Source organism: Mesoplodon densirostris, chromosome 16, assembly GCF_025265405.1.
Source record: "Mesoplodon densirostris isolate mMesDen1 chromosome 16, mMesDen1 primary haplotype, whole genome shotgun sequence".
NCBI classification, from domain to species: Eukaryota; Metazoa; Chordata; class Mammalia; order Artiodactyla; family Ziphiidae; genus Mesoplodon; species Mesoplodon densirostris.
The window spans coordinates 29,503,247-29,635,939 of record NC_082676.1 but is presented as its reverse complement, the minus strand read 5'-3'; the positions used below and the strand labels follow the sequence as shown (position 1 = coordinate 29,635,939).

General features: G+C 44.2%; 4 protein-coding genes and 5 non-coding genes across 10 annotated transcripts; 1 reads left to right on the top strand and 8 right to left on the bottom strand.

Annotated features, from left to right (window-relative positions):
• Positions 1-12,903: 12,903 nt before the first annotated feature.
• Positions 12,904-14,173, bottom strand: LOC132476363 (STE20-related kinase adapter protein alpha-like). The gene is given in 3 exon segments (XM_060078263.1): positions 12,904-13,602; positions 13,604-14,080; positions 14,162-14,173. Coding segments are annotated over 3 exon segments (1,188 nt in total).
• A 9,218-nt stretch (positions 14,174-23,391) lies between these two features.
• IDH3B (isocitrate dehydrogenase (NAD(+)) 3 non-catalytic subunit beta) lies at positions 23,392-28,515 on the top strand. 2 transcript variants are annotated; one of them, XM_060119970.1, is made up of 13 exons: positions 23,392-23,442; positions 23,562-23,642; positions 23,754-23,852; positions 23,952-24,072; positions 25,960-26,020; positions 26,096-26,228; positions 26,331-26,464; positions 26,557-26,659; positions 26,751-26,897; positions 27,137-27,231; positions 27,345-27,405; positions 28,099-28,232; positions 28,390-28,515. In XM_060119970.1, the coding sequence occupies exons 1-12, from the start codon at positions 23,407-23,409 to the stop codon at positions 28,183-28,185; spliced, it is 1,158 nt and encodes a 385-aa protein (XP_059975953.1). In that variant the 5' UTR covers positions 23,392-23,406; the 3' UTR covers positions 28,186-28,232; positions 28,390-28,515. The 2 variants fall into 2 exon arrangements, with proteins under 2 accessions (XP_059975953.1, XP_059975952.1); XM_060119969.1 differs by having other exon boundaries at positions 28,099-28,515.
• A 13-nt stretch (positions 28,516-28,528) lies between these two features.
• Positions 28,529-34,013, bottom strand: NOP56 (NOP56 ribonucleoprotein). Its single transcript, XM_060119968.1, has 12 exons — positions 33,922-34,013; positions 33,690-33,779; positions 33,097-33,211; positions 32,350-32,511; positions 31,990-32,188; positions 31,432-31,619; positions 31,199-31,350; positions 30,918-31,018; positions 30,403-30,551; positions 30,066-30,187; positions 29,744-29,881; positions 28,529-28,978 (listed from the first exon to the last, which is right to left on the bottom strand). Exons 1-12 carry the CDS (start codon positions 33,922-33,924, stop codon positions 28,610-28,612), a joined length of 1,788 nt encoding a protein of 595 aa, XP_059975951.1. The 5' UTR covers positions 33,925-34,013; the 3' UTR covers positions 28,529-28,609.
• Positions 29,951-30,021, bottom strand: LOC132477166 (small nucleolar RNA SNORD57). Its single transcript, XR_009530191.1, has one exon. It is a non-coding gene; the product is annotated as a small nucleolar RNA SNORD57 (small nucleolar RNA).
• On the bottom strand, positions 30,275-30,345 carry LOC132477167 (small nucleolar RNA SNORD56). Its single transcript, XR_009530192.1, has one exon. It is a non-coding gene; the product is annotated as a small nucleolar RNA SNORD56 (small nucleolar RNA).
• On the bottom strand, positions 30,770-30,855 carry LOC132477183 (small nucleolar RNA SNORD86). Its single transcript, XR_009530207.1, has one exon. It is a non-coding gene; the product is annotated as a small nucleolar RNA SNORD86 (small nucleolar RNA).
• LOC132477176 (small nucleolar RNA SNORA51) lies at positions 31,743-31,872 on the bottom strand. The gene has a single exon (XR_009530201.1). It is a non-coding gene; the product is annotated as a small nucleolar RNA SNORA51 (small nucleolar RNA).
• LOC132477185 (small nucleolar RNA SNORD110) lies at positions 32,668-32,735 on the bottom strand. The gene has a single exon (XR_009530209.1). It is a non-coding gene; the product is annotated as a small nucleolar RNA SNORD110 (small nucleolar RNA).
• Positions 34,014-47,646: 13,633 nt separating the features above from the next.
• TMC2 (transmembrane channel like 2) lies at positions 47,647-128,137 on the bottom strand. The gene is given in 20 exon segments (XM_060077863.1): positions 47,647-47,747; positions 47,750-47,848; positions 52,540-52,651; positions 53,499-53,577; positions 56,945-57,070; positions 65,800-66,039; positions 66,858-66,925; positions 68,597-68,725; positions 70,689-70,838; positions 72,292-72,471; positions 73,581-73,769; positions 79,519-79,666; positions 81,885-82,027; positions 84,891-84,989; positions 89,535-89,641; positions 90,036-90,117; positions 95,108-95,198; positions 105,337-105,489; positions 109,138-109,456; positions 127,946-128,137. Coding segments are annotated over 20 exon segments (2,664 nt in total). The 5' UTR covers positions 127,995-128,137.
• Between the last annotated feature and the right edge of the window lie 4,556 nt (positions 128,138-132,693).

Genomic DNA, 132,693 nt, shown 5'->3' with positions numbered 1-132,693 from the left:
CGAAGTCCCGGCTTCTTCTCCACTCATCTTCGCCTCCCAAGTACCCTCCGTACTCTCCACGCCGACGCCCGGTTCCTGCACTTGCCGCTCATTTTGATGCCTTCAAGCTTTTACTCCTGATGTTCTTTGCTCTCCCCATTGGTCCTGTCCACCTTCCCCTGAACTCGGTTTAACCTCAGCCTGGGACTCAAACCTTTCTCCCTTAGGCTGGGCCCCAGACTCGCCGAGTGCAGTCCTTGCACCCCCCATCCGTAGTCCAGTCCATGGCTGGTCTAAAAACTAAAGCATTTTCGTTTCCAACCTGTGCCTTTCAGACACCTCTTGGTTTTTGATGCAAGTTGGATACTGAGTTAGGACTCACTTCCTCTTGTTACCCAGCCAGAGAATCTACCCTCTCAGATTTCATTCCTCTTAGTTCCCGGGCCAGAAATCATCTCGCCCTTGACCCGAGGGCTGAGCCGTTTCTGACCCTCTCCCCACATTCTGGCTTGGTGTGTCCTGACCAGGCTTTGAACAAGCCCAGAATGAGTCCAGCACTTTCCTGCAGAACAGCATGGGGGTGGCCTACCCAGCCTGCTGCTTCATTTTCAGACACCCCTGGAATATCACCTTCCTGCCCCAGCTGACTCCCATCCTCTTTTGGGGGGCCTCCAAGTGTGCAGTTAGTGGTCCACCCCACATGGACCCAAATGAAGGTCCCAGGGCCACTACTGGGCCTCCTACTACTCCAGAGGCACCCCCACCTCCTTTTCTGACCTATGCCCCCGTTCCCATCACCTGCGGGGGCTGTCACTCCCACCCAGACTTCTCAAGGTCTCAGTTTTTACCCCAGGGGAGATTATCAAAGGTAGTGTCTCCTTAAGGTGAATTCTTATACCAGTCTTTTTCTCCATCTCCTTATCTGACTCTAAATCCTTGCTCCTCCCAGTGTGGCCCTGGACCAGCAGCTTCAGCATTAAGTGGGAGCTTGTTAGAAATGCAGAATCTTAGGCCCTGCTCAGACCTGCTAAATCAGAGCCGACCTTTTAGCATGATTCCAGGTGATCTGCATGCACATTACATTTGAGAAGCAATGCTCTAGAGAAACCCCCCCAAGGCTGTTACATACTTGCTCCACCCCTCTCTCCAAACTTACCTCTGGCTCTCTAAAATTTCCAACAGACAGCCTACCTCTTATTTACTGGAGAGATTACAGGGAATCTTGGCAGAATCCTGCTGGCCTTCTCAGCCGTCCATGTTTTTCCTCCTTTCTCAGTCTTCTCACCCATTCTCTTTTCCCCCTGCACCCAGAGAAGCATGTGGGCTCAGGGACCTCTTTGCTCAGTCCCTTCTTCTGCACCTCCTGATGTTGTCCCATGCAATCTGTGTGTTGATACTCCTTTCCTCTGCTCAGACCTCCCCATTCTTAAAAGAACCCTCCTTTTGTCCCCACCTCCTCCTCCTCCAACTTGTGCCACTCCTGTTTCTGAGAAAGTTCACAGGCGCACTCCACCAAGGCTGCCTTGCCAGCCCCCAGCAAGCCACTCTTGAAGCCCTGTTGGCCTGGCTCCCTTCCAGTTCTGCCGCTGTTTGTTCCTGTCTCGGCCTCAGGCCCTCTGACCCCCATACAGCACTGGGCTCAGCGCACCTGCCTCCCCCACACACCTGGGAAGGCCATCCTGATGACCAGAGCACACCGTCTCTCCTCTTACCCCTGGGTGCATCCCAGCTTGCTGTGTCCTGCTCCCTTCTCCCTTTCTTCTCTCAGAGAACTCAGGCTTTTCCACAGTCTCAGGGGCCATCTTTGGGGAAATGATGTCCTAGTGTGGGCCTCCATCTGCTTCTGTCAGTCCTGAACATCCACTGGTGAGGACAGAGCTGTCCTTGACCCTTGGGGAGGAGGGGAGCACCTGCTTCCAGGGAGCGGCCCTCTCCCAAGTAGCTCTGCCCCTGAGCCGGGGTTGGGGCTGCTTCATCTCCACATGCCCAGCCACGTTTATGCCCATTCCCCACAAACCAGCTCTTCCTCCTGGCTCCCCTGTGTCTGTCTATGACACCTCCTCCTGATGCCCCCCAGGTTTGGGGCCCAGGAGTTCATCTCTGATACTTTCCTTGCCTGCCCAATAGCCACTTCTTTGTCAAGTCTTAAGGATTCTCCCTCCTTGTCCTCTCTACCCCAGGGCCCACAATGAATATCTTTAACAATGAATTTACTTGCCCTCCACTGGACTCCACCCTGGCTTGGAAGAGGAATCTGCCCCAGTCTGATGACAGCCTCCTTAGGTATCTTCTTGCCCCGACCTTTCTACCCCCAACCACCCTCCATCCTCCTGCCAGTTTTTAAAAGCAAGCCATCACCTGCTTAGAAACTTCCAAGTGTCTCTCTTGGCTCCCCAAGTAGACATTTAGGGACTTAGTTTAGGGACATTCTAGGCCCTCTGATGTCTGATCCAAACGTTCTTGCCAGCCTTCCCTCCATCCCCTTGCTGTGTGAGTGAGTCCCTTGCTTGCCTGACACAGAAGATCTACTGTTTTCCAAATGCAGACACAGGTCCCACACTCTCAACTCCATGCCTCTACTCTGGCTGTGCCCTCCAGCTGCAGTGCCCTCACTTTTGCAACACCTTTCTTCTCTGGGAAGCAATGGGGTCCACATTCTTTTCACGATGGTTGAATGGCTTTGGTGTTGCAAGTCTTCATGGTTCTAGAAGCCTCTTCCTAAGGTAGATTTGGGGGATAGGTGCTCAGAATTAAACTGGGCAGAAAGGGGAGTCACTCAACCCAGAGATGGGCTCCTGACTTGTGTGGGTTTCTATCTAACCACATGGACTAGAAAGAACCCAACCAGGATGGTGTTTGAGGCTTCCCAGGGCCTGCAGCCCCTGAGAAGTTCTTCTGGGTTAGAGCCGCTGAACCAATGGGCAAGGCCCTGGGTGATGAGAATACCAATTGGGCCCTGCAGGGCAAATTCTGGGTCAGCTTTTAGAGTCAGAGGTAAGTATCTCTGCTTTAGATCCTGGAAGTCTGTTTCTTGGAACTCCTTGTGTGTTTTTATTTTGTATTTTTTATCTTAGTTCCTTTGACAAAGTTCTCCTCTCAAACCGTTGTAGCTTCATGAGAAAGGGATTTGGGGGCCTGCTGTAGCTGTGTTCACAGAGAGCCGGAGGGGTGGTAGTGACAGATAGAGGATGCTGCGTCCAAGGCTGCAGAGAACGCCAGTCCTTTCTGGCCCAGGCAGAGGCTCACCCCAGGCCACCAGCCCAGAGCCTCTGACCTCATCCTTCTCCATCATGGACATTTGTGCTCATACCACAGGAAGGGTTCTTGTCATGTGCCTGGTGCTAGAGAATAAGCAAAGCCTAAAACACAGGCTGTGTCCTTATGGGTACCACAGTGTGGTGGTGGGAGATGTGTAAATACTCAGTGTCACTCCAGAGTGACCTAGGCTGATAAAGATGCAGATACAAGTACTGGGCCCAGCACAGAAGAAGGGCCTGAGCCTGAGAGGGGAGAAAGCGGTCTTGGGCAGAAGAATCAGCATCTGTAATGACTGGCAGAGCTGAATGAGTGGGTTTGCAGCACTTGCTTCAAGGTAGAAGCTTTTAGCACCTGGAGCATCATGCTTGTGCCTAGGATGCCATGCTGAGGAGCGTGGGATTTTTCCTGTAGGCCTGGGCCTTAAAACAATATTTTAAAAATCAACGGAATCTCTCTCTCTCTCTCTCCCCCCCGCAAAAAAAAAGGGGGTGCAGCACTGTAGAAAACAAATCCAAAGTGGCACATTAGGCAGAAGTGCCCTTGACCAGACTGTGTGTTGGGCCATAGAGCCCCCTGGAGGCCCCAAAGTGTTAAGTCAGCACTCGGATCCACTTCATGTCAACTTCCCTGATGGGAATTAAAATATACGAAGAATTTAAAAATTAAAGCATACACTAAATATGGCTGTTTGCATAGTTCTGTGAAGAAACAAAAATGGCTAGGGCCATCCCAGAAGGCTTCCTGGTGGGCATGCCCCAGCTCTTAGCCTTCCTCCCTTTTGCCTCCTGAGGTCTCTTCAACTGCTTCAGGAAAACTTGCACTACAGTTGTTATTTGACCTTAGGATCCATCCCATTCCCCGCATCGAGGCTGAGTTATTCAATTTTATATAATAACTCAATGGGTGCCACAGTGGTGGACACTTTTGTCAGGAGAGTTGTACTCCCAACTTCAATCTCGGGTCTGGAGCACAGGCTGTGCGTCCCCTCAATATTCCAAGTTGTTCACACCCCTTCCTATCACAAACCATCTCAAAGACAACCAATATCAATCTCAGTCCCTGCTGAGGAAGAGGAAAGGAACCATTTCCCTTGTGGAGCAAGATCTTCACAGGGCTGACCCTTTGTTCATCCTCCAGGTTTCAGAGAGGGTCCAGGACCTGCAGGTTTCTAACCTAAATCTGTAACAGCACCAGCAGTATCCCTGGAGGGCTGCCCCTTAGCTACCCACAGGCAGTGGCAGAAAGTCTGAAATGACAGCATTAGCCCCCACCCCCAATTGTGTAAGCTTCAGTCAGCAGGAAGGAAGGCTAAGAGCTGGGGCATACCCACCAGGAAGCCTTCTGGGATGGCCCTAGCCATTTTGTTTCTTCATGGAACTATGTGAACAGCTATATTTAGTGCATGATTTAATTATATATATATAACTTGGCAGGGGGAAGGTCAAATTTCTTTTCTGATTGCTGTGGGGTCAACAAGAAAGGAAGCCATCACCCCTGAAGTGGAGCAGGGTGGGTAGGGGTCAGGGGAATGGAGTGGGTAGGTTGGAGGGGGCCATTGTTCACCTTGTCCTGGGTGAAGTGGGGAGAGGACCTGGCAGAGGCTGATTCTCCAGGAGGCTTAAGCTCATCCACACAGGCCCTTTCCAAGGCCCTTCACAAACTCGTTGCAATGTGTTCCCATGCTTATATATAATTGTGTATTTGTAATGTATTTTTCTTCTTAAAGGGCCACCCTCCAACTGTATAAGCTTAAGCCCCACCACCCCCCGCCCCCAAACCTAAATCTTCCCTTAGGATCTGGAGTTGGGTAGGAACAGTTAGGTAGGCCACATACTCAGTCCCATAATACTCTGTCTCTCCTTGGCCCTGCCTGACTCATCCTCCACCATTTCTTCACCCCAAAAAACATCTGCCACACCCTTCAGAACCCTTCTCCCTAATTAAACAACTTCCTCATATTCTCAACATATCTTTTAAAGGTTTCTCTCATCTCCAGCCTTAACTGAAACCTGGATGACACCTGCTATGGACCGATTGTTTATGTCCCTTTGAAATTCATATGTTGGAGCCCTAACTTCCAATGTGACTGTATTTGGAGACAGGGCCTGTGAGGAGGTGATAAAGGTTAAATGAGGTCATAAGGATGGTGCCCTGATTTGATAGGGCTGTGCCATTAGAAGAGGAAGAGATACCAGAGCTCTCTCCACCATGTGAGGGCACAGCAAGAAGGCAACCATCTGCAAGCCAGGAAGAGAGTCCTCATGTTACCACATTGAACTTGGGTTTGCTCTCCTGATGCGCAGCAAAGCAAATCTACTGACATTGGATTGTGGTGATGGAAAGTACAGCCTTTATTTGCAGGGCGCCAAGCAAGGAGAATGGGTAGTTAATGCTCAAAAGACCCAAACTCCTCAATGTTTTTTAGGGAAGTGTTTTTAAAGGCAACATTAGGGTTAAGGGTTGTGGGGTGCATGACCAGCTCATGGACAGTCTTCTTATTGGTTGGTGGTGAGGTAACAGGGTGGTGTTTTGGGGATCTTAATCATTAATCTTCTGGCTCCAAACAGTCTAAGGTCTTTGTGTTTGTGGTCAGCAGTTTCTATCCAGTGGGGTCCTGGTTTCTGTAAAACAACTCAAAGATATGCGTCAGATTGTATTTTTACCTCTTGAGGAGGAACTAGGGGTCCTGTGACTCTATTTTATGGCTGAACTATTGTTTAAGCTATTATTACTTTTCTTGCTTGACTGATTTTCCTTTATTCTCTGTATTCCCTCACTTCTCTAACTAGTAACTGTTTGAGTCTGCTCTTTGGAATGTGGGGAAGGCCTAGGAGACTAAAGGCTTTTTTTTTTTTTTAACAAACAAGAAATTGGGGACCCGGAGGGGTCTGCCACTGGGAAACCGGCTTCTGCTCGGTTTCACTCACCAGAACCTGAATTGGCTAGCACCTTGATCTTAGACTTCCCAGCCTCCAGCACTGTAAGAAAATAAATCTCTTTGTTTAAGCCACCCAGTCTTTGGTATTTTCTTATGGCAGCCTGAGCAGACTAAAGCAACACCCTAGGACACCCTTTCTCCTAAGGCTCTTTCCAGCAGTTATTGTTTATTTTCTTTCACCCCATGGCATGTAAGTATTTGGAATTTGATTTTGCCCTACTTTCAAGCTAATAGGTTTACCTGTTACTGTTTCATGGATGCTGGCAGAAGACATGAGATTCCTGGATCAGAGACAGAGAACTTTATTACTCAAAGCAAAGCAAGTAGCAAAAGCATCATGCTTGCATCAGTTCCTCTTGCCCCCACTCCCAAGTCCCATAGGGGCAGTGTGAAGGAGCCCTGCGGGTGCTCTGCGTACAAGTGGGTTTGTGTTGCATCTGAGCAACAGGAGAATGGGGGACCCACCTCTTTTATAGAAGGCAATAAACAAGCTCTTTGTCCTGGAGAGAGAAATTACTTTATTCCTTAAGGTTGCTGTCTGCACACACAACCCTGAGAAATAGTGCAGGCAGAGTGGTCAGGACCTTATATTCTTGGCATGCCACGTAAAAATGTGCAGTGATGTGCAGGGCCTATGGTGTCCAAGTTCTTTCAACAATTGGCCCTACACATTCTTGGCTGAACTTGACAATTCACATGAATATGCCATTCCATTCGCCACACTGTTTAATCTGATCAAATAGAGACTGAGACCAAATCTGCTCAATCTGTCTCATACAGAATTTAATTAAGGCTACTATCAATAGAACTTCAAGAAGGAAGATGAGGCTAACCTGAAGTGTTGGCTTCAACCATGCCACCCAGGATCCCAGATTCAGTCATCTGTAAATCCCAAGGGGATCAGTAGGTCTTATTTCAGACAGCCAGGATATAGTCTAAACCCAGGTTATTATCCACTAAAATTCTCACAAGTGAATTTTAGACTAATCTGATCTTTGGTGTCATTGCCAATAATTATAGGAGGCATTAGATGGGCCAAAAAGTACTCCCCATCCCTGATGGAGAGACATTCCATGGCCCACATACAAACACACACCCCAATAGGTTAAGTGTCATTCCAGTTTAAGATTTGTTCTTAAATCTGATTTGCATCACCATGTGGTTAAGCCACATGGGCAGTGTCACCAAATAGTTGCAAGCTTAGTTGCCATGTAGGAAGCAAGGCCACTCAGGTGACAGGAAAATTACGTGCATTTGTACCAGTCGGATTGAATGTTTGAACCCCCTAGGCCCCCTTTTGCTAATCTGACACCTGGAGGGTATACCACCTTGGTTAGCCTGGGATTGTTGTTAGGGAGAAAAAAGAAGCACCATGCCCAGGAATAGTCAGAATCCCAAATCTTCCTCCACCCTTTTTGTCCTGATCATTAACGAGGAAATGGCTGAGAGGAGATGATCCTTGTCTGGGGATGGCTGCATTCAGTGACCACACTGCCTCACTGAAGTATGTGGACAAAAGGAGATGAGGGAAGTAGTCAGAAGTTTTTGAGTTTATTTTTGAGGAGGCCATTCCAGTGCTCAATAATACAAGGTGCCAGCAGGTGGTAGGGAGTATGGCACGGCCATCGGATACCTTGACTATTGGCCTCTGGTTGAGTGGCTTTTGCAACGAAGGGTGCATCATTGTCAGGCTGTAGATGATCTGAAAAGCCAAAAACTTGACATGGCTTAGTTAAAAGGGCCACAATGGTGGTGGCCAGAGTCTCCTGATCAGACTAGAACAGCAACACTGTAACTTGAAAATATGCCCCAGAGCAGTGAGGCACCAACGATAGTCCAAAGAAGGGCTCAAAGGTCTGGGGTAGTCAGTCATCCAGGAGTAGGTGGGAGCAATGCCCTGTGCAATGTGGCCTCTTTACTATAAGACAAACAGCTCAAATTTTGGGAGGTGTCACAAGTCTGCTAGGTAGTGGTGGCTTCTGCATCAGAAACATACAGTTCTTTACTTTGTGCCCCATCCATGATGGTGGATGTGTTGCTGCTTCTGGTGCAAGGATGGATCCAGGCAGTGATGGTGGTTATGTGGGCAGTACAGGCTGGATCAGCAGCTTGATTTAAGTTGGTCTTATTAGAGAAGGGCCCTTACCACGGGCATCTTCATGGGAGACCCAGGTTGTCTGATTGGCAGCTGAATTTGTTTCCACAGTTTGCAGCTCCAAAGAAGAATTCTTTTAATTTGCCAGCTGCAGACAAGACAGCTAGGCCATTGGCAACAGCACAGAAGTCAGTAAAAATGTCCTAAGTTTCTTCAGGGGAGGTATTGGCCAGGACTATGAGCACTGCCTTGAGTTCTGTCCATTGAGCAGAATGACCATGCCTGCTTTTGATTCTGCATAGCTGATGCTGAGGTTGAACTTGGGCATTGCTGGTGTGCTTGAAGACCAGGCAGGCACTTAGGGGACCCTCTGTGAACTGAGGGTCCCATTGAGCTAGCAGTTATGCTTCAGGTGATGAAGTGAGGAATAAAGATTTCCCCAAAGGGATTGCTGCCACCCTTTCATGTAAAACCCAGATGTAATGTTAGAGCTAGGTCAGGTGTGCTCTTGGATACAGTAAGTCCACTACATACGAACCTTCAAGTTGCAAACTTCCAAAGATGCGAACGTGTGTTCCCATGTCCAATCATGTAAGTTAGTTCACGCATCTGGCGTACATTGTCACATGCGTGCATCCTCTACACAAGTGGTTGTGCTTTGTGTACTTTACTGTACAGTATTGTATAGAGTACAGTAGTATAGTATTTTTATTTCAAGCCCAGGATGTCCAGAAGCAAGAGTAAAAGCAGCGGTGATGTAGCTGGTACTGCTAAGAAGTGACAAGTGATAAAGATGGAAACAAAAGTGAAAATAATTGAGAGAGTGGAGCGAGGCAAAAAGATGGTAGACGTCTCTTATTCTTATAACATGAATCTTTCAACCATTGGCATGATTCTAAAGAACAAGGACAAGATCATGGGGCATGGGAAGTCTGCTGTGCCAATTATGTCAACAATAATATCGAGGAAGCATGGAAAAGTGATGGAAGAGGTGGAGAAACTTCTCAGTGTGTGGATACAGGATCAGCATCAGTGTCAAGTCCCACTCAGCTTAATGCTGATTGAAGAGAAAGCTAAAAGCCTTTATGAAGACTTGAAGAAGAAACACAACGAAGAATCAGAGGGTGCAACTTTTAATGTCAGCCATGGTTGGTTTCATTGGTTCAAGGCTAGAGCCAACCTTCAGAATGTAAAAGTAAGTGGCAAGGCAGCGAGTGCAGATACAGTAGCTGCCTGGGAATTTCCTGAAACACTTCCAGAAATTATTGATGAAGGCACATATTTACCCGAGTAGGTTTTTAATGTGGATGAGACAGGACTGTACTGGAAGGGGATGTCAGACTGAAGTTACATCAGTAAGGAGGAAAAGTTGATGCCAGGTTATAAAGCAGCAAAGGATAGGTTAACTCTGTTGTTTGGTGGCAATGCTTCTGGTGATGTGAACCTGAAGCCTCTCTTAGTTTATCATTCAGAGAACCCAAGAGCCCTTAAAAACATAGCCAAGGGTTACTCTTCCTGTTGTATGGAAGAATAACCCCAAAGCCTGTGTTACACAGGCCATTTTCCAGGACTGGTTTTTCCACCACTTAATCCCAGAGGTAGAGAAATATTGCTTGGAGAAGGACACCCATTCAACATTCTTTTGCTGCTCGACAGGGCTCCAGGCCACCCCCCATTCATGGACGACTTTCATCCCAATATCAAAGTAGTGCATCTGCCACCAAATACCATGTCGCTTATCCACCTATGGACCAAGGAGTTATAGCGGCTTTCAAGAAATATTATTTACGTCACACTTTTCATCAGGCAGTAAAGGTGAGTGACGAATCGGGAACAACTTTGTGACAATTTTGGAAGGACTATAACATCTACAAGGCCATAAAAAACATCGACTTTACTTGGCTTGAGGTTACGGCCGTCACCATGAATGGGGTTTGGAAGACCCTTTGCCCACAGTTTGTTCATGATTTTCATGGATTTGAGAAGTTGGATGAAGAGTCCAAAGAAGTCTTCAGCAACTTAGTGACCCTCAGCGAGAAGCTGCAGCTAGTTCCGCAAGAGGACGACTTCATTGAACTCCTTGCTGCGCAACACGAGGGGCTTACTAATGAAGACTTGATGGAATTGGAGGCCCAGAGAAAGGACCAAGAGAGACAAGAGGAAGTAGAAGTAACTGAAGAACTGAAGAGATTCACGACATGGGAAATGGCAAGGGGATTTTCTTTATTTGAGGAGACACTGTTAGTTTTCGAGGCACAGGACCCGAATGTAGAATGGTACACGAAGTTTGCAGGAGCCATTCAGAATGCAATCCAGTGCTACTGTGTCATCTATGATGAGAAAAAAAAAAAAAAAGAGAGCTGCTACCCAGACATCACTGGATCGTTTTTTCAAGAGGGTAGATAGAATTCACTCCAGCAAGGAACAACCTGTGCCATCAACATCAGGTGTGAGTGAAATTGCAGCTCGCCCTCCATCTCCTATTGCTGATGATCCTTCAGCTCTACCACCTCCCACTTCCCCTCCCTCCTCCAGTCAGTAACTCTTCTTGCCTGTTCACTCGATGCCAGTCCTTGCATGCCAGCTGTTGTACTGTACTGTACTACTGTACTTTTCAAGGTACTGTACTGTAAGATTAAAAATGTTTTCTTTACTTTTTGTGTTTGTCTTTTATGTATTATTTGTGTGAAAAGTATTATAAACCTATTGCAGTACAGTACCATAGAGCCAATTGTGTTAGTTGGGTACCTAGGCTAAATTTGTTGGACTTATGAACACGCTGGACTTATGAACGCGCTCTCGGAATGGAACTCATTCATATGTAGGGGACTTACTGTATAGCATTTCCATTTGACTAGCAAGGCCGTTTGTGTTCTTCCCTGGATAGCCACTAAATCCAAGTTTACCCATCCCCAAATGGGAATGTCACGTTGAAGAGTCACAGGACTTCTATGGGTCAGTAAGTAAGAAATTAGCAGGTTCCAAAAGGAATGTACTTGGTGACTGTGTCCAAAAGGTGATGCTGTTGTGTGGGAAAATGGCCTCCTCTGAGTCATCGCAACCACTGAGTCTATTTCTTCCTGTTTCCCTTTCTCTTCTTGGAAGCCTATAGGGTTTCTCCTGGACCATCTTGGAGGATTCAGGAATCACCTCTGTACATACAGCAATCCCTGAATGAGCGAATCCCCTCTGACACTTACGGGCATTCACAGTACAAACCTGTACAAACATCAATACCAATTATACTTCCAGCAGTGGCAGGTCCAACAACAGTACACTGAATTGACCCAAAGGACCCACCATAAGGCCAATTTAATTTCCTGTCCCCACGTCAAACTTTGCTCATAGCCCATCCGTTGAAATTGGGTACTTTTTTTTTCTTCCAGTTTTATTGAGATATAATTGATATTCATCACTGTATAAGTTTAAGGTGTACAGCACAATGCTCACATACATCGTGAAATGATTATCACAGTAAGTTTAGTGAGTATCCATCATTTTATAGAGATGCAAAATTAAAGAAATAGAAAATATTTTTTTCCTTGTGATAATTCTTAGAATTTATTCTCTTTCATATATAACATACAGCAGTGTTAATTATATTTATTGTGTTGTACATTACATTCCTAGTACTTATTTATCTTATGGCTGGAAGTTTGTACCTTTTGACTACCTTCATCCAATTCCCCTTCTATACCACCCCGTCCCGTAACCACAAATCTGATCTCTATTTCTATGAATTTGTTTGTTTGTTTTTGAAGTATAAGTGACCTACAACACTACGTGAGTTTCTGTTACACAACATAGTGATTTGATATTTCTATAACATTTCAAAATGATCACCAATATAAAGTCTAGTTACAATAAAGTCTAGTTATAATATGTCACCTTACAGACATAAAAACCCTACAGAGGTTTCTTTTTTTTCTTTTGATTCTCTGGAAGTTTTAATTTATTCTGTCAATGAAGCTCACACAGCATAAGGACTTAGGCCCTCAGGCTAGGCAAGACATCATGGCCCTTGGAAGAAGCACCAAGGCTGTCTGCAGGAGACAGTAAGATGGACTCTTGGCGGGAAAGGAATGAGCTACGCGGATGAACCAAGCCTTAACCTAGTGCTTAAAAAGAAAAAATACCCTTCCCTTCAGTTATTAGGGAGAGGTATGAGGGAAGGGGGTTCTTACTGCTTGCCCCTCCATGGACCTATAGGATCTGAGAGAACGGGAGAAGAACGCAAGCAGGCTGGTAGGAGAACCAGAGTGAGAAGTCACACAGTTCCCTGGGTGGATGAGTCAAACCCTGGGCTTGGACTTCAGCCCCAAGGGCCAGAACAGCATCTCTTTCTTCTGAAGAGGTCAAGTCGCCTGAGCTCACAGGACTAGGAATGTCAGATTTCCAGCCCCTCCTGATCCATGGTTGTTGGGATTCCCTTGTGTCTCAAAAGCCTTGGAGCAGTAAAGAAAAGTTACTCTCCAGGAATTTCTTTCCCAGTCAGTAAGCAGCCAACTCTCCTGGCAGAAATGTCCTTTCTGCCCAATCTGCCCCCAGGAGGGTGGGAATGTGGCTAGCCCTCAGGAAGTGTCCCAGAGGCTCATATGGCCCAGGATGGAGAATGTGCACCTTCTTCAGAGGCTCAGAACTCCCACTTGTCCACCTCCAGCTCTTCCAGGTTTGTTACCAGGCCAAAGATTCCACTGTGATCCTGAGACTGGCTGCCTTCAAAATTGGTGATGGGGGTGACAGGACAAAGCAACTCAGGCAAAGCCTCTGAGGCACGTCGCTTGATCTGCTTGAAGAAAGAATGGTTCACGAGGGTGCTGGCACTTGGTCTTACATCTGGATTGTGCTGAAGGCACTGCTCCACAAAATGGTGGAAGTGGGATGAGAAGATGCGGTGATAGGGGTGAGACAGTGAGTTGCCATTGGAGGTCCTGGGGGTGCTGGTGGTCAGGCTATCACTCAGGCCAGAGTTGGCCACTGAGTGCGAGATGCTCATGGTCAGCTCCTGGGCAGGGATGGTGCTGGTGTCCAGCAGGCAGGGCACAATGCCATTCAGCTTCTCCAGTAACATCTGGGTGGCAGGCATATCCTTAAAGAGGACATGGCTATTGGCCAGTTCACAGGCTGTGATTCCCACACTGTAGATGTCAAACTTGGTATCATAACCCTGAAGATTCTGCTGGAGGACTTCTGGGCTGAGCCAGGGCAGAACCTTGATACTGTACTTGGTAAAGTCGTGGACCACATGCTGCTGCTGCCCATGGCTGATCATGCTGAGGTTGCTGCTTAAACCGGACAGGTAGACCTTCCCATCTGTGGAGATCAGAACGTAGGTGCCTGGCTTTGACACTCCTGTGCATATATCCCACATGGTGGATGTAGTCCAGGGCCTTGAGCACCCCCTGCAGGATGTAAGCAATTCCCAGCTCATTCATGCTGTCCATGAAGTGTGTACAGATGAGGTCCTTTGCAGAGCCATATGCCATGAATGATGTGATAACCCACAGCTCATTGTCTGTAATAAATGTGGCTTGATATGGCAGGATATTGGGATGGCTGAAGATCTTAGAGACATGGAACTCCCCTTGCAAGTATGTCACCAGCTCATTGGAACAAGCTTCTAGGTTAATCCTTCGTACAGTCACATACTCTCCCATTGGTTTGTACCTTGCTAGATTCACTGTCATCAGATCCTCGAATCCTTTGCCTGTAATGGTGAGTAGCTCATAACACCCTCCCTCTGTCAGAAAGCTACTCATGATCTCCTGTTTAGAGAAGGATGCTATCGACTCTGAGCTTGCCTCGTTGGTCTCCAAATGGTTCCAAATCTCTTAAGCCCTCAACAATGAACTTTTCCGAGACCAAATGGCTAATTCACTCTATTTACTTACAAGAAAAGACATGAGTTCCTAACATGTAGACCTACTTTAATTTCAAAAACTTAAACCCAGCTCCATCTCCTTGGTTTAAGGCTGTGTTGACACCAGGTTGATTGCTGGGAGGCCAGAGTTATTGACAATATTCCTCATACTGTACATTTCATACCACTGACTCATTTATTTTGCAACTGGAAGTTTGTACCTCTTAATCTCCCTCACTTATTTCTTTCCTGCCTCCACCCCTCTCCCTTCTGGCAACCAGCTGTTTGTTCTCTGTATCTGTAACTCTGTTTCTGGATTCCACATATAAGTGAATTCATACAGTATTTGTCTTTCTTTGTCTGACAATTCCACTTAGCATAATACCCTTTAGGTCCATACATGTTGTTGCAAATGGCAAGATTTCATTCTTTTTTATGGCTGAGTAATATTCCATTTATTATATATATCACATCTTCTTTATCCACTCATCTAAGTGAACACTTAGGTTGCTTCTATATCTTGGCTATTGTAAATAATGCTGCAACGAACATAGGGGGACATATACCTTTTTGAACTAGTATTTTTATTTATTTGATGTAAATATCCAGGAATGGAATTGCTGGTTTATATGGTAGTTCTATTTTTAATTTTTTGAGGACTCTCCATACTGCTTCCATAGTGGCTGCACCACCACCAACGGCGTACAAGTGTTCCCTTTTCTCTGCATCCTCGCCAACACTTGTTATTTATTTTCTTTTTGATAATAGCCATTCTGATGAGTGTGAGGTGATATCTCATTGTGGTTTTTATTTTTTTCATAAATTTATTTATTTTATATTTTATTTTTGGCTGCATTGCGTCTTCGTTGCTGCGCTCGGGCTTTCTCTAATTCCGGCGAGTGGGGGCTACTCTTTATTGAATGCACGGGCTTCTCACTGCAGTGGCTTCTCCTGTTGTGGAGCATGGGCTCTAGGCACGTGAGCTTCAGTAGTTGCAGCAAGCAGGCTCAGTAGTTGTGACTCACAGGCTTCAGAGCACAGGTTAAGTAGTTGTGGCGCACGGGCTTAGTTGCTCCGTGGCATGTTGGATCTTCCCGGTCCAGGGCTCAAACTCGCGTCCCCTGCATGGGAAAGCAGATTCTTAACCACTGCTCCATCAGGGAAGTCCCTACCATACTGTTTTGATGACTGTAGCTTTTCTTTCTCAAGATTGTTTTGGCTATCTGGGGTCTTTTGTGTTTCCATACAAATTTTAGAATTATTTTTTCTAGTTCTATGAGAAATGTCATTGGTATTTTGTCAGGAATTGCATTGAATCTGTAGATTGTATTGGGTAATATGGTCATTTTAACAATATTAATTCTTCCAATCCATGGACACGGTGTATCTTTCCATCTGTTTGTGTAGTCTTCAATTTCTTTCATCAGTGATTTATAGTTTTCTGAGTGCAGGTCTTTTACCTCCTTAGTTAGAAGTATTCCTAGGTATTTTATTCTTTTTGGTGTAATTGTAAATGGGCTTGTTTTATTAATTTCTCTCTTGCTGACAGTTCATTTTTAGTGTATAGAAACACAACAGATTTCTGAAATTGGGTGATATTTTTACCTTATGGGAAAACAGACCAAGGGGTTTAATGTGTGTGGATCAGGAGCTACTGCAACAGCTTCAGGAGATTATGGCATTCAAGAAGGGAGAGCAGGGCGTGCTGGGTGGCAGGGGAGGCTAGCTCATGGCAGGGGGGCAGGGAGCTGGAAGACTTTCATTTTCTCTTGGTCTCTGACTTCAGGGTTGGAGTGCCACTGCCTCTTCCCTCATGAACCTCCAGCATCAGTCCAGAGAAAACCTGAGCCCAGGACCATTTTGCCCCCAGTCCACACTGCATCCCTGGGTGCCTTCAGCCACTCCTGCCTGCATCCATCCACAGGACTGGGTAAGATGCTGACATGGACATTGGGTCCTACAGAGCTGTAAGCGTTTGAGATCCTCAGCTCCATGAAGTTCCCAGCATACTCTGTTTTTTCATCAAAGCAGCTGAGGGTGGAGTGTGGATGGGAGAGAGGGATAGGGAGCACAGAGTCAAAGAGCGGGTCTGTGTCAGTAAGCAAGGCTTTGTGTTTGTTCACTTTGGGTTTGAATGTCATCTGTGGGGCTCAATCAAATAAACTTGTAATGTTTTTGGCTTATCTAAAGCTCTATTCCAAACATCCTGGCTGATGCCATCTATTTCAGCTTTGGGGACCCTTTGATTCAGCAGCCTCATCCACACTGACGTTTGGGTGGGGCTGTGCAGCTTGCTGCCCCATTGTCATAACATCCTTCCTCTTCCTGCATGGGGGAGAGTGAGCAGGAACCAAAGCACCATTCAGGTGGCTTGTTTCAATCCTGCCTCTCACTGCTTAGCCTCGTTAACAGGTAGGACAATGTGAGACCCTCTAGCCACCCTTACCCTGCCACCCACCATTTGGGTGAGAGGATTCACTAACATGTGCCAGGGAGTCTTTTCAGATCCCCTGATCTGGTCCACAGGGTCCTTTGTCCTTCCTATTCCAGAAAGCCTTATCTCTGTCAGCACCCTATCCTCATTGCTAAAACTGTCAGGGTCTGGCATTTGAATTTACCCTGCTGATAAGTAAATAGCCTCTTACTGTTTCATAGATGCTGGCCAAGATGAGACTCTAGTGACAGAGACAAAGGACTTTATTACGCACGGCACATTAAGCAGCATAAGCATAATGTTTACATTGGCTCCCTTGCCCCCCAAGTCCTACAGGGGCAGCATGGAGGGCCCCAGTAGATGCCATGCATACAATGGGTTTGTGTTGCATCTGAGGAACACTGAGCTTGGGGAACCCACCTGTTTTATAGCAGGAAACAGGCAAGCCTGCTTTTTGTCCTAGAGGGAGGTATTACTTCATCCCTCAAGGTTGCTCACTACAAACACAAGCCTGAGAAATGGCAAAGAGCAGTTAGGACCCTGTATCCTTGGGATACCCAGGAAGACTGTGCAGGGACGCCACGGCTCATGGCCTGTTGCCTCTCCCAGGAGTTCCTACGCCATGTCCGTTTCCAGGCCATGCTTGTCTCTCTTTTTTTTTGCGGTACGTGGTCCTTTCACTGTTGTGGCCTCCCCCGTTGCGGAGTGCAGGCTCAGCGGCCATGGCTCACGGGCCCAGCCGCTCCGCGGCATGTGGGATCTTCCCGGACCAGGGCACGAACCCGTGTCCCCTGCATCGGCAGGCAGACTCTCAACCACTGCGCCACCAGGGAAGCCCCGCTTGCCTCTTTTTTAAAAGCTCCGCTTCTCAGTCCTGATCAGCAGTTTCTGCTGCCCTTCTCTAGTCTGTCCAGCCTGGATCATGGCAGCAGAAACAAAGAAAAGAGAAACTCAAGCTCTTTTTTTTTTTTCCCCACACCGTGGCACATGGGATCTTAGTTCCCCTACCAGGGATCATATCCACACCCCCCTGCATTGGAAGCACGGAGTCTTAACCACTGGACCTCCAGGGAAGTCCCCCCAAACTCTTTTAAGATCACAGATGCAAAAGACTTAAATAGATCTTAGCAGGTCAAATACAGCAGTATAATTAAAGAATAATATATCATAACCAAGCTTTTCTAACATATAAGGATGGCTCAGCATTAAAGTTTATCAACATGTATTAACAGACTCAAGGATAAATTTCATTCATTCATTTAGCAGATACATATGGGCCCAGGGTTGACAAAAATGACAAAATTCCAGCCCTCAATGAACTTACATTCAAGTGAGAGACACAGACAGAAGACAAAGAAACAAATACATAATATGACATCTAGTAGTGACTGGTAAAACTGAGAAAATAAAGCTCCAGTGAAGTGATAGATATCAGCAGTTTCACATGGTTTCACCTAATACATACATGGGAATTTAATATTTGACAAAAGTAGAAATTCTTATCTGGAGGAACAGATAAATGATACTGGGGCAATTAGCTAAACTTTCAGAAAAAATAAACGTAGGTATTTATATTTCACCTTTTATAAAACTACATTTCAGATAAATTAATGGCCTAAACCAGAGAAACACACAAGACCATAATAGCATTAGAAAAAATATTGGAGAATATGCTTATCACCTTAAGGTATAAGAGGCCTTCTGAAATGAAAGCTAGAGCATTGAAGACAAAGACTGACACATTTCTTTCTGTATCATGTGGAAGGAGAGCAGAAGTGGTGTGTGCAACTGGCAGGAAGTATCATTAAAGGGCTGGGGGCCTCTGCTCTCCTTCTTCCCTGTCTTCCTTCTTGCTGGGTGGAATACATAAATGGTGGCTGGAGCTGGAATAACTGTCTTGAATCAACTTGGGAATGAAGACCTTGCAAGGTGGACCAACAGGATAATGAAGTCTGAGCCTCTGACAGGATGGAGGCCAATCCAGCCCTGAACCAACTATCACTGAACTCTTATGTGAGCAAGAAATAAAGCTCTTTCTTGTTTGGGTTGTGGTTATGTTGTGCACTATCACTTTGCACCTGAATCTAATCCTAACTGATACACCTTCTCAGCCCTAGGTGAAAGATCATGATTGTTTGTGTAAGCCACTGGTTCTCAACTCTGGTCGACTTTTACAGTCACCCAGGGAGCTTTTAAAGAACACCAGTATCTCACCCCAGACCAATTACATCAACACCTCTGGTGGTAGGGTCCAGACATGGGTATTATTATTATTATTATTATTTTTGCGGTACGCGGGCCTCTCACTGTTGTTGCTCCGGACGCGCAGGCTCAGCGGCCATGGCTCATGGGCCCAGCCGCTCCGCGGCATGTGGGATCTTCCTGGACCGGGGCATGAACCCGCGTCCCCTGCATCGGCAGGCAGACTCTCAACCACTGCACCACCAGGGAAGCCCTAGACATGGGTATTCTTAAAAAGCTCCCCTATGAGTCTAATACGCAGTAAGACTAAGAAGAATTAGTTCAAGCCAATAAGGACAAACTTCTTCCCCTCCTTCCCAGTCTCCCTTGTAGTAGGAGAGGTCATGGACCTAGTTCTGGCCTGTGATACCTAAGTGGAAATCCGCTGAGATTGTTTCTGGGACAGTGTTTACATTTCTGATAAAAAAGGAGCCTATGTGGCTGTGACTGTTCTTTCTCCCCCTTTCTAGCTTTGAATCCAGAAGTGATGTCCAGAGCCACAGCCACCATATATGGTGAGTATGAGGCACCAAGGATGAGGACACTAGACAATACGCTAAGGCTGGAGAGTGAAAAGGCAGAGAGCCTGGATCTCAGGGTGCATCCACATAACTAAACCAATCCCAGTAACTCCTTACCTTCAGAAAAGAAGGGAAAAAATCCAACAGCCCTTATTTGTTTAATGAGTTTTCTGTTTATTGCAGCAGATCACATTCATAACGGAAACATATACAGGTGTTTTGGATGCACTTTTGTAACATTTATCATGTGTACAAAAAAATTGTACACGAATGTACACAGCAACATCGCTGGTAATAGCCCAGACTAGAAATCACCTAAGAATCCATTGACGTGAGAAAAGCTCAATAAATTTAGTAAATTCACATTATAGAATACTATGCAGCAAAATAAAACAATAAGTCTGCTCATTTTCTAAAACATGGTATCTTAGATCTCTAAGACATGGTGCTGAGGGGAAAACGTAAATTATAAGACAGTAAGTATATAGAGTATGAAACCATTTATTCTGAAGCACACACCCATACACTAAAAACAATACTATATATTATTCTGTGCGTGTAAGGGGGTGTGCTTGCATATGGAAAATGTTTCGGGGGAGACAGCTAGCTGCCTATGGGGACAGGGCAAAAGGATTGGGGCTGTGGTTGGGGTGGTAAGAAACTTTGGCCTTATTTATAATTTATAAATTTTTAAAAAAGGAATGTAATCATTTACCTACTGTCCAATTAAAAATACCCAAGCAAAATTTTATATTAAAATTAACAAGAAAAAAGAAGTTCTACTTTTGGGGGACTCTTCTCACTGAAATCACCTTTCTCATTCTCTGCCATCTCTGACCTCTTGGTCTCTCCTGTTCATCAAGAGCAGACCCCAGCTCCTGGATCCTAGCCTTTCTCCTGCCTCTGCCATGACACTAACCTAGGTGACTCCCACAGGGATACAGATGACCCAGTGTAGGTCTGAGTCCTCTCTGCAGAGGTCTCCTCGAGCTCTCTTTGGGATCCACTCCCATAGTCCCATCTGGGACTCCTCTATCACTGGCACCTGCTCCATTTCCAAAACGGCTGGTGGAGACACCCTCCTTTCCTTCCATCTTACTTGCTCAGTGACTCCCACGAGCATTACTCTGACTATTTTGGGATCTTTGATCCTTTTCTCACCTGTCTATCCATTAGATCTCTTCTGACTGTCTTCACTTCCCTCCCGATCCCATTTTGCCAACACCCTCAACTCTCTTGTACCTCTCTCTGGCAAAATACATCTTTAGATGAACCCAAGTGTTGGCTTTCTCCATGAAGTCACACATAATCATATCACGGTAAATTCATGGTCACCATTCCAACAGGGTCCTTAGTGTTGCTCATTAATCCCTCTCCATTTCTCTCAGCTCTAGAACTTGAACCAATCTTACTCACTACTCCTTATTGTACCTCATCTCCTCAAACATTCCTGCTCTCCTCACTGGGTCCCAGTGCACCATGGCCATTCTCACCTCCACAGAATAGTAGCTGCCTTCTCCAGTTCTTTTTTGCCAGCTGGTGCATCCAGTCCAACTGCTTCTGGTGTTGGTCATTAACTGCTCACAGCTACCCCCTTCTCTGGGAGGGTTGTCCATGGTCAGTGGAGCCTCCAAGAGCCAGAGATGCCTGGAAGATTAGCCCATGCAGGGCTGAAGCAGAGTTATTAAGCCTTGCCTCAAATTGGGACAACCCTGAGACATCATTCCGGCTCCAGGGCTCCCCAGAACAAGCTGAGGAATACTCCAGCTGAGGCTACATCTTGCTGAGCTCCATCCCCTGCCCTCTTCTTAGGAAAGGATTCTAAATGCACAAACCAAAACCAATAGGATTACAAATAAAACTCATTACACTGATAATAATAATAATTATAATGCAAACTTGTAATACAGTGCTATGTGTGCTGATTTATTAGTGAATTAAATAACAAAATCTAGCATTAGGTCAAATAATGTCAAAGTAGAGATCAGAGTAAATGATATTTCAGGATATCTGCCACAACTGAAATGCAGTATGAATTATAATTTCTATTAGTGACAAAGTCAAGGGTACTAAAGGTAGCACTACAATTTCACTCTACATTCATAATGATAGGAAATACTAAATTTCAGTTAGAGTTTAGTGAGAATAAAGATGTGATTTTTTTTTAAAATTTTCCCCTTCCAAGTTCATGGTACTGATTTCTATTCATGGACACCTGGAGCTCTAGTTAGGATCCCATTCTGGACAATTTATAGGCCTAGGAAACTGACATTCAATTCATCCAGCCTCATACTGAACACTCATATATGCTTCATAACAATTAGAAGGGACAAGATGGTTTAACCTCCCTCACCTGCCCAAGAGTCTGGTTAAGGAACTTTTCAAGGGTCTTGACTCAACTTCCTTATTCTCAGGTAGTATCAGTGAGAGATGCCTTAATAGGGACTCGAAATCCAGGAGAGCTCACCAAATTCACCAAACTCACCAGAAGAGCACAATGGCCTTAGTGATGGTCACATTTCCTTGGCCTGAATCAACTGGCATCCTTCATCAATTCCTTTCACCCTTTTGACAGCCACATGGTGTTATACCAATTAGCAGATGTTGTTTGTCAGGCTGGGCTCAGATCTGTGCAGAATTTAGGGATGGAAATAATGTTATAGTTGCCCTCAAGAAAATTAATATTTTCTGGGATGAAAATTAGATTATTAGAAATTAGACCAAGACGGCACTCTCTTCTTTCCCACCCTAAATTTCCTAAAGTAACAGAAAACATAGTTTGTTTAAAAGTGTAAACCTCCCACTTTTTCTCCATTAGAAAGAGTAACATCTGGAAGAGAAAAATGGTGGTGGATGGCAATAGCAGTGTGGAACCGGGAACTAGGGAGTCTAAGGAGGCAAGATGGTGTGAATGTTTTCTGGTTTTGATTCTGGAGATGGAGGAGTATGTCATTAATATTATACATTGATAAATTATTCATTAGCTACAATATTAACAGCTTTTTCAGGTGTTCAAGCACTTTTCATGTGTTCAGGTTTCTTACGCACTTATCATCTAATTTAAATCTTTTCACCCAACAGTAGAGAATGCCCTGCCTAAAGGAATGCAGAAAAGAGACACAAAGCTTGTGCTTGATCCCCAAGATTAGAACCACTGCATTCTTTCCCTTGGGCTGGGAGAATGCTCTGCACCTTTTTGGATGGATTAGGTATACAAATGACCTAGTTAGTGGTTCGTAAATTTGTGTGTATCATGATCCTGGGGGAGCCTGTTAGACATGTATTTTCTGGGGCCCCAATCCTGAGATTTGGATTCAGCAAGTCTGGGGTGACACTCATAAGTCTGCACTTTTAACAAGTGCCCCTGGTCCACTTGTGTCATCTGTTTTAGGCATGTCGTTTGTAAACAGCATGTGACTGGAAATTTAAAAATAGGTCTTAAATTCCCTTTTAGTCACACTCACAAACTTGAAGTCATTTCTGTCTCCAATTACGATCCTGCTCAGAGGAGTTCAGGCCTAGGATACACTATTAGGAAAACAACTGTCAGAGCAAAGAACAAGCCCACCTAAGAAAAAAACAAGGAAACTTGATTAATACAGAGTAACCGGGCAGGCTAGGAGACTGAAGAAGCCAGACACACACACCTTCTCCCATGGATTGTGTGGCGTTCATTAATGCCTTTAGTGTCGGACATACGATTGTTCAGTGAGAATTGATTAAAAGAATAACAAATACGTGGACACACAAACATTAAGACAGATTCTCCAGTATTGTTTTTCAACTTGTTATTAAACTCGTTTGATAAAATGAAACCTCATATTCGCCTTTAATGTTATTTTGAAGTTTCAACATAAATACGGTGTCTGAAAATAAAGCAATAGACAAAGCGGCGCTGTGCAGCATCACGGTCCAAGGGAAGTGGTGAGTAGAAGTGGATGAACGCGGAGGAAGAAGAAAGGGTCGGAGGTTTCGGTTGGAGAAAATGAGCGTACCTCCCACCATCAGTGCCGGACCGGAAATAGGGGCGCCGGGCCGCCGGCTTCCGGCGTCATTTCGCCGCGACTTCCTGTGGAGAGCATGGCGACTCTCGGGGGTGTCCGCTGGGTGACCCGAGTGAGGCCCGGGGCATGCTGGGGTAGGCGGGAGGGCGGCGGGTTTGTACCGGGCTCACTGAAATATTCGGGGCATGAGGCTCTCAGGTCCGACCTCAAAGGCTTATGTGACTGTCGTAGGCGCTGGTCGCCGCCCCGAATCCCGGGGCATGGAGGAGCCTGTGTACCTCGGCCGTAGCGCAAGCCGCCTCGCGGAGCCAGGTAAGTGCAAGTTCGGCTCCAGTCTCGCCCACGCCCCGACCCCTCCTCTCCTGGCCTACCCCAGGACTCCTGCCCCAGCCCCAGCTCTAGCTCTGCTGACCCCGCTCGCAGGGCGAGGACGTGAGGGTGGAGGGCGCCTTTCCCGTGACTATGCTACCGGGAGACGGCGTGGGGCCTGAGCTGATGCACGCTGTCAAGGAGGTGTTCAAGGTGAGTGGCCTGGGGGAGTCAGCTAGCAGGGGCGATGGCCTGGGTTGCAAAGGACTTACTCGATTCTGACCCTGCGATTTTTGACACCTGCCCCTGAAGGCTGCCTCTGTCCCAGTGGAGTTCCAGGAGCATCACCTGAGCGAGGTGCAGAATATGGCATCTGAGGAGAAGCTGGAGCAGGTGCTGAGTTCCATGAAGGAGAACAAGGTGGCCATCATTGGTATGTGTGCCTCCTTGCTACCGCACCCATGTTAGTTAAAATCAAACGAATAAATGTTCATTAACCTTTCCTCAGCACACACATAATACATTAACTCTCCCGAGCTCCCACCACTGGTGGCCATCAGTGGGAACCCAGTTGGAAACCCAGGAGTTGAGAGATTGTGTGCCTCTCATGCTGTCTATGCAGGAAGGCTCCATGAGTTTGCAGTCTGTCATGGGGCTACATTATGGGTCACCAAGTCTTGTTAACTGTGTTTCTAGAACGCCATTTCTAGCTGCCTCTTTTCTTTTGTCTTCCCTTCTGCTTCCCTACTGTAATCGCCTCATTAGATTTTTTGGCTTTCAGTTCTGCCCCTATAGTCCATCCTCTACAGCTCTTCCCTTGGAAAAACCAGCATGACTTTCAGGCCCAGCCTTAGTGTAGGAGAGTAAGCTCTTTATGAGCTGACCCTCAGCTTTTCTGCCTTTGTTTCTACAACACTTGTTGTGTGCTTTGGTCACACCAGACTATATTAGTTTCCAAATACATGTACAGTCTTGACTTTTGCTGTTCCTTCTGTCACAGTGTTCTCCTTTTGGTGCCACCTCTCAGAATCTTTCTCACTCACTGTATTAGTTTCCTAGGGCTGCCGTAACAAATTACCACAAACCTGGTGGCTTAAAATAACAGAAGTGTATTCTCTCCCAGCTCTGGAGGCCAGAATCCTGAAATTAAGGTGTTGGCAGAGCTTCTTCTGAAGACTTGGGTAGAATCCTTCCTTGCCTCTTCCAGCTGCTGGTGGCTCCTGGCAGCTGCTGGCATTCCTCGGTGTTTCTTGGCTTGTAGATGCATCAGTTCAGTCTCTGCCTCTGTCTTGATATGGTTTTCTCTACTCTGTGTCTGTGTATCTGTTTCTCCTTCTTTTCTTGTATAAGGACTTGTCATTGAGTTTAGAACCTACCTGGATCCAGTGTGATTCCGTCTCAAGACCCTTAACTTATTATATCTGCAGACACTGTTTTCCCAAATAAGGTCACATTTACAGGTTCTGGGGGTTAGGACATGGGCATATCATTTGGGTGGTTCACTATTCAACCCTAGTACACTCACTCAACCTAAGGTCTGGCTGAAGTGCCAGCTGTTCTATGGTACTTCCTGATGTTACCAGAGGGAATTTCTTCTCTGTGCTCCTGTGCGTGTTGATAATACCTCTCCCATGGTATTTATCATTTCTTTCATATTAACTGTCTTCCCCCAATGCATTGTTTGCCCCTTGAGGACAGGAATTTGTGTTGTGTTTTTCGGTTGATATCCCTAGTGCCTGACACATGATATTCAATAAGTGCTGGTTGAAAGATGTCAAATATATAGACATAGAAACATCAAGAAAGATCTATTAAACCCAGGCTCCTTTTTTTTGAATATATATATATATATATTTATTTATTTATTTATTCTGGCCGTACTGGGTCTTAGTTGCGGCACACGGGATCTTTAGTTGCGGCATGCGTGGGGGGTCTAGTTCCCCGACCAGGGATTGAACCCGGGCCCCCTGCATTGGGAGTGTGGAGTAGTCTTACCCACTGGACCACCAGGGAAGTCCCAAAACCCAGGCTCTTTGATAACATGAGAAAATTCTTTTCTGTCCTTTTAGGTCATCTTGAAGTTTCAACATAAATTAAATTTGGTGACTAGAAATGAAACAGTGGGCAAAATGTTTCTGGTTTTAACTACATTATTTTCCTTTGCCCCTTGCCTCCAGAGGCATTTAATGTCACTCATTTGGGAGTGGGAGATGGGAGTCTGGGGTGGGGGTCAATGAGGGGATTGGACACCAATCTGGGTTCCCTTGGGCTTGGCCTGTGTCTAACCCCCCCGCCCCCCACCTCAACTTTGTTTATGCAGGAAAGATCCACACCCCGATGGAGTATAAGGGGGAACTAGCCTCCTACGACATGCGGCTGAGGTAGGTGGTGGGAGGACATGGGTGAGGGGTACTGGGGCACCAGGCACAGTGCTCATGGCTCTGCCCCATCCCCAGGCGTAAGCTGGACTTGTTTGCCAACGTAGTCCATGTGAAGTCACTTCCTGGGTACAAGACTCGACACAACAATCTAGATTTGGTGATTATTCGAGAGCAGACAGAAGGGGAGTACAGCTCTCTGGAACACGAGGTGAGGCCCTAGAAATTGCGGAGGGCAGGGGTGAAGGCGGGGAGAGAGGCACAGCTCTTTCCCTTTTTTCTAGTGTCACCCAGCTGCTTCTCTCTTACGCAGAGTGCGAGGGGCGTGATTGAGTGCCTGAAGATTGTCACTCGAACCAAATCTCAGCGGATCGCAAAGTTCGCCTTTGACTATGCCACTAAGAAGGGGCGGGGCAAGGTCACAGCTGTCCACAAGGCCAATATCATGTGAGGGACATGGCTTTGCATGGGGTAGGTTCCTGGGAAGGTAGCTCCCTGCACTCTTTATCGGCTGAATGTTCCCTTTGGCCCATGGACAGGAAACTGGGGGATGGGTTGTTCCTGCAGTGCTGTGAGGAAGTTGCTGAACTGTACCCCAAGATCAAGTTTGAGACAATGATCATAGACAACTGCTGCATGCAGGTGAGGCCCTCCCGGTGTCTCCATTCTCAGTGCTGAGCAAGGCAGGGAATAGGATTTACGTCTCTCCTCCATGCCCACATTTTGCCCCCAGCTGGTGCAGAATCCTTACCAGTTTGATGTGTTGGTGATGCCCAACCTCTATGGGAACATTATTGACAATCTGGCTGCTGGCCTGGTTGGGGGAGCTGGTGTGGTCCCTGGTGAGAGCTACAGTGCAGAGTATGCAGTCTTTGAGACGGTGAGTGAAGTCACCGCCTCCCTCAGCCCTCTCTGTGCCCTTCTTCTGACCTCAGGTCCCCTTGATAGCTCTCCCCCAGTGCATCCCCCTCCTAAGTGACCCTGGCCTGCTCCTGTCCTCCCAACCCTTACATCTGCTCAGTGTTCTTGGCCTTACCTTTCATCCTAATGCCCTTCCCTGACCTCAGCTTCTGCAGAATGTCTGCTCCCAGTGACTCTGGCCTGCTCCTCTTTCCACAGGGTGCCCGGCATCCATTTGCCCAGGCAGTGGGCAGGAATATAGCCAACCCCACAGCCATGCTGTTGTCAGCTTCCAACATGCTGCGGCATCTCAAGTAGGTCACTGCCAGCCCGGGGAGGCAGCTGGCTGTTGTTTGGGGAGCACAGGTGGGGAAACCGGGGGGACGATGTGGGGGGAATCTCAGTTTCTTTCTGTCCACATTGGCAGTCTCGAGCATCACTCCAACACGATTGCAGATGCAGTGAAGAAGGTGATCAAAGTCGGCAAGGTGAGTTTAGAAAGGCTGTGGGGTTTAGGGTTTCGGCAGGACTTCCTGGGGAACCTGAGTTGGAGCCTCCTCTCCCTCCAGGTCCCAGGAGCCTCTGCTCCCTGCTTTTCCCCCAGTCCTGTCAGGGCTGTTCATTTCCCTTCTCTTGGCTGCTTCATCCTCTTCATCTCCTTTGCCTCCTAGTTCCCGTCTGCTATTCCCCCTTTCCTGCTCCATCCATTGGCTCTTTAATTGGCCATCTTAATGCAGAACCCGCCGCAGCTTCCTATCTAAGGGGAGATGGAGGAGCAGAGGGAGAGAGCTGGCAGGATGAGGCACCAGTGTCACCTTCCCCACACCTGGAAGCCCGTCCTCATCTGCCATTCCCCTGCCGTCACCTGTGCTTCCACCTGGTCTTCTCCATTTCCTCCGACGCATCCTTCTCCTGTCTCCAATCTGCATTTCCCTTCTCACTCATGCTCAGCTTCCCACCCTCACCCAGGCCACAGCAGAGCTCCAACAGTGGCTCTGGCCCTCAAAAGACAGGAACGGACGGGCCCACGCTCTTCCAAACCTGGCCGCCTCCTTGCATCTCTGCTGCACTGTCTTCTTTTTCTGGCCTTGTCACCCTCTTTGGATTCCATTTCCATCACACTATCCTGCCTTCATGGGCTCTCTTTTCTTCCCCACGGCTGTTGCCGGTGGTGGCTGTAGGTGCGGACTCGAGACATGGGCGGCTACAGCACCACAACCGACTTCATCAAGTCTGTCATCGGCCACCTGCACCCCTATGGGGGCTAGAGCCCTTTATTCCCTCCAGCCTCACAAGGACCATACACCTTCCTTCGGTACAGTGGACCAGAGAAGAGCCCTAAACCTGTAGACCATTATCACCTTCTGGACAGAGCCTAGGTTGTCTGGGGCTGGCTTCCTTAGGGAACTTAGGTGGTGGGGGGTTAGGGATGGGGCCCAGGCCACAGAGGTGATGACAATTCTCCCCCACAGGTTCGAACTTCTCACATGGGTGGTTATGCCACCTGCCAAGACTTCACTGAGGCGGTCACTGGTGCCCTGTGTCCAACCCATAGGTCCCACCATGTAAGGTGTCCAATAAAACATGATATGAAATGATAGGACTCGTGAATTTGTTTTTATTTTTATTGGGCTATAGGGGATGGATTGAGAAATATCTCTTAAGTTATGCCCTACTAGGGAAATGTCCATTCTAATTTTCCTGGGATAGCTTTCGGAGTTTTTTCTTTTTCTTGGAGCTGCTGCTCTTGCTGGCAGCAGCCTCTTCAGGTCCACTGCTGACAGGCTCCTCCTTGGAAGAGAATTTCCTCTTTTTCTTGGGGACCCTCTTGTTTCCCGACTCTTCAGGGTCACTATCTGGTTCCTCTTTGGGAAAAGATTTCTTCCTCTTGGTAAGACTTACACTGCCAGCTGTCTCTTCAAGATCACTAACCAGCTCCTCCTTGGAAAAAGATTTCTTTTTTTTGGGTTTGGAGGAGACAGATGGGTCTTCCATTCCATTCTCCTGAGGAGCCTCCTGGGGCTTTTGCTTTTTCTTCTTTTTGGGTCTTTCACTTGTCTCCTGATGGCAGAAAGGGAAAAATGGGCATGAAAGAGTGTCATCCATTGTATGAACATGCACACACTCCCCGTTAGAATTCCAGCTGTTAAGTACCCAGGGCAGAAAGACTGGTGGATGGAAATGGTGTTAAAACTGTCCAGTGTTTCTGGGATGATTTTTAAATTGTATGGCTCTAACTCTGGAAATGCATGTCAAAGGTGACCCCCCACCCCCGCCGGCCAATCACTTAGAAAGTAGGGAGAATACACAATTATCTAAGCCCAATAAGTAATTTACAGAAAACCCTACCATGCTGGTTGCAAAAGAATCATGACACCAAGTTCCAGAGGGGACCCTGAAACATTGGCGGACTGGGCACTACGACAATCCCAGGGAGAATGATTCTAATGTGGCACACTGGAGCCCTCCCTGCCCTCAACCCCCAGTATGAAATGCTACCATTTCTAGACATGTCTGGGAACAAGCAGAGCAGGAATTTACACTACCCCTGGTTGAGGACTCCTGGGAAGCAGCCAAGGACAGAACACACTCGCCCAGTGAACAGGTGTTGCTACAAACCAGCGCTCTGGGCTCTTGAGCGAGTTCTCTCAGCACCTATCTCCTTCCTATAGAATCAAGAGGTAGTTTTAGAGGTTTCAGATCCTTATTTCAGTCCAAAAGCCTGTATTCCAGACCTTGACTTGAGGTGGCATATCCTCTGTTCTGCTGTTTTCTGTCCTACGGCTTAAGATCTTCACTCAGGGCTAAGGGCTGTCTACTACTGACCTCACATTCCTCCGGGGTACTACTGCTGTTTTCTGAAGATGCTAGGGCAATCGCAGCCAGCCTTTTCTTTTCCTTCTTCAAGCGTTTCTTCTCCTGTTTCTCCAGCTTCCTAGTAATCTCAGCAGCCGCTTCCTCTGCCTGGCCAAAGAAAAGTGCTGAAAAGGCTTGAAGACCTCTGGTTCCCCAGGTCTCTCTCTCGGCTTTATTGGATCAGGCTCATTAAATCAGTTTTATGCCTCCACTCTACATGGTCAGGCTAAGACAGTTCATCAACTCCAACAGCCAGCTCTGGTTCTCCCCACCTGACCTGACCCAAACTGACCTGAACCATTGCCTCCTTCATGACATCCAGATTCTTTCGTGGAATCTCTCCAGTCTCATAGAAGGACAGCCGCTCCTCAACTTGTTCTCGAAGCTTCTCCCCAAATACACTGGTAGGTACCTCTGGATATGCATGTAAGTAAACATAACACGTCAGTCTCTAAAGGGACAAACTACTCACCACCCCCAGTATTCCCTCTACCCTCAGCTTCACTCAGACCCAAAGTATCAACACTCACTAGGTGAACTGCTGTTGACGAAAAATACTGCCATCATTGTAGAAGCTGCTAGGGTAGTCAGCCTCCCTCCCTCCCAACTGCCAACTTCCCCACCCATACCAGAGAAGCAATCAATTCGTGAGGCAATACTGCATTTGTTTGCCAGGTATCGGGAGATGCGGCCTTTGTTCTTGGCAGCTGCTCGGCCAATGAAGGTAGAGTGGAAAATGAGTCCATATTTTGGGGTGTTACCCCTTGTCTTCAGGGCTCTGGGAGAAGAATATTCAGCGCAGAGTTTTAAGATCAGAAATTTCAACCGCGTTAGCTAAGGCAGCGCCTCCCTTCCCCTCTTCCCCCAGTTTCCAGGTAAGCCTCAGGCTGGGATGGGTCTCTACCCCACCTCATGCCAAGCCACCACTCCCAGAGGCAGAGGGAAGGCATCCAATGTCGCTGACCTGGAAAGCTGGTCCCTGTGCTGGGCCCAGGGAATCACTCAGACACCAGGACTGGCCATCACCCCCATAGCAGAGGCCTGTACAGGTCAGGGAGCCCTGGTCAACCATCACTGTGATCCCCAAAAAAGCAGTGGGCACCAGAAGTGGCACCTGAGTGTGGGCAGGTGCCCTCACTGGTACCTGAACAGGGCCTTTTCAGCCCCAAGGATCTGCACTGTGGATGCTGGATACTTGGCCAGATTGGTGAGACTGCCAGCGTGAGCAATGAGACGTGCACCTACCTGGAGAAGGATTCAAGGAATTAGAGAAGCTGGGATTGCCAACCTACCAACTGCATAATCCTGCTTCACCTCCTCCCCATCAAGTACAACTGGGGAAGATACGATGGGTCAGGACATACAACAATATAAATATACATGGTAATTCCTTAATCCCCCATTTTTTGGTTTCCCATGACGCACCGCTTCCCCAATTAGGGCGGACAGGCTGGGGGCTACTTGGCTCATCTTGGATCGCAGGTAAGTGTGTAGGCTTTGGCGGTACTCTGACAAAGACACCACACGACTGGAGAAGCTCTCGATGTTTATCAAGTCAATGGCTGATATGTCCATGCCTAAGGGACATCAAGTATGAATGCACGAGCCCAGTATTCAGAGCCCTGTACCTTATTTTGGCTGCCAGGCTCTATACTGACCCATGGAGGACCGCGAGGCATCCAGAATAGCCTTAGCCTTGGCTGCATCCATTGTCAGCTCCTCCAGCTTCTCCAACTTTTCTTCATTCAGCTCCCTTCGGTTTCCAATGAACTGAGCAAGGCGGCAGTATGTAGCATTGTCATTGATGATCTTTACCAGCTCAGGAAAGTGATACCCATACCACTCCCTGCAAAGAGCCACAATCACTCCATGGCCCAGCTGCCATGTCTCAAAGCTATAGCCTCAGCCCTCTCCAGATCTACTCTTTGCCTGGAGGAAACCGGAACAAATCAGATCCAAAACCTCAACTCCATGTCCCCCCATTCACAATACAGACCAGGCAAAGGGCCTGGGCTGAGGTGTATATGGGGTGTTTACTCTGCCTCCTCTTTCTATACAGTCAGTGTAAGAACACAGCCTGTGGTAAGCACCAGGAGACCCAGCTCCACCCCACATGGTTCTACCCACAGGAGCCAGTCCTGATCTCAAGATTCAAAATTAGCTAAACCACAGACCCAAGACCTTGTTTCTAAGGGGTGATCACCCTTGCACTTTACCTGACACGCATGGAGAAGGTATTGATGTCCTTATCCAGCTGGTCCAGGAGGCTAATGGACTGGATAATCATATTGTCCACTCGGTTCACATTAAACTTAACTTTGGCACGAGAATAGCTGTGTCCCAGGCCCAGTTGGGCTTTACAAGCAGACAGATCGGTCAGACCCTTCACCAGGTTGTGGAAGTGCAGACGGACTCCTGGAGGAGGGCAAGACTGTGAGCAAGGAAGGGCTGAGCTAGCTCCTGCACCCACGGGCACCCACCAGCCAAGCAGGAGGGCTTCCAAAAAGCAACCTTAAGCCTAATGAGTTTCTAGACACCCCCACTCAGAATTCAAAGATGTCCATAGATGGTCTCACCTCGAAGGATTTCGGCTATGACACCTCCAGTCTGGCAGTTGTACCCTAACTCCTCTTGTATAGCAGCACCTATCTTGGGGTCCCCAACCCCCAGGAGCACTTTCTTCTTTTTGGATGGTAGGTGAGTCTCCAAGAGCAGGCGGAGGTCCTCATGAACAACACCTCAGGGCAAAGAACAGAGATCCCACTAACATGCTGAACGATGCTTAAATCATAAAAAGGAATCCTGTCCCCTCAACTGATCACTGACAGGCTGATCTTACGTTGGTCTTGCAGAGCATGCTAGGACGGTGTGCCTAGAGCCCTCCCCTCCAGGCTTTGCTCAGAGACATGGAGACATCAGTGATTATACTCAGGGGATTGACAGACTCAGGTCATCACTGCAAAGCCTGCATCAACCATGGGAGGAACATGACTCGGGCCCAATAACGTAAGTATGAAATACATTACTGAAAGCTTAAAAAACACCCTGGAGCACAACAGGAGCATTTAGTACTGGATTTACCTTCTGGGACCAAACCTCTTTCTCTTGGCTTTTGGTATCAAAATCAGTTGAACAAAGTAGCAGAAAACCACATTTGATTGGGTCTAGTATTATACCAGTCCCCCCACCCCAGCCAGATTTCATTTAGGAATCATTTATCACTACAGTGCCCACAAGAAATAAAGCCTACATCCTAGATTGTGCAATTTAAAAGGTTAACTGTAGCAGGTTTATCTCCCTAAAATATTTAGTGGCAAACTCACCTTCAGACACAGCGTTGGCATTTTCCAAGGCAACCTGGGACGAGGAAAAGGGACAAAAAGCCACGAGACGAACGATGTTGTGGAACTTGCCCAGGTTCAGCACGCACTCCTCCACCTGGGGGGGAGAAAGACGAATGAGTGGTTTCCTTCTCTCGCTCTTGCCTCTAGGGCGCAGTAAAGCAGCTGCAGGTCTGGACCAACCGAACGCTTTAAAAATGAACGGATCACGGGCCCTAAATCCCGGTTCCGCTTCATCGGTACGGGGTGGAGTCCGGGAGACTTTCTTTCTTTCTTTCTTTTTTTTTTTTTTTTTTTGCATTTTTCATATAGAGTTTTATTTGCTCTCTACGCAAAAATGAAAATCCGCATTTTGTAGAGAGTGCACACAAATTCGAATGCGGGAGACTTACTCTTAAATGCTTCAAACACGATTCTAATCACGAATCCAGGTAAGGACCCCCTGCTCTTGAGCTGTAGCGCACAGCGCACCCCCCAATGCGCGGCCGGCCACGTGGGAGCGCGCGGTGCATGCTGGGGCCCGCGCTGCCCGAGGGGCTGCGGCGCGGCCAGGCGAGCCCACCGCGCCCACTCACCTGCGGCAGCAGCAGGCTGATTTCCTCCACCTCCTTCAGCGCCAGCAGCGCGTAGCCGACCGCATGCTCGAAGAGCACGTGCAGCAGTACCTGGAAAAGGAGCCGGGGCGCGAGCGTCAGCGCGGACCCCGCGTTCGCCTGGCTTCGCTCCCCGGGCAGGCCCGGGCCCCAGCCCGAACCCAGGCCCAAACCACGGCCTCCGCCTCGCCGGCAACCCGCAACCACTCCTCACCATGGCGCTCGCCCCTAGTCCGGCTCGCACTGCGGCGAGCGGGTTCTGGAGCGCGGAACCAGGCTCCGGAGGCCACGCCCCCGCGTCGTCGGCCAATCAGAGGCCGGGGACTGTACCTTTCCGCGCCTTCGGAGGGGGTCCGCCGGGGTGGTACGGCCCGCAGGGGGCGCGAGTGCGGACTAGCGGGCTTTTTCCGGCCTCCGCTGAGGCTTGGTTGCCGGGGACGCGCGGGGCCGAAGAGGCAAATCAGTTTGGAAAGGCTCTTTTCCGGATAACTGGCCAATCCCTCATGTTTTCATCCTGTAAATTACGGGCAGCAGAGCTCTGTGGAATCCGGGCTGGAGGCCCCCGCGCGGGCCACGGCGATCCTTCCGGGCAGAAACTATTACGGAGCCCCACTGTCTTCAGCGCCGGGGATCTCTGCACTCAGGCGACCTCATGACCCCCTTCGTCCCCGCCGGGCACTGGGGACGACCCTGTCTGGAGCCCCGGGTCCACGCGCCCTCCCCTCCTTACCGGGACGGAAGCGGGGCCTGGGGTGCGCTGGCGCAGACCCTGAGGCATCGTGATTCCCAGCGGCTGGCTTCGTGCTTTTAAATTGTTTTTTATTTCTTCTTAAAAATAAGGGCAGGGCCTCCCTGGTGGCGCAGTGGTTGAGAGTCCGCCTGCCGATGCAGGGGACACGGGTTCGTGCCCCGATCCCGGAGGATCCCACATGCCGCGGAGCGGCTGGGCCCGCGAGCCATGGCCGCGGAGCCTGTGTGTCCGGAGCCTGTGCTCCGCAACGGGAGAGGCCACAGCAGTGAGAGGCCCGCGTACAGCAAAAAAAAAAAAAAAAAAAAAAAAAAATAAGGGCAGCAGGCGCTGAAGTAGGAAAGAACGATGATCCCATCTCTTCCTAGGTCGGTTTCTCGTTCCCTCCTTCTGCAGAACCCTGCTTCTTTTGCGGGGCCACGTGTCGCCCGCCCTAGTGTACGGCCCTAAATTCTTAACATCCGGTTAGCTCCGAGTGAACTGGAGCTGCTTCCGTGTTCTCGGGGCAGCTTTTGGGCACTCGGGCGACTATTTTGAAATTACTTTTGCTTTAATAATTAATATTAGAGTTATAAATCCAAAACTTGGTTACCCCAAAGTGGTATATATGCTGGTAAATTTAAAAATAAGTCATCTTAAGGGGATTTTTTTAATAACTTAAATTCCCACAGCTAACGTGCATTTATAATTTTAAGGTATTCTTAAGCAATTCAGTTATTTGACAAGATCCAAGTACTGAGCTCACTCTTTTTTTTAAAATTATTATTTATTTTATCTTTATTTTTGGCTCCGTTGGGTTTTTGTTGCTGTGAACTGCTTTCTCTAGTTGCAGAGAGCGGGGGCTACTCTTCGCGGTGCGTGGGCTTCTCATTGCAGTGGCTTCTCGTTGTGGAGCATGGGCTCTAGGCGTGCAGGCTTCGGTAGTTGTGGCACAAGGGCTCAGTAGTTGTGGCTCATGGGCTCTAGAGCGCAGGCTCAGTAGTTGTGGTGCATGGGCTTAATTGCTCCGCGGCATGTGGGATCTTCCTGGGCCAGGGATCGAACCTGTGTCCCCTGCATTGGCAGGCAGATTCTTAACCACTGCACCACCAGGGAAGTCCCTGAGCTCACTCATAAAATCTAATAAACTTTACTTAATCTTAAATCTTAAAATCTCATAGTCTCAATATTGCTTGCAAATATGCTTGAATTTTGTTACATGTATCCAGTTACAGTCATGAGTCTGAATCAGTCACTCCATCTCACATTTTAAAATGGAATTGCAAAATTAATCTATTACATCAGAATATTAAATTCTCTTAAACGTTATAATTACCAAATTAAATAGAAGTTTCCAAAATGTAATGGAAGGGCTTCCCTGGTGGCGCAGTGGTTAAGAATCTGCCTGCCAACGCAGGGGACACAGGTTCGAGCCCTGGTCGGGGAAGATCCCACATGCCATGGAGCAGCTTAGTCCCCGTGTGCCAGAACTACCGAGCCTGCGCTCTAGAGCCCGTGAGCCACAACTACTGAGCCCACATGCCACAACTACTGAAGCCCGCGCACTTAGAGCCCATGCTCCACAACAAGAGAAGCCCGCGCACCGCAATGAACAGTGGCCCCTGCTTGCTGCAACTAGAGAAAGCAGTTCGCAGCAATGAAGACCCAATGCAGCCAAAAATAAAATAAATTAATTTTAAAAAAATGTAATGGAAAATGTTAATGCTATGATTGATTTACTTCGTTACTTCTATACTTAATCCTAAATATTCCTGGGGTTACAGGTGCTTATCTACTGAGGTAGGGGGTTTCAAAGGAGAAGTTGGAATGGGATTGCAGAATTAATTTAGACATTCTTGGCCAGCATTAAAAAAGTAGGATGAAAGAATATATGAAATAATAATACATCACATAGAGTAAGGAGTATTGATTTATAAAACTTTTGTCTCAAACATACATATGTATACATATAAATATACACATATACATGTATATACAAATATATATACCATATATATAAGTTATATAAATGCACACTTCTGTGGATTAAATACAGAAAGCCTGAGAGTCACTGAGCTGAAAGTTAACCAGAGTCATACTTTGGATAGATTTGAGTCCTCTGGTTATAAAGGAACCGTGCTAAAGCAGTTTGCTAACTTAGAGGGGTGGCTGAAGGAAAGTGCACTTCCACTAGTGAGGCAGAAAAGCTTATGATTAGATGGGGACATGGTATAAACAGTAAGAATATTTCTTTGGCTTCTTTACCTCCCTCTATTTACTAAACTATCTTCCCTGGTACTTCATAATCCTGACCTCCATGCGCATCTCTGCAGCATGTGATGTCAAAGACCATATCTCCCTTGCCTTTGGGCTGTTTGTTAGATTCACCAAATTTGGGGATGATTTTTAAGCAGCAGTGAATATGAATGAGTCAGCAAACCTGAGTTCAGATCCCAGCTCTGCTACTTACAACGTGACCTTAAGTTAATTGCCCAGCCTTCCTGAGTTTTCATTTCTTTTGCAGAATGAAGATGGAGGATTCATTCATCCTGTCAACAAACATTTTACTGAACATAGGCCAGGTGTGACAGAGGTGTGGTAGCTAGTATGTGACACAGATGTGGTACCTGGCATGTAGTAGGAACTCAACGAATGTTAGTGGACTTTCATCTTGTTCTTTTGTCCCCCTTATCAATCAATAGTGATACATTTTTTTATCACAATATTTCATTTTACATATTCTCAGTTGAGTCTCAGTTCTCCCATCACTTCCCATAAAATCTACTAAAACCCCATTTTTTATACACCCAGCTGCTCTGATTCATTTCTATCATGTTAGCCATTAACTTGCACATGTAGACAGAACACCTCTAAACATTTTAGTTTCAGGCTTCCCTGGTGGCGTAGTGGTTGAGAGTCCGCCTGCCGATGCAGGGGACACGGGTTCGTGCCCCGGTCCGGGAAGACCCCACACGCCATGGAGCGGCTGGGCCCGTGAGCCATGGCCGCGGAACCTGTGTGTCCGGAGCCTGTGCTCCGCAACGGGAGAGGCCACAACAGTGAGAGGCCCGCATACCGCAAAAAAAAAAAAAAAAAAAAAAATTTAGTTTCACACAGGAAACAGTTTTGCATTTCATTTTTCAACTTCCAGTGGCAGTAGATGGACAGTTTACTGATTAAATGTTGTTGGAACCTGTAAAATATGTTCAGTGTGTAAACTTGCCAGTTACTGGTATCTCAGTTGTTTCTGGTTTAAACAGGGTTGCTAGAATCCTTCAGATTTCCTCTCTTCTTCAGGTCTTTTCAAAATTGCACCAGGGGGCTTCCCTGGTGGCACAGTGGTTGGGAGTCCGCCTGCCGATGCAGGGGACATGGGTTTGTGCCCCGGTCCGGGAAGATCCCACATGCCGCGGAGCGGCTGGGCCCGTGAGCCATGGCCGCTGAGCCTGCGCGTCCGGAGCCTGTGCTCCACAACGGGAGAGGCCACAACAGTGAGAGGCCCACGTACCGCAAAAAAAAAAAAAAAAAAAAAATTGCACTAGGGTTTATGGGAGCATTCTCATACCCTAGTTGCAGGGGGAAAAGGGGTCTCAGTTCTCTGTGCTCAGGATCTCTATGTCTCAGTTCTCTGTGCTCAGGATCTGGTGCTGTGTCTTGGGACCCCATTAATCCCTGCTATAAAATGGCTGCTTTGGACTGGCCCCTGGACCTGTGTACTTTATCCTCTGAGACACACTGATCTCAGCCAGGTGCTTGAAATCTCTGAGCTCTGGGTCTCCTTATGTCAGGCCTCTACTGGTTTCATGCCGTGTGGCACCAGTGTATTTCCTCACTGAGGCATGCGTGGTCTTTGGGATCATCTGCCTGCCACACATAGGCTGAGAGGACCAGGCTCATTACCAGCGGAACTTTTATCCTAACCCTTCCCTCATGAATGCTCTATAAGATTTCCTGTGCTGCACCGACCAGTGCATTGGGTTGAATGTGGGACCTCTAGAGCAGAGGTCAGTAAACCATGACCCTGGGACCAAATCTGGCCTGTGGCTTCTTTTTGTAGGGCCTAAGAGCTAAGAATGATTTTCACATTTTTAAAGGCTTATAAAAAAAAATTTGCGACAGAGACTATGTGGCCCACAAAGTCTAAAATATTTATTATCTGACCATTTATGCAAAAGGATTGCCAGTTCGTGTTCTTGACGTATGCGGCTTCATCTGTGCCATGTTTGGGGAGCATGGCAGAAGTGAACAGATATGATATTTGTAGAAATGAAAAACTCATTGAAATTGAAAAGAAATGCATCGATTCATTAGCAAATTAGGCATGGCTTAAGAAAGTATTAGTGAACTGGAAGATCTAACCAAATAATTTATCCAGAATGCAACAAAGAGAGATTAAGAGGTGAAAGAGCGATTAGGAGATATAGAGTGTGGAATGAGAGAATCTAGCTTCTGTTCTGCCCAGAAAGCAGAAAGGATAAATAGGAGTGTATTAGTGAGGGTTCTCCAGAGAAACAGAAGCAATAGGATATAGCTATAGATACAGATATAGATATAAATATAGATAAGAGATTTATTATAGGAATTGGCTCACACGGTTATGGAGGCCGAGAAGTTCCTTGGTCTGCAGGCTGTGAACTGGATGATGTAATTCAATTTGAGCCAGAAGGCCTGAGAATGGGGGTGGAGGCAGCTGATGTTGTAGGCCCAGGTGTCATATTGAAAGCCTGAAAACCCAGAGTGCCAATGTCTAAGGGGAGGAGGAAATGGATGTTTCAGCTCAAGCAGAGATGGAACGAATTTGCCCTTTCTTCACCTTTTGGCTCTATTCTGGTGCTCAGCAGATTGGAGAATGACCATCCACGTTTGGGAGGGCCATCTGCTTTACTCAGTTCAATTCAGATGCTAATCTCTTCCAGGAGCACCTTCACAAACACACCCAGATATAGTGTTTTACCAGCTATCTGGGCATCCCTCAGCCCAGTCAAGTATACAACATAAAATTAACCATCACCAGGAAGAACAATATTTGAAGAGCTGGTGGATGCAGTTTCCCTAAAACTGATGAAAAGCATGGATCCAAAGGTGCAGGAATGCATCTCAAGCAGGGTAAATAAAAAGAAACCCATTGTAATAAACCAGCAAAACACCAAGAGCAAAGAGATCTTGAAAGCATATTTTAAATTATTAATTCAAATTTATAATGGCCACAGATTATTCAGGATTTCTACTTTCTTGGGCCATTTTTGTTATAGTTTTCTGGGAATTTGTTCATTTCATCTGCGCTTTCATATTTTATAGTATAGATTTGAATTGGAGAATTTTTTATGTTTTCTGCATCATCTGTAGTTGTGATTTTTTTTATCCTTAATATTTATTTTTACTTTCTTTCCATCAGTCTTGTCAGGAAGTTTTTAATCTTATATACCATTTCAAACAATGAACTTTTGATTTTGTTGATTCTCTCTATTGTCTGTTTATTTTCTTTTAAATTAGTTTTTGCTCTTTATTATTTCCTTTCTTCTACTTGTTTGGCTTTATTTTGCTGTTCTCTGTTTCATTTCTTAATATGAATGTTGGTTCATTGGTTTAAACTTTTCTCCTTCAATATGCATTTCCCTCTAAGTACTTCTTTAGCTGTATTCTGCAAATTTTGGCGTGCAATACTTTCATTATAATTCAATTCCAAATTTATTCTAGTTTCCATTATGATAGCTTCTATGACCCACACATTGTTTAGATGGGTGTTAAAGGTTGAAGTCTACCTTGCTTTCCATTGCTGCTTTCTAAGCATTATTTCCTCTTCTTTCTCTTAGAAAAACCCCAGCCACCCATCACTGCCTGGTAGCATCCAATTTTGCACTGGAAAGGACACTACTTACTTACTTTTTGGATGAGGAGGCAAGATGCTATTGATCAAAACAGTTTTGGGGTGCCACAAACTGTTGTATTTCCTCACCTCAGATTTACTATCCTGATTGCATTGTTCCAGCTTCTGTCAATGTCAGCCTAGTTCTTTAAGTGCCAGTGTGGCCCTGACAGCTGGCATCATTTTATGTGTGTGAGGCCCAGAGGACTCATTTTAGTCTGCCGACATCTCACAGACAGGAAGATTGAACTGGTGGGGGTGGTGGGAGGGTGAGCAGAGAAATGAGCCCAAAGCTGCATCTATTCATCTTCTCAGAACCCAAACTAAGCAATGTAATTCAGCTGGTCTTTTTTGGGCCCCTGAGAACATAGGTAAGTTTTGAGCCAGCGGGCACCTTGGAGACCATATGATCTAACATCTTTTGTGGATGAGGAATCAGCTATAACTGTTAATGTTCAACAAGCTACAGAATCAATTTTTCCATTCACCAAAAAAAAAAAGGCGGGGGGACTTCCCTGGTGGTCCAGTGGCTAAGACTCCACACTCCCAATGCAGGGGGCCCTGGTTTGATCACTGGTCAGGGAACTAGATCCCACATGATGAGCCTAGGAGTTTGCATGCCACAGCTGAGGATCCCGCATACCGCAACTAAAAGATCCCACATGCCACAAGGAAGATCCTGCACACAGCAACAGAGATCTGCGTGCCGCAACTAAAACCCGACACAGACAAATAAATAAATAAATACTAAAAAAAAAGTGAGTGTGAAGGTACTGTAAGTGTACTTAAAAAAAAAAAAGAGGTTTTGTGTGCCTATTGCATGCCAAGTATCTTTCTAGGTGCTGGGGGTACAGTAGTGAACAAAACCAAGTCCCTGCCACCATGGAGTTTACACCCTAGGGGAGACAGAAAATCAAGTAAATACGCAGTACATCAGATTTTGGTAAGTGTTAAGGAATGTTGCATTGTTTTATAGAGGCCATTGGTGAAGAGGCGCTATTTTGAGTAGAGATCTTAAGGGGATAAACCATGCAGAGATCTGGGAGGATAATAAAAGTGGTAGTAGTACTAACCCATGACCTCTTCCTTCAGAGACTTCACTGAAGACTTCATCTTCAAGTGCTAAGATGTGGGTTCCTGAGGAAGATTACAGGGTCAGGAGGGAATTTAGGTATTCACAGAAGAATGTGTAGGTCATTTAGAGATGGAGGGTGGAAAGAGAGCAGAGGCAAGAGGTGTAAGGTCCATCCTGGTCAGTAGTTGGACAAAAGACTAAAGGATCTAGCATGTAAGATCCAGGACGTAAGAAGCCTTGAATGAAGGCCAGGATGAGTGGCTTGGGTCTGATGAGACTCTTACTCTCCATAAAGCAGTGTTTGATTGGAGATTAGTTTGGAGGTGATGTACAAGACAGATTTCTCACCAAGTTCCAGCTGAGAAAATGTCCTGCATGGGCAGCAGGTCTGGAGCATGCTCCAGGCTCAGCTTTAAAAAGCCATGTGGGTCTTTCTTTTCTCTGTGTTCACCCATTGGGAAGGATAATACACTATAGCATCTCTTTCTCTTTTATTTTGCCCAGCCTTTGGCTCACTGTGTCATTTTGGTATAAATTAACCCAGATTTTTTACTCTGGGCAACACTAATGGGGACCTATGGAAATGAATGTGCTATTTAAGCTCCAGGGACCAGGGAGAGTTTCAGGAAAGGACATTGCATGAAACAACCACTGGATGGCGGCACTTCACACTCATTTCGTGAATTTTTCACATCAAATTTCAAAGGCTTCTAGCAATTCCTAGGCCAAAGAAACCCTGCAACATGCTTTGGTAATGAGTTACACATATATGCAACATTTCTTCACAAAGACTCAGAAGAATAGGAAGCCTTCTAGGACGATCATTTAGGAGTACAGGGTAAAAGTTTTGATCAGTCAATGCTGCTTGTGTTCATAACCTGAGCCTGAGGATGTTTGATCTTATCCAGGCCTGTGATAATATCTGTTATTTATGGAGCGCTTAGCCTAATGCTTGGCACTTAGTCTTACATGTGTCTGCTTGTTGAATCTTCACAACAGAGTTTGGAAGTTGGGTTTATATGGTTCATTCTCCAGACACAGTCAGTGATAGATCTGTGTGATCTACATACATCTACATACCTCATCTGCCTGACTATGATCCTGGGCCTTTCTTTACATTTTCCAAACTAATACTGCATTGAAGAATAAATTATGTGGCACAATACTACAGACAGCTGTCTTTAATAGAAATCTTCAGCACTCAAAACCAATCCCAATTTACAGAATTGGATGGCACTCACACACCCGGTGATTTTGCCCTTGAAGATTGAATTTCAGTTTTTGTTCCCTAGGAACCAAAAAGGATAAAGTCCATATGCACCTGTCCTTAGGTTTTAAAGGTATCCCTTGGAAACAGCACATGAGATTTAAAAATATCCGTCTGATGATCTTTGTCTGCTGTCTGGAGGGTTTAGTCCATTTGCATTTATTTTGATTCCTGATGTATTCTGATTTATTTCTAGCATCTTATATGCTTTGTATTTTTTGTGCTGTTTTTGTTTCTTTGCTCCTCCCTCCCCACCTTTTTCTTGGAGGCACTAGTAACCTAAGATCACTTTATTTTTTTATTTTTTTAGTAGCTAGTGTTCTTTACTATTTTTCTTTTTTTAATTAAAATTTTTATTGAAGTGTAGTTGATTTACAATGTTGTGTTAGTTTCAGGTGTACAGCAAAGTGATTCTGTTAGGTATATACATGTATCTATTCTTTTTCAAATTCTTTTCCCATTTAGGTTGCTACATAATATTGAGCAGAGTTCCTTGTGCTATACAGTAGGTCTTGTTGGTTATCCACTTTAAATATAGCACTGTGTACATGTCAATCCCAAACTTCTTAACTATCCTTCCCACCTACCCTTTCCCCCTGGTAACCATAAGTTTGTTCTCTAAGTCTGTGAGTCTGTTTCTGTTTTGTAAATAAATATTTAGGAAGATATTGAATACAGTTCCCTGTGCTATACAGTAGATCCTTGTTGTTTATCTATTTTATATATAGTAATGTGTATCTGTTAATTGCAAACTCCTAATTCATCCCCCTCCTTCCCCTTTGGTAACCATAAGTTTGTTTTCTATGTCTGTGAATCTATTTTTGTTTTGTAAATAAGTTGATTTGTATCATTTTTTTAAGATTTCACACATAAGTGATATCATATGATACTTGCCTTTCTCTGTCCGTCTTAGTGTGATAATCTCTACGTCCATCCATGTTGCTGCAAATGGCATTATTTCATTCTTTTTATGGTTGAGTAATATTCCATTGTGTGTGTATATATGTGTGTGTGTGTATATATATATATATATTATATATATATTCCACATCTTCTTTATCCATTTATCTGTTGATGGACACTTAGGTTGCTTCCATGTCTTGGCGACTGAAAATAGTACTGCTATGAACATTGAGGTGCATGTACCTTTTAGAATTAGAGTTTCTGTCTTTTCCAAATATATGCCCAGGAGTGGGATTACTGAATCATATGGTAACTCTATTTTCAGTTGTTTTTTTTTCCTTTTTTTTTTTGCGGTACGCGGGCCTCTCACTGTTGTGGCCTCTCCCGTTGCAGAGCACAGGCTCTGGATGTGCAGGCTCAGTGGCCATGGCTCACGGGCCCAGCCGCTCCGCGGCATGTGGGATCCTCCCGGACCAGGGCACGAACCCATGTCCCCTGCATCGGCAGGCAGACTCTCAACCACTGCGCCACCAGGGAAGCCCTGCTGCCCATTTTTTTGATCGGTTGTTTTTTTGATATTGAGCTGTATGAACCGTTTGTGTATTTTGGAAATTAATCCCTTGTTGGCTGCATTGTTTGCAAATATTTTCTCCCATTCCATAGGTTGGCTTTTCATTTTGTTTATGGCTTCCTCTGCTGTGCAAAAGCTTTTAAGTTTAATTTGGTCCCATTTGTTTATTTCTGCTTTTGTTTACATTACTCTAGGAGATGAATCCAAGAAACTATTGCTGTGATTTATGTCAAAGAGTGTTCTGCCTATGTTTTTCTCTAGGAGTTTTATAGTATCTGGTCTTATATCTTATATAATGGTCTTTAATCCATTTTGAGTTTATTTTTGTGTACGGTGTTAGGAAGTGTTCTACTTTCATTCTTTTACATGTAGCTGTCCAGTTTTCCCAGCACCACTTATTGAAGAGACTGTCTTCTCTCCATTGTATATTCTTGTCATCTTTATCGTAGATTAATTGACCATAAGAGCGTGGGTTTATTTCTGAGCTTTCTATCCTGTTCCATTGATCTATGTGTCTGTTTTTGTGCCAGTACTGTACTATTTTGTTATTGTAGCTTTGTAGTATAGTCTGAATTCAGGGAGCATGATTTTTCCAGCTCTGTTCTTCTTTCTCAAGATTGTTTTGGCTATTCAGGGTCTTCTGTTTTTTCCATACAAATTAAAAAATGTTTTGTTCTAGTTCTGTGAAAAATGCCACTGTTAATTTGATAGGGACTGCATTGAATGTGTAGATTGCCTTGGGTAGTATGGTCTTTTTAACAATATTGATTCTTCCAATCCAAGAACACTGTATATCTTTCCATTTGTTTGCATAGTCTTTAATTTCTTTCATCAGCGTCTTATAGTTTTTGGAGTACAGGTTTTTTGCCTCTTTAGGTAGGTTTATTTCTAAGTATTTTATTATTTTTGATGTGATGGTAAATAATCTAAGATCACTTTAAATTAAATTTTCCATTTGAGTTTTTTTTTTTTTTTGAACATGCAGCTGGTATGGGGATTTTGATTCTCTGTGTGAAGGCTGCCTTGTGGATATAAATTCTCAAAGGAGACTTTTTGTCCACCACTTTCTGCTGAGGTCAAGAGAGACAAATGTCCCTTTTGCTTGGCAGGTTTATTCCTTATTGTCTCTTATACAGCATGTGGAACTTTGGTGCCCCAGCTTTGGGTAGGGCTCTACAAAGCATATCTGAATTGAGGATCACCAGTGTAGTGGATGCTGTTGGTACCCTGCCCAGGTCCCTACTGGCTGGTGCATCACTCCCAGTTTCTGTGAGTGTGTGAGTCACGGGGTGATCAGGTGTCCCCCTTGATCTTCAGCTAAAGTGTGTTCCTACTTATGTGGTTCTGTGTATAATGGAGCTCTTTATGGACATTGAGCATGTATATTATTAGAAATGAAAGGATCAGCCTGTAGAAATAGTGTCTGACAGAAAAATTCAGTGTCTCTTTCATTTCCCTCCAGTAAGACAAATTCACAGACAAACTAAGGTAATATCAGTAAGATACCAGTTATATTCCTATGGATGAATTATTAAATAGACTTTCTAGTTCAAATCATTCTTAGGTGAGCTGAGGAAAGAAAGAAAGAGAGGAAAGAAGGAAGGAAGGGAAGGAAAGAGGGAAGGAGGGAAGAGTGGTCTTCATGCTTGATGACCCCTGGATAGGCTGAGTAGCGAAGCTTTAAGATGGAATTAGCTGGAAGATCAAACCTGAGAATGCAGAGATGAAAGCACAATTTAGACGGTTTTCTAACGACACGTCCCAGCTGTAAAGCCACACCACGTGAACATCCCTCCTCTCTTACCCTTGCCTTCTTTCTCTACCCAACTCCCTAGCTCACCTAGCTTCCTGTTGCTCTTGACAGTCGCAGGAGCCACCATTAACGAATCCTCTGATGGATGTCTTTCAGAAAAGCTTTAGCGTTTTCTTGATAGAGATCTGGTAACTATTCGAATGAGGAGATCTCTTGTTAAAATATGTCCAAAAATCCTTTGAGAGATGAAGCCAAATTTCCTTCTCTTTGAGTGTAAGCTAGACTTAGTGACTCCATTCTAATGAATAGAAACTGGTGGAATTGATAGTGTAACTTCTTAGAACAGGTTATAAGAGGCGTTGTGGCTTCCTCTTTGCTTTCTCTCAGATCACTGGCTCTGGGGGGAAATCAGCTGCTGTGTTGTGAGGACACCCAAGCAGCCCTATGAAGAGGTCCACGTGGGGAGTAATCAAGTCTGTGGATAGCCAGCAAAGAACTGAAGGCTCCGGCCAGCAGCTGTGAGTGAGCCATTTACAAACATATCTTCTAGCCCTGTCAAATCTTGATGACTATATCCCTGCCTCAGATCTTGACTGAGGTATGCAGAACCAGAACTGCCCAGTGAAGCCAATCCCAAGTTCTTGACCCACAGAAACTGTGTGAGATAATAAATAAATGTTTATTGTTTTAAGCTGTTAAGTTTTGGGGATAATTTGTTATGCAACAACAGATAACAAATACATTCCTTCACATAAAGTTGTGCGTCATCAGAACAGGATAATTTGTCTGAGTTTGTGGTGGGTGTGTAGGGATATTGGTTAACCTTGGAAGCCTGAGGGTAACCACTGGAAGTCCTGGGTTGTTACTGGCACCCTGCTGATACTTGCCCTTGCTGGCAAGGCCTCTTCAGCGGTCTGGCCTCCAGGGCTGATGCCCCCACGAGACTTCTGCACAGAATCAGTATGTGACATACAGCATTGCCGGAGACAAGGCTCTGCACTGCACCCTTTGCAAAACTCCCCCCAAAACCATCTTCTGTGTCCCTTTACAATAAACAATCAAATTCCTTTTAGAATTTCGTGCATGAGAAAGATTTTTATGCCCTGAGAAATATTTTGTTTCCTTCAATTAGATTAGGAGAACCACACTGCTCTCTCTCCTTGCCTTGCTGCCAGGGAGTTTCCAGTGCATTTTTGGTGCTTGATGGCATCAGCTCCCCTCTGGCTAGTTTCTGGGGAATCACCATCTTGCCACTCACCAAGGCTGGACTTCAGTTCCTTTACTTTTATTTTCATCGGTTTCTTCAATCTTTTGTTTACACTGACACCGCCTTTGGATAGAGGTGGTGGTCAGGAATGTGGGTCCCTCTGCAACCTCCTCCCAGTTGATGGGGCTGCCAGAAACGTGTCCCAACATGGGCTCCTTGCAAAAAGTCTATGATGGTGGTCATGGTCCTGCCCCCTCTTCCCATGTCTGGAGCCGAGGGAAACTGCTGTGAGTGCAAGGTCTAGAGCTGCCTGAGCCAAGATACAGGGAAGGGCAGTTAGTGAGGGGAAGGCTCAGCTCTTCTAAAAGGTGGATAAAGCCATTGTCCTCCTGTTTTGGTAGCTAACAAGGGCTTGAGACTGAGTAATCAAGGTTCCCATGTTCACTGAGAAGAGGGAGAATGAGCATGTGTGTGAGAAGAGAGAGGAAGAGAGAACGATTTGGGGGGGTGAGATGAGCCGGTGGGGGCCCAAGGATCAGCCCCAGGACCCTGCTCCATTAGTCCCAGCTTTCAGTGGGGAGGTCTCTGAGCACTCCTTCCAGAGGCTGACCTCCAAGGATGAGCCTGAGGCTGGGCTTGGCCAGGGTCTGGTCTGACGCCAGGGGGTGCTGTGAGGCAGGCGACACAGTCCTGCCGGCAGAACTGGAGGCCCTAGAGCCCTGCGCCTTCTGGTCCAGGGTCTGGCTTGGGCTAGCAGGGTGATGTGCGGTTCCTGCAAAATGAACAAGACAAGAATGAGGATGTGGGAGATTTCCCTACAGTTTCCTGGTGTGGAACTGGAGCTCTCTGGAGCTGCCCTGTGCTGTCATTAGCTTTCAGTCCTATTTAGTGATGTGAGAATGGTCGGATCACCCTCAGGCATCTAGGTGCACCTTGGCCTAGTCTTGGCATAAACAGCTGTGTAGGAGGAGCTGGCTGGAGAACTAGATTTTGAATGCTGGCCTTAGGCTAGACTCTGTGAGCCTGGTTTTCTTGAGAATAAAATTGGAGCAATAATAACAGCTTCACAGGTGGCTACCAGGGTCAAATATGATGATAGGGTTGTGGAAACTGTTTGGATCAACCCCAGAATGGTGCTCCTGCTAATCAGATCCATTTCCAGCTCTTTCGCTTACTTGTTTCCCTCCTTAAACTCTGAGTTGGGGGCAATTACTGGCTTGTTCTTCACCAAATCCGGTTCCAGGGACGTAGAGATAGACTAAATTTACATCGTGGATGGTATGGCCTGTGGCTGAAGCCCAGGCTTTGATGGGCACCATGTCCATGTGTGACCTCCAGCCTCCTCCCGCTTGATGCAGGTAGAATCACAGGACGGACAGAGCCAGGGTTCCCCACGTCACTGTAACGGAGCAGGACCCTATGGGGCCTTCCTGGGACAGGCCTTCCCCCATATCCTCTGCTTTAACTCTTCTCTGAAGTACCTAGATAACAGTATTTGATGCACATTTCCTGAGTTGTTTTATAGATGTGAAAACACCCCACCAAATGGAAGAGGTTAACTACTTGATGACCATGAGCACATAGCCCCAGGCCTCCTGGACCCTAAGGACTGATAACGTTAACCCCTGTGACACCACCCTGTTCCCTCACCATCAGCCAATCAGAGAAATGTGCATGAGCTGATCGCACACCCTATGACCCCCTTCCCTCACCTGGCTTTTAAAAATGCTTTGTCGAAACCCTCTGGGGAGCTCAGGACTTTCAGGGCATGAGCCACCTGTCTCCTTGCATGACCCTGCAATAAACCTTTCTCTGCTCCAAACTCCGACGTTTCAGTTTGTCTGGCCTCACTGTGCGTTGGGCATGTTGCAGCAAAAATAGAAATGAGACTTAAATAGAAATGAGACTTTTCTTTTCTGATAAACAAGGAAAATAAGGAAACAATGAACAGGCTGGGGAAACAGCATAAACAGGCCAGAAAGAGTTAAGCAATCTTAGTTATTCTTTAGCGGTTACTACTAACAAACACTTGTAGCCAGACTTGTCCTTCACAAAGCTAAACAAAGCTAATTACTCTCTGACTCCATAAGAATTGTTCTCTGCACCTGGCATTCTTCTCCCCCTACACTCCCTTGTAGCATTCTGCATTTCAAAAAGAAGGTCACGATAACTTCAGGGACACCGGATCTGGTTGCTGAGCCGCCTGAGGCCCGCTTTGGCTGTAAATTTGCAGAAGAAAAGAAAAACATGCAAGACCTTCATTACTTTGAGCCTTATCACCTACCCCACGCCACAAGCCCTGGGATATAAACCTCTTTCTATTCCCCAGGGAGGGGAGCATAGTTCTTGAGGCCCTAGCCCACTGTCTTCCCTCTTTGCCTGGCAAAGAATAAAGGTACTCTTTCTCGTTCCTCCGAAACTCTGTCTTCGTATTTCCTTTTGGCATCAGTGCACAGAGAGCCAATATTTTGGCATCAGGCACACGAACTTGCGCTAACGTTACCACTTGGGAAGAAAGTGGCCATCAAGTGGACACACCCAATTTGGACATTATGGAGTGAGAAATAAAGTTTTATTGTGTTTGAGCCATTAGCTCTTTTGGGCCTGTTTGTTACATCAGTGTCATTCTAGTGCTTACTTCAAGAAAGAGAAGCTAAATGAGGACAGCAACAGAGGCTACCGGAGTTTTCCAGGGAAAGATTAACCATCTTCCTCAGCTCTCCTCCACACCCTAGTCCCACTGATGTGTTCAGATAACCCTTTCATATACTGTAATATTGACTTAATCAGCATAAAATGGAAAGAAAGAGCTCTAGATCTGTAATAAAAAATTCAAATTTGGAGAGGGGCAAACTTTAGATCAGCAGCCAGTAGAGAAAGGAGGGGAAGGGAGTGGGTAAGGTGGACAGGAACATTGGGACTGTAGGTGAGGTAGGAGATAAATGGGCCCCCCCCCACAAGGGTAAGCAGCTGGAGTTCATTCCCCATGGACAGAAACTCCAGAATATCAATAGCAGGATGATCAAGAGAGGAGGCTGGACCCTGCCCAGATAAGAGATAAAAGACCACATATTTCTCATTCTTGAAGTCAAGGAGACCTTCCTGACTAGAAAGCTCCTTGGAGGTCAAAAGGGGAGTGATGTCAAGGCCACCCATAGGCCTCTTTGCTGGAATCCATCTTGGCTGAGAGATGCTCGCGCACACACAAGGGATGACCCTGAGATATACCGAATACAGACTCAGAACCAGGCAAATCAAAATGATAGGCCAAAGGAAACCCAGAAGAAATGCCCCATATAAGTGATTTAAATTACCACAAGGGTGTGACTCTCTCTCTGAGCCCACCCGTGTGTCTATCCACAAGTATTGTACTTTTTCCTCCTAATAAACACTTTACTTGTTTCACTACTTTCCTTCTTTGTGGGGATTCTTTTCTGCAAAGCTGAAGGGCCAGGGCCTTATCACTGACCATTAGTCTAGTGGCTAGGGTTCTGCACTCTCACTGCTGCAACCCGACCTTAATCTCTGGCCAGGAACCAAAACCTTGCTTAAAGCTGCTGCAGGCCGAGGCCACCCAAGATCATGGGGACATGAATGGACCTCTGTCAAACCAATGTAAGTTTCTTGCATCTCATGTAAAATGTTCTATAAACCTATTTTTTCCTTCCATCAGTGTCCAAATATGTCCATTCCATTTTTTTGTCTTGTTTTTGTTGGTGATATGACAACATAGTATCACATTTACTCCATTTCCTGGCCTGTGTGGAAAAATTAGGTGAATTCAAACACCTTCTTCAGGGACTTCCTTGGTGGTCCTGTGGGTAAGACTCCACGCTCCAAATGCAGGGGGCCAGTGTTCAACCCCTGGTCTGGGAACTAGATCCTGCATGCATGCTGCAATTAAGACTTCACATGCCGCAACTAAGAGTCTACATGTCGCAACAAAGAGTCCGCATGTCACGACTAAGAGTCCGCATGCTGCAACTAAGTCCGCATGCTGCAACTAAAGATCCTGCATGCCACAATGAAGACCCAGCACAGCCAAAATAAATAAATAAATAAATAATAAAAAACCAAACAAAAAACCCCAAATAAACACTTTCTTCCACTCCACAATAAGTGCCAGCCATTTGCTCTTCCGCATTCCATCTCTGAATGAGACTTCCAAGCTATCAATGGTCTGCAGCTGATCTTGCTGACAAGAATGTCTGTAGCTTTGAAATGCCTTCCATATATTTTGGAGACTCACCAGGAGTAGGTTCTACATTGACACAGACCTCTTGTCCTCTTTTTGTAACATCCACTTGTTTATGGCTATTCCAATATCAACAAGTGTTTGCTAGGGATACACACAGGTGAGCTTTTTTGCTCCTGATCTGCTTCTACAGTCACTCTCCGCACTATTGGAACTCGAGAACTGAGGATTTTCATCTTCAGGAAAATACTGCTATGTGCTTAAATTCTTCTTGGTTCTGTTTCCTAGAGTCTTGCCTATATGTTACAAAGGCATCAAATAAATGGTAAGTAATTTCTGCACTAAAAATTCAAACTCCTAAACTCTCAGCCATTTCTTGTGCATCTCATTCAATTTCCACATCGAAGGTCAAAATTACCGCATATTGACACTTTAATTTTGATACAGGGACAATCCTTGGAAAATGAGATCAGCTCAGAGATGGTCTCTTTCAATTTGACCCTTCCTCACTCCCAAGGTAGGTCTGTGATTATTCCCCTTTGAAGCTCTGTGACACCTTTTTTGGAATGTGTGTTGCTTTTTCTCACCCTGTTATTCTAGCTATTCCAGTGCTGCTCTTTTTTCTAAGAGAATACAAACTGGTTCTGGTGGGAGAAGCAGCTGCTAGATGCAAATCTCCTTATTTCTTCTCCTAAAGAAAATGCTTAAAACAACACAAAACAAATACCTCCTCCATCCCTGGCAGCTGTGATCCTTGTCAGCCAACCTCAGAGAATCTTAAAGGGATCTGGATGGGACACAAATCATGCTCCTACATTGGGTTAAATAGACAGATATTAAGAGGATATGACATGGGAAATGACAGACTCAGGAATGAGTGAAGAAGACAAAGTCATTTCAGAAACGAAGACGAAATGAAGAACCATCACCATAGAAAATGTGGTGAGAGACTCAGGGGATAGAAATGAGGGAAACAACCCTGGTATTTCCCCATTTTACAGACATTCCTCCTCCTCCTACCAGCTCACGTTCATTGGTTCCCTGTGCCAGGAAGTCTGTGTAGCACTTCACACGCATAATCCCACCTCCTTTGTACCACCACGCGAGGTTGCCTGTGATTCACTCTTGTTTTATTTTGCCCAACTTCATATAGTTAATAATTGCCAGAAATCTGATTTCAATCCCGGATGTATCTGATTTCACAGCATTTGCTCTTTACACTTTACCACATGGCCTTGTAAAAGTAATCATCGTGAAATAGAATTTACCTTCTTTGGTGAGGTGGGTGGCATTTTTGGAGTTGCCTTTAGCTGTGTCCTCCGAATATCTGGCTGTGGCTCTGCCTTTGAAAGATTTGTGGCTCTTTTCAACTTCATGTAGCTGCAGGAAAAAAATGAAAGGTTGATCCTGGCCTGGGAAATGAGTGTTTGAGTTTCAGAGTCCAAGATGGTGAGATCTAGAGGGCAGCCACCTTAAATAGCCAGTTCTTGTCCCCACCGCTGGTTGGAGAGGGCACCTAGGACTCAGGTTTGCATGGTATTTGAAGGAACATCTGGCCAGGGGAGGACAGAACCTCTGCCAATCCTGTATTTCAATGGTTTTCTATACCTGGGCAGGAGGACAGTGAGAGCAACAGAAGGAAGTGTGGTTGGGGAACTGGCAGTGAGGCTGATGAGATTAGTTCCAGAAGAGGGGGTGAGGAAGCAAGGAAGACAGGGCTTAGGGAGGGTTGGTGTAGAGTCTTTACCACGTGAAGAAGGTGGGGTTGGGGGCTGGGAGAGCAGAAGAGGCAGTCAGCGTGTCAGCGGATGTTGAGAGAGGCTGCCCCAGTGTGGAGGGGACTTAAGAGACCCCTTAGGTCATGGGGCACAGCACTATGTTGCTCTGGCAATGCTGTTTTCGTTAGTATTTCTAGTTTTAGTTTTAATAGGTAGGAATTACTGTGGGTACTGGTTTTATTGTGTATGAACATTGGTTTAATCTATTGAGTTTCTCCTGTTCTTTAGCAACTGCTCAAAATTTAAGTCATTACTGTTATGTATTCCCAAATACCCTCAGAATATAAATTCATGTCATTGAGTCTCTCAAGGCTGCTTCCTACCATGCAGATAATTTGGGGTTTGATTTAGAAGAAAGCCATTTAAAGAATACAACTGGGCTCAAAGAGCAAATTAACAAAACCCCAAAACATAACATCTTTTTGAATGAAAATGCCCGACAGACTCACCGCTTGGATTTTCTTTCTCAGCTGGGCATTAGCTCGGGAAAGGCTTTTGGAAACTGAGTTCAGGTAGTAAATGGCCAGGCTGCAAGAGAAAAGCATGCTCCGGGGGTACTGTTATCTTGGAAAATGGCAAGAGCTGGACACCTTTCCCGAAGAATCACAGCAGGCTTCCTGGAATAGGTGACCAGGTTTTGCCTCTGGGCAGAGTGGAGGGAGGTCCTACCATCATCCTAAGTTCTCCACTTAACATTGACAAGGTCTTGGACATCGCTGTTCTCTATTTTATTGAACACATTTCTAGTTCTCAGAGAGTTTAATAAAGGTTAGCTAAAGGAATCAGTCCTCTTCTGGGAAACCTGAAGAGGCAGGAGAGAGGCAGGGTTTCTTGTCTGCAGAAACAGCTGCTTGTGTTTCCTGGATACCTGCCCTGTGCCAGGCTCTGTGCCACGTGCATCCCACTCCACATCTCACTGGTTTTGATGAAACCCTGTGAAGAAGAAAGGATGACTCCCATCTTTACAGATCAGCATCCTGGAATGCAGAGAGGTTAAGTCACTTGCCCAAGGCCACCCTATCTATTTGCACTTGTAGGAGACCACATTTGACGCCAAAGCCTTCAAGTGCTGAGAGAGGAGAGAGGTGCTAAGTGACCTGCTCCAAGCTTGCCTAGAAACACAACTGCACAGACCCCAAATGCCCTCTACCCAGGGTGCACTGATGGGAATGTCTGTCCTGGGCTTGTGGTTTTCACAGTCCAGCCCCCACTGGCTGACTGGGTGGCTGGGTATCCTTTGAGGCTATAGCCCTTTCACAGGATCTAGGATTTGGGGCTTGTCCTGGATGTACCACCTGAGAAGGAAGGGCCACAAAAGCCCGGGATGCCTCCTGGACTGGGTGCTCTGACAGCCTGTCCTTGTCACTTTTCTTTCTGCATTTCAAGCCCCGGCTGCTCCAGCTTGGGTCTTCTGATCCTTGCCCTCAGGGAGGGGCCGCCCTGAGCCACTTCAGCAGAATTCTTGAGCTCTCTTACAGGCAGAAGGGAGGAACCACGCAGGCTTTGGCAGAGTGTGGGTCAGAGGCTGTCCCGTGAGCTTCCTGAAGCAAAGACTCAGAGGACCGTGGGCGACAAGAGGCCAGAAGGAGGACAGGCAAGGGACCACCATCTGTTGGGAAGGCGCCCAGGAGGCCTCGCTCTCTCTCCTAATTCACAGCCCATTTGTTAGGGAGGAACCAGAGATCAGAGAAGATAGAATGCTCCTGGGTGGCTGTGCTCCTCCTGAGGCTGTTTCCAAGCTTAGCATTTCCCTGTGCCGCCCTGTAAGGTCAGGTTTGGTGTCTGGGTTCCAGAATTTCCTCAGGTGGTTGTCACTACCATGTCAGCCCTCCTTCATGCCAGGACTAGAAGCAGAGGATGTCTGAAGTCAAGGATGTAAGGAAATACACCTATTTTGGAGAGCAATTCAGCACTGTCTTCAAAGATTGAAGAAACACATACCTATGACCCAGCAATACCACTTCTAGAAGTCTATCTTAGAGAAAACTGTAGTATGCGTACAAGGAGACATAAGGAGCACATTTGCAACAGCAAAAAAGTGGAAACAACCTATCTCTATGCAGAGAAATGGTTAAATTGTGGTTTAATCACACAACTGATAAAAGAAATGTTCACATATTGAGGTATGGGGAAGTCATTCTGGTTTATACAGGAGCTAACTTGAATTTTATGCTAACTAAAGCAGCCTGCTTGTGACCTATCAAGCATACATTGTACATCTGCTTTTTTTTTTTTTTTTTTTTTGGTGACCTCGCTACTTGCGGGATCTCATTTCCCTGACCAGAGATTGAACCCGAGACACGGCAGTAAAAGCCCAGAATCCTAACCACTAGGCCACCAGGGACCTCCCATATCTGTTTTAATTATGAAAGAAAAGGGCACATTGACCAGAAGTAAAGAATGTCCATGTGAAAAATAAAGATTAAATGTCTCCTTTCCTAGGATTCCATTGCTGGTCCTCCTTTGATGATAAGATTCCCTTCCCAGATGCCAAGGCCATACTGACTCGCTGTGTATGTGCTGATGTGTTTTTTTTTTTTTTTTTTGAAACCTTGAAGGAATGTATCCCTGATTTGTTTAATGTTCTTTGTTCTGTCAAGATATAAAACTGTGCTGAAAACCATGCTTCTCTGGAGCAACTTCTCAGAGTTATCTAAGAAGCTGTCTTCTGGGCTATAGTCCTCAGTTTGGCTCAAATAAAACTCTTTTCTATTCCTATTATAGATTGTTTATTGATTATTTTTGTGACACAATGGAATACAGCAGAGCCATGAAAATGTGTGCTCATGTATCCACATGAAAAAGTCCCCCAAACATAATGTGAGTAAGGAAAGCTGTGTAGCCTGAATGAGTCATGAAAAATTTTTGAACTCAGAAAACAGTAGTACATACACGTGATTAAATGGTCCAGATTGGAAATGATGAAGACTAATCCAAATAGTAGTCACCTTTGGAGAGGGAGGGAGAGAGAAAGACTGGGTGGGGCTTGAAGTGTAACATTTATTTCTTTTAAAAAGAGAGACTGATCTGAAGCTAATATTGCTAAACGTTAACATCTGTTTAATCTTGTGATCTTGTACATGCTTGTCTGTATGCTTCTGCACGTTAGGAATATTTCACAGTTTCCTGCCCTGTTCCTTCCTTGAGTGTTCATTGTTTGCCTCCTACGCCCCAGGCATGGGGCTGCTGTTGGGGATACAGAGATCGCCAAGCTCACCCACATCTTCAGTCTGTGAGAGGGATGGTGACAAATGCACCGAACACTCTAGTGCACGGGGTGCTCTGTAGAGAAGTCCTGCGGGCCCAGCCAGGGACAGGATGCATCAGGCCTCAGCTTTCTTGGGGAAGGGGTCTTTGATATTTCCAGTGGATGTTTTGGAGGGTGCTGCAGACAATGCCAGTACTCACCTTATGCTTTGGGCCCTATCTTCAGTGTGCTCACTGAAAGACTTACAGCTGCCAGTGCCTGAAGCCCCGCCCCACACTCGGAAACCATTCTGTCCATGAAGGCAACTGGCCCTAACTGCCGGGCAATTAACCAACGCCTCTTCCCTTCCACATCTCCCAGCAGCACTCAGCCAGTGATGGATGGGAACTGGTCTACAGATGCCCCGGATCCCTCACCCTTGAGCAGGATAACTCAGAGGCACATTTTCCCAGAACTCCCAGCAGGATTAAAGTCACCCCAGTAGTAAGAATGCACCTTCCTGTCCCTTCTCTGTCTTACTTCCCTACACACACTGCCCCCTCCAATTGCAGTTTAGATTGCGTTTAAGTCTTTGTCTGAGGATCTGCTTCTGGGAAATCCAGATTGAGAGGGCAAGAAAGAAGGACCTGCCAAGGAAGTCTCGGGGAGGTTTCCACGAGGCAGAGCCATGGCCCCTGGGTAACTTACAACATCAGCAGGATGGCTGGAATGATCAGGCCTGGATTGGCGAGGAAAGCAAAAATCTTGCCCAGGAAGGTTGGGAAATCGTTTTCCACTGTCTCTTGGATGACGTCATACATTCTGTTTTTCCCACTGGAAAGAGGAGAGAATACATTATAGCGTGCTGTGAAGCTCATATGGCATAAACAGCTGTGTCCATACCCTGGAGGGTCCAGGCCGCCACTCACGACTACTCTTCTGGAAGAACAGAGCTCTTCTCCGCAGGGACTACAGTGGAAAAAGTCCCCACTTGGGGCTGCCCTGTAGGCGAGGGCTTAGATCTGCCTCAGCACCCTGGCTCTCTGGCTTCAAGTCCTTGGTGCCTCACAACCTCTCAAACTACCTTGGTCTCCTGTGCCTGGCACCTTCCTCGGCAAGATGAAAATGGGTTTTCTCCTATACTCTCATGGGAGAAAATGGCCTGTGATGTAGCTACGAGACCAACATGGAGCTTCCTCTGGGTCCCTGGGCCTGGAGGCAGCTCTCCAGATACTGATGTGATGGACAGCCTCATGGTGACTCAAAAATACTTACAATTAGTCTTCAGATGAGAATTCCAGTATTGCCTTGGGCAGGCTCTTGGACAGTTCACAACAGTAATTTTGATTTTCTTCAATTACCTAAGAACCGTTATGCAGACTGCCTTCCACAAATAGCTGCCCAGAGATTACTGTCTGCTCCTGGCTTTTGGTTGGTAGCTTTGGTGCCAAGAACTGGAATTTATGGTTTGAAATTCCCGATTTAAATCCTCTCTCCTCCATTTATTAGTTGTGGGACACCATGGACAATTTACTTACTCACTTTCTGCCTGTATTCATACCCTCACTCTCCCAACTAGAGCTGTACTTTTCAATGTGGTTATTAAAATTAAATTAAATTAAATTAAAAATTCAGTTTCTTAGTCACACATTTCAAGGAGTCATGTGACTAATAGTTACTATATTTTAGGAGCAGATGTGGATTTTTTCCCCTCATATAGAAAGTTCTATTGGTTAGTGCTGCAGAGGTTTGATATCTTTGAACAAGATACTGAAAATTTCTCTGCCCTGGTTTCCTCATCCGTATAATATAGTACAATAATAAAATAGTATATACAATATGGTATTATAAATATAATAACAGCATTTGTCTCAGATTGTTTAGAGGACATAGACATGAATTCATATAAAACATTGAGTATGGGGCTGTCAAATTATAAGTGCCCTCCAAAATGTTGCATCTAGAAGCTTCATTTTTCTCTATGTGTCAATCAGGGGTTAGCAAACAATGGCCCATGGACCAAATTTGGCTTGCTACCTGTTTTTATAAGGCCTGTGGGCTAAGAATGGCTTTTACATTTTTAAATAATTGGAAAAATATCAAAAGAAGAATAACATTTTGTGACACATAAAAATTGAAGTATGAAATTCAAACTTCAGTGTCTGTAAATGTTTTATTGGAACACAGCCATGCTCATTTATTTATGTATAGTCTCTGGTTGTTTTTGTGCTATAATAGCAGAGATGAGTAGTTGTGTTAGCAAACATCTGTGGCCACCTCAATGCTTAGTACTGCTGCACAGCACACTACAAATTGCAATGATGTAGTTATAACATGACAGCATTTCAAGTGCCATGCATATCATCATATTATAACATTTAATTTATTATTAGTAGTATTATTTGGCTGTGCCCTGCAGCTTGCGGGACCTTAGTTCCTCGACCAGGAATTGAACCCACACCCTCGCCAGTGAAAGCGCAGAGTCCTAACCACTGGACCGCCAGGAAATCCCTATTATTTTTTTAATTACTACTGCATACCCATTTTGTAAAAACAAGAAAAGTGGACTTCAAATGTGATGCTTAAGTCACAATAGAATGTGCATTATTTTGTCATTGAATTATGACGTATTATATGATGCATTAGTTTTCAGTGACTACTGTGTAACCGATTACCACATTGGAGGCTTAAAACAATACAAATTATTTTCTTACAGTTCTGGAGGCCAAAAATTCTGAAATGGTTTCACTGGATTGAAACCAAGGTGTCAGGAGGGCTGCTCTCCTTTCAGAGGGAGGCTCTAGGGAAGAATCTGTTTCTTTTTCTCAACTTTTATAGCTTCATTCCCTGCATTCTTTGGCTCATGGCCCCTTCCTCTATCTTCAAAGCTAGCAGGAGAGAATCTTCAAATCTCTTTCTGCTTTCAAGGTCACATCACTTACTGCTCTTCTATAGTCAAATATCTCTTTGTGTCCCTCTAATAAGGACACGTGATTTAGGGCCCATCTGGGTAACTCAGACAATCTCCCCATCTCAGCATCCTTAATCAGATAAGTAAAGACCATTTTGATATATAAGGTAACATCCACAGGTTCCAGGGATTAGGACCTGGATATCTTTGGGAGCCATTATTCAGCCCACCAGTCTGCTCTCTGGCCTCCAAACATTCATACTCATTCCACCTGCAAAATATATTTCACCACCATCCCTACATGCCCCAAAGTCTCAACCTATTACAGCATCAACTCAGAGTCCAAAAATCTCATCTAAATGTCATGGACTCAAAGGTACCAAATCTCATCTAAATCAGGTGTAGGTGAGACTTTGGGTATGATCCATTTGGGGGCAAAATTTCTATCTGTGGATCTGTGAAACTAGAAAGCAAGTTATTTACTCCCAAAATACAATGGTGGGTCAGTCATAGGATAACAGTTATGGATATTCCAATTCCAAAAGGAAGAAAATGGAAGGAAGAAAGGAATCACCAGTTCCCAGCAATTTTGAAGTCCAATCAGCCAAATTCCATTAGATTTCAAAAGCCTGAGAATAATTTTCTCTTGGCTCAACCCTCTGTGCCTGCCTGCAACTCTGCCCTCCAGGCCCAAGACTCTGGCCTCGGAGTCATCCTTCCTTTTTCTTGAAGAGTAGCACAGGTTTCAGCTGAGTAGATTTGATCAGCCTGTTTACTGACTATAAAATATTTGGAGCCCAACAGCTTTCCTTCATTTTGTCTCTTCTCTGCCCCTTTCAGTCCAAGCTGTGATACTCTCATACAACAATCTCAAATACCTGGTGGGTCTTCCATGTATGCTGTGGGAATTCAGTCCATTACACTAGAGGGTCCTACACAGATCTTTCCTGGATAATTCCATTTCCATTTCTGGCTTCTGCTGAGATGGTTGAGAGGATCTGAGTTACGTGCTTAAAAGAATCATCTGTGTGAATGAATATTCAGATCCTTCAGAAGCACTAGCAAAAGGTTGTCCAGCCTCATCCTTGGCTTTCTCCTTAGAGCATGCTTTCCTAACAGTGGATTTGTTTTTAGAGTCTTCTGCAAACTGGACAGTCTGAGAATTTCCCAAATCATCGAGTCCTGGTTCCTTTTTGCTTATCAGTTCTTTCCTCAATTTATCTTTCTTCTCACATTTTTAGTATAAACAGCAAGAAGAAACTAGGCTTCACCTTCAACACTTTACTTAGAAATATCCTCAGCTATAATCTCCAAAATATACAAACAGATCATATAACTCAACAACAACAAAAAAAAACCCAACTGAAAAATGGGCAGAAAACCTTAACAGACATTTCTCCAAAGAAGACATACAAATGGCCAGTAGGCACATGAAAAGATGCTCAGTATCACCAATTATTAGAGAAATGCAGATCAAAACTACAATGAGGTACCACCTAACACTGGTCAGGATGGCCATCATTAAAAAGTCTACAAATAACAAATGCTGGAGAGAGTGTGGAGAAAAGGGAACCCTCTTACACTGTTGGTGGGAATGTAAGTTGGTGCAGCCACTATGAAAACAGTATGGAGTTTCCTCAGAAAACTAAAAATAGAACTACCATATGATCCAGCAATCCTACTCCTGGGCATATACCTGGACAAAACTATAATTCAAAAAGATACATGCACCCCTATGTTCATAGAAGCACTATTCACAATAGCCAAGACATGGAAACAGCCTAAAGGTCCATCGACAGATGAATGGATAAAGAAGATGTGGTACATATATACAATGGAATATTTCTCATCCATTAAAAAGAACAAAACAATGACATTTGCAGCAACATGGATACAACCAGAGATTATCATATTAAGTGAAGTAAGTCAGAAAGAGAAAGACAAATATCATATGATATCACTTATATGTGGAATCTAAAATATGGCACAAATGAATTTATCTACAAAACAGAAACAGACTCAGATATAGAGAACAGACTTGTGTTTGCCAAGGGGGAGGGAGGGAGGGGGAGGGATGGACTGGGAGTTTGGGATTAGTAGAAGCAAACTATTATATATAGGATGGATAAACAACAAGTTCCTACTGTATAGCACAGGGAACTATATCCAATCTGGAAAAAAACCATAATGGAAAAGAATATAAAAAATGTATATATGTGTATAACTAAGTCACTTTGCTGTACAGCAGAAATTAGCACAACATTGTAAATCAACTATACTTCAATAAAGAAAAACAGAGAAAAAAGTTTTTACTAAGATTGATCTTCAAAAAAAAAAAAAAAGAAATATCCTCAGCTACGGACTTCCCTGGCAGTCTAGTAGTTAAGACTCTGTGCTTCCACTGTAGGGGGTGTGGGTTCGATCCCTGGTCGGGGAAATTAAGATCCCACATGCCACGTGGTGCAACCAAAAAAAAAAAAAAAAGAAAGAAATATCCTCAGCTAAATATACAAGTTTATCATTTACAAATTCAGCTTTCCATACAACTGAAGGACGTAGTTTATCTAAGCTTTCTGTCTCTATATAACAAGGATACCCTTTCCTCTAGTTTCCAAAATCATGGTCCTCATTTACCAGTGATGAAGTAATTAAATTGTAGGAGCTGAAGGAATGTATTCAGAGAAAATATACTTAAGACTTTTAGATTTTCCAGCAAGAGCAGTTGCTTAAAGAGTTGAGGACATTCAAACAAAAGGCAAGTGATCTCAGGTTGTTTTCCTTGGCTCTTAATGAGTCAATAGATGTTACTGATACTGCTTAGCTGTTTATTTGAGGAGTTAATGCCAAGTCTGAAGTGACTGAAGAATTAACTCCTATGAATATTCTGTGCAGGACATATATGGGTGAAATTTTCTCAAAAAAATTGAGAAAACACTAATTTAGTACAACTGAATGGAATGGAATTCAGTACAACTGAAATGAAGTGGAATCTGCTATGATGTGCTACAACTGATAATGGTCAAACTATATGTAGAGCAGAAGTCAGAGCTGAACAAATTAACAAAGCTTGTGAAATTTTCAGTGTATGCACACTATGGTTATTCATTTTCTTATTCATCAGTAATTTGTAGCAAATATTTGAATCTATCATGTACAGTTGAGTCAATAGTGTCAATGGTAAACTTCATTTGCTCTCATGACTTAATCATTTTCATATCTGTGAATTTTTATCAGAAATAGAAACTGAATATCCTGACTTGCCCTACTGCACAGCAGTCCGATGGCTTGGCAGTAATACAGCTTTATGGCAAATTTTTTTCCTATGGTAGTAGATGTGTTGCCATGTCTGGTACAAAAATGGATCTGGGGCCTCCCTGGTGGCGCAAGTGGTTGAGAGTCCGCCTGCCGATGCAGGGGATACGGGTTCGTGCCCCGGTCTGGGAGGATCCCATATGCCGCGGAGCGGCTGGGCCCGTGAGCCATGGCCGCTGAGCCTGCGCGTCCGGAACCTGCGCGTCCGGAGCCTGTGCTCCGCAACGGGGGAGGCCACAGCAGTGAGAGGCCCGCATACCGCAAAAAAAAAAAAAAAAAATGGATCTGGCAGCAAAGATGGCTATCTGGGCAGGACAACTGATTTTTGATGATAGGGAATAGTAACTCTGAACCTCTGTTATGTGAAATATCACCTCCTCCCCCTCAAAAGAATTCCATTCTTCTCATTGATAGTCCTGTATTACAAAAAATTATACTCTATTGTTATCATATTTTGAATTTTGCCAGTAAAAACTTTGTGGGCATTTGTTTCTCTCCTGTTATATAAGTACCTACATAATAGTCTTGATTTTGTCTCTTGATCCCCAAAGCCTAAAATATGTACTATCAGGTTCTAAAAGAAAAAAGTTAGCTGATCCCTGGTGTAGATAATGCTTCCCACCTCATAGCATTGTTATGAGTACCAGCTACCCCGTATTCGGGCAGGGCTCAAGCTTAACAAATTCGTATATATGCCCTACTATGGATTAACACACTCCTCCAAGTACTTTACAGATAACAGCACACTAAATCCTCACAGCAACAACTGAAATAAAGTGGAATCTGCAGTGATGTGCTACAACTGATAAAGGTCAAACTATATACAGAGAAGAAGGCATAGCTGAACAAATTAACAAAGCTTGTGAAATTTTCCATCTCAGAGGCAATGAATCTGCTGTGTAACTTGCTCAAGATGACCCAGCTGGCAAACGACAGAGCCAGCTCTAAAGTCTATGCTCTAAATCAGGAGTGGTGGCAATTTTTCTCCAAAAAAGATTTTAGGCTTTGTGAGCCAGATGGCCTCTGTTGGAACTACTCAAATTGCTGCTGTTGTAGTTAGAAAGCAGCCATAGATTATATGTAAGCAAATGAGTGAGGTTGTGTCCTAATAAAACTTTATTTACTAAAACAGGTGGTCTGGGTTTGGTCCATGGGATGTAGTTTACCAACCCTTACTTTTTTTTTTTTTTTTGCGGTACGTGGGACTCTCACTGTTGTGACCTCTCCCGTTGCGGAGCACAGGCTCCGGACGCACAGGCTCAGCGGCCATGGCTCACGGGCCCAGCCGCTCCACAGCATGTGGGATCCTCCCGGACCGGGGCACAAACCCGTGTCCCCTGCATCGGCAGGTGGACTCCCAACCACTGTGCCACCAGGGAAGCCCCAACCCTTACTTTTAACTATACGTTCTGCAATGCTGCCCATCTCACTCATTTATCTTGCCTGCCTGGATCTGATCCAAACCCTAAAAGTGAATTTCTGCCAGGTGAAGGGTCTGGTTCAAGCACTGACCATAATTTTTCTCCTAGACACTGGGTGTAAAGCAGGGAGAAAGGAAGAAAAAAAAATCACACCTGCATGGAGCTTATGGTCTGGTGGGGGAGACGGACAGCAAACAAGATGAAAAAGCAAAAAGAATGGCATGCTAGATGTTGGTAAAGAGATGTGATAAACAGAAGTAATGACAAGACGTGTGTGTGTGATTTCAGTTAGGGTCCCCAGGGAAGGCCTCACTGAAAAGGTGACCATTGAGTAAAGCTCGGAAGCAAGTGAGAGGACAGCTGTGAAAATGCTCGAGGGATGAATGTTCTAGCTGTTGGTGGGTTTTGATCAGGAGTGACAAGAAGGAGGTGGCAGCCATGTGTCCTCCTGGGCTCCATTCGTGGGTCCCTTCCTCTGCTATCTGGGTGTCAGCTGTCAGGGCCTCAGGGAGCAGATGAAGCAAGAGTGCGGCAGGTGGCGAGGGCCAGACACTGCACGGGCCTACTCACTGGCCACCTGCCTGGAACAGGTGGGTGGTCTGGGCAAAGGGGCACCGGCATTTGCACCCAGAGCCCAGCCCTCCAAACCTTGCTCAGGAAGAAGCCTAAAGAAGCTTCTGCCACCTCTGCCACGTGGTTGTCCCTCAGCCTGGTGCCCAGGCCTCCTGCCGCTCAGCATGGTCCTCCACTCTGGATCCAGCCCCCCTTTCCTTCTGTCTGGACCCCCGTTCAGCCCCATCACACTCTGCTGTGAGCTCTCCTGCTAACGACTCCTCTGAGCTCCCACAGCCCTTGCTGTGGGGCACCAAGCACAGGGCTTTATCAAGGTCAGTCCGTTATAAACTGAGAAGTGTCAGTTCAGCATTTCCCAAAGCGTGCTGATCCACATTAGTAGACAGGGTCGGGACTGGAGTGAGGCGGGTGAGGCCCTGGGGTGCACAGTTTAAGGAGGTACTGCCCTTGGGGTTGTGCAAGTGCAGGGTGGGCATCTTACTAGTCTCACCCTCCTCCCTTCCCTAGATGGTGTTCCATGAGCAAGGGTCTGTGGTCAGTAGGGATGGAAGCACCAGCGTGCACACGGTCTCTCACTGCACGTTTCTTCAGAGCCTTGAATAAAGGAGTGTGCACTGTGCATTTCTAAGTGAGGAGGTGGCAGATAAAAGGGGCAGCATGTCCCAAACTCTTGAACCACAGAATCCCTTTTTATGCAGAAAAGAAAGGGCTTTGTTTTCAGAGGGTGTCACATTTGGAAATTGAGCAGTAGATGCACATTCTCTCTCCATCTGCCTCCTTACATAATTATTTATCTCTTTATATACAACGTCCAGTCTCTGAAACTAGTCTGGTTTATACCTTGAGCCTACAGTGCTATGTAGAGCATGAAGACCCTGTCAAGAGTCTCAGTAGCGGCTTCACATTTGAATGGGACTTGTAAATGTACGGTCATTTCATTTTCAGAATGCCCCCTGTTACTCATCCCATGGCAAGGTAATCCAGGGCAGTAGATTATCCGTATGTTAAAAGATTAGAGCTGTGCTGTCCAATATGGTAGCCATTAGCCACTGGTGGTCATTTAAATTAAACTTAATTTAAATGAAATAAAATTAGAAATTCAATTTCTTGGTCCTCATTTCAAGTGCTCAACAGCCACATGTGGCTGGTGGCTACCATATTGGATAGCACAGACATAGAACATCTCCATCCTGCAGAAAGCTCTGTTGAACAGCATTAATGATTTCCCCAAAGCTCCATGGCCTTTCGCAGGCTGACGTGACACCAGAACTGGAATTCTGAGCCTGAGATCTCTGAGCAGACTGCCCTGGGAGAGGAGGTGCTCCCCTGCAGCTGAGACTGTGCACCTGAATGGCCCGCAGTCAAAGGAGGGTGGAAGGGACATGACGGTGTAGGCCACCGGCAGGAGGCTGAGGAAGAGCACCAGCAGCAAGAGGCCCATGTAGAAGTTGTTGGATCGGGAGGCTTTGAACACGCGTTCATGGGGGACGTTGCTGCTCATCACCGCCCAGCACTGGAAGTACATGAAGGTCAGCAGGCGCAGCACGTTGATGCCCACCAGTCCCGGGGCGTAGAAGGAGCCCATCCTGGAAGGGTAGAGACCGCACACCTGGTTGGCTCGACAGCAGAAGAGGCCGGGGAAGGACAGCAGAAGGAAATGGGACTGATGGGCTAGGGGCAGGAGGCCTTGTTGCTTTCTCTGTAGGTCCCAAGGGAAGGGGCCTCCCATTTAACCAGGACAGTTATCACCAAACCATAGCCATCCATTGCTCAGGACAGGGACTCTCTGAGCATTCCTGGCTTGGGTTCTGGCCAGGATTTTACCACTGCCCCACCGCCAGGCATGGAGCAAATTACATGGCCTCTTGTGTGTTTCTCCATGGTCTCCATTAAACAGCATTGCTGCTCAGAAAACCATTTGAAGTCCTTAACTTAAAAGAACTGGATATTGGCTTGCTATGAGCCTTTGAAAGCCTTTGGCTGAAGTCAGGCAGCCTCCTCTAACTCCTTCTCAGAGGGAAGTTCCTCAGTTCATTTATCTCCCTCCCTCCTTCTCTCTTTCCTTTCCTCCCCTTCCTTCTCCCTCCCTCCCTTTCCTTCTCTTCTTTCTTTCCCACCCTTTTTCCTTTTTTCCTTCTTCCCTCTCTCCTCCCTCTTTCCTCCCTCTTCCTTTTTTCCTTCTCTCTCCCTAGCTCTTCTCTCCCCTCTCTACGTATATGGTAGCAAGTGGGTAGGCCAGACACTGTCCTGGTTCTCCTCTAGTCCTGCTCAAGTGAAAGAAGGGAGCTCAGAGAGGCCAGATGATTTGTCCAGCCTCTCTCTAGCTGGTTGAGAGGCAAAGCCTGGGATTCCAGCTTTTTGACTCCCCAAATGAGGTGATCACCAGAGGAAATGGTTAACTCACCAGATCATTCCTTGGTTGAAAATCAAACCAAGCACATTTCCACTAATATCAAACTCAGCATATGAGGGCTGGAGGGAGAGAGAGAGAGAGGAGAGAGAGAAAGTCTGTTAGGTCGTGTCAGCCAGACCCCACTACCAGTCAACTGACCAAGCCACTCCTCCCCAAAGAGCCTGCTCTGGTGACCAGAGAGGAACCTTAGATTCAGAGTTTTATTTAACATGTTTTCAACTTTTAAAAAAAGAGTTTTGAAGTTCTGAAACTTGAAACTTTCTTCAAGGTCTTCTCCAATTAAAATAATGAGAATTTTTTGGGAATTCCATGGCAGTGCAGTGGTTAGGACTCCACACTTCCACTGCAGGGGTCTGGGTTCAATCCCTGGTGGGGAAATTAAGATCCCGCAAGCTGTGCAGCATAGCCAAACTAAAAAAAAAAACAACAGAGAATTTTTACCTTTTATGGCCTGCAGGCTGACAGTGTATTCTTGGGAGGCCTCAAGAGAACGTTTTATCAATGTTCTACTCAGAAATGTAACTTGAAATTATAAGCAAGGAGTAAATCAAATAAATAACAAAATGCAAATAATTAAATGAGGAGTCAAATGTAAAGAAAGCTTTAAAAACAAAATAAATAAATCACCCCTCCAATTCTTTTCTCCTTCTCATCATTTTTAAAAATTAATTAATTAATTAATTTTTGGCTGTGTTGGGTCTTTGTTGCTGCACGTGGGTTTTCTCTCTAGTTGTGGCAAGCAGGGGCTACTCTTCGTTGCGGTGCGCAGGCTTCTCATTGTGGTGGCTTCTCTTGTTACGGAGCACGGGCTCTAGATGCACAGGCTTCAATAGTTGTGGCTTGCGGGCTCTAGAGCACAGGCTCAGTAGTTGTAGTGCACGGGCTTAGTTGCTCCACGGTATGTGGGATCTTCCCGGACCAGGGATCGAACCCGTGTCCCCTGCATTGGTAGGCGGATTCTTAACCACTGCGCCACCAGGGAAGCCCCACTCTCATCTTCTTTTTCATGGAAAGGAACCATCTCAGCCAGATGCAGATTTTCAACCTGACTCTGATTTTCAGAGTTTTGGAAATTTGTCAACTGTTTGAAAGAACATAATGTGTGTGAGCATTAGGGAGTCAGTATCCTTGTGAGGCCAGCTGAAACCTGCTTCCCAATTTGTCTTCCAGAAATGGAGATAAAAAGTGACAAGAATGAGAGAAGGAGGAAAACAAAGTGAGGAGAGAGAGAAGGAAAGTCAGGTGAGCGTGTATTAAAGGAAGAAACATGCAGAATCCAAATATAGGAGGGTTAAATCTTGGGAATTTAAAATTTAACACTTGAAAATATTAAAAAAACTTTTTAGGGCTTCCCTGGTGGCGCAGTGGTTGAGAGCCTGCCCGCCGATGCAGGGGACGCCGGTTCGCGCCCTGGTCCAGGAAGATCCCACATGCCGCGGAGCGGCTGGGCCCGTGAGCCATGGCTGCTGAGCCTGCGCGTCCGGAGCCTGTGCTCCGCAACGGGAGAGGCCACAAGAGTGAGAGGCCCGTGTACCACAAAAAAAACAAAAAACTAAAAACAAACTTTTTATCTACTGGATTTTGTGTCCTGCTTAGAAAAAATTAAATACTACTTCACAGAGTAGAGACTGTCATTAAGCGTCTAAAGAAATGCACAGAATGCATCTGACTGTATCAGAGAGGATGACTGGAACGCCTTTCTGCACAACGTCCATGAAGTGGTGACCTACAAATCCAGCCTCCAGGTCCCAGCACCAGCAGTAGTTCATGAACCGGACAAAACAAGCCCGCAGGAAGTCCCCCAGCAGGATGGTGATACATGTTACCAGCATGTCCGACACTGTCAGCCTCATGAATTCCTGCAAGGAGGAACATAGAGAAAGGGGGTGGTCAGGGTTTGACCATGCCTGCTTCTCCCAACTGACTGCAGCCAGGCCAACGCTCCCCCACCCACTCGTATTCTTCTCTGTGACCCTCTGGTTAATGGTGGTGCAGATAAAAGACCCCATGCTTTGCAAAATGCTTACTATAGGTTCCAGCTCTACAAGTTACTAATTTATTGCTTTGGAATAGTCTCTGAACCTTTTGAAGTTGATACATTAACCTTGCAGGGTTACTGGGAAAGTTAGTGATTATGTACGCAAATTGCCTGGCAGTTGGCAATACCCAGTATTTGGTAGTTATCAGCACTATTGCATAGAGGTAGGATCTGAAGGCTCACTCCTTGCTTCCCCCATCTGCTCTGAAGTGCCAGCTGCCCCAGCTAAGACTGAATCTGACCATTGTCCCTGGGAACAGCAGCTGGTTATCTTTACCCCCTGCTAATTGGATTTTTTTTGGGGGGGTATGTAGAGAAAATAATGTAGGTTTTTCACAGAGGCACATAGAAGAAGAGCCAAAAGCAAAGGAACAAAGTTTTCTTTGATGTGTAGAGTACATATAATTTATTAATTTTTTTTGAAAAGTTGGAAAGATCTACCCGACTTCATCACAATCTTTAAGACATCTAATAGACTTGGAGTTCCCAGGGGACACAGGGTCTACTCTATTCATTTTTGTATCTTCCAAGATGATTAATAAATGCTTGCTGGATGAACGGCTGATGAGTTTTCAGGGTTTTTCCTTAACAAGAATTCAGACTATTACTCTTAAGTAAAACACAAACTGACTTGTATCAGGTCTCCATGTCTATGCAAGGTGATGCTCTGGGGCCTGGGGTGAAGGTGGTGGTGGACATAGGTGAGCAGGACATAATGCCTCAAACCCATCATTACCAACAAACTCAGGAGGAAACAAGTTTTAATCAGTGATGGGCATTCAGGGAGGAGGGCAAGAGAGATGCCTTCCAAGGATGTGAGGAAGGAAAAGAGAAATTCTATAGCAGAATATTCCAAAGGAATCATGTAGGTAACGAACTCTCTTTTGTCTTCTAAAGAGGGTAGGTTTTACTGACTTGAAGGTTTTCTCTGTTACACACTGTGATGGGTTTAGAAATGTGAGTTGCTCTACACATTAAAGATGAGGACGATTTGAAGAGAATGGAGGAATTTAGACTGGAGGAGATGAGAAGTCATGAGTCTGAGCCTTCTGTGAAGGAAGCAGGGAGAAAAAGCCCCCAGGACCCTGTGGAAAGGAAACCCTGCCTCAGGAAAATATCTGCTGGTGGACTTGTAGGCAGTGTTTGATAAGTGTGTGATATAATCCTCTCCTCTATGGGACTTCACCAACCTCAGTTAAAACACTGTTGTCCAATGCTCTATGGGCATGGATTCTTCAGGAGTGGCAGGTGAATAGAAAGCCCATGCAAAGAGAGGGAGTTGAGGAAGAGAAGGCAGCTGATCCCTGTGTTACCTGTGAATACTTCAAGTTTCTGCCTAGGAAGGCAAAGAACACTAGCCTTTGAAGTCCACACTATGTAAGCTACAGGAGCAGTAGTGAAGGTGGATAAGGGGAAATGGTAGTTGTTAATTTTTGACATTCTAATGAAAACCTTTAATTCTCTTTACAGAAAAATGCACAGATGCCTATACACACAAAATCTTGTATACAACTTTTAGGAGTTCTATTCATGATTTCCAGGTGGAGAACCTCAGGCTTTCAGTGAAATCTGCAGTAAAACTCTAAATAAATCCAAGTGGTATTAGACTGCTAGATGAAGCACAGAGAGAAATGTTTGGGACACTGAAAAAAAGGTAACGTGAAAAGGTGGAACTTTCCTAAGAAATGCTTGACATTTTGGTGGCTTAAAAATGGAAACATCAAGAAGGGATAACGAAGAACTGAGAACAAGGATCACCTTTTCAGGAGAGCGTAACTACTCACAATGCCCACAGCTGTCTCCCAGCAAGAACCCCGGGGCACATCTGCAGGGTGCAGGGGTGGCCGGGGGACGCTCTCGTTCCAACCCGAGGAGTTGTAGTAGTGAAACAGAGTCCAGTGAGTGATGTTCTTTATTGTCTCTTCGTTAGAAAGCTAGAATGGAAGATGGAGATGTGGGGTTGGAAGGAGCCAGGGAAGGTCCAATGCTTCCACAGGAACAATAAATAGAGCCAGCATATGCCACAACCCTACCATCTAGCCCCTGCCCTAGCCCTCAACAGGTCTCTCCAGAAATGCCTTCCCCAGCCTTTCAATCTATAGAGGAGAAGGGGGGCAACTGGCTAAAGTCCTTGGGTGTTTTCCAGGAAGTTTTCTTCTCTGTTATTATTCATCTGTCCATTCATCCATTTGTCCATCCATCCATCCATTCAGTTATTCATTGTTCTTTTGAGATTAATTTATTCAGGGTCTATTCTGGGCATATAAGGCAATGGTGACACAAGAGTGAACAGGAGCAACACAGGAGTGGACGGAGCTTTCCTCAGAAAGTTCACTGTCTAGTAAGTGACAGAGATGAACAGACAATTACAGACCAGAGTGATAAGAGCTGTGGGAAATTTTCTTTGGGGACTGAGGAAATCCACGTCAGACAACAGGGCCCTTCCTGGAGGCAGTGACGTCTGAGCCAAACCACAGGAGGATTAGTCAACTAGTCAAACATGGGGAGAAGGGTGGAGAGAGAGGCAAGAGAGAATTTTGCCCCGTGGAGGAAATGTGAGGCTCAGGAGGGTGAAGGAGTTTACTAGGGTAGGAGGGAAGCAAGAAATGAAGGTGGAGAGTAGGTAACGGTCAGATCCAGTCACTTCCATGCTGAGAAACTTCCAGTAGCTTCCTGTTAACCTCAGGAAAAAGTTCATGGGGAGGGACGTGTGGGGAAGAGGAGCATCATAATCTGGCCCTTCCCCCAATTTCATTTTTCACTTCTTCCCCTCCACTCTATTGTTCCGCTAACTCATAGTTCCCTGTGTGCATGAGCTGTTCCCTCTGCTTTTTCCAAGGTCTGCTAAGATCCCCCATGGTGGGGTTTGCAGCCCCTCCTGTGTACTGCCATGCTGCCCTGGGCTTGCTCCCACTGAAGCACCTGCCCCAGCATGCTTCAGTGAATGAGTCTGTCTCCCCTGGAACAGGACCGTGTCTTGCTCTCTGCTGTACCCCCAGGGCCTGGCTTGGTGGGTACGCCATAACCATCTAGTGAGCAGTGATGAAAGGTTAACTCAACCATGACTTATCATCTCAGTGGGCGCATACTGGGCTGGTAAACATTTATGGCAGCTAAGAAACAATACGGGAAAGCCTGCAGATAAAATATTAAGGGTACCAAATGACATGCAGATGATGTGAAAAAGCCTAAGAAAAAGACAGTAAAGAACTGAAGCAAAATGTTAACAATTGGGTCATAGGAATCTGGTGATATTTTTCTTCATTTTACTTTTCTGACCTTTCCAAAAAATTTTAAATTAATATAAATTATGCACAAGGAAATTATTATATTTAAAAAAGAAATTTGGTGGGCCCTAGGAATTGGGGGGATGTTTGTGGTCTTTACCTTCAGGTTGACGTCATCCATCAGGGCCAAAAGAAATGTGTAGAGGTTTCCCAGGAAGAGTGCAAAGATGCGTCCTAGCTGCCACTTCAGTCCAATGCGTGGGTGGTAATTCTCCAGGGCAGCAATGGTTTCAAACAGAGGGGGACAAAACATCCCAAGCAGGGACATCACAATTTCTACCTGAGAAATTGGGAGAGCTGGGTTAGTTTTGTCATCAATATCACTTGCTTCTCCACCATCTCTGCACCCCCAGGGCCATGCATCTCCATCTCCTTTTTGACCCCTCCTCTGCCTCTGGAAATGCCCCGGGGTCTCCACAACTTGCTGTATGACCCTGGCGAAGGCACCAACAAGCTCTGAGCAGTCAGTGTATGTTCCACAGGTCCTAATTGCTCTGTGACTGGTTGTCATCACGATTGCTGTTATTAGCATTGATAAAAATAGCAAACTATCTTTGAGAAGTAAATGAATTAACATATGGGACAGTGCTTTGTGTTCTGTAAAGGCTGTGAGCTAGGTAAGAATCTCCTCATCTCAGGAGCATGGAAGACCAGAAACTCAGATCACAGAACGGAACCAACAGTAGAGGGATGTGGTGCAGGGTGTGGCCTTTGGGGTCAGCTTCATTCACACATCTGGTGGTGGATTTGCTGTCACCTAAGGTGATGAGATAATTGAGCCATGTGCCACTCATCATTTAGGAGGCTAGCTGGGCATCATTCACATGGTGGAGGTCTCAGGTTCCCAAGAGAGCAAGTTCCAAAATACAAGCACTTTTCAAGTCTGCTTGTATCATCGTTGCTACTGTCTCACTGACTAAGGCAAGGGATGGGGAAACAGATTCCACCTCTTCATGGGAGGAGCTAGAAAATCACATTGCAAAAAAATGTGGATACAAGGAAGGGAAGAATTTGTAGCTATTTTTGCCAACTACCACAGATGTCAAATTCCCAAGAGAGATTTATGGATTCAATGCAAGTGCATTGAATGTGTGTTATTGTGGATCTTGATGAGAGAACTCACTCTGTCAGATATCAAGACATACTATAAAGCCATAGTTTATCAGTGTGTATTAGTGCAAGAATAGACAAATAGACCAATGGGACAGAAAAGGAAGCCCAGAATCACACCCATGCATTACTAGACAATTGATTTATAAGCAATGTAATTTCACTTTTTAAAATTAGTCCTATAGTCCAGAATTCAATAATTCAGCTGAATGGCATAGGAACCAGGGTAATTTCAGTATTTTCCTGAAATATTCACTTCAGCAGAGATGCCCTCCTCACCTCATTTCTTTCATACCAGCTGACATTCTGCATTTTGGAGAATTCTTGGGATCGTTTCACCACAAAGTAAATGAGGTACCCACTTCCACACAAACAGCAGATGATGAGAAAGTTGGCCAGGACACGGAGAAATCTTGTCAGATGGACATTTTCTTCTTTGTTACTCTCTTGTTCATCCACTATTGATTCCTTGATGTGTGAAAATGAGATGTGAATAATAGCAAGAAATCACTGTTGTTGGGTTCCTTGAGATTACTACTTTCTATATTTCCAGAAATGAAAGAATTCAGAGGGGGTGGTATATGGATAATTCTTTTCTTTAAGAAAATACATTTTGAATAGGTGAGGGAGATTAAGAGGTACAAACTTCCAGGTGAAAAATGAATGTCACGAGTATGAAATGTACAAAGTGGGGAATATAATTAATGACTATGTAATATCTTTGTATGGTGACATATTATAACTAGACTTACCATGGTGGTCATTTTGAATTGTAGAGAAATATCACTCTGCTGTATAACAGGAACTAACATAGTGTTGTAAGTCAATTATACTCAACAAACAAACAAACAAACAAACAAACTTATAGAAAAAGAGATCAGATTTGTGGTTACCAGAGGTGTGGGACGGGGTGGACAGAGGGGGAACTGGAGGAAAGCAATCAAAAGATACACTTATAGTTATAAGATAAATAAGTACTACGGATGTAAGGTACATGTTAAATATAATTAACACTGCTGTATGTTATATATGAAAGTTGTTAGAGTAAATCCTGAGTTCTCATCACAAGGAAAAATATATTTTTTTCTATTTCTTTAATTTTGTATCTATACGAGATGATGGATGTTCATTAAACTTATTGTGGTAATAATTTCATGATGTATGTAAGTCAAAGCATTATGCTGTACACCTTAAACTTATACAGTGCTGTATGTCAATTATATCTCAATAAAACTGGAAGAAAAAAGGAATCTTAAAAAATTACATTTTTTCTCGTTACTTCTACTTTGGTACATGTACTGACAAAGCTTAGATTTACTGGATACTTACTGTGTGTTAGATGTGGGGCTAAACACTCACCATCTATTATCCTTAATCCCAAAAACAAACCAGTTACAGCTACTAATGCCCAGAGAGATTTCAGTACCCAATGATGGGGACTGTTTTAAATCTATAGATCAAGGAGTTTAGAATTGAATCTGAAACATACTGAGTCTTCTGGGACTTCCCCGCACTTTCACTGCAGGCAGTGCAGGTTCGATCCCTGGTCGGGGAACTAAGATCCCATATGCCACCCAACTCGGCCAATATCAAGTCTTCTAAGCCAGGGGCTGGCTTTTTTAATAAAAAAGTTCTGGCCAAGTTTTTTTCTATTAAAAAACCAGATAGCAAATATTTTTGGTTTTGCAAGCCACGTGGTCTCTCTCATAGCTACTCAACTATGTCACTGTAGCATGAAAGCAACTATAGATAATATATAAATAAATGAGCATGACTTTGTCTCAATAAAATCTTATTTACAAAAATAGGCAGCAGGCTGGATTTGGACCCTGGGCCATAGTTTGCTGACCCCTGTTCTAATCCATGGGCATGGTATATTTTTCCATTTATTTAGAGTTTCTTAATTCCTTTCAGCAATGTTTTGTACTTTTTGGTGTAGGCAGTCTCACACATTTTTTTTTTTTTGGTTAAATCTATATTCCTTGGAATTTTTTGTACTTTATGTCATTTTATTGAAAAGGGGATTAAATTATTTTCTAATTATTTGCTGCTAGTATATAAAAATACAATAGATTTTTTATTATTAACCTTGTATCTTGCATTAATAAGTTTTTCACAGAAAGACACAATTAGTATATGGCAGAGCCAGGATGGAAAATGAGGTCTCCCGGACACCAAAGTACCTGGGAGATTTTTTTTTTTAATTGAAGTGTAGTTGATTTACAATGCTGTGTTAATTACTACTGTACAGCAAAGTGATTCAGTTATACATATATATATATATACATTCTTTTTAAAAAATATTCTTTTCCATTATGGTTTATCATAGGATATTGAATATAGTTCTCTGTGCTATATGGTAGGACCTTGTTGTTTATCCATTCTATATATAAAAGCATCCATCTGCTAACCTCAACCTCCCACTCCATTCCTCCCCCACCTCCCTCCCCCTTGGCAACCACAAGTCTGTTCTCTGTGTCCATGAGTCTCTTTCTGTTTCCTAGATAGGTTCATTCGTGTCATTTTTTAGATTCCACATGTAAGTGATATCATATGGTGTTTGTCTTTCTCTTCCTGACTTACTTCACTTAGTATGATAATCTCTAGTTGCATTCATGTTGCTGCAAATGGCATTATTTTGTTCTTTTATATGGCTGAGTAGTATTCCATTGTACCAGATCTTCTTTATCCATTCATCTATCGATGGACATTTAGGTTGTTTCCATGTCTTGGCTACTGTGAATAGTGCTGCTATGAACATAGGGGTGCATGTATCTTTTTTGAATTTTAGATTTGTCTGGATATATGCATAGGAGTGGGATTGTTGGATCATATGGTAATTCTATTTTTAGTTTTCTGAGGAATCTCCATACTGTTTTCATAGTGGCTGTACCAACTTACATTCCCAGTAACAGTGTAGGAAGGTTCCCTTTTCTCCACACCCTCTCCTGCATTTGTTATTTGTAGACTTTTTAATGATGGCCATTCTGACTCGTGAGGTGGTACTTCATTGTAGTTTTGATTTGCATTTCTCTAATAATTAGTGATGTTGAGCATCTTTTCATGTGCCTATTGGCCATCTGTATGTCTTCTTTGGAGAAATGTCTATTTAGGTCTTCTGCCCATTTTTGGATTGGGTTGTTTGTTTTTAGCTGTTGAGTTGTATGCACTGTTTGTATATTTTGGAAATTTAGCCCTTGTCGGTTGCATCATTTGCAAATATTTTCTCCCATTCTGTAGGTTGTCTTTTTGTTTTGTTTATGGTTTTCATTGCTGTGCAAAAGCTTGTAAGTTTGATTAGGTCCCATTTGTTTATTTTAATTTTTATTTCTATTGCCTTGGGAGAAGGAAGGAGGTTTTTCAACCAATTAACAGTTATTGTGTTCGGGTTCAGTTTCAACTAACTCATCAGGCAGTTAGTATACATTAATGCACACAGTTCTCACAACATGTGTCCTATTATATAAGTGGTTTTTAACAGACTCAGAGGAGAAGCCTTCTCCTTCCCATATGTTCAAAGTGCTTCACAGGCATTGACCTTCTTTGCCTCTCTCTAGTAGTCCCGAAGGAAGGGTCAAAGCCCTTGTTGACCCCTACCCTGCCCTTGAATGCTCCACCACAGGCTTCCCATTGCTGAGAAGGAGAAGGAGAAGGAGAACTGAACCTGCTCCCTGCTCTACCCACTGCCAAGATGACTCTGGGGCTCATGAAACCCATGTAGTGAGTTGCTGAGCCCAAGCCCTGTCCCTGGTGGGTGTACCTGCCTTCTGTAGGCAACGATTGGTATCAGTGGGCAGCAGCCCACTTCTCCTCCCAGAAGGGCCAGGAGAGGAGAGAAGAAGGCAAGACAACCAAGCACGGTTGCGATGTAGATCTGACCTCTGCAAGGTCCTGGGGTAAAAAACTCTGACTGATCAGACAGGAGAAGCATTGGACTATCAAGAACTTTGAATGGTTTTTAAGAAGACATACAGATGGCCACCAGGCACATGAAAAGATGCTCAACATGCTAATTATCAGAGAAATGCAAATCAAAACTACAATGAGGTATCACCTCACACCTGTCAGAATGGCCATCATTAAAAGGTCTACAAATAATAAATGCTGGAGAGGGTGTGGAGAAAAGGGAACCCTCCTATGCTGTTGGTGGGAACTGCAGCCACTGTGGAGAATAGTAAAACTAAACATAGAGTTACCACATGATCCAGCAATCCCACTCCTGGGCATATATCTGGAAAAGACAAAAATTCTAATTTGAAAAGATATATGCACCCCCAATGTTCATTGCAGCACTATTTATAAGCACCAAGACATGGAAGCAACCTAAGAGTCCATTGACAGATGAATGGATAAAGAAGATGTGGCATACACACACACACACAGACACACACACACACACACACAATGGAATATTACCCAGCCATATAAAAGAATGAAATAATGGATGGACCTAGAGATCGTCATGCTAAGTGAGGTAAGTCAGAAAGAGAAAGACAAATACCATATGATATCACTTATATGTGGTATCTAAAATATGATACAAATGAACTTATTTACAAAACAGAAACAGACTCATAGACATAGAAAACAAACTTATGGTTACTAAAGGAGAAAGGGGGGGGATAAATTAGGACTTTGGGATTAGCAGATACAAACTACTATATACAAAATAGATAGGGCTTCCCTGGTGGCGCAGTGGTTGAGAGTCTGCCTGCCGATGCAGGGGACACGGGTTCGTGCCACGGTCCGGGAAGATCCCACATGCCGCGGAGCGGCTGGGCCCGTGAGCCATGGCCGCTGAGCCTGCACGTCCGGAGCCTGCGCTCAGCAGCAGGAGAGGCCACGACAGTGAGAGGCCCGCATACCGAAAAAAAAAAAAAAGACAAAAAACAACGTCCTACTGTATAGCACAGGGAACTATATTCAATATCTTGTAGTAACCTAGGAAAAGAATATGAAAATGAATATATATGTATAACTGAATCACTTTGCTATACAACAGAAACTAACACAACATTGTAAATCAAATATACTTCAATTTAAAAAAAGAACTCTATTTGTAGTGATCTGGATGGACCTAGAGTCTGTCATACAGAGTGAAGTAAGTCACAAAGAGAGAAACAAATACCGTATGCTAACACATATACATGGAGTCTAAAAAAAAAAAAAAAAAAGGTTTTAATGAACCTAGGAGCAGGACAGGAATAAAGACGTAGACGTAAAGAATGGACTTGAGGACACGGGGAGGGGGAAGAGTAAGCTGAGATGAAGTGAGAGAGTGGCATGGACATATATACACTACCAAATGTAAAATAGATAGCTAGTGGGAAGCAGCTGCATAGCACAGGGAGATCAGCTCGGTGCTTTGTGACCACGTAGAGGGGTGGGATAGGGAGGGTGGGAGGGAGACGCAAGAGGGAAGAGATATGGGAACATATGTATATGTATAGCTGATTCACTTTATTATAAAGCAGAAACTAACACAGAATTGTAAAGCAATTATACTCCAATAAAGATGTTATAAATAAATAAATAAATAAACAAACGAATAAATAAATAAATAAGAACTCTGAATGGTTTTTACAGTCATGGAGGGAAAAGTGAGATGTGCAGTGCTTCTGCCTTCATTCGTCTGCTCACCCTCAGGCTTGTTTTCGTTCTATATTCTGTAGGTCACGTCATATCTCTCTTGTGAACAAATTAATAAGATAATTAAGTGTGGAGTTGTACACTTAATTGATTCCTTTATTCCCACACCCCCAAACCAGGGTTCTCAACTCTTTGTGGGTATTCTTGGGGGAGTTTTTAAAAAACCAATGCCAGGACCTCAGCCCAGACCAATTACACCAGAACCTCTAGGGGTGGGGCCCAGAAGATTTTTAATGCTCCTTAGATCATGCAAACATGTGTGAACGTTGAGAACGGCTGCCCCAAGTGTGTCCTTTCACTTCCTCCAGCAGAAAGCAGTTCCACGAGGAAAGAGGCAGAACCAGGGACCAGCTCCATGATTCTCTGCCATGTTAAGAAACAGATGGTGGGTACCAGCCATGAGCTTTCTTTCTTGAAGGCTTGAGAGGTACGCTCCTACTTCTGGTAAAGCTCTTACCGCAAATTAATCAGGGATCTTATTTCCCAAGCCCCAGCTGGGAGAAGTCTCCCAATGACAGGAGGGACCCAAAGTTCCCCCGGGAAGTGGGAATGGCCCTGAAGCGACTACCTTGAAGCTGATGGTGATGGAGGCGTATTTGTTGTCGGCCGTCTCTGAATTCCCGATCAGGTAGTCCCAGCTGGTGAACATCTTGAAGCTGAATGTGAAGTTATCGCTCTCCCCGTCGTTCGTGCTGCCCTGGGTGTTGCCGGCCATCCTGTAGGGTGCACACTGCTGTTAGGTCTGCCCCTGTGTCTACTGTGTCAGCCCAAGGGAAACTTGGCCTAAGCTAGTCTTGGGCACAGGTGGCAGATATCCAGTGAAGGGAAAGAGCTAAGATGGATTTGAATCAGGCTACCTTTAGCCAGAGCACCTTCCCCCCAAATTCAGAGTCCCCTGCGAGCACACATGGTGTCAACTGCGTAACAAGGAGTCTGCAGGGTACAGAAAACACTAACCATGTTTTCTACCCTGACGTCTGATTTCTTGTGTTTTGCCTCACCTGCAAATGTTTTAGAACTCTTCATTCTCACAGAGAATATCCCCTTCTAATTCATCTGTTTTCTTGGATAAAAATCATATTTTTCTGATGTAAAATTCAATAAGCCCTGAGGTGGTTAGGACTACAACCAGATAATACGCACATCTTTTTCTTAAGCAAGCTCGGAGGAAAGCACCTTGGACCTGCCTTGATAGCCCCCTATTTCATCCTACCTGTCCTCATCCTCTTGAGACAGGCCTGGGACCTGGGACCCTTTACTGCAGGGCTGGACACACCTCTCCTTGAGCTACAAAATACAAAGAAACTATATGGGACTAAAAATAACTGTGTGCATGCGCAGTTGGGGCAAATTCTGGACCCAAAAGATACAAAAAGACACACACACACAAAAACAACCCAACTGCCATTTCTGAAGAGCCAGGAGCAAAAACAGGGTATTGGGAGCAAAAGCAGGGTACTGAGCATGCTTGCACACACCACTTAAGGGATGGGCAAAACACCTACGCCACACCTCTGGCCTGACCCCTGGACGCGCCCCTACCTTCACCCCATATAAGAAACAAGCTTTCCCCCCACTCAGTGAGCAAGCAAGGGAACCTGCTGTTTGTTCTTGCTCCCCCACTGCTGCAGCAGCGGCCCCAGTAAAGCCTTGCCTGAATTTCTCATCGGCCTCTAGTCAATTTCTATTGATTTAGGAAGCCAAGAACCCTGGTTGGTATCACTCTCTTTGTGCTTCCTGGAGATCAGCCCGGTGGGAACCATGGAATCCCAGGCAGGGGTTCCATCAAATACAATGGGGGTGGGGTTGCCCCTCTCTGACTCTATCTGATGTGTTGGCTTTTGGGATTTGCAGTTCCAGGGGCCTGGTTGCCTTACTTAATTTTTTGGTTCAACAGAGAAACATTCCATGTCCTTAAATTTGGCAGGGAAAAACAGCAATGTGAAGGCTAAGAATAAAACCAAGCCTGTCTCGCCTGTCTCCTTCTTTTTTTTTTCCTTTTGTTTGCTAGAGCTGGGCAGCCACATGTCACCTAGTGGTCACTGTCTCATGCCAGGCAGGCTCTTGTAAACAGCAGCATTTTCCCCTGAGACGATGAGATAGAAAACCCAGCTGGGCCCGCACATCGCTTTCCGGGGATTCTAGCCGGGCTTCAAGGGCGCTCTGTTTCCTGTGCACACACCGTGGCCCTGTTCTTCTCTTGTGGCTCTGCTGAAGGGTGAGTGGGCCTGGTAGTCAGGTCTGTGCACAGACTGTGTCCCCACCCTGCACAGCCTGTGCTAACTGGGGTCCTCTGACTTAGAAGAAGGCAGTTTGTGGGTTGGGCCAAAGTTTTTCTTCAGAGAACATGAATTAAGAGGCACAGACATATTAAAAAGCCATTTCTGACCACAGAGACAAGTAGAGTCGGGGCTGGAGAGGACACCAAGTTTACTCACTGCCATATACACTGGTTTAGCCTCATTGTATCTTTGTAGGCGCCTGCTCAGTTCTCACATGCCAGCTAGACAGAGAAGAAGAGGGTTTTTCTGAGGATGCTGGGCTCTGGGGAAAACAGAAACAGGCCTTGCAAACTTCTCCAGCCTCTCCTTAATGGGTACCATGTTCCCTTTCAAGCCACACTGCTTTTTTTGACAGTTTTGGGGACTCAGTAGGATATTTGCTGCCTCAGGGCCTTTGCACATGCTCTTGCTTTGTCTAAAGTGCTGTGCCCAGCCTCCTCTAAAGGACTTGTCTATCCCATTTCCCAGAACTTCCCACATTACCTTGTCTATGTCTTTTATACCCCATATGACAATCTGCATTTGCTTTATTTGTTTCCTTGTTTTCTCTCTAAATCCCCAACAAGAAGGTAAGTAGGCACAGTGTGGCCACAGGAGTGGGCTGTTTGTGGGAAGAAAATTAAAAGCCTGTAAATGAGACGGTCATACTTACGATCTAATGACGATCATCAGGCTGTAGCCGAACACGCCGACCCCCACCATGAAGTAAGCCATGGGTAACCTGTACCTCAGCCACCCGATGGTCCTCTGGTTGTTGTAGTAGCCGTAGAAGAGAGCGGAATACTTGATGTAGCCCTGTGGGGCAGCAAAGCCAAATGCTCTGGGTTTGTAAGCTCAATGTGACAGCCATCGGAAGCTTCCATCGACCTGGGGTTTCTTTCTCAGGGGTGTGACGGGAGCCGGAGGGGAGGAAGGAAGGGTTCTTGATGTTCCTGTTCTTCCCTTCACTCCCCCAGTGTGTGTGTGTGTCTGTGTGTGTGTGTGTGTGTGTGTGTGTGTCTGTGTGCACATGCACACACGGCTCCAAATTCCCCCTCCACCCCCTTCCCCGTGCCCAGGATCTTAATTTAGCACTCTGGAACTAGAAGGGAGTCCGTGAACTTTCTCAGTATTTCAAAGTTTCTAAAGAAAACTATGTGATAAGCCTCACAATCTAACCTGAGCTTCGAGTTGCATTTTGGTTTTGGTTTTTGGTATAATTGGCTTTAGGTATAATTAGCATACTTTTTAGGTATAATTATTTAGGTGTAAAGTTAACTTATAATTTTAGCACTTCTTTTATGTCTTTGCTGAATATAAAACAGGGTATTATTCTGGCCTCACACAGATATGTAGTTGGACAGCAGAGCCAAATTTTAATAGTTTTTTTCATATACTTGTGGCTATTTCTTCTTTGATATCACACCTCAACCCAATAACTAAATAGTTATTTCTTTTTAAAAAAATTTTTTTAGTTATTTCTTAAAGGTTAGTTGCAATGTGGAATATGAATCACATAATGAACTTTTTCATACCTTAAGATCCATTGCTCTCCCCCAGATACTAAGTAATTAAAAGGGGAAAAATACTAACTTTACAGCAGAGAATTCTGGCAGATATCACTTTAACCAAGTGGTCAACATAATGTAACCCTTGACACTCTGAGAAAGGCACGTTACCTCCCCAACGATGCATAACCTTAATACAATCATGAGAGAACATCAGACAAACCCAAATTCAGGGGCAAACAACTGATCAGCACTATTCAAAAGTGTCAAGGTCACTGAAAGACAGAGAACAGTCACAGGTTGGAGGATAGTAAGGAGGTGTGACAATTAAATAAATGTGAGATTGTGAGTTGGGTCCTGGGATAGAAAAGGAACATTAGTGGAAAAACTGGTGAAATAAAAATAAATACTGTATTTTAGTTAATAATATTGTATCAAGATTAATTTCTTAGTTTTGATAATTGTTCTATGGGTATATGAGATGTTATCATAAGGTGAATGGGTGCAGGGTATATGGGAGCTCTCTGTACTATTTATGCAACTGTTCTGTAAGTCTGAAATTATCTCAAAATATAATTTTTAAAAATCTATTGCTCTATCTTTTACTATCAAGATGTGGGATCTTTTACTCACACATGATTTTGTAACATCATGTATTGGTCAGCTGGAAAGTAATGGTTCACTGAGTTACGAACATATGCCAAATATTGACACATTTCTTATACAATATTAAAAAAATCACACTGTTAATATCTCCATTGATCTCATCAGAAAAGTATTTAACTACTGAAAAACTGCCACTGTCATGGTGATGGATATAAGTTTTCCAAAATTTTAATTTTTACTTGAAAAATAAAAATTTATCCTTGGCAACAACAAATACAACATGGGACTGTTGCTGAATAAATTGTTGGTTTTGAGTGGATAGGACATTTCAACAGGGGCCCTTGGGTGAAATAAATAATAAAGGAAATTCTTAGTAGTAGCATATAGTGGTAGTAGTATGTAATTCTTAGTGGTATAGTAGTTATTTGGAACACCTCTGTTCCTAATGACTTAGAAAAATACTCCAACTCACTTTCACACATTTCTGAGAGGTCTTGAATCTGACTATGGGAGTGAAGGATGGCAGCAGCAAGATGTGTTGCTTAAACCACCACAGCCAGGCCTCCTGCCTCTGGAACTCCTTGGAGCTTCAGACCAAGGCCCCCAGAGGCACGGGGGTATGAGGATTCCAAAAAGAGGGAGGGATGTTCCAGGCATAGGATCGTGAGCAAAGGCAGGGAGGCACTGGATTCCCCGAAAGTTGATAATATTGGGGCATAAAGTGTGAGGTCTTAGACAGACATGGGACTGGGACTGGATAGGTAGAGGGCAGCCAGGTCATGAACAATTCTTTTGTAAACCCAATTCAGAACACTGGGCTTTATTCCATCTGGGAGTGGGAATAAATGAATATCGGAGGTGGGGAGTGACAGGGTCAGGTTTACATTTTAGAAAGGTCACCTGGCAGCAGAGGGAATGGAGATTTGAGGAGACAAGCCAAGGCAGGGAGGAGAGGTAGCAGATTCTGACAGTGGTCCTGGTACAGTGAGGTTTGAGGAGAGGTTTGAGGGATGGAGAAAAGGAGACTGGTTTAAGAAACGTTTAGTAGATAGGCTCAGATTTAGTGATTGATTGTGATGTGAGGGGTGGTGGTGAGGAGAGGAAATGTGGGATGACTTTCAGGTTTCAGACTTCAATGACTGGATGAACAGTGGTTCCAATAAAGGAAATGGGAAAAATTGATGTAGGTTTGGTTGGTTAGTTGTTGGACTTGAGAAGCAGGTAGGGTATTCAGTTGAAGATGTTACGTGAACGTTGGGGAAAGGCTGGACTGGCAATAGCCCTGGGGTCTTACTGTGGTTATGCCAAGATAAAACCATCGTGTAATATCGCCTTACATAGATCTGGCAGAATGAGGGGAGCAGTGGCCTCATGGGGAAGTCACATTTATCAGAGTGTGTGATAAATGGACCCACGAAGGGGGCCTAGGGGGACATGGTTGGCTAGCTCATTTTGCACAGTGCTAGGATCCCATTTGGTCAAAGCACTGGCTTTCCAATAATTAAACACTTCACACTTATCCACAATCACAAAATGGAAGTGCATTGGCATGTGGGCAATGGTACCTCAAAATCCCAAAGGACGGAAAAATCCATGGCTTTTTCTTCCTCAGCCCGAGGCACTGTCTTTCTGGGTATACTTCCATAGGGCATGCCCATCAGCACCTTGTGTTGGGACAGAACGACACAGTTACACATGAAGATACAAACACACGGAGATGCGCACATAGTGGGTTAAATCTCTTCTCAGAGCAGGAATATCCATTTTTTTTCCTTTAAATAACATTAATCACTTTCCTGATTTTAAAAGTATTACATACTCATTGTAGAAAATGTGAAAAAGTATAGAAGAGTGTTTAAAAAATTACCTCTCACCTTCACATCCTAAAGATAATGACTGTTAAATATTAATGTATTTCCTTTCAAAGTTTCTAAGTTTCATATATGTTTTAGCTTGATTATCTAGCTTAATATTATTTTATGACCAATTCCCTATGGCATATGGTATTTTTAAAAATAAAATGACTTTAAAATATCTAATCACATGTATGTACCATAAACTTACTTACAACATCCCCTACTGTTGGACTAATTAGAGTATTTCTAGTTCTTCATGTGTACATAATTCTGTTATTATACCCCTTTATATATATGACTTGATTCACAGCCTTAATTATTTAAAAAATAAGGATTGTATTAAATTTACATATTGATTTAGGAAGGATTGATCTTTTTTATGATATTAAGTTTTCCCTTCCATGAATGTGCCCTCCTGTTTATTTAGTCATATATATTTTTTAAATTATTTATTTATTTGGCTGCTCTGGGTGTTAGCTGTGGCATGCAGGATCTTCGTTGCCACGTGTGGGATCTTTAGTTGCAGCATGTGGGATCCCTAGCTGCAGCATGCGACATGCCAGAGAATCAACAAATGTAAATGAGAGAGGAAAAAATTACACTATCATGCAAAAGGGAATATAACTTCAGATAAACGAGTGATTTTTAAAAACAAGAAACTATGTTATTTAACTTTAAGCCAATACATTTTAAAATGTAAGTTGAAATGGAAAGTTCAGGAGAGTGATTACTTGTGAGATTTATGTGGGTAACATAATTGGGGAGAAGTAGATGGAGGACTCTAGTGTGTGTGTAATTTTTTATTTTTAAACTTAGTGGCAGGCAAATGGGCTCATTCTTCATACCTTTCCATATATCTGAAAGTTTTAATAGTTATTTTTAGAGGAAGTACCAATATAAGGCTTACTGACTGAGTACTGCCTATGTGAACCCTAGAGCAGAACTTACAAGATATTTTAAAGAATTATTTAATTAAATTAATTAATGTACACCAGCAATGTACACCCTAGGTGCATATTAGGATCACTTGGGGAGCTGTATTTGTCATCTATTTTTGTATATCAAATTACCATAAAACTATCTTCTCGTTTCTGCAGGTTAGGAACCTGGGTTGGGCTTAGCTGGGTTCTTTGCTTCAGGGTCTTTCATAGGCTTCAGTCAAGGTGTCTGCCAGGGCTTTGGTATCATCTGAAGGCCTGGTGGGGGAGGATCTGATTCCAGATGCACTCCCGTGGTTGTTGGCAAGATTTAGTTCCTCATGGGCTGTTGGACTGAGGGTCTCAGTTCCTTGCTGGCTCTTGTCCAAAGGCCACACTGAGTTCCGTGCCAGCGGGCCTCTCCAGTCTGGCAGGTTGCTTCATCAAAGCATGCAAGCCAAGAAGGGAACCAAGAGAAAATGCCACATGGAAGTCACAGTCATTTATAACCTAATCATGTAAGTGACAGCCTGTCACTTTGGTTATATTCTATTTGTTAAAAGCACGCCTCAAGGTCTAGGCTCTACTCAGGTGGAGGGGATTGATTATACAGGGGCATGCTACCAGGAGAGGAGGATCACTGGGGGCAATCTCAGATGCCTGTCTGCCATAGGAGCTTTTAAAATAGGGATGCCAGAGCCACATTCTCAGAGATTCAGATCCAATTGATTGGACTTCATATTTTAAAAAAAACTCCCCAAGTGATTTTCATATGCAGCCCGTGTTAAGACAAGAAATACATGAGCTTATCATGTAGCAAGGCCTTGATAGTGAGCTCCTGCAGCATAACTGAGGGCTCTCCTGGGACCATGAAGGCATTCTGGGATCTGCAGGCAGCTGTCATTAAAGCTGAACAAGATTCACTCAAGCATTCAGAGCAGTTTGATTCCATTAAAATGTATCAAGGATTTGTGGCAAGAAGATGAGTATGAGGAAAAATTCTGTTAAAGTTGTCTAACATTTGAGCACTTCTAATATTCTTATTCCTAGACCCTCTGAGTCGCTGTGGTTAGCCTTAAAACAGCCATGAGCCATAGGAATATCTGATCATTAGGTTTAGGCTTAAAACCTTTGGGCCTTGAAGTTAGCCGTGTCCTTGAACAACAGGTCATCTCCTCTACTCTGCCTGCAGTGAATTTGGATGTGTCAGATTCCCACGAAGCCAATTTCCCACTATCCTAATTAAGAGGGCATCTTAGGATACCCCACATTCTCAACTGCTGTTATCCAACCTATCATCAAGTCTTGTCTGTTCTACTCTTTCACTGTCTCTCTCTTTCTCTTCTTTCTCCCATCCTACTCCAAGATGGCTTCCCAAACACCTGCCAATCAAATCAAGCTGTTCTTTCCTGGACAGTTCAGGTCTTGGCTGCTTCATTGGAATGCATCAATCACTAAATTTTCATTGTTTCAAACAAATGTGCCCTTGATAGGAAATATTTATAAATTATATCAATTTATATAAATTATATAAAATGTAATGTTTTCTTTGAGAAAAAAAAAACCTCAGTGTTTTTAAAATTATTCACCTTCCCCAAAACACTGCCTTTCTGGACCACTGTATAGCAAAATTCTAGTGATGTCTCATAGGCCTATAGCATTTAATATAATCTCTTCTCATGGAAATAAATCCATTTGGAATCAAAAACTCCCAGGAAGAAAGCAAAGAGTCTGTGAGAATAAATTTCCCCAGTGACTACTAGGGAAAACTCTCTCTCCCTTGGTTATGGAGGGGAGAAGTAAAACTTCTATTTAACTTCTGACAATACTGGGGAGAACCAGATTTATTTTCAAGAGCATTTGTACACATTTGCCAGAAGGTTTAAAATCCTTATCTCTGGGGGCTTCCCTGGTGGTGCAGTGGTTAAGAATCCGCCTGCCAGTGCAGGGGACACAGGTTCAATCCCTGATCCGGGAAGATCCTACATGCCGTGGAGCAAATAAGCCCATGCGCCACAACTACTGCCTGCGCTCTACAGCCCGCAAGCCACAACTACTGAAGCTCATGCACCCTAGACCCCGTGCACCACAACTATTGAGCCCACAGCCTGCAACTACTGAAGCCTGTGCACTCTAGGGCCTGCGTGCTCCAACTACTGAAGCCTGCGTGCCTAGAGCCCGTGCTCCACAACAAGAGAAGCCACCGCAATGAGAAGCCCGTGCACCGTAACGAAGAGTAGCCCCCGCTCGCTGCAACTAGAGAAAGCCTGTGCCCAGCAACGAAGACCCAACACAGCCAAAAATAAATAAAAATTTTTTAAAAAGTTCATATGGAATCATTTAATAAAATAAAATAAAATCTTTATCTCTGTACTGGAGAGTGACAATGGCTTAAGAATATATATATATAGGACAAAGTGGACTGACTCATAATCCTTGATTTCCAGGTGTGCACATAAAGGAGTATAAAGGTTAATTAATGACATAATTGTAAGTACACTCTTTGGGTAATGTAGAAAAGAATTCAATGGTTTTATCAATAATATAACACTCCTTTGCTACCAAGTACTATTATAATAAGGCCTCAACTTCTTCTAACTAATCTGATTTAATTCACATTCCATGGAAGTCTTTTAGTTTTGTGAAAAATAGATGTTCAGGAAAGTTTCCCAAAGATGTGACTACAGATAGAGTTGACTCTGATATTCTCATGGAATCATTTGTAATAAAGTAGGAATCAGTAACCTATCACAGAGCCAATTAATAAACCTGAAAGGAAAAAATACTAAATGCATAAATATCATTACCCTGTAAGCTGTAAAGGTAAATCCACTTGTGTACCCAGCACAAGCACCAAACGGTTCTGGCAGGACTGTAGCAATTACTGTGCTAAGCGCTAATGGACCACAGGCACCCCTGGAAAAGGTCCCAGGCCAAAACTCTGGAAACCTGGAATCTCATTCACCATAAATTTACTGTGTAAATTTGTACAGGTCACTTGTTCCTTTCTTGTCTCTCAGTTACTAAGCTATAGGTAAGGATCTACCTACACCCATAATAAAATTGTATCTGGGAGAACAGTGAGGAGTGCTATTCAAACGCAAGGTTTCTTTGGGGTAATAAATTATGATATAATGCATTCTATCTCTTTTTTTTTTCAAGGTGAAAGAGAAAAAAACCTCACTGAGATACTAATTCTCCACTAATTTTAAAGTAAAATGAAAGGTAGAAAAATGTAGGGTCCACCTGTTAATTCAGAAATGGAAATATATGGTTCCATTCTTTGTACTCGGCTATCTGGGCAAATGATGTGAGCACAGAATTTAAAATGAATGACGGATTCTTTGTAAAACAGAGTATTTGATTTATATAAATGAAGATGGCTGTCATGATAAGCCTCAACACTATCTGAAGTTGTAAGCAGTTCTTTTCTTACCTCTGGGATTATGACTAGACCAAATATTAAGCCAAAAAGGACAAGGTTAACTCCATACATCCATCGGAGAAAGATGAAATATGATGCCACTGAAGAACCAAAGTGACCTGAAGAGAGAAAGATGGTGGATATAAGTGTTGCAGAAGGACATTAACATAAAGGAGGACTTTATGTGTGTGATGGATTCAATTTTCATGTCAGTCTGTGGAATATACATCCCTTTTCTTTTTCTAGATGAAAAAAAGGGCTTCACCAATGTGAAGAAGCACATCTTAAATTTTGGTCTGACTAGTCCAAAGTTCATCTTTTTTCTTTTCTTTTTTTTTAACATCTTTATTGGAGTATAATTGCGTTACAATGGTGTGTTAGTTTCTGCTTTCATCTTTTTTCTAGTACAACAGAACCTATAACATAACCTAATCAGTTAGTCAAGAACACAGTCCAAACCCTTGGAAAACCCTTCAGCAAACGAACTAAAAACAGTGACACCAAAATACTCACTTTCAATGTCCTTGATCTTCATTTCCCAGGGAATACATTGAGTCTTGAAATTATCAAAGTCTCTTTTAAACTTGATCCATTTCTGAAATTAAACAGGCAACACCCTCAGTTCATGAACACACTGCCTTGGGGCCTGGACGGGAAGATGGAGGTGCATGTGGATGTTGACATGTTGACATGTGGGTGAGGCTGCCATGTTGGAGCTGTTGAGCCTAGGCTGTCAGAGGTGGATGCGCACATCTTCACTTTCCAAAGTCAGGTGTGAGTCAGAGAGAAGCAAGGGCAACACAATACTTTGCGTTTGTCTATAGTGCTGATAAAATTTCAGGTTTGGATGCTTTACATATGAACTTAGAAAATCTGTGTATAATTTCTGATTTGGGGAATAAAATTGGCTTAGCAAACTCTGATACAACTTGCTTCATTTAAACCAAAAATTCAAGGGAAAAAAGAAATCTCACAACTCTCATACCTACGTTTGGCAGACAGCCAAGTGCCTTAATCTGATAGGAACTGTTACTAAACTACAAGGCTGGTGGAAGTGGTAAAGAGATCTCAGCCGGTGGCTTCCCATTCTTCTCCTAGTGAAACAGCAGCCTGTTTGTTTTTTTTTTTCCTAAAAGTAGTTAGGAAGGCATTATGCCCCTTTCCACGGTCTATTCCAGCTCTGACACTTTGTACCAATCAGAAACTTGAATAGCTGTCTGTCTGCTGGCTGCATGAAAATTTGTCAACTCTTTAAGGGGCTTCTCTCCAACATCCCCACCCCCTGGAAATAAATCCATTTGGAATGAAAAAACAAACAAACACCTCATAGAAAACAGCAGGCAAAGAGGAAGTAGGGAGAAAATCCTCAGATCAGTTTCTACTATTACAAAGGTCTCAAAAGAACTTATTCGTGAAGGAAATGAGATTTTCCTTTGTAAATTCGCTAAAGGATAAAAGGGAAATTTTATCTGAAGGAATCAGACAAGCTTCCAAACCTGAAGGCTTTGACTATATCATGATTGAATAATTACTGTATAAGGAAGGAAACCACCTGTCAGAAGAGGGAAATGTTCACAGATGCCAAGGAGAAGAGGGGTTCATAAGCAAATGACAGGTTGATAATAAGGGCAAAGATCTCCCTAAGGCAGGAAGGGATGTGGGGAATGGCAGATGATGGACATGGACACCCCAACCTCATTGCTTCTTCTCCCTTCCCTAGTTCTGATTCTGTGCTCAAAAACCATCTTTGGCTTATTTGGCTTCTTATCTAGGTCTGTCTATAAGGAAAGCATTTGCGCATCACCTGGGCTGTGAATATTTTGATGTCTATGGCAGTAATTTTTTTCATTGCAAATTATAGATTGGAATTGGGATTATGGTTTAGTTTCCCATATAACTAACTGTACTATCAAAAATAAAAGGCACTGGGCTTCCCTGGTGGCGCAGTGGTTGAGAGTCTGCCTGCCGATGCAGGGGACACGGGTTCGTGTCCCGGTCTGGGAAGATCCCACATGCCGCGGAGCGCCTGGGCCCGTGAGCCATGGTCGCTGAGCCTGCGCGTCCGGAGCCTGTGCTCCGCAACGGGGGAGATCACAACAGTGAGAGGCCCGCGTACAGCAAAAAAAAAAAAAAAAAAAAAAAGGCACCGTTAATGTGGACTTCAAATTTTTCAGTTCTTGCACCAGTTATTCCTCCTTGTAGATTAGTAATCTGGTATCTGGTTTTATATATCAGTCTCATAAGCTTTATTAATGTGAGTCCTCCCCCGAGAGACAGATCCCTTGTCAGGGTGCTGATAAAATCAGTATAAAATATAGCCTTGCAAGGCTGAGGACCAATGGCGTAATGAATGTTGCCAAGTGAGGCCCCTGGAGACATAGCCTGCCAGGTGGTCACTTGGCAACCACCTGACAGCCCCTCAAGGCTGTGGGCATCTTGGCCCGAAAAGGTGATGCCTGGGGGCAGGGGGCAGAGGCAGAGCGAGGCCTGGGAGAAGCTCTGCATTGAAGCTCTTTCCTTCATTGGTTTAGAAAATCAGAAAACTGAGCTTGGGCGTGGGCGGGAGAAGACCCCAACTCCCTTCCTCAGAGCTGTGTGAGATGGTAGCTGCCGTCCTCAGACTGGGTTACTAGCTGTGCATGTCATCTTGCTAGTCAGCTGTATATAGGAAAAAAGATTTCAAACAGTGGTGGAACAAGACACAGGCACATCCTGTCCATGGATGAAATCTGGATCTGAATAACTAAAGACAACCAGTGAAGCCTGAGAAGTAGTATGGGAAAACAAGGAAAAAGTGATGCCATTCTTTGAAATTTTTGGAAAGCATTTCCTCCAGGATACATAATTAAATTTTGAGAGATGGCTCAATATTCTTAGTAGGATACAAAAAGTATGGCTTCTAGAGTACAGGTTAGCACTTAGAGAGTTAAAAAAGAATACAGGAGGGGAAATCCCTGGCAGTCCAGTGGTTAGGACTCTGCATTTGGTCGGGGAACTAAGATCCTGCAAGCTGCATGGCGTGGCCGGGGGAGGAAAAAAAAAAGGTTACAGGTGAAGTATGGAAGGATTGATTACAAGGTTGCTAAAAGTTCAGTAATAGAATGAAAATAAACATTACACTTTGAGACAGAAGAAAATTGATCCAATGATATTGAGAATAAACCTGAGAAATTTTTGAGAATGCAAAGAGAGAGAAAGCAAAGAATTAAAAACCATGAAGGAAAGTAAATACAAAGAATGGAGAGTTGGCAGCCATCCTTCTGCTAACAAAGAAGCTAGAACTGTTTGAATAGAAACACGATGGAATAGACCATTTATCAGGTATATTTGAAGAACACATTCCTTAATTGGGAAAAAAGTTCTGAGTGTGCAGTTGTTAAGTGGTAAATGGTTTTTAGATAAAATTAATAAATGACCCATAGATAGTTGTCATGCAACTATAACTGAAAAGAAAGAAAAAAACAAAATTAGGAATAAAAGAGATTAAAACTCAACATATGTAAAATGTAATTACAAAAATTATGGGACTACCTATATGCAACTTTCTGTTAATACATATGAAAATCTTAATGAAATGATCAAGTTTGGGGAAGAATATAAAATATCAAAATGGCCCCAAGAAAAAGTTAAAACTTGACTATACCAATTGGAAAAACATTAAAAAATTATCAAGATATTCTATAAAATGCTTCCTGATCTGTACAGTTTTAAGGGTGTCATCTTTCAAATTTCTAAAAAAATGAAAATCATGCTCTACAAACTGATTTACAGCATAAAAAGGAGGTGATGTTATTCATTTAATATTATAAAGCAAGTGCAGCCCTAATATTAAAATATGGCAAGATAGTGTGCGTGCACGTATGTACACACATAAATTCAAATCAATCTTATGAAAATTTATGTAAAAATTATAAATAAAATACTTGAGAAATCAGATGTGCCTGATAAAAGTAAGTTTATGAACAGAAGGGAAAGGTATTTAATAAAATCTAACATCTATTTCCAATAAAATGGAAGTCATTAAACTAGAAATAAAAGGATAATTTCTTATTGTGAGAAAGAAAATCTATTTCAAGGCAACAACTCCCATCAACGTAGTGTGAAACAGTAGAGCCATTTTCATTAAAGTAATGGAAAAGCAAAGAGACCTATTATCACCATCATCAATTGAAACTATTCTAGGATTGCTAACCCGCACTTCAGGACAGGAATGATTTAGAAGAACCCAAGAAAAACACCTTTACATACACAATCAGATGAAAATGATTAGAACTAATAAGGGAGTACAATAGGGGAACCAGATTAAAAAATTAATATTCAAATACGTAGCTTTCCTACATACCAGGAATCTCTAGTTATTAAATAAATGGAAAAATGATTCCATTCACAAAAGCAACCAAAACATAAATTTTGTAGAAATAACATATGACACGGAAAAGATCTATATGAAGAAAATGACAAACTTTGCTGAAGCATGTAAAAATAAGGCTCGAGAAATGTATGGTATTCTTAGATGTAAAGACTAAATATTGTACAGATAAGTCTTCCCAAATTAAATCAAGGTTTTTAAAAAATTTCCAATCAAAATCTCAATGGGCTATACTGGAACGTGGCAAAGTGATTTTAAAAATGCATGTGGATTACTGTTTGCAGATGACATGATACTATACATAGAGAATCCTAAAGATGCTACCAGAAAAATACTAGAGCTAATCAATGAATTTGGTAAAGTAGCAGGATACAAAATTAATGCACAGAAATCCCTGGCATTCCTATATACTAATGATGAAAAATCTGAAAGTGAAATCAAGGAAACACTCCCATTTACCATTGCAACAAAAAGAATAAAATATCTAGGAATAAAAATGCATGTGGAAAAAAATAATGCAAACAAAACAAAACAAAATGCATATGGAAACATAGGCAAGACTGGCCAAAACATTTCTGAGAAAGAAAGGTAAAAGGAGTAAGCCCTATGAGCCATTAGAATTAATCAATAGCTAAAATGATGAATTCAAATAAAAGCTCCAAAAAAGGGCTTATACAAGAATTAAGTGAATGAAAATGATAGTTTTTCAGATCAGTAGGTGAAGGAAGGATACTTCCATAAGTTCCACATTAAATATCCAATTAGAGATCATTACCCTAGCCTGAATCAGAAGCTCAGGTTATGGCATAACTTAATAAACCAGAGCTGCCCCCAATGCCCTGTCGATACTACTGTTGTCCTTCTGTATGACCCTGATTACACCATGGCCCCCTGGGTCTCCACCAAATCAAAGTCTTGATTTGGGGTTTGGAAAGATCCCAGTGGATTCAACATCATTAATTCTGTGAGTTTAGTTCTTCACTAGAGAGGAAACAAGTCTCAAGTATACTGAAGCCCTCACAGATAAGTAGAGAGAAATGGACAGGATACGGTTGGTTTCCATTCCTGGATAAATTGGAATGGTTGACTGGACCTCACGCTCAGGATTCTGGGGGAGGTGGACACAAAGGGTGAAGCTGGGCAGGCCCTGTGATGGTCACCCAGATTCAGGAGTTGAGCAAGTCCTCCCACAGATTTGTGCCTCTGCACCACACACCTTAGCCATCAGCATCCTATAGGCGTAGAGTCGCTTGCCTTTCCCCTTTCCCAAGGCTCCTTCATACTTCTCCACAAATTCTTGGGCCTCCCTGGTTAGCGGGGCGGGGTGGGGGGAGAAAGGCAGAAATTCAATTAATGCCCAAGCAAAAGAAATCTGAACTATAAGGGTGTATATGGGGCTGAAAGCCTTAAGTGTTTTATATATATTGTCCACTGAAGTTTCCCAAATGCCAAGAATAGTGATTGGAACATGGTAGGCACCAGTAGGCAGAATTTTGGCTCCCGCGACCTTTGCCCCTTGGTGAATGACACAAAGGATTCTGCAGGTGTAATTAAGATTACTGACTTGAAACCAGGGAGATTACCTTGGATGTCTGGAAGGGCCCAATGTAATCATGTGAGCCCTTAGAAAAAGAAGAGGAAGGCAGAAGAGTCAGAGAGAGATGCAGCAAAAGGGGAAATCAGAGAAATTAGAAGCAAGAGAATTCTCCACCCTCTGTTGCTGGGGCCCCTCTGGAGGATGCCACACTGGAAAGCAAGGGAAGAAAATGAATTTCTATCAAAAGTCAGGGAACCTGGAAGAGGACCTCAAGTTCCATGTGGGAGGGAACCACAGCCCTGCTGATACCTTGATTTTAACCTGGTGAAACCCTGAGCAGAGAATCCAGCCATGCCATGCTGGACTTCTGACCAGCAGAATTGTGAGCTAATAAATGAGTATTGTCTTAAACTATTAAGCTTGTAGTAATTTGTTAGAGCAGCAATAAAAAAAACAGTACAGCATTCAGTAGGTATTTGTGGAGTGCATGAACGCTGGATGAGTGAGTGAACATCCAAGGAAGACGGCACGGGAAACACATGGATGGGTTTGTCTGTTAAATATTCTGGGTGGTGTGCTGGAGCTGGTGAGGGCTGGCTTCTGAGAACCAATTGTGAAATATTCTGGAACTTGGCCAACAAATTATTAAACTGTTGGTAGCTTGAAATCGGCCACGGTGGGAGTATTTAGACTATGGGATTCAGCAAGTGCTCCAAATCAGGGTTCCCCCATCCATCCCCCCACAGAAACAGTTTATCAGGAACCACTGGATAAACCCACACAAGTAGATGAAGAATGAAGTCCATCTCAGGGTGGGTGGAAGAAGATATTGGGTCCTGTGTGTCTGGCTGCTGTTGTTACAGCGCCCCGCTGCTGGCAACACAAACGACACCACCTCCAAAGTGCAAACGCAGGTAGTTGACACCTGTTAAAGTTACATTCTAACCTGGGGTTAACCCCAAGGTTGGTTTTATTAGGATGTCTCAATGATGTCCTAATGTTAATGAGGCCAACTGTCTAGCTTCTGAGTCCAGGGTCAAAAGCTGGATTGTATGGGATTAAGACTCCTTTGTGGGGTCAGCCCCTGTTTTCTCCCTAGGCAGCACTCATTTTGGCAGTGAGTTATCTGTGACTACCAACGACTCCAAGACACCAAAGAATGTTTTCATGAAATTCATATTTTTGTCCTCTTCCTTTATCTTATGAGTGGGTAGAGACTCCTAAGCATTTGACGTTTGTGAATTTAAATGTGACAACTTTTAAGATTTGAAGACTTCTGATAAAAATTCTCAAAAGTAAAGGCCAGCTCTTATGCCTGAGCCATTGAGCCTGGCACCAAATGCTTCTCCTCTCAATGTCCAGACTGTGTCCAGATGCCCAGAGAGCCCTCAGGAGAACAGAGGGCCCTGCCCAGCGCTGGGTGCAAATTCTGAGGACCATTCACTGCAAAGAGAACAACTGGTCTAACAGTTTTGATGGACACAGCAAGCTTTTTTGGATCCACTGAAAGTATATAAATAATCACAACTAACACTTTTACAGCAAACCCCTTTAAACATGTCATACGTGATCAGTGTTCTTCTTACTAGAGATAGTAGTTGTTTTATGGAAATACTGGCTCTTGCACTGCACTCCCCAACTGTGGCAAATCTTACTTCTTCCCCTCCCCTCCAACAGTTTTGCACATCTTACTTTTCTTTTGTTTTGGCTGTGCCACATGGCTTGCAGGATCTTAGTTCCCCAACCAGGGATTGAACCCGCACCCTCGGCAGTGAAAGTGTGGAGGCCTGACCACTGGACCGCCAGGGAATTAATTCCCTGCAAATCTACTTCTTCTTTATTTTTCCCGTAACAGTTCTGCAAATCTTACTTCTGTAGGGTGCTTCTGTCCCCTACTTGTCCCCTCCTTTCAAATGGGGAACTTTCTGCAAGCTTATCTCTCCTCTTCCTCAAACCAGATGGTGTGAGGTAAATGACGTAAAAAGGCAAAAGAAGAGAGATCCTTTGCTTTGCTTTGTGGAAACTTCTAGGGGCCTGGATCTCAAGGTCACTTTTGGCAGATGATTAGCAACGCCTCAGGTCCCTCCAATACTCAGGAGAGGAGGAAGCCATTGAGGCAAGGCTCTCCTGGGCATCCATCCACAGCAGAAGACAGCACTTCAGCAGCCCCTCACATTGCCCTAGAAAGACCCCCCTTGTCGATAAAGGGGCCCAAATAACAGTTTGGAAGACACAGTAAGGGTGGCCAGCAATTACTGCTGGGAGAGAAGCGGTGTATTGTGTGGCTTTAGTGCCAGAGAGAGCCAGGCAGGATTCTGTGCCTCTCAGGGTGGCAGTTCTCATCTAGAAATGGGGACAATGTTATGAGACTTAAACGTGTGGATGCATGCCATGTAGGCACAGCAATTTCATTTATCAGGCAGTCACCCTTCTCCTTCTGGGGAAACAGCAGCTCCTGGAGTGGGCAGCTGATAGGATTCTTTCCTAGCCCAGGGGGCTGCTGTGAGGAGACTTCTGCTCCCCAGGGGTCTGGACAAGGGGCTCAGCAATGCAGCCTTCCACAATGAGAATACTCTGAAGTTGATCCAAAGCATCTCTCAGAGAGACTACATACCTCCCAAAACTGCACCCTGGTGAAGGAGATCAGATTCAAAATCACACTTAATTTTGAGATGCAGAGGTATAAATAGACACAGGGCAGCCTGCATTTAATGGCATCCTTACAGAGCTTTGCCGTCCCACGCAGAACGTTGGGAGAATGTATCAGCCAGCCTGAAATCCAGAAGACAACCAGACAAAGCTAGGGAATACAGGTGGCCAAAGGGAGATGGCTAGAGGTTGGAGGTGGTCAGAGATCTGGGCTATGTTGGTTTGGTGTCTCCCTTTGTCCCTAAGCAGTTTTTATTTTTCAGTTGTGGAGACGAAGATCAAACAGAGGCTGAGCTCACTCTAAGTGGAAATTCAGATGAGCCAGGTGATGGCATCTGTTCTAGAGGTGTCACTGAATCAATTTAAGGGCAGTTGAGTTTACCCAAGCATGCCTGGCTTCCTATATGTGGTGGTTTTAAACTATGTCAGCAAATTATTTGACATTCCTCCCTTTAAAATGTAGAACTGGGGTGGGATAGGGAGGGTGGGAGGGAGACGCAAAAGGGAGGGGATATGGGAACATATGTATATGTATAACTGATTAAATTTGTTATAAAGCAAAAAAAAGTGTAATTAAAAAAAATAATAAATAAATAAATAAATAAAATGTAGAACTGGGGAATTCCCTGGCTGTCCAGTGGTTAGGACTCTGCGTGTTCACTGCTTAGGGCCTGGGTTCAATACCTGGTGGGGGAACTAAGATCCCACAAGCCAAGTGGCGCAGCCAAAAAGAAAAAGAATTGAATTCTCCTCCACTTGAATGAAGGGCAGACTTAGCGATGTGCTTCCAATGAATAGAAAGTGGTAGAAGTGACAGTTTATGACTTCGGAGACTAGGACATAAAAGGTATTGTGGGGCTTCCCTGGTGGCGCAGTGGTTGAGAGTCTGCCTGCCGATGCAGGGGACACAGGTTCGTCCCCCGGTTCGGGAAGATCCCACATGCCACGGAGCGGCTGGGCCCGTGAGCCATGGCCGCTGAGCCTGCGCGTCCGGAGCCTGTGCTCCGCAATGGGAGAGGCCACAACAGTGAGAGGCCCGCATACCACACACACACAAAAAAAGGTATTGTGACTTCCCCCTTGAAATCCCCCTCTTCTGTGGGAAGCCAGCTGCCATGTTATGAGGACAGTGAAGCAGCCTGTGGAGAGGCCTGTATGGAGAGGAACTGAGGCCCTTACTAACAAACAGAACCAACTTGTCATCCATTTGTGTGAGCAACCTTGGAAGTGGATTCACCAGCCCCAGTCATCTGAAGCCTGAAGCCCTGACCAATACCTTGACTCAACCTTATGAGAGACTCCAAGTCAGAACTGACCAGCTAAGCTGCTCCTGAATTTCTGACCAACAGAAGATAATAAATGCTTATTATTGTTTTAAACTACTAAGTTTTGGGGTAATTTATTACGTAGCACTGGAAAATTAATACTCTGTAGAATCCAAACCACTGATCTCTTTGGTGCATATACATTTAGGATTGTCCTGTTTGCTTGGTGGGTTGACCCTTTTATCATTATGTAGTGTCCCTCTATATCCTTGGTAATTTTCTTTACTCTGAAATTGACTTTGTCTGGTATTTACATAGCTTCTCCTGCTATCTTTTGGTTAACGTTTGCATGGTATATTTTCTTCCACACTTTACTCTCAACATATGATATATTTAAAGTGAGTTTCTTATAGACTGCATGTAGTTGGGTCATCTTTTATTTTTTTAAATTAATTAATTAATTTAAATAAATTTATTTATTTTATTTTTATTTTTGGCTGTGTTGGGTCTTCGTTGCTGTGCGTGGGCTTTCTCTAATTGTGGCGAGTGGGGGCTACTCTTCGTTGTGGTGAGTGGGCTTCTCATTGCAGCGTCTTCTCTTGTTGCAGAGCACAGGCTCTAGGTACGCGGGCTTCGGTAGTTGTGGCATGTGGGCTCAGTAGTTATGGCTCACAGGCTCTAGAGCGCAGGCTCAGTAGTTGTGGCACATGGGCTTAGTTGCTCCGCAGCATGTGGGATCTTCCCGGACCAGGGCTCGAACCCATGTCCCCTGCATTGGCAGGAGGATTCTTAACACTGCGTCACCAGGGAAGCCCTGGGTCATCTTTTAAATCCAGTCTGCCAATCTCTGTCTTTTAATTGAGGTATTTAGACCACTAACATGTAATGTAATTATTTATATGTTACAGTTTAAATACTTCATTTTATTTCTTGTTTTCTGTTTGTTCTATTTTTCATTTCTGCTTTCCTTTTTCCCTGTCTTCCTGAATATTTTTTAGGATTCCATTTTGTTTTACCTATAGTGTTTTTGAGTATATTGATTTGTATAGCCTTTTCAATAGTTGCTCTAGGTATTACTATATGTCTATCTCTATCTGCCATCCATCTGTCTGTTATCTATCTACCTATCTACCTACCTAGCTATCTCTATGTGTTATCAAAATCCACTGGTGCATTTTACTATTTAGAATGAAGTGTAGAATCTTATTTCTCTTTATGTCCCTTTATCCTCCCCATTTATAATTGTCTTAACTATTTCATCTGCATTACTGAGAACCACATTAGGTGGTGTTTTAATTTTTGCTTCAACTGTCAAACATAATTTTAAAAATCAAGAGGAGAAGGAAAAATCCATGGTATTTTCCAAGATTTTTGCTCTCACCATGTTATTCCTTCCTGATGTTCCAAGATTCCTTCTTTTATCATTTCCTTTATGTTTAGAGAACTTCCTTTAGTCATACTTTATGGTAGGTCTGCTGGTGACATATTCTTTTAGTTTTCCTTCATCTCAGAATGTCTTGATTTCTCCTTCATTCTTGAAGGATGTTTCTGCTGGATATAGAATTCTGGACTGACAATTCTTGTCATTTAGCACTTGAAGAATCTTTATGTCACCTCCTCTGTCCTCCATGGTTTCTGATGAGAAATTTGCTGTCATTCTAATTGTTTTTCCTGTAATGCATTGTTTCTCTCTGACTCTTATAAGTATTCAAAAGTTTGACCATGATGTGTACTGGCATGGATTACTCTGTATTTATCTTGTTGGGGTTTTGTTTAGCTTCTTGAATCTGTAAGTTTTGCCAAATTTGCGAAATTTTCAGTCATTATATCTTTGAAGACTTTTTCAGTCCCACCCTCTTTCTCTTCTTTTGAGACTCCATTTTCTTCTTTCATCATCTAGGGATTTGGAGGAGACACTACTGTTAGACCATTTATAATAATCCTACATGTCCCTGAGGCTCTGTTCACATTTTTCCCCAGACTATTTTCTCTCTATTGTTCAGATTGATTTGTCTTGTTCTACCTTCACTTTCACTGATTCTCTACTCAGTTCTCTCCATTCTGCTGTTGAGCCCATTCACTGAGTTTTAAAAAACTTTAGGTACTATATTTTCTACTTCTAAAATTTCCACTTGTTCTTCTTTATATCCTCTATTCATTTTCTGAGACTTTCTATTTCTTCATTTGTTTCATGTGTTCCTAATTGCTCACTGAAACATTTTTATGATGGTTTCTTTAAAATCTTCATCAGATAATTCTAACATATATGTCCTCTTGATGTTAGCATCTGTTGATTATCTTTTATCATTCAAGTCTGAGAACTTCCTCGTTCTTGGTATGACGACTGAGTTTTCAACTGAAGCCCGGAATTTGAGATATTATGTTATGAGACTCTGGATCTTATTTAAATCTTGTGTTTCAGCAGGCCTCCTCTGACACTGCTCCAGTAGGTGAAGGGGGATGCTGCCTGCTTACTCCTAGGTGGAAGTCCAGATTATTCACTTGGCCTCCTTTGATACCTGGGGTTGGGCTGGAGCTCCTTGTTACCGCTGAGCAGGGATGGGAGTTCAAGCTCCCACAAGCCTTCCACTCATATCCTCCTGGCTTGAAGAGATACCTGTTACTGCCAGGTGGTGGTGAAATTTCAGACTCCCCATGTAGTCTCCACTGACACCACAGGGAGAGGGAGGGCTCATTACTGCCCAGTGGGGATGAGAGTCCCTGCTCCTCACTTGGCCTTCTCTGACACTTGATGGGGGTGTTAGGGGCACCATGTTACAACCTGGCAAGGGAGGAAATGTAGGCTTCTCCACTTGGCTTTTGCTGCCAGGGCTGGGGCTACAGCTGCTCGTTTGTTTATGGTGTTTGGCTGGAGTAGGGTTGTGATTGTTTACAAGTCTTCTGTCTTGCGAGGCTGTCCCTTTTCTGGTCCTTTGGCTAGAGACAGCAGACTTTTCTTGAGGTGCTTTTGTGTGTGTCTGTCAGTGTTTGGGGGCAGCCAGCTTCTCCAATATCCAGTCTGGATATACAGGCAAAAAGGAGAATTGGAACTCAATGCTCTGTCATTCATTTGACCCCGAGGTCCTTAGCCAGACTGCCTTTCTTCTCTCCACCTTTCTGAGTCTCTTATGTTTGCTTTACACATACTATCCAGGGTTTCAGTTGTACTTAGTGGGAAGACTATGGAGAAGTATATCTACTCCATCTTCCTAGAAGTGGAATTCTTCAGATCTCACTTTGGGTAATTTTCTAACACATTAGGTTTCTGACAAAGCTGAGTGACATACCTGATTAATTCTATGATTAAAGCAAACACCCCTGACTCATGAGCACTAGAAACTCTTTTGCCAACATCACAGCCTGCCTCGTTTCATTATTAATTATGTGCATTAATAATGTCTTCTCTGATTCATCTTTGTTCCCCATCCTCATCTCTCAGGGTTCAGCACAGTGTCTGGAACAAGATGTTCAAGCTTTAATAGCAATAACTACTATCTGTTAATTGCATATTATATGCTGGGTACTTAAATATTTTTTATCTGTCAGAACAACTCTGCAGGTAGATATTATTCTTCCTACTTTACAAAAGACAGCTGTGAGGCTCAGAGAGGTTAAGGGAAGGAAGCCAGCCTGAGGGGGACTGAATAGCCAGTCAAACCACACAGGTATGGTAGAGGTGTGAAGGCAGGCTTGCCCCAATTCACTGCTGCTGCTCTTTATGCCTTGCCATCCTTCTTTGATTGTCTACAACAATTATGCCAGCTGCCTGAGTGGGCCAGAGGCTGGGGACCCCACACCACTGCTTCTAAAAAAAGATGTAGTCTGGGGATGCTATCTGCAGATCTGCAATTGAAGACTTTATTGCCAGAAGAGGAAATCATACAGGAGGCAAAGGGGTGTATTCTAGAATGTCTAGTAATCCTAGAGAAGCAGTTACAATTTAAGAGTGCATGTTCTGGAGCCAGAATTCCTGAGTTCAAATTCTGGCCAGACCACTAAACTCACTGTTTAGCCTTGGACAAATTACTAGATTGCTCTGTGTCTCAGTTTGCTCATCAGTAAAATGGGGGCAATAATAATGGTACTTACATCAAAGGGTGATTATGCGGATTAAATGAATTGTTACACACCCAGCGCTCAGAACAGTGCCTGGCACATAGGGAGCACTCAGCAAATGTTGGAAATATATAAAAAAAGAAAGAATATTAAAAGATGAATAAGAAACAGCTCTGCAAACAAGAGCATCCAGTCAAGTGAGGGCCTTAGGGGTCAGAGAGGCAGTAACTAACTCAGCCTGAATGCAGGGAGGGGTAATGGGGACTTCCCTGCAGAGGAGACACCTGGCCTGAGTCTCAGAGGGTAGGAACTAGCCAGGTGGGAGGGCAGAGGCACCAGTGGAGCTGAGACCCAGAGGCTGGAGAGCCTGAGTCTGGGATAAGGAGTCTTGCAAGAGGGAAAAGGAGGGGAGACCTGCTCCAGTGGGAGAGACAAGAGTCTTTTCAGCTTCTAGGGCCTTAGCCACTTCCCACCCCCACCAAGAGCAGGAAATCTGACCCCAGGCCTGGAGGAGATGCAGACTTCTCCTCAGGGCAGATGAATGGCCCTCAGGGATTTTCATGGTCCCTGAGACTTCCAGCCAGCTGGAGATCTCATTTCCATAAGCATCAACATTGCTCTTTTTCCACTGTTAATAAAAGATGTGTTCCGGTGACACCTGAGTCTGGGTGAGGTTCTGTTAGACTGACAGATGGAAGGAGGAAGAACTCGGCTCTGGGGGAGCAGGGAGAAGAGACTCAGAAAAAGGCAGCTGGGAAGGCAGACAGCCTGCTGCCTGAAGCTCTACCTACTGCCCAAACTGTCGCCACCATTCACCTGTGATGACTTAAATTTAAATAAATTAAAATAAAACAGAAATTCAGTTTCTCAATTGCACTGACTACTTTTCAAGGGCTCACTAGTTTCATGTGACTGGAGGCTACTCTATTAGCGCAGATTTAGAACATTTCCATCATCCCAGAAAGTTCTGTTGGTCAGCACTGGCCTGGAGGCACCGCAGGGAGGCATTTCTTCCTGCAGCTGAGTTGTAGACAACGTAATAATTTGAAAGACAGTGGATGAGGCTGAACGTCAAAATATGTCTGCCAAACTGTTCTATCTGATAAAGGGCGAGGCATTTGACTTGAACAATGAGGAAAATCAGGTGTGAGGGGAACCAGGGAAAATGGCTTCTTATACAGAGGGAAGGAGGGAGTCATTCCAGTCTTGTGGCAGAAAGACCGAGGTGGGACTTGGGGGAAGATGGTAACACTGAATGGGATTTTTTTAGGAAAAACGTCCTGCCCTTCTCTCAAAACTGCAGCAGAGAGTCAAGAACCATAAAATGCATGGTGGGCTGGCTCATCATATGGAAACCAGGGAAACAGCTGAGTTGCAAATAGGAGTCAGGGGCGTGGGCACCAGGCCACGCAATATTCATGGAACCTCACTGCAAGATTGGCCCTGTGTTAGGCATTTGGACACAAGTGTAGCTAAGACAGCCCCTCCGCCTGCTCTCCACACTGCAAGGGTGAGTGTGTGACACGGGGAGAGATTCTAGTGCTTAGGGAACACAAAAGAGGTCTGAACTTGTTGAGATGGGGGTCATGGAAAGTCTCCCCCACCCCCAAGGAAGTCGTGTCTTTTTGGTTGTGAGGGAGGCGCGGAAGCCACCAGATGCGGCGCGGGACAGAGAGGTGACCTGGCAGCGGAGGGGGGTGCGTAGCCGGAGGGCCACGATCCTCCTTGTCTTCTGCCAGGCCCCACTCGGTGCTGGCCAACAGCAGGGCCCGATGGCCAGTTGCGTGCTGGGGATGAGGTGACCAAAGCAGGGTGGGAGAGTGAACCCCCCTTCTTGTTGAGCCCCCTTGGAGTGGAGAGGAGGAAGGGACTCCCGCGCCCATCAGAGGAGCTGAGACTTCTGGACGGGGAGGGCCCTGGCCGGCCACGACTGCTCACCTGAGCCCCGCCAGCTTCCTCGCCATGGGCCAGGGCTTGGTCCGCATGGTGGCGATGAGCTTCTTCTTGTCTTCCACCTGCTCCAGAATCCGGGCCACTTCCTCCTCAGACAGAGACTCCCCACCGGAGGTGCTGGAGGCCAAGGAGGATGACCTGGAGCAGAGGCGGGGTGGGGCAGAGGGGAGTGAGGAGGAGGCCGGGGTCCTCGGGGGCACCGTGGGATGTGAGGGGCCCACCCAAGATGCCCCCAGCTCCCGCCCACACAGGCCTGACCCCCTCAGAGCCCTCCACGACTCCCCCCACCTGGCAGACGAGGCCGCTCCTCCTCCTGGAGCCCAGGGCCCCTCGCGGGCTGCCTCCTCAAGCTCCATGCCCCTGAGTCCCCCTCACGCTGCACACCCTCGCTCGTGCAGGGCTGCCCAGTGGGAATATAATGTGAGCCATGTATCGTAATTTTAAGTTTTCTAGTAGCTATATTAATACGATAAATAGACATGGACATATTAATTTTAATAATACATTTCATTTAACCCAGTATATGAAAAATTTATAATTTATAATTACAGTAATGTAATCGGTGTAAAAATTATTAATGAGACATTTTACATTCTTTTTGTACTGTCTTCAAAACCCAGTGTTCGGGCTTCCCCGGTGGCATAGTGGTTGAGAGTCCGCCTGCCAATGCAGGGGACACGGGTTCAAGCCCTGGTCCGGGAAGATCCCACATGCCGCGGAGCAACTAAGCTCGTGTGCCACAACTACTGAGCCTGTGCTCTAGAGCCCGTGAGCCACAACTACTGAGCCCGCGTGCCGCAACTACTGAAGCCTGCGCGCCTAGAGCCCATGCTCCACAATGAGAGAAGCCATTGCAATGAGAGAAGCCTGCACACCGCAATGAAGAGTAGCCCCCACTCGCCGCAACTAGATAAAGCCCGCGTGCAACAACGAAGACCCAACACAGCCAAAAATAAATAAATAAATAAAATTAAAAAAAAAAAAAAACCAGTGTTCATCTTGTACTCACCGTGGATGTCAATTCAGGCACAAAATTTTCATTGAACATATTTAATCTGTACTTGCATTTCATAAAATTTAGTTGAAAAAGTAGATTTACATATCCAAATTGTTTTAGACATACTTAAAAGTTTCCTTGTAAATGAATAAAGTAACAGAATATCATTTTCCTTTGATGTTCACATCTGCACTGACAAAACTAGTTTGTCTTTTTTTTTTTTTTTTCCCAGAAGAAATGCTTTGGCTTCAAAGTTAAATCAACTTCAAAACTACATCTGGGGCTTCCCTGGTGGTGCAGTGGTTGGGAGTCCGCCTGCCGATGCAGGGGACATGGGTTCATGCCCCGGTCCGGGAGGATCCCATGTGCCGCGGAGCGGCTGGGTCCGTGGGCCATGGCCGCTGAGCCTGCGCGTCCGGAGCCTGTGCTCCACAACGGGAGAGGCCACAACAGTGAGAGGCCCACGTACCGCAAAAAACAAAAACAAAAACAAACAAACAATAAAAAACCAAACACTACATCTGTCTGTCCAAGTTAAGTAAATTTTTTAACTCAGTGGTATTAACATCAGATTAAAATTAAATTGAATTAAAAATTCAGTTCCTCAGTCACACCAGCCACATTTCAAATGCCTAGCATGTGGCTAGTGGCTAGTGTATGGAACAGCACAGCTGCAGAGACCTTCCAGCTGGAGGGCGTGATGACCCTCACCGTCTCACAGACAAGACTATGCTCGCCTGCCACAAAATCCAAGTTCTTGTCTGTACTACTCACAGCCTCCTTCACTCATGAAAACAATGATTCTCAGCTGAGATGGCAGCAGCTGACAGGGGGTGAGGGAGGAGCTGGAGAAGGGTTCTGCCTGGGCAGCCTTTTTAGCACGTTTGATAAATGGAAATATCAGGATGTGGGATTGGGTTACCACAGGTTTTAGAGACCAGTTTGCCTCTGTGAGTTTAGCTTCTGATCAACTCCTAAGGAGCAAGGAGAGGTCACAGGAGTGAGGTGGAGAAGGGGGGGACCCTAGCTCTTAAATGCTGGAAAGCCTAGAGAACAGGGACTTTTTGCCTTATCTCACCCCCCAACCCCGCCCCGCAGGATATCTGCCTTTGAGTCTTTGCATAAGTTGTTCCCTCAGTTTGGGTGGTGGTAGGGGGGTGGGACATTCAGTCATTGCTTGTTCAAATTACACCTGGGCTTTAAAGTCTTAATGAAATATTTACCTTCTTCGTGGAGGAACCGCAGCCTCCCAGCAACATGCTCTTCATCAAATCCTTTCTTGCATACATATTGCCTTCTGCTTTGTGTTGTGATAGCTGATGCCCATGTCCTACCTCCCCTGCTAGACTGTCAGTTTCTGAGGAACAGGACTGGATATTTTTCATTTCTCTATGCCCTGCCATGGCACTCAGCTGAAGATGGCACGAATGAGTCCTTGTCTGCATCCCTTACTTTGCATCTGCCATCCAGACAGGATGGGACCGCCTCCTTCTAAAGTTCCGAACACTCTGGGGCCCGTCAATGATGCATTCAAGTTCTCTCTAAGTTGCTAAGGACACCATGCACCCTTTATCCTGTTAGCTCAGGTCTAGAGACAACCAGACAGACAGTAGACAAAAGCCCTAACTGAGCCAGGGATGGCTGGCAGGGGTGACAGAAGAAATCAGTGGCCCCTTTTGTAGGCCTTAATTTCTTCTCTGTAAAGTTGGAGATGTACAGTGGAACACCTGAGTGAGGGTGTGGGCAAGGAAGGTTTATTAGAAACCATTGGAAGGAGCATCAGCTCTTTGCCATAGTCCTGGTATCTCTGTTTCCAAAGCCTCCCAGCCCATTATCAATGGGGATTCTTAAAACATCCTGAGAAGTGATGCAAAGTAAAGTGGAAGAGGGAGGCAAAGACAGGGAGATGTCCCATCAAAATTGGTAGCAAAAAATGAAACTAAAATCCCAACTTGCTGATTCCATAAACTGGCTCTATCCACTAACCCCCGTATGCAGATGCTAATGGAACAAAGGAAACACAGCAAGTAAATCAAACCCCAAATCCTAGAATTTCAGAGCTGGTAGAATTTTTTTTTTTTTTTTTTTTTTTTTTTTTGCGGTACGTGGGCCTCTCACTGCTGTGGCCTCTCCGGTTGCTGAGCACAGGCTCCGGATGCGCAGGCTCAGCGGCCATGGCTCACGGGCCCAGCCGCTCCTCGGCATGTGGGATCTTCCCGGACCGGGGCACGAACCCACGTGCCCTGCATCGGCAGGCAGACCCTCAACCACTGCGCCACCAGGAAGCCCCTGGTAGAACTTTTGAAGTTCTTCTAGATCAAAGCCACATTTCGCAGAAGAGGGCACAGGTCAGCTTAGGAAATGGTGTGATTAAGCCCTGGAGTGACTCCTAAATCCAATTTTGTTAATTTCTCTCAGCTCCTCATCAAGAGCTGTGGTGAGTCTCCAGCTGAAACTGAGGAGAACTGGGATCTTTTCTCACCCTGCTGCCATGTCACCTCCCCACTCAGAGCTCCACTTGCACCTGTGCTCCAGGAGGGGTTTGAGTCGAGAGTGTGCGGTGGCCCCTCAACCTGGGATGGCTGTGACCCTCATCCCGTTCCACCCCCAACCGCGAAGAGCTTGGCAGGGGCAAAGGCAGGGACAAAGAAAAGAGCGCAGGGCCCGCCCGTTTACAGGAGAGAATGAGGGGGGAAGACGACACCTGGCCCTTATCAAGGGAGGAAGCAGGGCTGGAAGGAGAGGGAGAACGCGGATTGAAACGCGCCTGAAGCCTGGTCACAACACACCTGTGTTTCTTCAGCTGCTTCCACATCTCCTCCTTCCTCCGCACCTCCTTCTCCTTCTTTGGAGGTGCTCGGGGCTCCCTGAGGGAAGCTCTCCCGTCCCTCTTCCTCCTCCCTCCGCAGGTCTTCTCTGCCGAGCCTCGCTCCCGTTCCCCCAGCTGCTCTCTGCGTCCCCTGCGCTCTGCCTGCTTCCTCTGGGGAGACCCCGACCCCGGGCTGCCCCCGGCCCGCTCCTTCTGGCCAGGCGGGGCTCGGCGCCTGCCCGGCGCGTTCTCGGCTTTGTGAGTCCGCTTCCTCGAGGGTCTCCTCCCGGACCTGTCACCTGCAGGGGCAGGGAATGAACAGTTCTGGCCTCACGGGCCTCGACCCCAGGAAAGTGCCCCCAGCTGTGAGAAATCAGATGTTCACGATGCTTCCTGGACCTTATTGGTTCCAAAAGCCACCTCTTTCAGACAGAGCCTCTGGTCTCGGCTGAGAGCTAATGTCTCCCTCGTCTGACCGCCTGGCACTCCCACACTCTCACCTAAACCTCAGCTAGAGACCCAGACACATGCCTTCCTCTGCCCGGGGGTGCAGTCCCTTGGGTCAGAGCTCAGTCCTCTCCTGACGCCCAGGACTGGGGCCAAGCGTGAGCCTCTGTTTGGTAAGGCTGGACGACTGAGACGCGGAGGGCCTGCTGGCTCCATTCTCCAAGGGCTGTCCCCTCATGTGCCCCACCTGGCATGAGGGAAGGGACGGGAGGGGGTGGGGGTGAGAGCAGCGAAGTCGGTTCTGATCCTGTGTCTCAGCGCTGCTCCCACGTTGTTGCTGTTATTTTATACCATGACTTTATAGCACTGGCAAATGGCCTGGCTGGGCAGAATCTACTCTCAAGTGTGAACTTTCCCCAACAGCTTGCCCAACACCTAGTGTAAGCACAACTATCCCAGCTGGGCAGTTACACATTAAATGCAGGAAAAATTGTAATGAGTTTCTGGTATTAATAAGCAACCTCTCCACCACTTACTAGCAGGGTGTCTTTGAGCCAGTCACTTAACCTCTCTGAGTCTCAGCTCATCTCTAACATGGGGATGTTACTACTCCATCAGCTTGTTAATGAACATGACACAGTGACTGACTTCTGAGAACGGACGTTATTACTCTGATATTCTTATCCGGAAATAAGACCTTTTTACTTGTATAAAGAACACAGGTTTGGAGCGAGGCCAGCCTGCCCGAAAATATCAGTTCTATCATTTACTTATCTCTGTGACCACAGATAAATTACTTAACTTTTCTGCACCTCAGTTTCCTCACCAGTAAAATGGCTCTAATAGCCACTATTTCCGTACATAGTTAGGTTAATTTAAAACAGGAAGAAAGGGTCTGACTCATGGGAGGTACTCAACAAAAGCCCTCCTCCTTCCCTCCCGCCTCCAGCCTGCCTTGCCATTTTTGTGCTCTAAGTGGGCATCGCCTGGAACCTGATCTGGCTGCAGAGCACAGGTTCTCACTTTTCACAGTGGCTCCCCATCCAGGCTTTTCTGCCATGACTAGGCAGATTTTCCCAACAGAGCTGTGAGAGCCCCAACTTTGGGCAGGGCAGGGCAGAGTGGAGTTTCATCACCCAACATCCCCAGCAGCAGTCCCATCAGTGATGGAGTCCAGGACAAGGAGTCCCAGGTTCTCAAGTTCTTGCCTCTGTCCACTCCTTTTCCAGCCTCTCAAGGTTGTGCATGCAATGTAGCAGCCACAGAGAGTTTTCCTCGCTGCTCCCTGACCCTTGAGCTTTACATTCTGAGAAGCAAGCCACCCCGTGAAACAGCAACCAAAACTGGTCGCTGGTGGATTTGGGCAGAGTGAGCTGGGGATTCAGAGTCTGGATATTTGGGCCTGAAACCTTGTTCTGCTGGTTATTACCTCGGTAACACTGGGCAGGTTTCTTGTTCTCTCTGAATCAGTTTTCTCATGGGTATGCTGATGGTGGTCTACCCAGATCTCCATTATCTGGCCGTGGCATTGTCCCTTAGCTGCTATGCGTGTTGGCTCTTACAGTTCACAGCTTCTCCCTTCCCAAGGGAGCCCATTGTTGATGGAAACCATCTTGGGAAATGTCTGGGAGTTTACATGCCTCCCCTCTCCTCAAGTCAGCTGACAGCCAATTGTTAACTGATATGGGGTACAAAAAGTCCAGTCCTCTGGCCTCCAGGCAGAGCAAGTCTGTGGTTCATTCACGCTCCAGAGCTCCCTGTGGGATCAGGCAGAGGCTAGACCCCAGCTGAACACACAGCTTTGCTCAGCTCCTTCCCTTGATCTGTCCTGCTTCCCTTACTCCTTGTCTCCTGAGAGCTGCCCTCAATAAATCACATGCACAAGAATCCCCATCTCAGGCTCTGCTTCCAGGGGACCTGATTTATCTATAGGCATCTATCTCAAAGTGTGGTAGGTAAATCCAACTGAGATAATATCTATACAAGTGTGATGTAAGGGGAGCATGCTGGATTTAGCAAACAGAATTTGCTCTGTGGTTCAAAGATAAACTATCCAGAGTTCTCTTCTTGGATCTCAAACTAGGATACTGGTAGAATCAAAGAAGCACAGTGGTAGGCTTCACCCAGACCTGAGGAAGATATTCTGGAGGAAGAAACTTCTAAGCTAAGACCTAGCGTGAAAATAGAGTGTGTGGGTGTGTGTGTGTGTGTGCAGCGAGTGGGTATAGGGCAGGGTTAGGTAGTGGGTGGGTAGGAAGGACCCTAGAAGAGTTTTAAGCAGAGGTGACATGGTCAGTTTTGTGCTTTTATAAAGGTCCCATTCAGTATTCAAACCCCAATGGAGGGAGTTTCTTGATAAAGATACTTCAAAAAACTGTAATTATAAAGGATACTGGAAAAAGAATTGTTCTGCCTTGGCTAAGAAGATAGAGAAAATAGGTAAAATATGAAATGATTGGACTTCTGGGTTTCACTCCAATGTGTGAAGAGCTCCATCCTACTAACAAGAAAACAAGCTGAACAAACTGAAAATTCTTCTTAGATCCATCAGAGAATTGAGTTTGTAGGGCAAGCTACTGTCCGCAAACTGCAGAGGCAGAGAATCATAGCTTACCTTGAGCAGAAGCCCTCCATGGGAGCCAGTGCTTGTAGTGCTTAAAGGGAGAGTATTCAGGACTTACTTTAATTAGGTATGGTAAGATACTCAGACATGGAAATGACTGTCATGGAGGAAGAGGTTTTTGTACTTAGAGATCCCAAGCAACACCGTGTCACATAGGGCCACATGAGGAAGTACAAGGCTCAGTCAGTAGCAAGGCAGAGAGGAAAAATGTGGGCAAGAGCCTTTATTATGGTTTCTAAGGAAAGGAAGGAGTGAGTCAGGGTAAGCAGGGTTAGGATTGGCTAATCTGAATAATTTCAATGGGCCCTGGAGCATAGGGGCATTCCCTAGTTGTTCTGCTACCAGGCCCTGGGGTGAATAGGGCGGGTGGATAGAGGCCCAGAGTATGAGCTTGATAAAGGTTGAGGTTATAAACTCTGGGTTGGTTGGTTTGCATACGAAAGGAAAGCTTGCAGATGAGTTGTTTGCTATCTCTAAGAATTAGCTAAAACTGGGAGGGCTGTCCCTCCAGGGTCAACAAAGCCTCAAGGTGCCAAAGGATCAGAATATAGAAGATAAAAAGCATGGCTATTACTGGTAGGAATACAAATTGTAATTGATGAAATGCTGGAGGCTTATTGTGTACTAGCTTGAGAGTTAAAAACTATGGGGCCCAGTCTTTGGAGGAGGGGGCACACTTTCGTGAATTTTACCTCCTGGGAGCACTAGCAGGTTCTCACTGTGAAGACTGGAGGAAACTCCATGGTGCTTCCAGCAGGGGGAGGGGAAAGTACTCATTTCAAAATATGAAAAGTAACCCAGAGTGTCCTGTTCTCTTTAACAAAGGCCTGCTGTGAGATAATAGAAATATATATTGGTCTCTGTCCCCAATTCCAGACACAGAGGTCCTAAAATCTTTGTAAAATCCTAAGAGCACTAGGAACATCTATTCTTCTAATGAGGTGATTCTGATGGGCTCCTGAATGGCTGGATGGGGGCTGGTCACCAGAAAGACCAACCCATGATTAGACGCTTGGAATTGTCAGCCCTGCCCCACCCCCAACCTCAAGATGGGAGAGAGGGGCTAGAAATGAAGTTAAGAATTGATGATGCCTATGTGAGGAAGTCTCTATAAAATTCCAATGGCAGTGGGTTGGGATAGCTTCTTGATGGGTAAACTCATCCACGTACTGGGAGGGTGACACACTCCAACTCCCAGACCTTGCCTCATGTATCTCTTCATCTGCTGTTACTCTGTATCCTTTATTATATCTTTAATAAACGGGTAAATGTAAATAAATATTTCTCTGAGTTCTGTGAGCCACTCTAGCAAATTAATTGAACCCAAGGAGGGGGTCTTTGGAACCTTGGATCTATAGCTGGTTGGTCAGAAGGACCTGGGCTTGTGATTGGTATCTGAAGTGGGGGTAGTTTGCAGTCTTGGGGAAATAAGCCTGTGGGGTCTGAGTAGGTAGTGTCAGAATTGACTTATACTGTGGGACACCCAGCTAGTGTCACACTGTTGTAAGGGAAAACTTCCATACATTTGGTGACAAGAAATATCAGAAGTGAAGTGTTCTGTGTGAGTAGTAAAGGAGACAAATAGGGAAGAAACTCACAGTAGGGAAGAATTGGGTTTTTCCCTATGTGGCAAAGAAAAAAAACAGAGTTTTTCCTTTACACCTATGCTCCAGGGAAACTACTTTACCAGAGTGAGCCTAACTGAGCAGAGTTTACCAGCTTTATTGACCTGGAGGAATGGAAATACCCCCACTCCAGCCACCTCTAGATTTCTTGTGTCACCAAAGGCTGGGGGGAGAAGGCTGAGAAGCTCTTGTGAAGGTCACAGCCTAGAGGCACAGGCTCACTAAAGACTGAAATCTAGTCATAGGATTATAGCACTTCCCCTGCCCCATACTTCACCACCACATAAACAAGACTCCAGTATAATGACAGGGGATGACAACAGAAAGAACTGCAAGGCTCAGACTCCAAAAAAAAAAAAAAAAAAGGGGGAGTTCCTAGGGAAACTCAAAACAACAGGAGAGACAAGAACAAGGACACTAAAGGAAATTGAGTCCTCTGACACCTACAGCTACAGTGAACAATGAACATGGCCTAACACTTAGCAAGACAAACATAAAACATCATACTAAAGGCCTATTTACCTCAGTTCCGTTAACCCAGTACATCATGTTGGCTCTCAGCAAACAATTACAAGGCATACTAAGAGATAAAAAACACAGTTTGAAGAGACAGAGCAACCATCAGAACCAGACTTGGATATGGCAGAGGTTCTGGAATTATCAGACCAAGAATTTAAAATAACTATGATTAATATGCTAACAGATCTAACGGAAAAGGTGGACAACATACAAAAACAGATGGGTAGTGTAAGCAGAGAGATTGAGACTGTAGAGAAGAATTGAAAGGAAATGATAGAAACCAAAAACACTGTAACAGAAATGAAGAATGCCTTTGATGGGCACATTAGTAGACTGATCATAATCAAGTAAAGAATCAGTAGAGTGGAAGATATGTCAATAGAAACTTCCCAAACTGAAAAGCAAATAGAAAAAAGGATAAAAAGATAGAACAAAATATCCAAAGAACTGTGAGACAATTACAAATTGTGTAACATAGAGTAATGGGGGTACCAGAAGGAGAAGAAAGAGAGAAAGGAATAGAAGAAATATTTGAAGTAATAATGGCTGAAAATTGTCTAAAATCAATGACAGCCACCAAACCACAGATCCAGGAAGCTCAGAGAACACCAACAAGGACAAATGTCAAAAAATCTCCGCCGAGTATATTGTATTAAAATTACAAAGAATCAAAGACAGAGAAAATATCTTGAAAAAAGCCAGAAGGGGGAAGAAAAAAAACTCATTTTACCTCTAGAGAAACAAAGATAAGAATTTTATTATTTCTCTTCAAAAACCACACAAGCAAGAAGAGAGTGAAGTGGAATATTTTAAAGTGCTGAAAGGAAAAAAATAAAACAACCCATAGTCTAGAACTTTGTATCCAGCAAAATTTCTTCAAACATAAAAGAGAAATAAAGACTTTCTGAGACAAACAAAAATTGACTAGACTTGCCTTGAAAGAAATGATAAGTTCTTCAGAGAGAAGGAAAATGATGTAGGTCAGAAACTTGGATATACATAAAGAAAGAGCATTCAAGAAGGAACAAACAAATAACGTATAAAATCTTTTATGTTTCTTACTCTTAATCTAACAGATAAGAGTTTTGAAATAATAATAGCAACAATATATTAGATGACTACAGCTAATGGATAAGTGAAATGAATGACAGCAATGTTAAAACGATGGGAAGGAGGAATTGGGAACACTCTGTTATAAAGTACCTGCACTACCCATGAAGAGGTATAGTGTTACTTGAAAGTGGATTTGGCTTAGTTGTTAATGTATACTGCAAACTCTAGTGCAACCACTAAAAAAAGTGAAAATGTAGTATTTAGTATAATACGCTAAAAAAGGAGAGAAATTGGAATCATATAAAATACTCAGTCAAAACCACAAAACACAGAACAAGAGTGGAAGACAATAGGAACAAAAAACAAGGGCAGTGAATAGAAAACAGCAACAAATATGGTAAATATTAATCCAACTATATCAATAATCACTTTAAATGTCAATGGTCTAAATGAAGCAATTAAAGACAGAGATTGTCAAAGTGGATAAAAAAAGACAACTATATGTTGTCTACAAGAAATCTACTTTAAATATAAAGACACATATAGACTAGAAGTAAAGGGATGGAGAAAAAAATATCATGCTAACACCAACCAAAAGAAAGCTAGAGTAACTGTACTAATTTCAGACAAACAGATTTCAAAGCAAGGAAAATTACCTGGGATAAAGTAGGGCATTACATAATGATAAAGAGGTCATTTCTCCAAGAAGACAAAATAATCTCTCATATGTATGCACCTAACAACAGAGCACCAAAATATGTGAGGCAAAATCTGATAAAACTGCAAGGAAAAATGGACAAATCCACTACTATAGTTGGAGACTTCAACACACCTCTATCAGTAGTTGAAAGATACAGTAGGCAGAAAATCAGTAAGGACATAATTGAACTGAACAGCACCATCAATCAACTGGATCTAATTGACATTTATAAAACACTTCATCCAACAACAGCAGAACACACATTCTTCTTGAGCTCACGTGGAACATTCACCAAGATAGACAACATTCTGGCCCATAAACATATGTTAGCAAATTTAAAAGAATAGAAATTATTCAAAGTATGAGGTCAGATCACAATGGAATTAAACTAGAAATCTGTAACAGAAAAATAACTGGAAAATACCAAAATATTTGCAGACGGAACAACACATTTTTAAATAACACATGGGACAAAGAAGAAGTCTCAAGAGAAATTTTAAAATACTTTGAATTAAATTTAAATGAAAATAAAACATCAAAATTTGTGGATGCAGCAAAAGGAGTGCTTAGAGAGAAATTGTAGTACTGAATACATACATTAGAAGACACTTAAAAATCTATAATCTAAGATTCCACCTTGTGAAACTAGAATAGAAGAGCAAATTTAATCCAAAGTAAGCAGAAGAAAAGAAATAATGAAAATTAGAACAAGACGTCAATGAAATTTAAAACAGGGAAGCCATGGAGAAAATGTGAAACCAAAAGCTTTTTTTTTTTTTTTTTTTATGAGCAGTAATATTGATAAACCTCTAGTCTGGAAAACCAAGGAAAAAAGTGAGAAAACACAAATTTCTAATATCAGAAATGAAAGAGTTGTCATCACTATTATCACATGGACTTTAAAAGGGTAGTAAATGAATATTATGAAAAACTTGATGCTTATAAATCTGACAGCTTGGATGAAATAGACAAATTCCTAGAAAGACACAATTTACCAAAACTCATACAAGAAAAAATAGGTAATTTGAATAGGCCTATATCTATTTAAGAAATTGGATCAATAATTAATCTTAAACAAACAAACAAACAAAAAAACCCAAGCCAAAAACCAACCAAACAAACCCCAAACCAGGCCCAGATGGTTTCACTAGTGAATTCCACCAAATGTTTAAAGAAGAAATATAATTTCTTTACAATCTCTTCCATAAAATTTCTATTAGGGAATACTTCCCAACTCATTTTATGAAGCTCGCATTATCCTAATACCAAAACTATACAAAAACATTACACAGAAGGAAAATTACAGATCAATATCCCTCATGAACATAGATGTGACCATCCTCAATAAAACATTAGCAAGTTGGGAGTTCCCTGGTGGCCTAGTAGTTAGGATTCCAGGCTTTCACTGCCATGGCCAGGGGTCAATCTGTGGTCAGGGAACTGAGATCCCACAAGTTGCACGGCATGGCAAAAGAAACAAAACAAAACAAAACAAAAATATATATATGAAGAATAACATACCACAACCAAGTGGGATTTATTCTAGGTATGCAAGACTGATTCAATATTAGAAAATCAATTAATATAATCCATCATACCAACATGATAATGACAAAATATAATATGATCATATCAATAGATTCAGAAAAAGCATTTGAAAAAATACAACACCAATTGATAATAAAACCTCTTGGCAAACTAAAAGTAGATGGGAACTTCCTCAACCTGATAAAGAATTTTTACAAAAAACCTACAGCTAATATCACAGTTAATGGTGAGAAATTATATGCTTTCCCCCTCAGATTGGGAACAAGATGTGGATGTTCCCTCTTACCTATTCAACATTTTACTGGAAGTCCCAGCTAATGCAATAAAACAAGAAAAAGAAATAAAAGGTATAGTGATTGGAAAGGAAGAAATAAAACTGTTTTTGTTTACAGATTATATTATTATCTATGTAGAAAATCTCAACGAATCCACAAAAAACCCTCTTAGAACTAAAAAGTGATTATAGCAAGGCTGCAGAATGCAAAGCTAATGTGCCAGGGTTGGGGGGGGGGCTAGTCAAGATGAAGACGTGGAGTTTGCATCTCCCCGCAACTAGGGCGCCTGCCAGATGCTGGTGGGGGACCTTGATGCCCAGGAAGATGGGAGTAACCCCCAAGCAACTGGCTCATTTGCTCTGAGGGAAGCTGGCCACCATGTTGTGAGAATGCTCAAGCAGCCCTAGGGGGACGTCGATGTGGGGAGGAACTGAGGCCTCCTGCCATTGGCCAGCATCATCTTGCCAACAGCCATGTGACTGGAGCAGATACTCCAGCCGTAGCCAAGCCTTCAGATGAGGCTGAAGCCCCAGCCACCATCTCACCCACTCCCTCTTGAGAGATCAGGAGTCAGAACCACATCGCTAACCATCCTCAGATTTCTGACCCACAGAAACTGTATGCGATGATAAATATTTATTGCTGCTTTAAAAAAAGAATTTAACGTGTCAAAGTCCTGTATACCAGCAATGATAAAATTGAAATTGAAATGAAAAACATCATTTACATTAGTACCAAAAAATGAAATACTTAGGTATAAATCTAACAAACTATGTAAGGTCTATATGAGGAAAACTACAAAACTGATGAAAGAAATCAAATATCTGAATAAATGGAGAGCTATTTTATGTTCATGGATAAGAAGCCTCAATATTACTGAGATGTCAGCTCTTCCCAATTTCATCAATAGATTCAACACAGTCCCAATCAAAATCTCAATGAGTCATTTTGTGAATTTTGATAAATTTATTCTAAAGTTTATATGGAATAGCAAAAGATCCAGAATAGCCAACATAAGAGAAGAACAAGGTTGAAGGACTGACACTACCCAACTTCAAGACTTACTATAAAGTTACAGTAACAAGGCAGTGTGATATCAGTGAAAGAATAGACAAATAGATCAATGGACCAGAATAGAGAGCCCAGGAATAGACTCACACAAATATAGCCAACTGATCTTTGACAAGGAAGAAAGGCAATTCACCAAATGGTACTGAAACAACTGGACCTCACATCATATGTCAAGAAAAAAAAAATCTAGACACAGACCTTATACCTGTCACAAAAATAAACTCAAAATGAATCATAGATCTAAATATAAAATGCAAAACTATAAAACTCCTAGTAGATAACATAAGAGAAATCTAAGTGATCTTGGGTTTTGAAAAGACTTTTTAGATAAAACACCTAAAGCACGATCTGTGAAAGAAAAATTTGGTAAGTTGGACTTTATTAAAATTTAAAAGTTCTGCTCTGCAAAAGACACTGTTAAGACGAAAATGAAAATACAAGCCATATGCTGGAAGAAAATATTTATAAAACACATATTCAACAAAGAATTTGTACACAAATATACAAAGAACTATTAAAACTCAACAGTAAGAAAAACTCAATAAAAAAAGTGGACAAAATACCTGAACAGATACTTAACCAAAGAAAATATACAGATGAGAGATAAGCATATGAAAAAATGTCATCACATGTCATCAGAGAACTGCGAATTAAAACAAGAAGATTCTACTACACAGCTACCAGAATGACTAAAATTCAGTAGACTAACAGCACCAATTGCTGGTGAGGACGTAGAACGGCCACAGCTATCATTTATTTCTAATAGGAATACAAAATGGTACAGCCACTTTGGAAGACAGTTTGGCAGTTTCTTAAAATGCTCAACGTAGGTTTACCCTATGATGCAGCAATTGTACTCCTAGATGTTTACCCAAAGGAATTGAAAACTTAGGTCCACACAAAAAAACCTAAAATTGTTTATATCAGCTTTATTTATATTTGCCAGAAATTGGAAGCAACCAAGATTTCCTTCAATAGGTGACTGCATAAACAAACTGTGATACATATAGACAGTGGAATATTACTCAGTTTTAAAATGAAATAAGCTATCAAGCCATGAAAAAACGTGGCAGAACCAAGACCTCCCTGGCGGTCCAGTGGTTAAGACTCCACGCTTCCACTCCAGGGGGCATAGGTTTGATCCCTGGCGGGGGATCTGTCCCGCATGCCATGCAGTGCAGCCAAAAAAAAAAAAAAAAAAAAAAATATGGAGGAAACTTCAATTCATATTCCTAACTGAAAGAAGACAGCTTGAAAAGGCTACATACTGTATGATTGCAGCCATATGACATTCTGGAAAAGGCAAAACTATGGCGACGATAAAAGATCAGTGGTTGCCAGGAGGGCAGGGGAAAGGGGAGGGACATTTTTAAGGCACATTATTCTGTATGATACTGTAATGGTGGATTTGTTAAAACCCATAGATTTTTTTATACTTCAATTTTAAAAAAAGGAAAAAAACCCATAGAATGTACAACACAAGGAGTGAACCCTAAGGTAAACTGTAAACTTTAGATAATAATAATGCATCAGTATTGGTTCATCAATTGTAACAAATATAACACACTAATGCAAGATGTTAATAATAGGGAAAGCTGGGGTGAGATGAGGAAAGAAGATTATATATGGGAACTCTATATTCTGTGCAATTTTCCTGTAAATCTAAAATTATTCTAAAAGATAAAATCTATTAAAAAATGAAATCATTGATCAATGAGATGCTCCAAGGGACATCTCAAGGAGAAGTTTCTCTAAAGATTAAAGGAGCTCATTTGATTGGTTTATAAGATATCAATGTGTTTATATAAATTAAATATTCCAAAAAATCATAGAAATTTGGTGAAAAATTGGCAAGTGAACTAGTTTATTATGTCTGGTTTAATAAAAAGAACCATGCCTTCTTTGATTTTTCAGCATTAAATACAACACAAGATTATACTTTTATTCTAATTAGGTATCCTAAACTTATATAGGTTCATCGATTAAATATGCTAGCGATACTTCTACTTAAAGTTTAAGATTATGAAATACATAAATTTGTGCTTAATTAAATTGATTCATCATTCTGAACATTTGATTTCAATAGATTTATGTTTTATAGTATTCCAGCTGCAAGATTAATTTCCAAGATTTAGAGGTATCTTGAAACTTTGGACTGATACTAAATTGAGTTAATGGTATTCATCGGATACCTAGATCATTTCTAAGTAAGATGAAATTCTGAAACATTGATTACTAAGCAAGATTTTAAGTTTGTATCCTTTTGCTTCTTTTTTAAAAATATGCTACCTAGAAGTAATATCTTTGTGTCTGTAAATGAACATGTACATTTCTGTCCCTTTGAAAAATTATGTGTGGGTTGTGTTTGTTTGCAGAAAGTTGTGTTATGTGTACTCATGAGTTTTGCTAGTCTAAAATGCTGATGTGTGACAGCTGACAATTATCCATCTTCCCAGCTTATTCTATGAGATAGAAGTTCCTTCAGTTAAGGGTTATACTTCAGTGAGACTCTACTATGATTAGTCTTGACAGAAAGGCACAACTTTGTATGCAAAGTAAAAAATGTGTTTTTGTTAAGGGAGAAGGAATAGATTTGTCCTAAAATGAAATGACAGGCTGTTGCAGAGTGAATGGAGCATGGTGAAGGACAAAACCTGAATGGATGTAGAAAATAGCAGAAGGTTCATGGGAAGGGAATTTTACTGGCCTTGGATTATAGATGAGTAAATCATGAGTCTGAGAAGCTATGAAACCTGTTAAAATCCTAACAAAATCTGCTCAGTTTTGATGGGCTTGTTTCTGTTTATTTTCATAGTTTACTGTTAGTTGCCTTCATTTAAGATATAAAGCACCCCCCATCCTTTATCTGCCTATATAGCAAAGATTCTGAGTCTTCCCACAATAATTTTTTGTGTTTTGTGTTGGCTTTGTTATGGCTTTGATTATTTAGGAAAACAAAGCTTCCTCACTTATGAAGTGCTAAGGTTCTTGGTAGGTGATCATGTTACTCTCTAAGTATATTTTTAAAAGTTTTTTTGTCACTTTCAAATGAGTAGCCAAATATTGTTTCTAAGGCATCCATGATCCTATCTTGTGTTCAAATCTGAAAGCTTTTTTTTTTTGGCTGTGCTGTATAGCTTGCCAGATCTCAGTTCCCCAACCAGGGATTGAACCCGGGCCACCGCAGTGAAAGCGCCAAGTCCTGACCACTGGATCACCAGGGAATTCCCATCAAATCTGAAAAATTTTGATTTCATTTTTGTTTCTAAGATTGACTCGTAAGTGTAAAATGAAGTAAAATCACTTTCAGAATATCTTTTGTATCTAAAACTTTCTTTGTGGTTTCCTAGAGGGCCCTGGGAAGTCACAAAGATTTGTTTTTCCATCTCAAAAAACAAAGGTGCCAGAAGCAATTAGGGTTATTTGATATGTTACTGTTGGAGTTTCATGGGAAGTGGTGTCAAATCAGAAGAGATGCTTAGCCTTTTCTAGGTTAAACTGGTATAGGTCAAACGTTAAATATTTCAGCAATTGTATGCTCTATGGGCTGCTCCTAGAGATTTTTCAATGCCTTTGCTGCCAGCATTGGTTTCTATTTATCAGAGTTCTGATGATGATTTTCTCATGTTAGGCAGCACTATAATTATCAGTCATAATTCAGTTATCACTTAAAATGTTTATTTGATAACAATCTTTTAAAATTTGAATCTAGCATTTTTAAGGCCAGTGCTGTTCAACTGGAGATGAACATCAAACTTACCTATGGAGTTTTATTAACATATGCATACTTAGGACCTACTCCAGATCTACCGAATCTCTTTACTTGATATAGTCTTGATATATTTTTCTTACATGCTTAGTATGTTTTGGTATATTATGTATATGTCTTTTTAAAATTGTTTTATACCTCAAGATATCTTTATCTGTTTAACCATCTTTATAAATCTGATATAATGTTCATTGTCTATAAAGACATGTTTAATTATTATAGACATTCTGTTCAAAACTTTTAGATTGCCTTGTGTTTGTTTTGTGTGCTACAGAAACAACTAAATTTTCTTGTCAATTTCATTATCGTTATGAAATATTTCACTTTTGACAGTTATCAGTAATAAGTTAACCACAGCCATTTTAAGTCCCTGTTACCTACAGATACTATTTGTTTTACCCCAAAGCTTCCTTGAAACCTCAGCTGTAGGCCAGAGTTTTTGCCTTCATCAAAGAACTGTCTCAGAACACTGACTGGAAGGACCCTGTCAGGTACTGTTAACAACTAGCAAAGCAGTGAAATGCTTAAGCAGGTTGATTCTTGAATTCATGTCCTTCAACTAAAGAGACATAAACCATCCTCAAATTACTGGAAGATTGTCCCTACTGGTGACCTCAGGCTGAGGGTTCTTAGGAGCCACCCTGAAGCAGACAGCCTTTGGATGTATACAGCTGAGCCCAAGATCCACAGAACAAGACCACAGATTTTTACTTTACGATCTGTATTCCTCTGTTTTCTATTCTTTTACCTATCTTCTGTCCTCTCACTCACTTAAGGCTACTTTTAACTGTGTTACTTATAATCCCTGTTTCTAATATTGCTGTTTGCATCCTTAAGCACTCCTTGGAATGACTAATTCCCAGCTACAATTCACCCATGAACTGGCGAAAAGGAGCCCTGGGAGCCAACCAGCTTCCCTTGGTCCCAGTTCTTGTAAGAAATCAGTTGGCCAAAACCAGGTCACTGGGTGGCCCTCAATGACAGGTATTGAATCTGGTACAGAAGCCTGCTAGCTACTACCCACAAATTGGACAGGAACTTATTACGTTGGTATACTAATACCGACTCTCAAGATTGCCTTTGACCTTACCCAGGTTCCATTTTGGCCCATTGGTTTTTCCTCTAGGAAAAAGAGATCAGCAGATAGTTTCATTGAAAAAGGAGAAGAACTGGCCCTGATTCCAGAACTGAAACCCTAACTACTCTAGGGGAATTCTGGATTTTATTCTTCTCTCCTCAGGACTCTTCATTTCATACTTTACAAGAGGCCCAGATAGTAGGGTGAACCTTATGATTGAGAGAAAAAAGCAGTAGGACTCAGGCAATGCCACTAAGGCCGTAGAATATATCTCCTTAGAGGTTCAGAACAGAGCTGCTTTAGATATAATATTGACCTCTCAAGGGTAATATGAGTTGTTTCAGGGGAAGAATGTTGTACTCACATTCCTGCAGACCTCTCAGAGATCTTTAACATTACTAAAAAGATCCAGGTAGTAAATGAAGATATCATAAAACTGGGTAATATGTCTAATGACCCCATATGTAGTTCTGTGGACACCTCAGATTGGGCATGAGATCTGTTTTCTTGTTCAGTCTGGGCACTCTTGGCTCCTGGCTGAAAAGTGGGCTATATAAACTCTGGTCATAATCCTGTTAGTATTTGTCTGCATTCCCGTGTTCAGATGTGTGATCTCCAGAGTTTTGAATTCTATTACACAGCTGCTGTGCATCAAATGATCCAGCAAAGGGTCATCCATCAAAAAGAACTGGAAAACCTGATACCGGGTTGAAAGGACCACCAGCAGAAACAACTTTTCAGCAGACAATTGACATGCAATTATGATACCTCAAACAGCAGTAAGGATCTGAACTGATACTCTCAGATATTGATGGTCAGTCTTTCATCTCAGGATGAAGAATGACCACAAAGACAAACTGAGAACTGAAGCTATTTCCCCACATTCAGCCTGGACATGGAGAAGCCCAATTACACCTTAGTGTCTATATGAAGACGATGTTGTGCTATGCCTCTGTCTTCATTAGCATGACTTTATTTTTCCAGGAAACTCCTGACCAGCAAATGGCTTGATTGTTCATTACCGAATTTTCCCAAAGACCCATCAGCTCTGCAATGGAAAGCATAACAGATTCTAATTTGCTCCCTAAGAGTTTTTTCAATGCTTTGCTTCAAAATCCTGGCCTTGCTGTTTACTGTGGATTGTTATATTGTGATTCTTACCCAATCCTAATCAAGCCGTCACTTTGAAAGTCCTATCCTAAATCAAACTTTCATTTCTTAATAAATTATGACTTACCTTCCCTGAGATATTGTCAAGACTTTGCTTGCTGTAAGCAATAAATCGGCTTTGTCTTATCAACAGGCTGTGTTGGTGATATTTAGGGAGCCAGCTCTTGACAATAACTTAGATAAATGTTTTTTTTTTTTAAAGAAGGAATGAAAGGTGGACTAAAGAAAAAAAGATCTTGGAACTACAGAGGGAGAGTGATGAATTATGGTTGGGATGGTTGGAAATGCTTCACCAAGAACTGATGTTTCCTCTGAGTCTTAAAGGATGAACATGAGTTTGGCAAGAGAAGAAAGGGATGGAGATAGAGAGGGGTAGTGGTGGTAGTGAGGTGGGGGGATTCTGGGCAAAGAAAATGGGGGCTTGAAGGGCTCCAGTGAAAATGCCAAGAGGTCTGGGGCATGGGTGACCAGGGCAGAGTCGAGTCTAGGGTATGGTTGGTGCTGGGGCAGGGAGCATGTAGAGAGGAAGTTGCCCAGAGAGCCGTGCATACCCTTGGGGAGCAGGGGGAAATCTGGAGGGAGAGAGTGTAATACTGGAGCATTGACTGTGTGTGATCTGCATCAAAGGATGATGCTAGCAGCATTGAAGAGGCTGTTGAGGGTGGGGACAGTGGTTCCCAGTCACTGTGGGGCAGACCCTATGAGCATGTTTGCTGTGGTTGCTTCACTTGTTGTGGAGGCAAGAAGAGGCGTCAAGCAAGGGTCTGACTCCACCATTAACAATCTCCATGTCTTTGGGACTTGGTTTCCAATTGCTGCGATGACTGCAGGGTCTGATGAGACACCTGGTGTAAGTACACTGAAAAGTACTGAGTGCTAGCTGCAGACTCAAAGACAGGTGATCGCATGTGTGGCAGGGTAGGTTTTCTTCACCCACTCCTACCCTAACGTCTTCTCCTTCTCACCTCCTATGGGAAGAGGGTTTTGGTAAGACAATGTAACAACAAATTATTTAAGTGTGATAATAACTCATCCAAGTTAGGAAGCTGTTCAGTATTAGCCATGAAAGATGGGTTTGTTCTACAGATGCTCTTTCCCATAGTCTGAAAGGCTTTGGCCAGAAACAAATGTACTTCTCCAAAGACATGGGAGCAAGTGTGAAAAAGTGTGTGCCACCACAGCTGTGATCCCAGGGAAGAGCTCTAGAACTGAGCTAGGCTCTCAGAGAGGGCAAAGGAACAGAGAGGGTGGGCAAGGGATTAAGGAGAAGTGTCTCATGGTCATCGAAGACCAGTTCCATATTGCTTGACAAGACTGAGTAAGAAAGTCAATATACGTTTGTATCCTCTTCTGAACTGTGTATCCTCAGTCAGCTAAGAAACAGTTTTCTCTTTGGTAATGAACTGTACCAGGAATTCTTCCAAGCACCGTAGATGTAACTTGGTGGTTCACATATTTTTTCCAAGCTGTAATCCCTGTTGTAATCTCATTTCCCAACTGAATGCAATTCATGTGGAATGTGGAAAGCAAGCCAGAATTTGCCTTTCAATCTTCCCCAACCTCTTTTGCACAGAAAGCAACCTGCTTTTCTAGTTTTTCTTTCATAGTCAGTTTTCAATAGACTCCACGTAATACATAATTTAGGAGCTAGGAAGGCAGCTGTCACATTAGGAAGACTTCCAAGCCCTGAATACACTCGTTTACACTTAACAGGCTTCCTCACGTTTATGCACCTGACTCAAGTCAGAAAATTCAGAGCGAAAAATAGGCTGAAAGGAAAATAGAGAGGCTGGAAGACCCAGTGGGTCTGGCTCACCCTCCAACTCTTAACAGTTAAGTATGTTCACCAAATGATACAAGAGGAGGGAGAATTCTGATCCTCCTTTTCAACTAATGGAATAAAAAATTGTAATTATTTTGAGAAACAAACTTTGTATTCTCAGACATTTTTTTCCTTCTTGTAGAACATAAGCTGAAGGTATAGGATTTAGGTCCCTCAGGGGTGACTCCACAGGAGAATTAAAATGGAAATCTTTATGTAATTGTGTTCCAGTTCATTTAATGGATTCCCATTATTGAACTTTACTGCATCCCTTGACCATTTGGGTCCCTGAAGTTAAAATTTTGACTCACTTCCTCTTTTCTATGCAGAAGGGAAGATGACAAGGGGGGGAGGGGTGTGTACGTGGCATATTTCAGTAGAAAAAGGTTTGTGTTTTAGGCAAAATAACTTTCCATTTCAGTCCTGCTCAAGGACCATTTGCCCACAGGTGACCCCCACAATGCCCACCCCTTCAGGGGTGGTGGAGGGGGAGTCAGGATGGGTGCAGATGGGACAGCAACTGGAAGACAGCAGGGAAATGGAATGTGGAGGACCAGACCCGAGCATCCTACACTCAGTGTCACCAAGGGAGCTGACCCTCCTCGAGGACAGGTCCTCGTCCAGCCCCACTGAGCACCGTGCACTTTCTCGCACTCACTCCCAAGATTCTGGAGAGATGTGAGGACTGGATGCAGAGGCAGGTGGGGTGGGGAGGAGGGGCAGTGGCCATGGGGCAGCTCTGGGTAGGAAGGAGTGTTGCGAGGCCAGTGGTGCCTCCATGGCTCCTCCCGCCTGCCCAGGAGCCCTGGCTCCCCTGCACATCTTGCTCTTGGGTGCCCCCCCACCCCCCGCATCACGGGGCTGCTTCACCAAGGGCTCAGGACCCTGACAGTGGGGGAGCAGTAGGTGCAAGAGGAAGGGCCGGGCAGAGGAGGCAGATGGGGTGGATCCTGGGACCAGCTCCTCCACGTACCGTGTGCCAGCATGGGGCCAGGACAAGTCCCTCTCAGAATGAGGTAAGAGGATCTCTCCCAGCACCCCCACCCCCACCAAGAAGTCCATCACCTCCTGAGATTCTGCTTCCTCACCTATAAGCAGGGCCCTGCCTGGGATGCGAGGAGGAGAGAAGGGCACCATAACCACATGTCTCCTGACCTGAAGTGCAGGATGCCCGACCCGTTCATGTGGCTCCTGCCCTCCTGGCAGTGGACGGTCTTCCCCCGTTACTTCCGCTGGCTCTTCAGCTCCTTGTGGAACAGGTCGCCCCCTCCAGGTGAAGCCTTCACTGGCTCACAGAGAAGCTGCGTCTGCATCCCCAATGGGAAGGCGACCCACCACTGCTGGTATTTTGTGGAGGGTAAGGGTGTGCCCTCTGCAGTCAGGCGGCCTGCGTGTGAGCTCTGGCTCCCCCTCCTAGCAGCTGCCTGGGACGGAGGCCCGGCCTCCCAGGCTGGTGAGTGTTCACTGCTTCCTGAGGCTCAGCTCAGCGTCACTAACTCTGGGCCTCTCCCTTGAGTCCTGTGGCTGAGGGCAGGCCCTCTCTGAGCAGCACTCAGCCTCCTCCCCCGTTAAACGACCTGCATTGGGAGGGCTCCTTACGGTGAAAGGGAGGGAGGGAGGGAAGCAGGAGAATGGAAGAGAAGGCTGGTGGCTGGTTGGGCCTTGGGGCTCCCCGGTCCTTGGGGCCCCCCAGGACACCTCACCCCATCTCACCTGTGCCGGGAGAGCTGCTCCTTGCCCGCCCCCTCACGCCACCTCCTCCTGTAAGAGATGCAACAGGGATGACCCACTGACCTCTGGAAAGTCCCCTTCCCTGCACTGCCCCATCTCACTGTGGGGACCCTCAGAGGGTTTACAGCACCTCGGAGGGAACCAGGCTCCAGCTATTTAACTCAACAAGCTCCAGAGTTCCCAGTCCTGACATTTCTTTGACACCCTGGAAAGTCATGAGGTCAGAACATCTCCACAACCCCAGACAGACAGACAGAGAAATCTGTGGAAGGGATTGCTAAGGAAAGGTGACTCTAACCAAGACAGGGGCGGCTGAAAGGGCCCCGCAGGCTCTGATGGCGTCTGTCGCTCAGTGTTAACGCAGGCACAGGGCAGGTCGTTTTTAATCCCCCCAACAGCCCTGCAATGGGGCCATGGCTGCCTTCATTTCATAGATGAGGCAGGGAGAGCTTGGATAACCAGACTGAGGTTGCTCAGCCAGCAGTAGCAGGCCCTGCACTCAAACCTGAGTCCCTGTGCCTCGAAGGCGCTGTCTGCTTCCCCATCCCCTGCTGTCCAGGAAACCTGGGAGTGGGCAGAGATGAGGACAAACTCACCTTCCTCCCCAAGGCCCCTTAGCTGGCAGCTCATGGTCTGCAGGGCTCGCTTGGCCCCCAGGCTGGCTCACAAGGCTCGCTCATCCACGCACACCTTCGGCCCAGGGTGTTTTGAGGCCCTCATGGTGGCCGGCCTCCTTTCCTGGCAGGCAGTGCTCCTTGGCTTGTTTGAGATTGAATGTGGAGGCAGGTGACGTTTGGGAGAGAGGCAGGGCAGGAGGCGGTGAGTTCCCAGCCCTTCAATCCAGCTGCACACTCCTCCGCTCAGGTTTCCCGGCAAAGAGGTGGTGTGGCCTCGTGTTTCAGGCATCACTTACACACGGAGGGGCCCTGGAGGGGCCAGAAGCTGCTGGCTCACATCCCAGCAATGATGCCACTTGCACTCCAGCCAGGGGAGGTGTGAGGATCATCCCAGGGTTCTTTCCTTCTATCTTGAGTCACTGGTTGGGACAGGCACCAGGGAAATTCTAGGATGTTTGTGAAAGCTATCATCAGGGTTTCTATTTAAAATGCAGATTCCCAGGGCTACCACTGGGCATTCACATGAGTCCTGGTCTGAATCCTGATGCAGGAGTCCTGAGCCCACTTTGATGAACTGTTCCTGCTCCCACTATACCTGCTCACTCGCCAGCTCTTCCCACTGCTGCCTGGCTTCAAAAAAGGCAGATTTGGCTGCATTGAAAACCATGACCAGACTTTCAGAGGAACCCTCTGAAAGGTAATCACAGCCCTCAGCGTCCCCTGTTCTTAACCTGGGTTCCCTGGCACTCTGAGTGTCATGGATGGAATTTTGTGGGTCTGTGAACAGGAATGGGGGAAAACATTATGTCTTCATGTTTTCTAGCCTTTAACTGAAATTTAGCATTTCCCTCAAAAAATGTGTGATTTTGTCCCCAGTAGGAGTCACAGACATTTTCTTTTCTTTTTTTAAAATATAGTTGATGTACAATATTATATGTTACAGGTGCACAATACACTGATTCACAGTTTTAAAGGTTATGCTCCACTTATAGTTATTGTAAAATATTGGCTATATTCCCTGTGTTGTACAATATTTCCTTGTAGCTCATTTTTTATACAATAGTTTGTACTGCTTAATCCCCTACCCTTATATTGCCCCTCCCCACTTCCCTCTCCACACTGGTAACCACTAATTTGTTCTCTATATCTGTGAGTCTGTTTCTTTTTCTGTTATATTCACATTTGTTGTGTTTTTTAGATTCCACATATAAGTGATATCATATATCTGACTTATATATATTTCTGTTCGACTTATTTCACTTAGCATCCCTCCAAGTCCATCCATGTTGCTGCAAGTTGCAAAATTTCATTTGTTTTATGGCTGAGTAGTATTCCGTTGTATATATATATACCACATCTTCTTTATCCATTCATCTGTTGTTGGACATTTAGGTTACTTTCATATCTTGGCAGTTGTAAATAATGCTGTGATGGACATTGGGGTGCATGTATCTTTTTGAATTCGTGTTTTTGTTTCTTTAAGATAAATACTCAGGAGTGGAATTGCTGGGTCATATGGTAGTTTTATTTTTAGTTTTTTGAGAAACCTCCATACTGTTTTCCACAGTGGCTGCACCAATTAACATTCTCACCAACAGTGTATGAGGGTTTCCTTTTTTCCACGTGCTTGCCAACATTTGTTGTTTGTATTCTTTTGATGATACCCATTTTGACAGGTGTGAAGTGATATCTCATGGTGATTTGATTTGCATTTCCCTGAGGATTAGCGATGCTGAGCATCTTTTCATGTGCCTGTTGGCCATCTGCATGTTCTCTTTGGAAACATGTTTGTTCAGGTCTTCTGTCCATTTTTTAATCGAGTTATTTATTTTTTTGTTGTTGTTGAGTTGTATGAGCAGTTTATATATTTTGGATATTAACCCCTTATCAGTCATATCATTTGGAAATATTTTCTTCCATCTGTAGTTTGTCCTTTCATTTTGTTGATGGTTTCCTTTGCTGTGCAAAAGGTTTTAAGTTTAATTAGGTCCCATTTGTTGAGTTGGGTTTTTTTTCTTATTTCCTCTGCTTTAGGAGACAGATCTAAAAAAATATTGCTATGATTTATGTCAGAGTGTTCTGCCTATGATTTCCACTAGGAGTTTTATGGTTTCTGGTCTTTTATTTAGGTCTTTAGTCCATTTTGAGTTTATTTTTGCATGTGGTGTTAGAGAAAGTTCTAATTTCATTCTTTTACATGTAGCTGTCCAGTTTTCCCAGCACCACTTTGAGAAATAAAATATTGCCTGCCATATCGATAAACAAAGGATGTCACAGTCATCAGTGATTGTAGCCCTCCAATGCTGAGCTCGTGAGTCCTGAGGGAAATCAGGAAAGAAACAAAGAATACCTGCCCTCTAGCAGCCATCAGACTGCAGCCGCTCCCAACAGTGAGCCTGAGGGAACTCGGGATGAGAAAACACAGGATACTGGCCCCAGATAGCTGAGGTGCATATCAAAGGAATGATTTCAGTGAGCCCAGGCTCTTGCATCTTCCCCTACATAGAAAAGCACTAAATTCCCTAACTTGAGATATCTGGTTTTCTTTAATTAACAATAATCTTTTAATGCTCAGACTACCTGACCTTTGTTGCAGAACTCCTATATATTCTGCCCCCGCCTCCTCAGAGCAGTTTTCTCAGGGTTACTTGAGATGCTGCCTCCGGGCTTGAAGTCCTCAGTATGTCTGCTGCATAAAACATAACTTTTAGTCTACGGCCATACCACCCTGAATGCATCCCATCTCGTCTGATCTTGGAAGCTAAGCAGGGTTGGGCCTGGTTAGTACTTGGATGGGAAACAGGGCAGAGAGCCAGGTTTTGTCTCCTGAGGACACTTTAAGATAACAGTCATGGCAGGAACAGAGAGGAGCTAAACCCTGTTTGAGTAAAGGATCAAGAGGTCACAAATTTCCCATCCTTGGGGCAAGGGAGACACTGCACATGTGCAGGAAGACTCCTCAGGGGTTAAAAAGGAGGGGACACCACCCCAGAATAGATGATACCAAGGCCGTCCCATAGGCCTCTAGGCTGTAATCCATCTTGGAAAAAAGTTGTGCATGTTGGGGAGGGTCCTAGGGCAGGGCAGGTGTGGAAACAGAAACCAGATAATTGGCCAAAGGTAAACAAAGACCCAGAAGAACTGCCCTGTATAAATGACTTAACCACCTCTTTACTGCGCTCCTCCTCATTAGGGAGGACACCCACACCCTTTCTCTGCAGGTGTGCATCTCTGCCTTGCTTCTGTCTCAACTAAACAGTTTCTCTGTGTGCTCTCCCACTTGTGCTGTGTCTCTAATAATAAACTGTATACCTGTTTTTACAGTTTTTGCCTCCTTGAGAAATGCATTTTTCAGTGGGGGCAAGGGCCAGGGGAATTTTGCTTCTAGCCTCTAGCCCCTGGTGGACTAGTGGCTAGGATTCCTGGTTTTCATCCAGGCTGCCCAGGTCCAATTCCTGGGCAGGAGACTAAGATCTCACTTCAAGCCA

Coding starts and splice junctions, on each gene's coding strand:
- IDH3B (XM_060119970.1), top strand. CDS start 23,407: ATGGCGACTCTCGGGGGTGTCCGCTGGGTGACCCGA. Junction 23,643..23,753: donor AAGCCGCCTCGCGGAGCCAG/GTAAGTGCAAGT, acceptor CCCCGCTCGCAG/GGCGAGGACGTGAGGGTGGA. Junction 23,853..23,951: donor CTGTCAAGGAGGTGTTCAAG/GTGAGTGGCCTG, acceptor CTGCCCCTGAAG/GCTGCCTCTGTCCCAGTGGA.
- NOP56 (XM_060119968.1), bottom strand. Junction 30,188..30,402: donor ACGAATTGATTGCTTCTCTG/GTATGGGTGGGG, acceptor ATGCATATCCAG/AGGTACCTACCAGTGTATTT. Junction 29,882..30,065: donor TGAAGGAGGCAATGGTTCAG/GTCAGTTTGGGT, acceptor TTCTTTGGCCAG/GCAGAGGAAGCGGCTGCTGA.